At 40.1% G+C, this 139,785-nt stretch overlaps 3 protein-coding genes across 5 annotated transcripts; all 3 read left to right on the top strand.

The window, feature by feature from the left end:
• Positions 1-5,283: 5,283 nt before the first annotated feature.
• stat5a (signal transducer and activator of transcription 5a) lies at positions 5,284-58,816 on the top strand. Of its 2 annotated transcripts, XM_082529939.1 has the most exons (20): positions 5,284-5,495; positions 38,865-38,921; positions 41,638-41,781; positions 41,938-42,094; positions 43,233-43,322; positions 45,048-45,222; positions 45,855-45,985; positions 46,950-47,101; positions 47,527-47,682; positions 52,117-52,296; positions 53,401-53,488; positions 53,994-54,116; positions 54,395-54,487; positions 54,900-55,106; positions 55,971-56,065; positions 56,197-56,339; positions 56,488-56,643; positions 56,772-56,823; positions 57,324-57,434; positions 57,561-58,816. In XM_082529939.1, the coding sequence occupies exons 3-20, from the start codon at positions 41,654-41,656 to the stop codon at positions 57,682-57,684; spliced, it is 2,361 nt and encodes a 786-aa protein (XP_082386065.1). In that variant the 5' UTR covers positions 5,284-5,495; positions 38,865-38,921; positions 41,638-41,653; the 3' UTR covers positions 57,685-58,816. The 2 variants fall into 2 exon arrangements, with proteins under 2 accessions (XP_082386065.1, XP_082386066.1); XM_082529940.1 differs by lacking the exon at positions 38,865-38,921.
• A 9,454-nt stretch (positions 58,817-68,270) lies between these two features.
• LOC309704802 (inactive phospholipase C-like protein 2) lies at positions 68,271-137,384 on the top strand. 2 transcript variants are annotated; one of them, XR_014276380.1, is made up of 7 exons: positions 68,271-69,113; positions 110,510-112,996; positions 118,238-118,441; positions 122,154-122,229; positions 132,577-132,686; positions 135,660-136,402; positions 136,885-137,384. XR_014276380.1 is itself a non-coding variant. In XM_082530239.1 (6 exons), exons 1-6 carry the CDS (start codon positions 68,811-68,813, stop codon positions 136,122-136,124), a joined length of 3,645 nt encoding a protein of 1,214 aa, XP_082386365.1. In that variant the 5' UTR covers positions 68,271-68,810; the 3' UTR covers positions 136,125-137,384. The 2 variants fall into 2 exon arrangements, 1 of the variants encoding a protein (XP_082386365.1); XM_082530239.1 differs by having other exon boundaries at positions 135,660-137,384.
• A 72-nt stretch (positions 137,385-137,456) lies between these two features.
• On the top strand, positions 137,457-139,553 carry hcrt (hypocretin (orexin) neuropeptide precursor). Its single transcript, XM_082530240.1, has 2 exons — positions 137,457-138,409; positions 139,145-139,553. Exons 1-2 carry the CDS (start codon positions 138,077-138,079, stop codon positions 139,508-139,510), a joined length of 699 nt encoding a protein of 232 aa, XP_082386366.1. The 5' UTR covers positions 137,457-138,076; the 3' UTR covers positions 139,511-139,553.
• The last annotated feature ends 232 nt before the right edge of the window (positions 139,554-139,785 follow it).

Here is a 139,785-nt window from a genome sequence, read left to right as displayed (position 1 = left end):
CAATTCCTTTTTACACATCACACACCTGCCTGAACTAAAATAACACTTACACTTGAGAAGTCCACACAGTTATTGTGCCAAAAATGAAGCACTTGGCACTTTGTCCTTGCTGAAACATCAGAGGTTTTCTAAAAAAGATCATAAAGAAAGGTTGGCGCTAAAAACAGTCAAGTAATATAACCATAGACTTGAAAGGATACTTTTCACTTTGATCTGTCCAATAAAGTCAGATCAGTTCTGCAACTCCAATTCCAAAAACATTGGGTTGCTGTGTAAATTGTAAGTAACAATTCAATCTTTTAAAGTCATTTTATTCACAGTAGAATATATAAAACATCACTTTTTTCACTTGGTGAAACATCTGGACACAGGCCATTTCAGCACCTACAAACACCTAGAAATATGTAAGGCTTTCTCTAAAAACCAGTGTCTGGATGGGAACGTATGTTGCTTTAAAACCCGTCTATACCTTTTACTCCGCTACCATCAAAACTGTATCCTTTTGGACTGAGCGCTGATAAAAAGCTAGATGATCCTTCTCCTCAAGTATATGACGTTCTTTTCCAAAAACAATTCCAGATTTTGATTTATCTGACCACAGAGCAATTTCCCACTTTGTCTCAGTCTATTTTAAATGAGACTTCGTTCCAAAAAGATGGATGTTGTGGTGAACTGTGTTCACAGACAATGATTTCTGGACTTATTCCAGTGATTACAACACAGAATTTTGTCTGTTTTTATTGCAGTACTGCCTGAGGGCCTGAAGATCAGAGGGATCCAAAACTGAATCTGGTATGCAAATTTATCCAGATTCTTGCAATCTTATGAAGATATTAAAAGTATTCACAATTTCACATCCAGGGAAATTATTCTGAAATTGACAATTTCAAAAATTGTTTGACGCTCTTTTCTGCAGATTTGCACACCTCTTCCCGTCTTTGCTTCTGAGGCATTCTGCCTTTCTATGATGCTCTTTTCAAAGCTTACTTATCTGTTGCTAAATAACCTAATATATACCGGCGCCTCAAGACAGGCTGTGTAAAGATGCTCCTGAGACAGTCCAGCACATAAAAGCAGGGTGCAAGATGCTAGCAGGCGGGGCATACATGGAACCCCAAAACAATGTGGCTGTCATAGTATACAAAAATATCTGTGCCGAGTATGGCCTGGAAGTCCCGAGGTCGAAATGGGAGACGCCCCCGAGTGTGCATAAGCGAGTTATATATATATATATATATGTAGATAGATATGGAGACACACAGCAACGTGAGCAACACGACAACAAGCAGAGCAAGGCGGAGGACATAATTACGCAGAGGATAAGGAAAGAATGGAAAACAGGAGGGGACATAGCTGGAAGTAATCAGACACAATGAGCGAGGGAGGAAGCGAAACTGAACTCACTGAACACAGGATGAGAGACTGTCAAAATAAAACAGGAAACACACTGAATTACAGAGTAAGAGACAAGGGCTTGACACTGGGACCGAGGGAGAAACAGGCATGGGTACAAGACAGACTGAAGAGACAGAAAGGGCAAGAGACATGACGGGCTGGGGAGAACACAGACGGGACAACCAGAGCACAAAAGGGAACAGACTCAATGAGCAAGAACCTAAAAACTAGAAATGCAAATGACTAAACTAGGAAGAGCGAGGAAACAGAACCACGAATAACACTAAATCAAAGAATATGAATTAAACCAAAAAACACATAAACACTGGGTCACAGACCCATGACCATGACAGATTCAGAAATACTGATAGTTTAGTGTTTTGTAAAGGTTTGTTCTGTAATTAAACTTTAGGTTTTTTAATCATGAACTAAACTGCTTGTGATAAGTTTACTGGGGCACTTACAAAGACGTATATGCTGCATCGACTGGGTAAGCTATAAAAGCAATCTTGAAGGACTGAAGGAATGTGGAGTACACACAGATGTGTGCAATAAAAAAGCAGGCGTTAGTAACTGCTGACTTCCACTGAATTGTGTGTGTTTCACTGTACTACTATTGTGTGTATTGGTTGTAGGTCAGAGTTTTCTAACTTGGGACATTTCAAGAGAACAGAGTTCAATCTTATTATAATTACTAACAAATATGATTTCTCTCTACCTTGGTAAGCATATTTCTGCTGTGAAAATGAAAGAGACCCTTCATTATAGAATTGTGTATTGTTTTTAGTTTTCTTATTGCTGTACACACTCACTGGCCACCTTGTTATGTACACCTGTTCAGCTGCTCGTTAATGCAAGTATCTAATCAGCTCATCAGATGGTAGCAACTTAGTATATTTAGGCAGATATACATGATCAAGATGACCTACTAAAGTTAAGTTAGTTAATCAAGCGTAAGATTGGGGAAGGAAGTAAATTTGAATGTTTCTTGGTTGCTGCTGCAGGAGATGCTGATGTGGGTATTTCAGAAACTGCTGATCTACTGGGATTTTTCACACACACTCATCTCGAGAGTTTAGACAGAGCGGTCTGAAAAAGAGAAAATATCCACTGAGCAGCAGTTCTGTGGGCAAAAATATCTTGTTGATACCAGACGTCACGGGAGAATACCCTCAATACATTGAGCTAATAGGAAGGCGATGGCAACTCAAGTGATCACCAAATCAAGCGATGCATAACACATAACACATCAAACTTGGAGGCAGATGGGCCACAACAGTAGAAGACTAGACTGAGTGCCACTCCTGCCCATGAAAAACAGGGAAGCATGGCTACAATTCGGGCAACAGAAGATTGGCCTGATGAGTCTTGTTTACTGCTGAAACTTTCACATGGTAGGGACAGACTCTGATATAAACATTATTTATCAATGGTTTAGATTAATGGTGTTCAACTCAACTCAAACAGTCACAAGCCAAAGTTGATGAGTCCAGCTACTACAGATAAAGAGAGAAAACTCACCCAACACAGTGGAAATGTGTAAAACATGTTTACGAGTCAATTTCAATGTCCAATAAGTTTGGCTTTAAAATTCCAGGAACTGCTTCAGGCCCACAAACAAGTGAGACGTCATTGCAGAAAATATACTCAAAGTGTACCAGTATTAAAGGAAAACCAAGAATAACATAGGAAACAAAGACAAACTCCAGATAAAAAAAGACAATAAATAAGTGTTTTAAATTTCCACGAAACAGCTGAACCCTCTTCTGATGAAGAAAAAAAAACACAACGAAGTGCATTTGATGAACTCTTTTATTGAGTGTAAGTAGGTTAGTGTACATGAATAAATCCGAAACAACCATTAGGCTGTACAAAATATTTAAACTTATGTTTCTTTCCTTCTTTTAGATGTATTTATTTGCTTGGCACTATGAATAAATAAGACAAACTTAGGCAACCATTCTAAAAAGGGCTGAACATATTTTAATGAAAATGTGCCAAGGTAGGTTTTAACAGTTGTGACAAACAGCAACCTATTGTACATTTATACAGCCATAAAAAAAGACTTCTGTGAATTCATGAGAGATGAGCTGTTATTTTACTTCCCATTTTCAATATGAGAGTTTTTCACTCTGTCTTTGATGAACGATCTCTCGGCACATGATTGCTGGATTTCCCTGCCTGGAAACCCCACATTGTTTTGTTTGCATCTTCAAGTGTAACAATACCAATGTGAACAACAGCCCTGCCGCCGCCTGGATTCCCAAGGGCCCAATTGCAAATACATGACAACAGAGAGAGACGGCAAAACAAACAAAGGAAGGAGGTATATTCTAGATCACTAAGTCTCTGCCATGCTGTCACACTCGGTTACTTTCTGTCTTGTGTATATTTGGTTAGCCTTGAGGATAGGAAATGAACACAGGCTGGTTTGAGGAGATGAGGGGGTGTTACGATGTAGAGCTATTACCGACAGCAGCTGCTGACTCAGCTGTCTCAGGAAGCAACTGTCACCCTTCAATTCTGGACCGCAGCCAGTCAATCTGGAGAATCAATGAAGCTGTATGTGTGGTGGCTGCTGTGTGTGTCTGAGAGAGAGAGAGTGCTAAAAATGATGACACTCTGACAAGCAGGTGAAAAAATGAAGCCATTAATTTCTACAGCATCACAGGGGATTTCTCAGATTATATTCAGCTACAACTGAAAAGCAAACTCTGGAATTTTTCAAATTAAGTCATAGGTAAAGAATACATCTTTACAATTAATGTACTGGATTTAAAAAAAAAAAATCATGTTTAAGAAGGAAGTATTCATCAATGTATAGCTGATAGACTATCTGATAGTTCCTCCTTCTTCTTCTTTTATTTTTTTTGTTTGAATTAAAAACACGGAAAGAACTGAATGACTTAAATGTTAAAGGTTTTTCTACATTATTTTCACAGCATTTTCAGACCAGTAGTTGAAAGACAGTATTTCACATGCAGTAACCTATGAATATATGGATTTTGGTACTTCTTATTTATCTATGAGATAAATAAAGTAGCTATGATACACTTAAAATGAACAAGTGTTTGTTCTTCAGTGATGAGCAACTGTTCACTTGATGTTACCGTATTCTTTATTTAGTGTCACACAATAATGTGTGGCTCTCTGTTAGATGGCTCCCCGAGGCCACACTGTCCTCTAATTATTTGTGGCAGGTTTATCTTTGGTCTCTGCCACCTCCTGTTTGTCTCAGCCTCTCAGACCACAGCCTGTTAAATTGATAATAAAGAAACATTTAGTCAAGTACGGGGCAGTTTAGTTTCAGAAAAGTACATTTAAATATTCATTTAAGCCCTTATACTAAAAATACAGACAGCTATGAATGATGCAAACAATATATACGGGGGTTTTTTTTAAGTTTCTTTCGCTTTGTTGTTGCTGTTTTTAGAACGTTATGCTAAATTCTCACCAGCAGGTGTCGCCATTCTTCAATTTGTGGGAGACTTATTATCGTGTGGGAGATTAAGCAAAATCTAACCAACGGATCTGCACGTATAATGTGCAGCAGAGAAGAGCTCTGATTATTATTGTTATTTCCTTTGGTATTTTTGGTTCTTAGGCAGGCGATCTTTACATCCAATATGTACCGTGACCCAAAGCATTGTTCCAAAGTTGAAATTAAACGCCGTGTTGAGTACCCTAGCTATAAAATCGGACTCGATGAAACATGCACATAAAATAACAAATCTGAAGTTTCAACATGGAGAACACAGCTGTAACTGATTTATTTTATGTGTGTATTTACTAAATGTCAAAACGCTTTCAGAACCTCCCGAAATCCGTCATCAGGGCAGAAATCAGTAGAAACTGTTACTCTTGACAGACGTGCAAGAACCGCCGGAAGTGGGTGGTTTGTCAGCGAGCGAGAAATACACACACACACACACACACACACAGAGGGAGAGATAGAAAGAGAGAGAGAGCGCGCAGTGAACTGTGAAGCGAACTGTTGGGAACTGACTGACGGAGAGGTCCATGTTGTAGGTTGCACACGTCTCTGCAGCCTCACCCCACATTTTATGAAAAAGGACAGCAACTTCAGTCGATCCACAGAGGTGAGTGTGACAGTTTAATTCGCTTGAATGTGCTTCTTTTTCTCCCCCCGAAGAGGTGAATGTCCTCGCCTTGTCCCACTGAAGGTGCCCGTTGCGAAAGAATATTGTGACAGCGCTTTGTAAACAAACTGCGAGTGCGGCAGCGCTTCTCCGTCTGCAGACGTTGTGAATCAATTTGGATGGCAGTGATATGAATTGTGCTGGAGTAGGCTACTTTTCCACATTTTATTTATTTTATTTTTTTTGGGGCTTTATTAACGCGGATGAATCAACAGGCAGGTCCCCCTGCGCGCGCGAAGATTCCCAGTAATATTTCTAAATTCGGGCTGACAGCGTCTCTGTCGAGCCAGTGAGTTTGCTGTCATCTTGACCTACTACTCAGCATATTATCTCTGCCCCCCCCCTTTCTTTTTGATGCCTGTATATTGTTAAAGGTGTAAAGCTCTATTTATGGCAAGCAACCATTTCATCTTCGCTGCTGTAATGGCAGGCTTTGACGCGCGGTCATGGTTAGCTTTAAGTTTTGTCTATGGTCAACTATCCCTTCCAGCCTCGCATATATTACTGAGCAAAAAAAAAAAGTCTTGAGCTACCCCTCATTTCTTTAAGTTGTTGTTTTTTTTTTTTTGTTGTTTTTTTTAAGGAAATGGGTGAAGCAATTTCCTGAAACGTGCAAACATAAATGGAATCACAGTGCATAAGACATAAGGCAAAAAGAAAACAAAACCCCCCCAGCAAAAACAGTTCTGAGTTTGAAAGTCAATATTTGGTATGATCATCTTTATTCGTCAACACAGCCTGAACTCTCTTAAGCAGCTTTCTTTTTATTTCTTTACATAGTATTGAGGAGTAATTCTCCAAGCTTCTCGAAGACTATTCCAAAGCTTTTCTTTGAATGTTGGCTGCCTTTTTGTTCCATTCTCTTAGAAGATGATCCCACACTGCGTAAATAATGTTGATGTCCACGATCTCGGGATTCCAATCCATGACTGATAGTGTTCCACTGTGTGTGTGTGTGTGTGTGTGTGTGTTTTCTATTCAGGTATGCTTTTACTGCATTGGCAGTGTATTTGGGATCATTGTCATGTTCAAAAATGAAGCATTTTCCAGTCAGATGCCATCCAGATGGTATTGCATAGTGGATCAAAATCTGATGATGACATAATTCCCATTAATTTTGACAAGATCCCCAGCACCACTGGTTTAAATGCAGTGCCAAACCATGACTTATCCTCCACCGTGCTTTCCTGATGTCTGTGGACACTTCACACATCATCTGCTTTCAGTAATTTTTTTTACGCCTGTCATGCCTTTTATCTTAAACTTATCTGTTTTCCTCAAATTTTTTTAAGACACACTGCACACCACATAGAGATATACCAAGTTTATAGCTAATAGCTCTTTGGGAATCAACTTGTTGGTGTTGAAGAAAGAAAAAAGTGGGATTAAACTTTAGGCACTTTGCTAGTAACAAAGTACTCAAAGGTATAATTTAACTAAGTTGTTTGTTATGTGTAGATGCAACACTGGTTCATCCCTTGAGTTAGGTGCCTTTTTATGCTTGAATGATTAATAGGTCAGTGTTAAGTGGCTTAAAAAACAAAAAAAACAACAACACATTACTTTGAAAATGGTCAGATGCAAGGACTAGATTGAAAATAGGTGAAAGAGCTGCTCCGTAACATAAGTGCTCTATGCCAGCTTTGTACTAACTGCCATATTCACATAAAAATTGAGTTACAAATTTAAAAGGTGCAAGGACATTTTGAGCGTGCCTCCATAATTCATTTCAGCTCTCCCAATTGTTGCTGTCAAACAGAACATTTTGTCACTGTTTGCTTTTCCTGTTGATATTTAATTTCCCAAAAGCATGAAAGGATAGTGCTTAAAGGTCAAAACAAAGCTGCTAAAGTAATGCCTTCTGTACCAAGTCTACAGTTTGTGCGTCTTACAAACAACATTAAAATATCACTGTTTCTTTGTTGTATTTGTGTCATTTTCAAGAACTGCAGATGAGCTTAGCTGCAAAGATTATACCATCCCCTTATCTTTTGTCACTTTGTTGCTCCAGTAAGACCTCATAATATTTGCCTTCGATAAACCTGTAACATTTTTTTTCTTGACAACTGGGATGACATTGCCTTTGCTTCTTGTGGCTCGGAGTAATTGAGCCTTGTGATAATGCCACCATCCTTCTGTGATAATGTCTTCTGGAAGACGCTATGACTACTCTTTGACTTCTCTTTGACTTCTCTCATCTCAATACAGCAGCAGGAGTTGGTAGCTTGTGCCTCATTTTAATTTAGAAATTGGCTCGAGGTGATTTTTTTAGAATCAGTTGGTGAAAGAGCAGCTGTTGTCATAATTGTTTAGCTCGTTTTAGCTCCTTTGCATTTGGGAAAGAACAATTTCAAAACATAACCCTAAAGGCAGGGAAGTGGAGATATGAATTGTTTATGTTTATAATTTGTGGGTGTTTTGGTATTTCATATGTTGTTGATGTTTACACCTCTCAGTGTATGACTCAAGACTATTTTCCTTGTCATTTTTAGTTTTATTATTATTATTATTATTATTATTATTTCTATTAATTGTAATATTTTTAGCCATTTTTCCATTTCTGCTCTTTCAGTCATGGAAAAAAATTCAATCAGTCTGCAGGAAATAGTGGTCAGTATTTTTAGCCTTTAACCCTGTTGGCAAGAACTGTGCTATGCTGCCTGCTCCCTACATTGCTCCTGTGCATTGTGCATAGGAATGGAAGTTTTTCCTAAGTTTCTTTGGAAAGGAAGACATTCAGTTGACATGGAAATATGGCATGTTGGCCAGGCATGAGTTGGCTGGTACACGCCGTCCCTGACAGGAACCCCTGATGCAAGAGGGATGGCAGCAGGGGAGACAGGAAAACTCAGTGTTTTGTCCTGTAAGCCAACTGTGCTGTGTGGTCAAAGCATCATTAAGCTTGTCTTTGCCTCTCCCTTTTTCCATCCCCACTTTCATACAAGTATAGAAAAAACATTAACGTAAGTAGTGAGGTTAGTTAGGAAGGATATCACAAAGGATTTGTTCTAAGCATTGACCTCATGAGTGGCTGGAAATGAGAATAATAGGGCAGTGGTTTTGATTTGAGTTGGTGAGTCAGAGCTGAGGTGTCAAAGATGTCAATTATACACTAATGATTGTGATAAGCGTGGAGCTTCTTGTCACTATGAACAGAGGAAGAAAGTGCGCCGAAGAATTACGTGAATGGAAAGAGGGTAAGAAGTTCATTTGCTTGTGATCCAACTGTGTGTCAATGAACGTGACCCCAGCCATTTAGTAATGTAGTAATAACAGTTACAGACAAACAGGGATGAGGGGAGATTTAGTGTGAAAGAGAAAGGGGAAACACATTCAAAGGGAAGTGATCAGGAAGCATGTGGTGACATGCTTGCTAACCACCTCCTCCTTCAGCTGGGCTAACACTAATCCATTAGTCACGTGACCATGAGCTTTTAGCCCAGTTTAGGTCAGGAGTGCTCTGATCCATCTGTCGAATGGCAGATGATGGTCAAACCTTGTATGCACGAAGAAACACGATAAGGCTCTGGGTTATTATCTCAGTGACACATCAAGAATAGAATGACTACTCGTAAGTTTGCACTGTGCCAAAAAAGGCACTGACAAGTCGTAATAGCAAGGTACATGCATTGTTTGAATTCCAGTGAATGCAAGCATGCAGTGTAATCTGAGCATACTTCCAATTTTTTGTTTTTATTTTACATTACGTAAGACGATTTCGAACAGAATTCAATCCAGAATACACCTAACAGATTAATGGTCTGGATTAATCATTTTCTCATGTTTACACAATACTCATTTGGAGGCTAAACACACAGGAGCAAAAGGCACGTCTGGCACATAAGATTCTAAGTATCCAATTAGTTTTATGTCTCGTGATAGTATATGTTACAAGTGCTGACAAATATATTCCAACTCCCCCCAAAGTAAATTTATTAGAGTTAGCAAATGTTGCAAGTGTTCAGCAGACATATCCAGACTGTTACTTTTTCAGTAGGGAGACATACACAGCTGAGGGTTGGCAGCTTAGGAATCCGAGTGAGTAAAAAAGACTTTGACATCAGTGAGCTCTTGTAAATGGATTCTTAACTTGGAGAAAATTGTGTTTGTGGCAAAAACCGCAGGAATAACATATAGAAAAATGCAAACCCTTCTCATTGTGCTGCTGCCGTGTTAGTGTAGTTGTTTAAACATGTGAAAGCTTATTGCAATGTTGTCACTTGGTATTGATCTCCCACACTGCACAGCTTCTTTTTATGTTTTATGTATGCCTTAGGCTCTGAGTCATGCTTCATTTCTCATGCATGAATTATGTGGATGAATAACTTTAGTTGTGCCCTAAAGGACATTGTATCATATGAAGTCTTGAACGCGGAGAGAGGAATAGATGCTTTGTTTAATTATCAAAAATGTGCACTAAAAATTGTCAATATTTGTGATAAGTAGTGCAATCTTCTGTCGTTTGAATTGGTAAGAAGTGCAAAGGTATGAACATAACCAATATGAGCAAACGAGCAAATTAACAAGCGCACATAATAAAACTGATCAAGTTTTCAGTATACTTTGTCCTGACAAATGATGTACAACAGACACAGAATTATACACCAGACCTTTTCATATTCTAAAAAGTTTTTATTAAATCTCCGTTTGCAGTCTTAACTGTTTATTTTTGGCAGCAATGCTATTTCTGTTGTGGGTCGTGACCTGATACAGGTGACCTGCTGGCCTACTTCTAAGAGGAGTATAGATCATCACCCAGAGGACCACTGAAAACATATTTGTATGTATCAGCTGGTTGAATGTCTACATCAGTACTGGTGCAAAGGAAAAAGACGGTAACTGTATTGGAAATCTCTAATGGGACCAGATAGCGCATTTTAATGCAGCAAAGTCTCAGGTAATGTAAAAAAAAAAAAACCCAAACCAACAAAGAAAAGAAACTTCCTCTGTGTCAATATAAAGTCTTGCAGTAAGAATTCAATTGTTTATATCAGTATTACGTAGCATAACATTATTGTAGACTCCTTTCTCTGGTGTGATCTGTTATTAAAACTATTATTATTAGATCTGTTATTGTTCTAGTATTAAACTTGGCAAAGACACAATCCTCCTCAGCTCATGCTAGGGCTGCCCTTTTTAACATCCCAGCACATATCACTTTAATTAGGTGTCTACCCTGAAATGCATTGTAACCTGAGGCCAGGTGACCGCATCTCTTACCACAGAGGAAGCAGACAGCAGACAGGAAAGAAAGTGCCAGGTCTCGGCATGCTGTTAAACATCATTTTTCATGCCTTTTTTTGCCTCTTACAGTCACGTTTTTGTTGTTGTTGTTGTTGTTGTTGTGTTTTTTTTTGTTTTTTACAACGTTTACAACATCTTGAGAGCTGCTGTTAAGCATGTCATTGCCCGAATTCTGTAGCAGTTCAAGACCTAAAAGTAAACTCCACTCCACTCGCAGCTACGGTTAAGACAGATCACATAGATCAGCGTTGAAGTGACAATGGCAAGGATAATTAGGCAAACTAGGTACACTGCAGCAATCAATTATATTGAATGGCTTATATTGGCATACAGTTAGATAGCACTGGATGATACCTAACTGCTGCTGCCATCACTGCTGTGTTCAAGCCTATTACAGGCTTGCAGCAAACGAGACATATTGGAAACCCAACTGGTAGCTCACAGATAAAGTTTGTTGGGAAGGAAGAAAATGTTGGAGACAAACAGGACAATATACTCGAAGCAGAAAAAAAATTTCTGCTAGTAGATGAAATTATCTTAGCAATTGCTTCTACAGTGGCAACACACAGATAGCTTGTGTATGCACATGGGAGACACAACATAAGCAATTAAATCAGTTATCATTATTCATGAGCCCCGTTTGAATGCTTTTCTGTGTCTAAGTGTGCATGTGTGTGTGCTTTGTCCAACTAGATTGAGGTCATGGATGCTTTCTAGTGTCTGGGGAAAGGGCTAACATCTGCACAAGATTACTGTAAGGAGCATTTGATTAAAAAGTGATTACAATGATAAAAAAAGAAAAAAAAATTCTCAATTATTGAGGCTTATGTTTCATTTATATTTGATTATATAGTGGATTAAAGTGTGTTGGATTAGAGTAAAACTAGGTTGAATGTTACATACCGATTTTTACAAAGACCAGATCTCTCTATTATTTAACAGTGTATATGAATTTCGCTGCCTTCTCTGATGTTTTAGCATGTTTAAACTATGTAATGTAACATGCATACACCAACAAGAGGGAGAAGTAAATGTTCTCTGTCTCTTTTCTTGCTTGTTGAGTCACTGGCACAGTATAATGCAAAGTCGGTCTAGATTTGTAGAGCTGTTATCCTGTATTGATCCTGTGGATTCATCCATGACCACAGCAGAATATCCCTAACAAGCCTTATGGATGAGCCCTGCATGACATCTCCAGCTAACTCCACCACTCCTACAGCAAAACAAATCATCATTACATAGGTACTTTCGGCGTTTTATTCAAAGAAAGGTTGTGATGTAGCACATTGCATTCTCGTAATTGCTGGATGTTAGCACAACAAAGATTCACTTCCTCTTTTCTTTTATTTTTGGGCGCTCGTGCCTGTAATATCTGTGACTTAAAGCAAATGTTTAGCGTGTTAGTTTAGTTTCCACAAAACAAACTGTTGGTATTTAGGTCAAAGAGTGTAACTACATCTATTTAAGATTACATTCATACCTTTTCCCAGGCTTGTGTAATGTTTCAATTGAATATTTGGCGAGTATTAACAGAAAAACATACGAGCTTGTAGTCTGTTCGATATAGTTGATAATCAATCAATGTTTCTGTCCGCTTTTGACCACCTGAGTTAGTCACATGGGTTAGGGGAAGATATTGCACTATGGCTAATGATGTGTGGCAATACCATCAAATCACATTTAACACTTTTTTTTTTCGTCATTCTCACATGATCTGTTATCCTTTTTCTTTGCTTTACACAGAGAAAAGCATGAGGCAGTATGTGTATAAACTTTAAAGCTATGAATTATATATTGACAAATATTCCCTTAGTTACAGGGAATGTAACTGCTGATATTCTCTTCAAAATTTGAAAGGCAACCTACCTATAGAAATGTCCTCTACATTCACTGAACGGGCATGCAGGACTATGCTGAATTTGTAATGCAGGACACCTTTGTCATTCTACATGTTTTTATTCGGTGTTTCATTTAGTGATCACAGATTGCAGATCACATTTTTCTATACTGTTCTTTTCAGTGTAGCTTATACTAAAAACTATCTTCATTCAACAAAGTTGACTAAAGTCTGATGGTCAAGTGCAATAATGGGGAATGAAGGAATTATTTTGCCCAGCGTAACAGGATTAATCATCTAGCATTTACTGCTGTGATGCTTCTGCAGGCTGGACACTACAGTTGTATTCTCGTTAGTATTAGGTGACCATGAATATAATCAGGAAGGATGCCATAGAAGGAACCAAAGACGTGCAATGAAACTTAATATGAGATTAGTTGTTGTATAGATGAGGTATGTCAAGGAGTATTTTAATTATGCATTATCAAACACAATGCAAATGTATAGAATTCACACTGAATTCAGAAAAGTGTGACCGAGTGGGAGGATATAGCTGTGGTACTCTGTATAACCTCTGTGTCCATGTTTAGCTTATCCAGATAATCCATCTGCCACTACCGTAATCACTCAGACAGCTACCATGTATACAGGATCGTAAGGTTGATGCCTTTGTTTTTCTATTTTAATATGGCAGCGGTGAGAGCTCCATCCTGTTTTTCTGTTTCTAAAGGATGGTATTTCTATCAAGAGCAGCTCTGCCACATATAGCAGCAGGCCATTGTGATGGTAAATCCCCATATGTCCAAAAAATACTATCAAAATATAGTTATATATTCACAAGAAAAGGATGGATTTCCTCTGGGAAAACATTATGGCTCATACACTCTTTTCTCTCGCTGACAACAAACAAACACTCCCTCTATTGAGTGTGTCGTGCTTTTTGATAAGCTTAATCAAGAAGCAACATTTTATACTACTTATACAAAAATACTTATGTATTTGTGATTTTTGGTTATGTTTGAATTTAAGATTCAAGAACATTTAATTATCATTGTCCATCCATCCATCCTTCCTCTTATCCAGGAAGTACCTGGAGAGGACTCATGCAAATTCCAGGAGAACACACTAACTCCGCACAGAAAGGTCCTGGCAAGATAGTGGAGTTGAAATCAGGATCTTCTTGCTGTGCTAGCCACAGTGCCAACGTGCTGCCTAATTGCTTGCAGTGTCACTGGCGCAATATAATTTAGTAAATTGTGTAATGCATTGCACAACAAACCTGCAGGAGTTCCCAAACTAGAGATGGCACGATACCACTTTTTTATGTCCGATACCGATATCATAAATTTGGATACCGATATGAATCCGATATAGTGTTTTTTAATCAACAAAACTGTTTTTTAAATATCTTGCTGCATTTTGTATAAGTTCATACTCAAGTTTAAAACAACAACTACACTAAAGCTATTCTGTTATACCTGTATGCAAAAAAAAAAAATTTCATAGTTCAGCAATACTGATCAATCTAATAAACTTAAACCTACACCATCCTCCCTATTCTGGTATTTTAAAGAGTACTTAGCATAAATATTAAGCAACCTAACTAATAGGGTTCCAACTCCCAGCAACAACAAAAATAAATAAATAAAAAATAGGGAACCACCTAGAGCTGGGCGATAGAACGATAACGATATGTATCGCGATATAACTTTTACTCGATAGAGAAATTAAGCTATCGCGATAGACCTCGCCGCTCTTGTCCTCAAAAAAAAAAAAAAAAAAAGGTCAGCCAATCCAAATTAAGTAGCGCAGAGCTGCAGCGTCACGGCCGCAGCGTCACGTCGCGTGACTTGTTACTTACAGCACAAGTGCCAAGCCGCACGTGTGTTTGTTTGGGAAGCAGCCAGCGGGTAATGGAGCCAGCGCGTAATGGAGGAAATGAGTGTGCCGACTAGAAAAATCAACCGAGCGTGACCGAAGAGAAAACAGATGATGGTTCCAATGCCGGAGAGATTGTCAAACGGAAGAGCCATAGAAGTTCCGTAGTGTGAAGGTATTTCGGCTATTTCAAGTCTGACAAAAATAGAGTAGCGTGCACTGTAAATTGTGCCGAAAGCAAGTCTGGAAATACAATAAACTGGTGCATGCGTCACACTGCGCCACGTTATTGTTTCAGTGAAATGAATTTCTACAATACTGTTACTGTTAATTCTACTCTCTGCAGTGTTTAAATGCTTACATATACACACAGTTACTGTCCCTCCACACATACGACTCGGTTCTGCTTCTATGCCCCAGCTTTGTTTACTTTTTCCCACCGAGGCTTCTAGACTTCTGATTGGCCAACATTTAGGCACGGTTAGGAATCTAGCGCCACCTGCTGCTTTGGAATGTTCATAGCAGCGTTTTCCTTCATTTCTGCCTTTATGTGTGGACGGGATTATTTTTTAAAACGAAAACGGAAAATCTCCGTTTTCAAAAATACCCGTGTACGTGTGGACGTAGCCTCAGTCTCTGACTGGAAGCGCTAATTCGTCATTCGGCTTTTGTCAGACTAAAGTAACTGTTAAAACTGTTTGAAAAGCTCAGCTATACAACAAGGAGAGATTGAGAATTTCCTTTTAGTTCTCAGTTTATTTGATATTGACAAAAGTTAGTCAGTTTTGTCTGTTCTTCTGTAAAACAAACTAAGATTTATTTTTAGAATTAATATTTTGTTTCTAAGTGGAATTGACAATTTAGTCTGTTTCGTTTGTCTTATTTTGAAACTTAAACGCTTTAGCGGCTGCCTTTTGTGTAGTTTGCAATATTTGCCTTTATTTATCTGAAAAAGTCTCATGTTCCTTAAGTACATCTACCCTGTTGAACTTATTATGGGAAATAAATATTTAAATAAAAACAAGCTGCTGATTATTTCACATTTTACTTGTGAGCAACGGCACATTTAAATCTTACAAATATAGTTATTTGGCTTATATCGTGATAGATATCGTTATCGCCTGAAATGAAAAAAACATATCGTGATATGAAAAAATCTCATATCGCCCAGCTCTAGAACCACCCCTCACGCTCCACCTCATGATGCTTAATCGACGTAATCAACCTTAATTTGATGCAGTGTGAAAAAAAAATGCACAGAAATCAATTATTTTTCAAGAAATATTAAATAGATTCAACATCTTTCTTCAACAAAATTGCAGACTGCACAGATGGTACCTTCCCAAAGGAAAAAGTACTATAGCTTACTAGGGTGTATATATTAGACTTAATAGTTACTATATACAGTAATTGACTTCTATTCATTTTACATCAAATTAAAACTTTGGGTGTCAGATAATTATTTATTAAAAGCTAGACATTTTAAATGAGAATAAGAAAGAAAAGTATGTCTTTGTGCCCCCTTTTCCCTGTTAATGCCCTATCGGCCCCCCTGGCTAAACTTTGCTAGATCCGCCCCTGCACAGTTACCAGCGTCAGCTACGTAGAAAAAGATCCTCGAGTAGAAAGTAATATTAAATAAATTCTAACAACAGCTGATCAAGCTTAAACGTGCTGCTGTTGTTCAGCCGCTGGTTTCCTCTTTCTGGTGCAAAGTGGGCCAAAAGCAAACTAGAGACACGGACTCGCGACAGAAAAGCCGATCAGCTGATCATTATAAGCAGTTTCATGATTGAAGTAGCAGCAAGAGGAGGCAGTCGCTCCATATATCGCTTGTTAAGCTTAACGCAGGAATGCTTTACAAACATTCAGAGATGGACTTACACACTTGCTTTACTTCTCCCGGGGATAACTTTGTCGGAGATGAAATGCCGGGTTGCTAGCGAAGCTCCAAATGCTATCCAGACCACCGACAGGTCCTGCATGCCACAGCCGCTCTATCACGTGATGCATACTGCTCCGACGTGCTAACGTTCTGAGGTGAGTTACGGCGTGTTGCAAGTTTTGTGAGGTGCTTTCGTGATATTTAATGGATCGGATTACATTTTTTATTTTTCTCCGATATCCGATCCAGTAATTTAGGTCAGTATCAGACCGATACCGATACGTAATATCGGATCGGTCCATCTCTATCCCAAACACAAGGTTGCACTGGGACCAATACTTCTCATGCTATTCATACTTTCCTTAGGCAGTATTATTAAAACAAACTTCATGCACTACATTTGCTATACAGATGATCTCTGGCTATATCTACCTGAGACCAGATGTCACCAATCACTTTATTAAAGTACAGGTATGTCTCTAAGATATAAAAATCTGGATTAGCTGTAATTTTCTACGTCTAAATATGGGTAAACAGAGCTTAGTGTGCTTGACTGTCTAAATCTGAGAAATGTGGTTTCTAAACTGAATTTAAAGCCTTTCTTTAAGGGAAGGCAGTTTTCAAAAGTAGAATGGGAAGTGGAGTTTTTAAATCCCTCATGTGTAGAACTCTTACCAGTTTAAGAAAAACTAGTTCTTAAATTTCCATTTTACCTTACAGTTAGTACTAGAGCACGTGACCCTGAACCATTCCTTGTATAAGACCAGGCTGTTTGGTGACTTTCCAACCAGTCCTGGTGGATGGCTGCCTCTCCCTTATCTTAGTTCTGTCTTTTCACACTAAAAGTGTCTTTTTGTTTTTGTTTTTTTTACCCTTCCCACAGCTGTCAAGTGCTTGCTCTTAGGAAATCATTTGAATGTTGGGGTTTTCTCTGTAATACTGTAGGGTCTTGACCTCACGGCACAAAGTGCCTTGAGACCGCTATTTTTGCACCATATAAATTAAATGAAACTGAACTCAATAGAAATGATCTTCCCACTTTTTTGTTGTTTATTTTGTGGTTGGCTTACAGCCAGATTATCACCATCTTCTGGCAGCAGTATTGTAACAAGGATGGGTAAAAAGAATGCTATTTGAAGATAAAAATAGCTGCTGACCATTGTCTTCAATGAGTACTCCCTGACAAACCGTGGTCTCCCAGTAAGATAGTCCATTATCCAGGATATTAAGTCATCTCAGTCAGTTTACCTCTGAATGAAGGGTTGGATAGTTGGACAGTATAAGAGAAATCAGAGAATGTGATTCTGACAGTACCACTATCCTAAACCAGATGAGAGTAGTCCCTACAGCAGATAAAGAATAGCATCTTCTACACACACCTTCATTTGGTAAGCAAATTGATGTGGGTCTACTGAATGATGGACCTGAGGGTTTTGAAAATGTGGCTGTAGCCTTTACAGGGTTCATGATGTCAAATGTTAGTATAATCACCCAGGACCTGAAGTGGGAGCCCACCATCACCTCCGTCATAAAGAAAGCCCAGCAGAAGATGTACTTCCTGAGGCAGCTGAAGAAATTCAACCTGCCAACACGGACGATGATGCAATTCTACACTGCAATCATCGAGTCCATCCTCACCTCCTCCATCACCGTGTGGTACGCTGGAGCCACTATCAGGGACAAACAGAGACTGCAGCGTGTTGTGCGCTCTGCTGAGAAGGTGATTGGCTGCAGACTCCCATCTCTGGAGGACCTGTACACCTCCAGGACACTGGGGCGTGCAGCTCGGATCTCAGCTGACCCTTCTCACCCTGGACACAGTCTGTTTGACCTGCTCCCCTCAGGCAGGAGGCTCCGGTCCATTCGCACCAGAACCTCTCGCCATAAGAACAGTTTCTTCCCCTCTGCTGTTGGACACATGAACAATAACCACATGACTGTCCCCGCCACTAACACATGACCCACGCTGTGTTCACTGCATCATTCCATGTTTGGCACTGATCACCACCTGCACTCATGTATATATCTATCTACTTAGCACTTTTAATTCTTATTCTTATTTTTTTTTCTCATGTCTATTTAAGCGTTGTTTATGACAGTATGTTTGCACTAAGCACCGCAGCAATTTCCTAATGTTGTAAACCTGCTCAACATTTGGCAATAAAACCCTTTCTGATTCTGATTCTGAATCAGCCTGAAATCATTCATATCACTGGCATGTGACTTCTTCTGGGCTTGTATAAAGCATGGAGTCTTTGCATAGGTCAGGACTTTACCCGGTCTCAGGTTTGTGTTGAATGTATGTTGAAATCTCCCCCAGTTTGACTGCATGTGCCCTAAGCGTTCTTGAACACGCTCTGTCTGGGCTAGTAGACTTCTTGATGCAGTCTTCTCATTCCTCTTTTGTCCTGATCTGAGGTAATAATAGAAGAAAGAAGAATTTTGAGGTCCTGGGTGTGCTTCTATGTCTGGTGGGGGAGGTTAGTTGGTGAGAACTGTTTGTGTTTCTCCAGATGGTTGGCGGAGTTGTGGGGGTGATAACAGGCCAGGTGGCATGGACAGGGCAAGCCTGTTTAAAAAACAAAACAAAACAAAAGTGGCTAAACTGGTTTGCAGCACCGTGGCTGTTCTGTGATGATTTTCATCTTTTCCAGACCTCTTTCACATTGTTCTCCTTCAAATTCTGTTTCATTTTTCTTCTGTATGATTCCTTTGTCTCTCTCAGCCTTAGGTCCACCTGTCCGTGTATCGGCTTTGTGTGGTCTCTTTTTACTAACGAGGAGCTCCTTGACACGGGAAACAAGCCTTGTTATTTAAAAAGCAGCAGTTTTATTGAAAACTAAAACATCCATACAGAAGTGGATGTAATCACTGGTATAATTTGAAACCTCCTTTGTCCTCAGTACTTTAGCATACGCTAATCAGTAGATTCAAAGCAGTTCCCTAGAGCCTTCTTTGCTCGGAAGACTGTTTTCTAAGGTGTGGTAGTGGGTTGCCTCTGCACTGGTGGCTTTAACCTGAGGTGTAGAAAGACCAGGTTTTGAACTGATTTTCCTAGTGGGGCCAGGGAGTGATTCTGTTTTCATTCATCACATTAGCATACAAGAGATGTCTTGTTCTGTTGTTCCTGGTGGGGCTATTCACAGGTGGGTAAAAGGCAAACCAGGCTGAGTATTGTCTCACACAGTCTCTGCAAACGCCCATGAAGGAATGTAAACGCCAACACCAATAACAATAGCGTGGAAGATCTCCATCAACATGACATATGGTCAGAGACTTACAAGCAACAGTTTGATATCGCAACGGCAGATCTTGTTTACAGTCACATACCCTGGGTTGCACCACCTGTTGTTGATAAAAAAACGTGCGAGAACCCTGCCTTTGCACTTTTCACTTAGCTTTGGGTTTCTGTTTTCTCTCCCAACAGATCAGCATTAGCTGAATTTTGGTGAAGCCCATTAAGCTACACTGTAGCTCTTTGGATTCCTCACTTGGGCTGCCAGCTTGTCAGGTTTATTAACTAATGAGTTTACATTCCTCATGACATCTGAATGAATGGAAGCTGCTATCTCCACTGCTCAGCAGTATCATAGCCTTGAGCTCTGCTGCCTTAAAAGAGTCTCTTAATTCCTGTGGTATGGATTAAAGAGCTTGTGGTATGTCCCATTGTTTTCAGTGAGCAGCTCGTCTTTGGTATAAACAGTAATATTGCTACTGAGTCAAAGTTGTTATATCGATAGCAAGAAATGTATATCAAAGTTGTAGCTAGAGAGTATCAAATAAAAGCTTTTTTTTAAAAAGTAAGAAAATATATGAAACATTCAGAGCTACTGGAAAAGCTGCTACTTGTGTGGGCACCACAGAGCAAAAGTTGCACCATTGAAATGTATTGACTGAAGCACTGAATCACAACTTCACTTTGATGGGAAATGTTCTCCGTTTCTGGTTTGCGTCACAATTTTGAAAGTTTCCATTTTTAAATTTTCACGACCATTCAGAGAGCAGTTTGCCAGTGTTTGCCAATCAGAGAGTTTAAACGTTTTAAATTCAAAATCCTGCACTGTAGATTGCACCTTTTTAGGTTTCAAAATCTGTTCTCTTTCATAAAATGGTGCTAGTGCTGTTGTTTCTGTGGGGGCAGAGCTCTCTGTGGGGTAAAGGTGGAGTTGACCTTTACTGAAAGCAATGAGCTTGCCATCAAGGGAGGGGAGACACGGTAAGGGAAGCAACTGTGTGTGGGGGTGTGTGTGGGGTCAGGGCCGGGCAGAGGTCTGGTGAGTGAGTTAAGATACTGTGTGTGAGAAAGTGCAGCTATCTGACCTCTGACACATGAGGAGCTGGAAAGATCAAAGGTAGAGCTCTTTAAAGTTACGTGCATTGGTGTTTACAGATGCACTGATATAGAGGAAAACGAGAGTGAAAGAGAGGAGGATTTACCTTCGAGCACCAGTAAAGCTGTTCTGGATATAGAGCAACAGTGAAATCTAAATAAGGAATTCAGTAAAAACCCTATTCTGAGAAATGAATTCTCAAGGATGTTTTCATAGATGCTGGCTGGATTGTCGTTGGACTAGTTCGAAGATGTTGCAACAATACATAACCCATATTTGCCTACCACCCTCCCCCTGCCACACACAAATACAGCGTGTATGCACACAAACCCTCTGCTTGAGTCTTGCAACATGATGTGCCTCTGAGATTGCGTAGAGGTCACAAAGTCCCTTATCATACCTGTTTTTTCCTAGTGTATCTTGAGTGATTCTTGAGTGATTTGATTTCATTTGAATTACTTCATAAACGTGGATGAAGCAGGAAATGAACAAGAACAGAAACTCTTGTGTTTAAAAATAAAAGACAAATGCTGTAGAGTTAGGATGTTTAAATACAGATGAATTTGGTGTGATTTGAATTTCTCAGGTAATTTTGTTATAGTTATAGAGGCTAACTAATGTGATTACTTCCCCGTGATAGACTGTATTAAACCAATTTAGCTGCCTATTTTTTATTTGTTTTTTTCTTGCTGATGAAAAGCATTGATTGAACAACCTTAATCTGATCATTTTCCTCATGGATGCAAACTCATGCAGTGCATAGTCGACCCCTAACAGCTCCCCACACAACAGGAAGCCTATGTTCATGCCAATGAGGGTTATGAAGCAAGGCCCCCCACCATACGTCTTTCTACAGGGAAATTACTTGGTTACTCATAGTCAGTCAGGTTGGGCTAGAGAGAAGTGTTATTTATTCAATTAGACGGAACAGAAATAGCCTGCATGATAAACTGCATGAATGAAATTAGGAAGGAGCTGCCTTATCAACATAGGAAAGAATGGACAGGCAAACAATGGAAACATCAGTGTCATTGGAAATGCAGTGTTGTGTTTGGTCAAATGTCAGATCAATAAGGTTCTGTATTTCATCTTTACAGATAGCAATGGCAGAGTGCATAGCTTATGTTTGCAGTTTCTTTTGAGCTGTGATGTGTTTTGTTTTGTTTTTTTAATTTTCTTTTTTTTTTTTTGGGTTGTGTTTTATTACCTCCACCAAAGGGCAGGATATGCCTAGCGCTGAAATCCGCTCTGGCTCCTACTTTTATCCCCCGTCTCTACTGACCCACTCCTGTTTTCTCATAAAACTACTACAAAATGTGCTGCTTTTATGGGGTAGTCTGCAATTCATGAAAATAAAGAGAAAACTAGACAGTAGTACACAAATCATTGCATATGTGTATATGCATTCAATCTTGATAAGAGGATTCATGTAAACTATTTATCTTTGTTTTGAAGGAGAGCTCACAGTATAACCAACACATAACATAATACCTGTGAAAAATGTTAATTCACTTAGAAAACTGTCACCACAAGGATGCGAATGAGAGCATCGTTCTTAACTCAAACTGAGAAACGGGAATGTCAGTTTCACAACAAACAAGCTAAGAAGTAAACAAGATGAATGTATGTATGTTCATGTATGTATGCATATGTAAGTATATAAGTGGGTATTTACATTAGAAATCCTCAGTTCAGCCATTTGAGATGAATACTGTCAGTTTATCCAATAACGATAAAATAGAGTTTTCTATTTTGTGAGATTTAACTCACTAGGTTTAATTTCCTTTGCTCTCTTACAATCAAATAGCTTCTGAACATCTATTCTCATCCTCTGGTAAGTCTGGGGGGTTTACAGATACAGTCATCTGAGGTCTTATTGCAGCTATTCAGGGGCCAAACAGCCCTTTTTGTGGGGAATCTGCACCACCCGGTCCTATTTAGAGACATAGTAGGCCTTTACGATGTTTGTCCACTTGTCAGTTTTATTTAACATGCTATGTGGGAAGACAATAAGAATGGTGCCAGAGGGGGTCAGTTGGCTGATGGGTGCACAGGGGAAGCCTGATAAGCAGGATCAAAGTGTGGGAGATATTTGTACCCTGTTATGTAGGAAAGCAAAAGAAGCACCTGAAGTTTTTCTGCATTTTTTTAAAGCATGTTTTCTATATGGCATCTATATCTGTGCTGCTGATGACAAACATGATTTTAAATGATGAGTATATTACCGTTTTACGACAAATGGAAGCTTTTTGTAAAAAACTCATTTGGACTACCCTGCGTGACTAACCAGTGTAACTATAATGTTATCCTTTGTCAATGACATTTTTTTAACCTATCATTATTTTTTATTGATATATTCTTTATTTGCCTTTCAAATTCATTTATTTTTACTGTATTTTTGTAGACGTCAGCTGAACTGAATTTTAAGCATTTCTCTATGTATGGCCAGGTACCAATTTGGCTTAGGTTTCTCTCCAGTGTCCCTGTTAGCAGATCTGGAAAATGAGTCGTGACAAGGCCTCCCCTGACAGGTCCTCCATACGAAGAATAGTTTCAGTGCCAATGTGCCGCTCTGCTACACTAGCTGAAATAAATAATTGGAGTCTAATTAGAGATTTACAGTTGAACAGTATTAATTTTCAGGAATTCTGTTTTGTCTTGGGCAAATAACTATCTGGAACAACTGTCAGAAGTAAAAAACAAAGATAAAATCTTTAATAAAAGTGTTATCTTGGAAAATGTATAGACCGCAAGATTAATTGCGACATGTCTATGAGACAGAATGCACTTTATTGTCAATTCATGCAATGGCAATGACACAGCAGCTGAGATTTAAAAACCACCATGTTGCCAAAAGCAGATTAAAGTTCCCACTGAATGTGCTTGATAAAGAACTCGAAGGGATGGGACATTATGACAAATACCCTAAATGCCCTCAGCTAACATACGGACCAGTAGGGCTGCACGATTTTGCATAAAATGAGAATCACGATTTTTTTTGCTTAGAATTGAGATCACGATTCTCTCACGATTTTCTTTTCCAGTATAAATATTTATTGCACTTATTAACTGCACATCAACTTCGTAACAGTTGAGACTGAACATAAAAACAATAAATAAACATAAAAATAACAAATGTCTCACATTTTGCACAGTGTTGATGGGAGCCATATCTTTGGTCAGGTGATAAGTAATAGCCTCCGTAATTTCTTTGTGCCTGCGGGAGTTCGACGGGTATAGGGAAGCGCTGTATAAGGTTGCCGTTATTGATGTTTGGGTGGTTGACCGCGACGGATTTTATCCAGTCACTTTCTCGTCATCCCCGACGTGCTCTCCGTTGTTTTTTACCTGCCAATTTTAGCAGCCAGCTTCTGTATCACGTGGTATAAGGCTCCGCCCTTGTCATTTGTTGAGCAGGAAGAGTGAGCGCTTGTTTTCATGCAGATTACGTCCCGGATCAAAATGCGGTACAATCGTCGTCGTCTTTTTTAAAAAAAAATTTTAAAATCGTTGTCATTTGGAAATGAGATCGCACATAAGTATGAATTGAGATCGTGATTTTCTAACGATTAATCGTGCAGCTCTACGGACCAGTGATCTTATTTATCTGGATCTGTTGCATGTTCATTGTGTCCAATTCATGCTGTATGTAGGTTAAGCTTCGTGCTAGGTGATTATTTGGGAAAGGGGTGTTCTCCAGTTGGCAGAAAACCTCTTGTTCTCTGCATGCTGTCAACCGTAGCTTGCTATTTGTATTGAAGTGCTTTTCTGTTGGTAACAATGGCTAACAAAAGAGTGTTAGTCAATAGCCCACTCTTTAATCAACAGTGGTGAGCTCACAGGAAATGAATTTGAAGCAAACATGTTAAGGTTATAGTCTTCAGGGTTACTGTGTCCAACAGCAGGATGTTAAATCAATCAGTGATACATGGACAATATTTGGATGATCTGATATTTGAATTCAAATTAAATTTACTATGACAACTTGGAAGAACGGCTTATGTTTTTCTTTATCTGGTTTCCAAATGTTGCACATTATCCAATGGCAGCCTAGTGTGTTCCATTAAAAGTTTTAAAAAATGTTTCCATGAAGCACAACATCCTTCAAGGAACCCATATTAGTTCACAAATCTTGCCAGACCAGAGTGAGCAAAATACAATTTGTGGGCTGGCTTAGCAAAGCTAATGCATCCTGCTGATAAGTGTTGCTTATCGGAAGAGAATCATGGTAGTTTGTATGTTTGCGAACCCAAGACGTAGTCTGTCATAGTCTAGATCGTAATCATGTTTTGTTTTCTGTCTCTTTTGTGATTTAAAAACTCTGGAGAGAGATTTTAAAATACTTTAGTTAGACCTTGGTCTCAGGTCTCATACTTGAGAATTTGCTGCTTTGTGATCTACTTAATTGTAAACAGATGTTTATTTTTTCTTTTTTCTTTTTTAGAAAAACATGATGTTTTCATCTTGGACACTTGGACACTTATCATTTTTGTCATTTTTATTCTAAACATGTGATTCTTTCATTCCTTTCCATTTTATTTAATTCATTTACTTATTTGGTATGTGGTTGGGAGAAGAGAGTAATAACAATACCTAAGTAGGTTATTATTGTATAGTTAGTCTTAAACCTAGAAGAAAATTCCTCAGTGAGTTTATTAAAATGGACCCATTTTGCTACTGTTACTATTATAAACACTCATTACACTGAAAAATGTGACATTACCAATTATTTCTGTAATGCAATGGATGCTAGAAATGCACTCTTTTATTCCTACTACAATGATTATCTTAATGATTAATATTAGATATTTTATTTTTCCATTTTGGACTTCTTATTTCTCAAACCTTTTTTAGATAATATGGCTAAAATCACAGGCTTGCATAAAGTTGTGTGGTGTTTCTGTAATCAGGTCTCATTCAGTCACTATAGTTCATCCCAACACCCCCTACATCTAGGCATGGGTTGTGGCTGCTGATTGGCTCTGAATGTAAAGGGCGACAGTTTGAGTCTATGACCGGTGTCTGTTTTTCTAAGTCAACTGCCACTACCCTGCTCTGATGTCTCGTTACAGCAGGCTGCTGGACAGTGACAACTGACTAGCTGGTTGCCCCTGCTGTGTGGCTCTGCTCAGTGATTTTCTGCTGCTTGGTACTGCACCAAAAGTGGCTCCACTCCAACAAACTGGCATTCCTACTTCCCCTTGCAAAAGTGTGAGGCTGTGTCCACATTTAACTCTCCCTCTGGGCTTGATATTATATAATGTAATCCACTGGTGCTTTGTAGCTGAGACCCAAATGCATCAGTGCACCCATATGTGCTGACATAAACACCCACATTCACTCTGTGTGAATATTGACATGTAGCATAGGCCACATTCATCATTCAGAAGAGGAAAAATTAGATCGTCACTGTAGTGGGCAAAGTAGTGACAGATAAGACAAATACAGAAGTAACAGCTTTTAATAAACTAAAGAAGTCACTTCTCTATTTTATTCTATGCATTGCATTGTTCTGTTATTTGCTTTTCACACTTTGAAATACTTGGATAACAACAAGATTTGTAACTTGTTGTTTTCTCACTAGATGCATAGATATATTACTGTCAATTTATCTTATGTTCACATAGAATATGAATTATGTCTTATCTCTAAGCTCCCACTTTGTCACTGCCCATAAGGAAACATTGGCCTCAGCTCAGCAGCGGGTGGGGATCAGTGACAGTGTCTGCAAGGATGGAGGTGGGGCTTTTAAAACGCTCACAGCATATGCAAGCAACAACATAACTGTCAAGTTATGTGAGCAGAGCACTGACAGCTGATGTTCAAAACCGCCACTGAAAGGGAAGAATTAGTGTGTCTGTAGTCATTTTTAGCAAGTGTGGAAGTTGCCTAAACTCTTACAGTTCTTTGAAGAACATACAACTGTTGTTTTCAGTACAAGACATTTGCATTTACTAATGAAAATATGTAAATGTAACATTGTTATCTACTGTCTTGACAGGGTTTTGTGTTGGCTGTGCTGAATTCTGTGCAGAAAGGATTGGAAGCTACCCCATCTGTTTAAATATTTCCTGTATCTTTTCCTACATCGTAAAATAAAATGCACACAAACAAGCACATACCGTTGTTTCACATGTGCATGCTGAGCGGTTATATACACAAAGGAAAAAAGCAAATGCTCCAACAAATCCTATACTGAGTTGATGTAGAGAGACCGGAACTGCATTCATTCTTGTTATGAAAGGGAGTATTCCACGTGACCAGCTTTCATTGTGAATATTTTTGTGCTTTGTGACACTTTATTCTGTCAGAGCTCAGCTTTGCACCCAATTGACAAGATGAAGCTTATCTTGCACTCGAACAAAAGAGAGATTCAGTCTCTCACTTGAAGCTATTACAAAGCTATTTCCTTTTCACACAGGTTTCAACCTTGTCACCTCAGATACCTGGACTTGATCTTAGATGCCTTTTCACATGGTTGGAAAGTGTGAGGCTGCAGAACAAAGTAGAACGTTAGCTGGTCAAACTCTGAAAGGATTTTAGGGCAAAGGCTTTTGAGCCGGTTGAGCACGGTGAGGTCGCGCTGCTAGGGAATCAGCACTTACAGCTGCAAATTTTTTGCAAGGAGCATTCATCGTCTCCCACTGAAGTGCTGGATGACGCTGTGTATGTTTTGTTGCAATTTTGTTTTTCAGATTAATTCTAAAATTACTCAGCCGCTAATAAGTGTCAACATATTTCCTTGATGATTTCTTTATATATACCTTTGTAAATTATAAACATATTTTGAGGTAAAGTGTACTTGCTGTGTGCTCGAAAAGCTGCTTTGTTTGAACTAATGATCAAAATAACTTGAAAAGATATTGCAGCTTCTGTAGCAGGTCATTTACATTAAATAGTCTCTTGCTTTTGCAAGGTAGCAAAAGGCCTCAAAGGCTGCATGTAAAGTAAGCCTTCTCTGCTGTCGAAACACGGCTCACAAGAGACGCGTCTGCGAAAAGCTCCATAAAGAAAGTATCTTTGACTTGCTAAATCTAGTAGAGTCTGTTCCCAAACCCTAAGTACCATTTGCTTGTTAGTTTGGGGCAGGTCAATGACACACAGCGTTATTTTAGAGGCATGACAGCGCAGTCCAGCAGGATCGGTTGGCTGTGGTGTACTATGTCTCCCCGATTCATTTCACTTCACACTGACTATTGCTTCATCAATCAGACTGCAGGCTGCACAGCTTATGTCAGTAATGCAGAAGTAACAGATTGCTAAGGTCTGGATTTTAATCAGAAAAGAAAGGTAGGTACCAAGCACAGACGCTGCAGTGGGTCTCCTGTAACTGAGACCATTGGAAATATATATACTGTGCCATTTTCCAGTTTAAGCTGAGCGAGCACCTTCACTCCCATGCCAGTTATTTTCCGATCCCCTTATGTAGACCAGATTTTTCCCTATGTTTGTTTGGTGATAAATATTGTCCCTATAAGGATCATTTTTTGCTGATAAAGAAATAAACATGCTAAAATGGGGGACAGGAAATAGCTGTACCACAGCGTTCACATATATTAAGATAATTCATGTAATACATCACCAAAAAATAATATTTTCACAGTTAAATTTTATTTTAGTGGCTCTATATTGTAGTGGTTTACAGATTGCCCTGGTTCGATCCTCCCTGGTTCATCTGGTATAAAAATCGACAAAACCAAATCAAACATGTGGAGCTCTGTGCTGCAGTGACCCCTTGTGAATAAGGCAGCGGTTGAAAGTAGTTGTCACTAATCATTATTTGGTTATAGCACTGAGGCGTCTTTTTATTACGTATACTCTTTATTTATACATGCTCATGCTACAGTATTGTTTGGTCTGGGATTTTGGTCCATTGTTAGGTGGTTGCTAAGCAACGTGATAAAGTCATAATTTATCGTGGCTAAAAAAAGGTTTGGATTTAAATGACATGTTATTGCAGCAAAATTAAAGTGTTACACTGCTTTTCTAAGCTGCTATAGGTTAATAAATGCTACAAATAGGTCATGTTAATGCTTTGGTTGGCAGTTGTTAGGCAACATGCTGATGTCATAATATCTGATATTGACAAGATCTTTCAGACCTTTAGATGTACCTATGTGGCTGTTTTGGTGCTCAACTTGACCGTGGTTACAGGCAAACAAGCAGAAATTTCATGTGTTTTAGCAAGATTTCCTACTGGAAAGTTGACTTCTGCCATTAATCACGTTTCAGTAAATGCACTATGATTTTCTCAGCACCTTTAGCGTCACACCATTATCCTTTACTAATGGCTGTTTTATTTTAGATTTCTTTTCTTTCAAATGCACATTCATGCACTGAACAAGAACAGAGAATTCTCTGAGGGAATTTCTGTGTCGCTACAGAATGAGAAAATTCCTAGACAAAAACAGGAAGGTGATCGATGCAGACATCAAACTTGTCTGTACCTTATCTCTACCTTTCTGAATCCCACAATGCCAGCTGTCTGCAGACAAGCAAACCATTGTACTCCTCTTTCTAACAAGCAGTCTTTCTAAAAACATGTCTGTAGCACTTTTCATAAGAGCGAACCTCTACTGCAAGCCTCTTCATCATACCAAGACATGCGGTCTTATATCTAGTTGTAAAGCATTATTGCTTTGCTTTTGAGCAAGATATATACTATGCAACAGAAAATCCCATTATAGCTTTAGGATTGGATTAAAAATCTTTTTCTTACTGGAGAGGATTTCTGAAAATCTATGTCATTATTTCCATGTATCATGTCTGTCCCAAGGCAGCCCATCCTTAACAAAGGTCAACTATTGAAAGTTTATCTTCAAACAAGATAACATCTTCAAAGTTCTGGGGCACGTTGTTATCTCAGACCACCAGCATGTTTTCTTTGATCTGACTCCCTGTGGGTCTCCCCATATGGGGGTGGGGGGAATGACAGTTTTCACTTTTCATTTCTGCCTCAGCAGATGACCTTCTAGTTACTTAAAATAGTGAGCCCTTGTCTGCTTTAAGGACGAGCATCATTGGGGGGATTTTCCTAAAGCTTTGAAAATTGTAGTCATGTGCAGTCATGTATGTGGAGAAATGTGTTTCATCCCTTATTACTTAGAACTGAGATGTTTGAACTGTAAGCCATGAAAAAAAAATCGCATTGTAAGTAGTCAATAGGAGTAAATACAAGTATAATCTAGTGATTTTCAGCATAGTTTTAATGTTTTTTTTCCCAGTTTGCCAAAATGTCAAAGAACAAAGGCCTCATAAAGCAGGGCTGAGGTGGGCTCAAACTGCCAGACTTTGAAGAAGCAAATGATTTCTGGTTGCTTGATCCTGTTTGCAGAGTGTTGACAACATCTACACAATACACCCTGCAGGGCATTGATCACCTGTGTGAAATGGCTATATGATGCCTGTCAGAGATTATCTTCTCTTTTTCGTTGTAGCGGCTCATCATCGCAGCGGCATCCCGAGGCCTCCAGTTCAGCACCACGGGCAACTTGCTACCTGGGGGCTTTTGCAAGCTTCTCTTTTATCTCTACGCAATTACGTTTGATCTCAAAGATTAAAATATGTCTGGGCGTGTCTGTGTTCTTTAGATTGTAATAGAAAAGAAAATATTTCCGCTCAGTACGAAAGTGTGTATTTTAAGATTTGCGTCATGAGACTGACGCTTCACAGTCAACAAATCCGTAAAAATTGTTGATGATCGGGTTTTGTGTAGAGCTTCAGTGCAAATTTTAGTTTGTGTTTTGGCATTTGCAATGTTACTAGTGGGATTTTTTTATGTTTCAAATTCTGAGCATTATAATTAGGGTATGCTGCATGTAGCCTGAATTCCTTCTTTATCAATATTTTAATATAGTCCAAAGATTATGCTGCAGCTGCAGACAGCTGTTGTGGCTCTTTAAATGCACATTTTTTATTTTCTATATTATCATTTTTCCAAACCACAGCATCCTTTATTTCTCTTGGTTTTTCTGTCCATCTGCTGTGCAGACTTGTACACATCATCTTCTAACTTGCCCCGAGTAGTTGATGTTTGTGCTAATCTTCAATATACATGCTTTCAGATTATCTTTTCTACATGACTGTGAAACGGTCAGTGGACCACAGTTTTCTTTGTCTGATTAGTCAATTCTGTGCCATTAAAATGTTTTACTTAAATTCTAAAATTCTCTCAATTAACCTCTTATAATTCTTAAATTTGAGACCATTCAGTGTCTGTGTGAATTCCGAGGTAGTGCTGTGTGTTCCAAAGCAGTTCCTGACAACTTTGTTTTTGTGTTGCTTCTGCGAAGGAGTGACAACAGATTATTGGCTAAGAGTGGAGAAAATCAAGACCATGATAACTTAATTAGCTTAGAGACTTTACAAGCTTACAAATACACACAGATGAACTCTTATGAGCTTATTCTGCTGGACGTTTTGAATAGTTGCTAGCAGGGCGTTAGGTTATTTTGGCCTTCATGCCAGTGAGGGTGGCAGACACGCTCAGCTCTGGTCTTGTCGCACGAAGAAGTAACAACAAGATCTTCTGACGTAGTGGTTGATGGAAAGGCCTGCAGGGCAGAAATGTTCAGTTTCTAATGTGATTTAGCCATCAAATGTGATCCTTTTTTTAGGGTTAATTGAGTCATGTGAGGTGCATTTAATTAGAGTTATCCGCATTCAAACGTGAGTCCTGTCATCAGCCGACAAAAGTATCCAAGCGCTTGCAAACTAAAACACGTGACTGAGCTAATAAATGATCTCCCTTATGCTGACAGCGTGATGAGATGTGGGTTGGAGCATAGCAACAGTACCTCAGGGCAGGTTGGACGGCACAAGGATCCTCTTGTAGTCGCCATTCCCTCTCTGTGAGCCGCTGGCACATTTGTTTGTCATGCGCTTCTCTGTGACAATAAGTTTCCCATGTCTTCTTTTCTATTCTTTGACTTTGTGTCTTCATTGTGAATTAGTAGAAAGATTTGTTTTACTCTCAGCAAAGTCCCTTTTATGTGTTTGATAAATGTTTTACACATCCACAAATTGGTCCCAGACCCAACCCCCAAACCAATTTTTAAGGCAATCGTTACACTATATGGCTATGTCTGTTTGTGTGTGTGTCTACACACGTGTGTGTTGTTCTCTTTTCAAAACAGAAACTTTCATTGCTTGCATTTGATGTAAATTCTAGCTATCAAAATAAATAATAACATGGGTCACACTTTCTGGTCACTGCATTAATATTTGCAGTTTTTAAAAAACTACCTATGAATTAATTCAAGTGGTCACATGTTTGAGACTCGTAAGTGCTTCACAGCTTTGACTGCATTCGTGTTGTGTGTCAGCTGAAAATGCCGATGAGCTGTACTTTGGCTGGCTTAAAGGGTTTGCGTGGAGGAGAACAACTGGCAAGATCCATGATAATAATGTAATAAGGATGTCTGGTCTGGCTGAGATAATGGATTTCATCTTGACTCCTGCTCTACACTCTGCCACATTTCAAGTTTTTGCTGCTTTATAGATCCATGTTTCTGCCCTGCTTCTTGCCCTGCCCCGCTTCACAAAAGCATTGCTCTGATGACATGAAGGATCTTTTTTGTTGTTGTCTTTTTTATTGCAGGTGACGTGTTTGGTTAAGGTGATTTAGTTCTTATATTGGGCCACAGTAGTTGTGGAAATGTATACCGCCGTGTGTTTCTGGATGTAATACTGGATCGCAGTTATGGGCAATGCGGTTTTACTGTGACGTGTTATTTATAACCGCTGGCTAAGAGTGGGTGTTATAACGCAGAGTCTCTATGATGGAGCAGCTGGACTGTGGGGGAGAAGGAGGGAGAAGGATGGAGGATGGGAAGCATAGCCGAGAGACGGTGGAGAGAGCAAACATTAAAGCTGGTTGTTTATTTGGGGCCTCTATTATTTACCCTGACAAATAAAGTTATGTGTATGCAGTGCTGTTGTATAGCTCTCCTCCTTGAGCAGCCTCTAGAATCAAGTGTGTCTTTATTCTGTTTCGTGTTTCTTTGAAAACTGCATTTAAAAAAGAATTTCTAAGTAAAAGAATAAAAGTACTCCTCTATGAACAGGTATTTAACAGGTATGCTTCAGACTTTGACTTTTGACAGTTTCAGCAGCACAATTGACAACTTAAAAACTACAAAACAGTTCCAGCGAGGATAGAAATGATTTTTAACCCTCGGAGGCTTTAAGTCAAAAAAGGGACCCTTTTTTGACTTAAAGCCTCCGAGGGTTAAATCATTATTTTTAAACTGAGCTGTAAACTATTTTTTTCTTCTTCACAACTGTGACTGCATTTGTGCTATGTATTAATTTTAGACATCACAAATTTGTACATCTACAGTTCTGTGCAAGAGTCTTAACCCACCTCTTCTTTATCGTTATGATATTGCAGGAAAATGGGGAATATGTGCAGGTATTTACACCTATTTTCCTGCATTGCATCGACACTGTCAATCAAATGTTCTCCAGATAATAATGCATGATTGATCACATCCTGACAGTAATTTTTTGTGGTCATATTTCCATCAGTTTTGAAAAGATCCCCAGCGCCACTGACTGAAACGCAGTACTAAACCATGACAGAGCCTCCACCATGTTTTACATTTGGCTCTAGGAACTCAGCTTTTCCTCTCTCCACCATTCTCTGTACACACTGACAATAATTTGACCCAAAAATTTCAAATCTCCGTAAGACTTGTTGCCAGTGATTTCCAATGCAGTTTCTGTGTAATTTGGCTTAACTCAGCCTTTTCTACTGTTTCCCTTCCTTAAGGATGACGTCCAGCCTTCCACTGATACCATTTTTGATGAGACTTAGTAAACAGTAGACAGATTAACTGAAGGGCCAGATGAATCTCTCAGGTCTTGTGTCAGCTCTTTCTTTTTCCGTTTCTTAAGGATATGACTTTTAGATATTTCTCATCTGCTGCAGATAGTGTTTTTATAGGCATGCCAGGCCTTTTTTTTTAGCCTCCACTTGTTTCCTTAAATTTTTAAGGACACCTTCATACCATGCCAAGATATGCCAGGTTTGTAGCTAATAACCCTTTGGCTACCACCTTGTTTGTCCAAAAATACTATTTTATGCCTGTCAAACTGTGTTGTCTTTGATGCTTTTTTTTATAGATTCAACTAAAACATTTAAACTATGTTAATAGCCTAAAGATCCAATTTTAAAAAAAAATCAAAGTTGGTTCTTTGCCCAGTTGTCTGTCATGTGTGGACACAACACTGATTCATCCCTTGAATCAGGTGCTTTTTTGTATGCTTGATTCACAGGCTAGTGGCTTAACAAACAACAACAAGAAAAAAAAAATTCCTCTGAAAATGGTCAAGTACAAGGGCAAGTATGAAAAATGAAAATAAAGCAGCCAGTGTCTTAAGGAAACCTTTGAAAGACCTTCAAAAATGCTGGATAACTTTTTTGTTCAGCACCACTTTAAATAATTACAAGAAAGTAATAATTACTTTTGCTCCTTGAAAGTAAAATATTAAGAAATGAGGGATGGTTCAAGACTTAAAATATATATATACCTTTTGTGCCAATAGATGTTTTAAAGGAGAGTGCCATGTTACTGCCATACTAAATACTTTCCAGAACTCTTTCTAGTAGAACACAGCATTTAAAGCCTGAAGGGTAGAATATACGTCAAACTAACAGTTTGCATGAGAATAAGGGAAAAATCTATATATTTAATCTCCTGACTGTCAACAGCAGCTGGTTCAGACTCATGAACTCAGTTGAAACTAATAAATATGATCTGGTTTAAGTATTAAACAACTGGTAAGCGGCCCAGCAGTCATGCTTTAGTACAAACAGATATTCAGTTCAGATCATGGTTTGTTTGTTGAATAATTGCTAATTCTTTCTGAAAGTTCATCCAGACCTTAGCGACCAGTTTTACCGCTAAGATTAAGATCTGAATACCAGCTTTCAAGAAGCATTGATCTCATAACTCACTTTATGAAATTAGCATGTGTAAAATGAAAAATAAGTAAATAAACATCATGTGAGTATTGTTGATAATCGCATTAGAAAGGTTATCACGAGGCAGCTGGTCGGTTGAACCAGTCAGTGATAGTGCTTCACACATGTCTGTAAAGTCTGTACTGTGAACTACAAAAGCTTTTAATTTAGCATAAAGTTAAAAAAAATAAAGGAGATGCAGTGAAACGATAGATAAATAAATAAATAAATAAGACGTGCAGAAGGAATGCTGGGTAAACACGCAGAAAGTGCGAGCAAATGCTTTTGACAGATTTCTTTGTTCCTTAATCCTTAAAGAGTATTTTATTCTGAGCATTCACGACCTTCACAAACAGTGTTTACACTTTTAAAGCCATATTTAAAGGCAGCTTGGATATTTTTCTTTAGTGATGAGACAAATCAGCCTTTCCTCGTGTTCTAACAGCTATTTATTATCATTTAAATAATATATAAACTATGTGGAATATTTTGGTAATGCAAAAAGTGCTGGATTTGAATCTATAACTTGTCTTCAAACAGGTTGTTTTCATCATTTTACACTGCGTTAAGTGAATAGGAGCTGCTTCTGCTTATAAGAAGAAATGCATCTATCAATGAGAAAAGCCTCTGCATATTTTGTCAAATAGCGGTTAGCAGTATTCATGCCGGATTAACACTCGTGTCCCCCAAAAGACATTCAAAGTACTCGCAGTGTTACATGACATGTTGTTGCCGTGTTTCCTTTCTGTTTTGTATTCTCAAGGTAAGACTGCTCTGAATGGTGGGTGGCACTTCGGTTTCCTTACAGGAAGTGCTGACGTTAATGAATGGTAATTTTTCCTCAGAGGAAAGAGTGGGTGACACGAGTTCATTGAATTAACGTGCCAGTTTATTTCGAGACCCCAAAACCTCTGAGCAGAGCTTTAAACCCACCCGTTTGTAACTCTGTAAAACCCTGGTGTGACTGTGACGGGCTGAAAGAGGACATCAAACACACAGATGATGTTTCAGGGCCAGTGCAAGCGGGAGTTGTAGTGTTGTTTATGTTCCCTGAAAGCTGGAATCTAGTGCACCTTGGCTCACAAGCGAAATTAATCGGACCGTGTCAGCAGAGAAGGATGTCTGTTATTTGGATTGTTTGGTCTCTTTTCACACATACGCAGAGAGTACACGCAGAGCTTTTCTCTATTTTGAAGCTCAGAGCTTTCTGGGCGCTGCATATCCCTGGGAGAACACTCTGTGAGGGTTTAGCTGTATTTCTTTTTTGTTGATTTGTCCTATAATCGAGACTTTTTTAAGAGCTCGTTGAGTGGTAGGGATACTTTGAAGCTTCCCCCTGCTTAGAAGTCAGTCTCCTCCAAGGATTTAGCAGTCCACTTTAGCACTTTGTGTGACTGGCATTAATATCTGTGACATATATTGGTTGGACAGAGCCTGCTAATTTGCTTTTAAGACAACAAATGTTCAGTGGCTGTTTCAATTCACCTGTAATCAGAAGAAGTGGGAATAAAGCAGTCCTCCTCATTATGTTGTTTTTGCCCTTTGTGGGGCATTATCGAGAACCTTGTGCAGCTGGTTTAAGAAAGGGATTTGATTTATTTGTTTTTAGCCGTTGTGCAATGCTAGCTGGAACCTCTTCGCTTGGATTTGTATCCAGGCGTTCTGAGCTCATAAATTTGCATTGAATCTGCACAGCGGGTGAAGTTGTTCATTGTGTGTTTGCCAGTAATGTGTGAATATAGTTGGGGGGGTTTTTACTTAACTTGCCGTCCAGTTGCATTTTGTTTGGTATCTTAGAGAGCAGAAGCAAACCGTGGATGTCGGAAATAACTAATGTATTTAATTTCCAATTAATCAGTGAAATGAGAGGCTGGTGTTGGTGTGGCGTTGGATTGAATTAGTCGAACTGCTTTTCTTTTTTTTCCGTTTTGCGTGTGCGTCAGAGAGCGAATATGAGAGAAGCACAGGAAAAAATTTACTGGCAGTACAGTTTGCAGTAAATTTATATTGGACAACAAAAAGCTTGAGTGACTGTGAGAATGGCTTTGAAGATGGAGCAAAGGTTATCCTTCTTTTCCAAAAGAATGACAGTACAAATAAAAGAGACTGGCAACTGATAATCTTTGATGGATGAGCGAAGGCAAAAGTCAAGTGCATTTGTGCGTTTGCTTCTTTATTCTCATAAACAAAGACTACAGACAAGCAGCAGGAACACTTTTGCAGTTCAAATAAAAACTGCAAATTAAGTTTTAGACCAGCCAACAGGCACAAGGAACTAAAACATTTTATTTTGCAAATGCTGTGTTTGTCAGAACTTTTTTCCTATTTATCTGGATTATATTTTGCCCTTCCTTGTTTTCTGAAACGATATAAAAACGTGTGAGTCATCCAACTGAGATATTATCCTTTTGTATCAATTCCAAAGGCTTTTTCTCTCAATTAGTACTACTGTTTCCAGAAAACCAAGCCAAAAGTGCTTCATAGTTTCTGTTATGGGAAAAGAAACACATTAGAGGACATTAAGTATAAGGATCATTTTGAGCTACGATAATAATCTGCAGTAACTGCTTCAGTAAACCTCTCTGGTGGTATAAACAGCACTTTAGTCTCTCTTGCTGCATAGTGATTTTTGTCCGTTATGGCTGTGGGTAATTTATGACGTCAAGCCACTGCTGGTATTAACATGTGATTCTTTAATAACAAATCACGGAAGGATTTCTAAGTGACATTTTTCTCCACTCTAACTTTCAGCTGGCCTTACAGTCTTGCAGAGGTTTCAGTAAGTTTACTTTAATTTGAGTCACAACACCATCAGTGTGCGCTGTATGTGAAAAGATGCACATTACAAGCAGAGCTGCAGAGGTGATGAGTCAAGTGACAAGTTTCCTATATGCAGTGACGAGTTGAAATATTCTAGACAAAGCCTTGAGATGAAACGGTTTGATTGAAGCTTCTGCTTTGAGAGAGACAGCGTTTTGCCTACACGCCTCAAGTGGAAGCAACTTTTTAAGGCATTAATGGCAGTGAGCTTGAAGAAAGAAAGGCAGGAGTGCAGAGGAGCTAAGAAGAAGACTTATCCAGACTGTAAAATAAAGATGTCACATTTTTGTCTAGAGCCAACATGTGGCGTCCTGATGTTTTGCTTCTTCAGGGTACAACCAGTGGTAGTTGTCTCAGTCGTCATGATTTGATGTGTTTTTACATATTAATGGATGAAAGGCATGGCCTTTAGGTGGTAGTTTAGATAAAGCAACTGACATTTTTCAGCCATTTAAATGAAACCTGAGTGAACATTTATAGAGCCTCCCATTGGTTCAGGTTTGAAGCATGACTACTCAAAATCTTACTTTAAAAGAGCTGTTTCGACTGTGGTTTTACTCTGTGGTAACTATTATTGTTAATTATTGTTATCAATAACTTGCAGACTGGATGTTTTAGTAAATTATACTGTATATAATTTTTCAAATTCATTAAGGATGTGGTTCATATTCTGACAATTTGTTTTAGAATGTGAGCCAAATGTGTTTTGCTCACCAAAATCTTTCAGATATTCAAGTAGACTGGATTCAGCCGTATCCCTGTAGTGACAACTGAAGTGCTAATTAGCCGTGCCAAACAAGCTGTGTTGTTGTTTACACGCAGCACCCGTTGAATGACGCTCTTCTGTTAGCAGGTGATGCTAATTTATGCTCTGCATTTTGTCGTGTTTTACAAACGTAGTATTTTTTAGCGCCTTTATGTACTGCTGTGGTTATAAAGTTGCAATGAACTCTAGTTTTCTTCTTCTTCTTCTTCTTTTTTTGTAGTAATCATTTAGGGAATTGAACCTCTCTTAATTCTCTCTAAATCTGATTTCTGGCAACACTGTTGTTTTTTGTCTTTTTAAATGCATCAGCTTCAAAATCCCCACATAGTGAAAGAACCTTTCAGGCTTGGGAAGAATGTTCAAAAATTATGCTATTATGTTGACATGTCCAGTTCATCTGGAATAAAGTCAAATCTGTTCAGTGGACTTTCCCTTTTTCATGCTTTTTGTTAAAGCTCTTGTCCTTGTGAAAAAAAGAGAGCTTCCTCAGAAGCGCCCAAGTTTGACTCACTTCCTCCTTTTGGTCTCTGTCTCTTTCTTTCTTTCATTCTCTGTCTCTCTCTCTCTTTCTGTCTGTCTCAGGTTTGTGGTGCTCCTTTTTAGAGTTTCCTGCTCTTACATGGTAACACAGAGCTGAAGGTAAGGTGGATTTTATTTATTTAATTACTTGAAGCCAAAGTGAGGTTGGTGATGAAATAGCAGTGACATGTTACAGTGAGCTTCCTGTACATGGAAGAAAATGGCAAAGGCAGAACGGCTGACTTGCTTTTACAGTATATTTAAGGTTCACGCCAGGATGTTTGTATATTGAGGTCAAAGTAAAGCAGTTGCTTGGGAGCATTTCACTTTTTCTTGGAGATGAGAACTGAGGTGCTACTGGTTGTCAAACCCTGTTTGCAGCCATGTCTTTAAAGATCTGTTGAACACACTAAAACACCAGTTTGTCCCACTGTCTTCTGACAGCACAGCAAACACTCTTTTAAGCTGCAGCTCCCATTATGTTCAGCATTGGTCTATTTATATGTTTGTGAAATACAGGTTGGTGTAGAAAGAAAGTCCTACACCCACGATGGGTGTCACAGAAAGAGGTGGTAGAAAAGTTTTGTGCTCTTCCTGTCGGCTCCTCCTCCAATCAGCTGATTTGCAGTTTTGGGCTGATGCTCTCTGCTGATTCCTTTACAGATAACATGTGTAGGTTATTCATTTAAAAAGCACTTGACTGTCTTTTCAAAAATCAGTCTTTATGCCTTTTGTGTGCTTGTAGTTTTCTTTCACACAGGCAATCGGAGAATAGTTTCTTGACATTTAACATGCAAAAAATGCTTATAATGCTTTTATTTTATTTTTTTTTTATAAATTTTGCTTATTTTGAAAATATAGCTGTAAAGGTCAGCAGGTGAACTCTAGGACACAATGAGAACCATAAGAGCACAGGAACAGTAGAATAGGCTTTGTGTCGCCAGATTGTGTCGACAGATTGAGTGGAATTACCTTTTTGACCCTATTTCACCTTGGTCTACAAAGACATATAGTCAGTTAGCAAGCATGCATGTGAGCCCAGCTATTAGGCATTTATGACATCCACATGCACAGGAAAAGGCTTTTGAGTCGGGTTTTTGTTTTGTTTTGTTTTTTAATCAAGTTAATTCATTGTCTAATTGACACGTTTTCTTGTACAGATGACAAGAGGTCACTTGTGGAAGTCATGGGATATTTTTGTGCAGGGAAATGGCTACCGTTATTATGCTTTATCTGTAGCAAAACACATGTTTTCACATATTCTTTATGAGGGAGTGCAGACTAACAAGGTAAAAAAAAAGCTCTTCAATCGGTATAACGTGGACAAGATATGTGACAGAGACATAAGCTACAATGGAACAAAAAAGAGCAATGACAAAGAAGAGGATGAACATTTTTTCCTTTTGTTTTTGTTTTTTTGTTTTTTGATGCAATGTGTAGTATCAATTACATGTACGTGGATATAAAAACTATACATGTACTGTCAAGCAGAACCACTGACACCACAGGCACCTACAAATACACACATGCACACGCAAACACTCACACACATACACCACAAACTTCCCGCTTACTCATATCTCTCAGTCTTTTACTGACAGTGACTGTGCCAGTTTTGAGAAGGGTGAGTGGGTGTGCTGACTGGAAACAAGCAGCAGTGACCCAATACAAAGCCCTCTCAACCAAGCCATAACCCTCAGTGTGGAGTTGTTGGCTCCACAGAGGAGCATGTTTAAGTCCTCAACATGTTCAGTGAAGGAGAAAGCGACCCAAGCGGGCCGGGCAAGTGACCTGGATCTTCAGTCGTAGAAGGAAAACAGAGACGTGTATTAGTCACTTCGTAAAGCGGACTTAATCAAGGTATAAGAAGATAGAAGTGTTTTAGTCATTTATTTACCATTAAAACGATTTTTATCTGTATGACTGACTCTTTTGGGAAAATGTTAAATACTTCACTTAAGTGATGTTCTTTCCCCAGTACATTTAAAACCTTTGTAAAGCTGCTAAACCCACATTGTATCCCAGCTTACGTCCGACAAACGCAGCTTGTATCCCCGATATTAAAAAATATCTTTCTCAAGGATTAAAATGATCAGAACAACACTTCTGGAGGCATTCTTCTCGTGCACAATTTTACAGCAGGTTACAAGTGTTTGTGGCGTGTTTTCATGTGTGTGGCAGAAGATGGGAAAAGATGTGCAGAGTAAAATCCATGTAAAATAGCCTGGACTAATTACTACTGCAGCTGAATCCAATTACCACTCGGTGGAAAAAATTATAAATATTAAGTTATAACAAGTTATTTTACATGTGGTGTCTGGGATGTCTTCTGTGCTTTTGCAGAACATTACCAGCTGGGATTAAACACCTGAATTGAAAGATGAATTTTTGCCATAAATGTTTGTAACTTTCTATCTGTGTAATATTACACTATACTTTAAATGGCTTCATAAAGTGGCTTTTATTCCTTTTAATTGTGTCATGCTAGTTAATGAAAGGTTTTTAGGTTTATGCCAAATAAACATGTTGTTTGTATCATTCCTCATACTTTAGCTGGTTTTTTTTCTTCCTTTTTTAAAAACAAAACAAAAAAACCCCCAAAACTCACCACCCTTCATATTCTTGACAAGCTATGGTTGTTGTGCTGATTTCTGCAGTCTTTGTAAAGGTGAGACACTTGGCAAATAGTAAAATGAAAGCGAAAGTTTCATAAGTTGATCCGAAGTGACCTGAAATGATCTTTTTCTCACCACTTTACATCCCTTTAGTTACTGTTTTCAGTTTATGTGTAACATATGTTCCCTGCACTCTAATTAAGAATTCTCCCCTTTTTCAGCTTAAGGGTGTTGAAGATGGCGGTGTGGATCCAGGCCCAACAACTGCAAGGAGATGCCCTCCACCAGATGCAATCTCTGTACGGTCAGCACTTTCCAATTGAGGTGCGACATTATCTGTCCCAGTGGATAGAGAGCCAGCTCTGGTGAGTTTATTTGATGCACGTGTGACCAGAGAATGTAAAGGATGTTAAAAAAAAATCCTAATCCTATTTTTGTAACATTTTGATTTGTTCTGTTCAACATCTTACAATTTATCGTGTGTGTTTGTGTGTGTGTGCATGTGTGTGCGTGTGTGTTAGGGATGCCATAGACCTGGAGAACCCACAGGAGGAGTTTAAGGCCAAACGCTTACTGGACAGTCTTATACAAGAGTTGCAGAACAAGGCTGAGCACCAGGTTGGGGAGGATGGTTTCCTTCTTAAAATCAAACTGGGACACTATGCCAACCAGCTCAAGGTGAGGCTTTTATTCGAACGCCGCTGCATTCTTAATATAGTTCCCATTTAGTGCTTGGTTACCTGGCAGTAGCTATTAAGCAATAGCTGTTGTGTTTTATTTCGAGTTGCTTGGCTTTGATTTGCAGCGGGTACATGTGTATCAGCTGTGGCTTGTTTGTCAGACCCTGATTTGATCATCTGTGGCTACAGAAATAAGGAATGGAAAGTACTGGTACTCCAAGTACTGGGAATGTCAAAAACAAGGCATTCAAAAGCAACTCTGAATGAATAATAAAAACAAAACGTACTAAATCTCAGTATTACACCTACCCAGACTGTAGCACTGTTTTAAGAAGAGCATAAAATTGTTTACAATGTCACAAAATGATGTGATTGATGTGATTAGAAGTCACAGCTGTTCAGCTTAACTGCCTCCCTTACTGTAGTTCTCAGAAAGAGCACATGTTGCACAAAATGTTTTAAGAACAGGTTGTATCCACTGAGAGGAAAACAACAGGACGGCTCGAGCGAGGGCCTCAGTAGCTAGCCAGCTCTGCTATTTATGATCGAACTCCCTCTTCACAGATCTGTTCTTCTGTTTGTTTTCTCCCCTCCCTGAGACCACGAGGAAAAACAGGGAGAATGGGGCAGGCTGCGCACATCACACTGCAGTCCTGAATTCCTACCACACTGTTTCCCAGTTTATGGCGCTGAGCACACGTGTATTCGTGTAGTTGAGAGTGACATGTTAAATGTGTCACTTGGGTTCCTCTCTTTCCTGCAAAAGTCAAAAAAATGCAGATATATAGCTACTGTGAATGATTTCTCTCTTTCTGTGCGGTATGAAGTGAAAGCAATTCAACTTGAAACTTAATTCCTTCACTTAAAACAGGAAACAACAAGAGTATCACCCGCAGTTTTAAACTGAAACAAGATTTTGTTACACTGTAACAGACAAACCACTTAACTAGGCGTATACTAATGAGTCATGGACCTATATGAAGTGTGCTCATTAACTTAATAGGTTTTGGTGTGTCTGCAGTGTTAGCTCCAGAACCTTTGATTCTACTAAATTGGCGAGCCCTGTGTGCAGAAGCCGCTCTACTCGTCAAGAGCTAACAGGCCTTAACACAGCTCATGTGCTCCTTGTCTTTCAGAGCACGTATGACCGCTGTCCTCTGGAGCTGGTCCGATGTATCAAACACATCCTTTACACAGAGCAGAGGCTCGTCCGAGAGGCTACAAACGTAAGTGGGATTCGTGTTTGTGCATCGAACATGTATAAAAATAAATAATTTCTGAGTGTATATGTGAAAAAGTATTTGCCACATTCCAGTTTGTTACACTTATATTTTCAGATCGTCAAGCCTATTTTAATATTAGACAAAGAAAAATACAAAATCCAGTTTTTTAAATGAAGATTTTATTTATCAAGGGAGTTAACCAAACTCTTCGTGACCCTATGGCAAAATAACCCCACCCCCAGCTTGTAAAATCACGATTTAACTGTGATTAACTGCTTTTTTTTCTTTGGAAAGCTGACACATCTTGCCACAATCTCAAGAAACATGAGAACAGCTGAGAAACAAAGTCATTGAAATCTATCAGCCTGGAAAGGGTCGCAAAGCCATTTCTGAGGCTTTGGGATTCCAGCGAACCACAGTGAGACCCATTATCCACAAATGGAGAAAAATTGGAACAGTGGTGAACCTTCATGGGAAAGGCTGACCTAACAAAGTTACTCGAAGAGCGCTTTGGGACTCATCCATAGGGTTCATATAGGGCCAGGAGCTCACAAAAGAACCAAGTACAACAACTAAAGAGCTGCAGGCCTCGCTTGCCTCAGGGTCAGCGTTCATGATTCAACAATAAGAAAGAGACTGTGCAAAAGTGGCATCCATGGGAGAGTTAGAAAGAGAAAAATTACTGTTGACCAGAAACAACACAAAGGCTCATCTCACATTTGCCAAAACACACTTTGATGATCCTCAAGACTTTTGGGACTGACGAGACAAAAGTTGAACCGTCATACCGACAGTAAAACATGGTGGTGGTAGTGTGATGGTCTAGGGAAGCTTTGCTGACTTAAATCCATTTAGATTTATGCTTAAAGGCTTCAGTTCAAAGCGAGCAAACCATTCATGCTTTAAAACCCTCTAATGTGGCTGAATTAAAACAATTCTGCAAAGATGAGTGGTCCAGAATTCTTTCAAAGGGATGTGTTTTTTAATTTACTCAGGTTGTCTTTGACTAATATTAAAATTTGTTTAATGATCTGAAATATGTAAGTGTGAAAAGTATGGAAAAACCAAAGAAATCAGAACAGCAGACACACAAACACACCTGTGGCTTCATAGCCCGCAAAACACAAACTACATAATGGTGGCTGATTCGGAAAGTGGATAACTATTCTGTTTCCTGTATTTGTTTATCCTAGAGGATCTCCTGAGTTCATTGTATTCGAACATTATAAATGTGATATCGTACCACAGCCAATACAGTCATGCTTTAAAATGGCCTTGTAAAACCAAACCATTTCTATTTCCCTACTTTAACAATGCAATATACAGGAAAGTCAGATATTTCTCACTTTTATAACTTGCAGTGAGTTATAAAACCATAAAGCCAGCCGTGCGTAAGACATCTTCCTTGAACTCCTGTGGTGAATTGATTTTCAGTCACAACATTTCTGTTAGTGGAGTTAATTTTGGCCCGTTCAGTCTGAACCTTTAGGTACAGTAATGCACTTTTTCAAATTGTGGTGACCTTGCACTCTTCCTGAGGATGCAAATACATTTTTTCCTTATCAACCTGCACCGTTGACACTATCCTTGTGTTCCCAGAGAATTTTTACAGTTAAATAGTGCAGGTGCTGGGGTCTAGCCATCAGTCAGTGCATCATGTTAGTTTTGGTTCAGTAGCTGTCTGTCTCTGTTTGCTGGTCTCTCAATCTCATATTTTGTAATTGACAGTCAAACTCTCCAGTGGGTGGAATGATGGACAGCATGTCTCAGAAATACCAACAGATCAACCAGGCTTTTGAGGAGCTTCGCCTGCTGACCCAAGACACTGAGAACGATCTCCGCAAGCTCCAGCACAACCAGGAGTACTTCATCATCCAGTACCAAGAAAGCATGCGCATTCAGGGTGAGACCAGAGGGCTTGCATCTCCTTAGCGCTGCACGACCATAATGACAGAATCAGTGTTTGTACTAATGCAGTTTTCACAAACTTAACTTATACCTACTGCAAATACCAAAAAACATATAATTAATGTTTCTAACTGTTGTTAGTCATTTAGATTTGCTGCTGTACCATTTTAATTCCTTGTTGAATCAAGAAACAAACTCTAGTTTATCTACTCTGTTTGTTTGGTGAGCAACTTGCTTAAAATAGATCTTTTTTTTTTCCAATTATGCTGCTCCCTTTTTGGTTAATCAGTCTCACTTAGTCTGTTGTGTGCCACATGTCACTGTTCAAATTAAATATAAAAGATAATTCTTCATACAGCTATCTGAATTTTGTGTTGAGACATGTAGATTAACAGCGGGAAACTGACAGCTTCTGTAACACTACAGATTTTTCACGAGTGCTCCATGTGTCAGACAGAAAGCATCGATCTTTTTTAATATCTGAGCTATGCAGGAGGGGGAGGAGGGGGTTTTCCTGAGTAAATCATTATTCCTCGGATGGGACATGAATATTGCATGTGCACAGGTTAGAAATTGTTACTGCTTCTCTTCTACTCCCTCTGTCTTTAACTTGTCTCCCATCTTCAGCTCAACTGGCCAGCCTGGCCACACTGCCCCCTGCTGACCGCCAGCTACGAGAGCCTGCCCTTCTGAGCAAGAAAAACACTGTGGAGGCATGGCTGACGAGAGAGGCCAACACACTACAGAAATACAGACTGGTGAGACATACTTGCACTTACTTATTTCGTTCATGTGTGTGTGTGTGTGTGTGTATCAATGTGTAAATTACACTCCATAAAGATAAAATTAACTAGACCACATTGTGGAATGAGATCATATCACTGCAGTGCCAGTGCAGTTGCCAGATTACACCCATCCTTGAACTGGGCCTTGGTTTTGATTTTAAACTGTACAGAAAATCTTGGACAGCTGATAAAATCTCTCCACAGACAGACATATAAACACCTGGCAAAGAGGTTGAAGCCAACTTTGTGGTAGTTGCTGCTACAGCTGTTGTCTCCCAGACATTTTATCATGATGACTGTCACACACATACACACACAAAGCTGGTCCCGCGTTTGCTTTTTGACTTTAAGTAAATAAAGTATGGTATATGTAGGTAACACTACACCCGCAGTGAAATCGGCCATCACTTTGATTTTAGTTACAACCCTGTAAAGTTTTGTGACCGCACCTTGTTTCGAGGCAGTCACATCCAGACGGACATGCAGAATGAGCAACTGTTCTCTGCAGCTTTTGTGGTAGTTGCAAACATTACACTCCCTAAGTTAAGTCTTTACCCCTTTTAAAAGCGTAATAGGAGTAACCCTTGATGCTTTTTTCTGAACTGAGCCATTTCTCTCATATTTCGGGCCTGTTTATAGCATAAAATGACTCAGTTTGCATCAGAATTAAGTGAGCATGGTCTCTGCATATGCAGGTATACTTGGAAAAACTTAGAAACTCTTTTAATAGTCGTCAAACCACATTTTTATTGACATATATACTGAGGTGGCAAAAGTAAGAGTGAGGTAGAGGTCACCAAATGAGGAAAAGAGTCTCTCCATAACCACGGTTTACTTCAATGACGCACAAATTTGTAGCCCACACACAGATTCACAGAAACATTTGACCAAAACTTGGTTCTGGTGAAGTACATGTGTCTTGCTTGCTTGTGTGCAGGACCTGGCAGAGAAGCACCAGAAAACACTGCAGCTGTTGAGGAAGCAGCAGACCATCATTCTGGATGACGAGCTGATCCAGTGGAAGAGACGGCAACAACTGGCAGGCAATGGGGGACCGCCGGAGGGAGGCCTGGACATCCTTCAGTCCTGGTGAGTTGCTTTTTTTTCGCTCTACCTCCCACCAAGATCACAGTAACTAGACTCTCTCACAAGGCAAAAGGTCACAGGTTTAAAAGCTTGCTTTGGAGTGGTCCTGTGTGGGGGTTTTTCAAAGGTTATTGGCAGGCATAGGCTGTCTTACATATTTTCTATTTTTTGCTTTAACCCACCGTCAGGGATCCCTGGCTGTGAGCCCTTTACATTTTTAAAGGCCTCACTTATTCAGCCAGATCTGAAAGTTTTAGTAGTGTCAGCTACTTAAATTCTGTCTAATATAGCTGAGCTCAGCTTTCAGGAGCTCAAATTAAAATAAGTAATGGTGAAATATAATATTTCTGGCACTGGTCGTGTTGATCTTCAAGTGTTATTCTTACTTGTGTGTCTTTCTTGTGGATGCGTGGCTGGATTGGTGCCAGGTGTGAGAAGCTCGCGGAAACGATTTGGCAAAACAGGCAACAGATTCGGAGGGCCGAGCATCTCAGACAGCAGCTGCCTATCCCTGGACCTATTGAAGAGCTCCTCAACGAACTCAACAGTACTATCACAGATATCATTTCAACACTGGTCACCAGGTGTGTTTGTGTGTTTCAAGTTTTTCTACACATCAAAGGCTGCAGCACCTGGCATGCTTATGTGTTGTCTGCAGGTTTTATGTAGAGCTGTGCAGCTCACTAGGAGTCGGGGGGTTGGGGGGGAATATGTTAGAAATATGTGGAACCACTAATGTGTGCAGCTCTTGTTCGTGTTTGTCTTGCTGTTGGTCCTTAACTCCAGCCGTGAAGAAGACAGTAGCCATTACAGAGCTCTGAAGTGTTAAAAACCATACATATGATCTCTGTCTGCTCAAGTCGGATTTTTAACCAGGCAGCATTAAACGACTACACGGCATGTTTACACTCAGGCTATGTGATATTTTTTGGACTTTATGCAATCACGTCTGCATTTGTTGAATACCCATAATTCTCCACTCTGCATACTCAAATACGAACACTGAGGGAACATCAATGAGGGGTCATAAATGGCACATTAATCTTATCTACAACTTTAATTTATTTTGTGAGTGTAGGCCAGTGTAGGCCAGTGTAGGCGGTGGGTGGATCTTTTTTGCACATTGAGGAATTGCCTTTTATGCACTCAGGTTACTGAGTGCAAAAAGGGCAATGAAAGGGCAGGTCTACTTGTGCAACTGGTATTGTGGTCAGTGGAGTGAGAGATGTCATCTATTTGTAAAATGAAATTACTCCCACATTCAAAATTATCCATCAAATAATGTAATTCAATCCACATGCAAAAATTTTGTTAAAGTTTGGGTTTTCTTGTCTCTCTCTTACACTTATTGTGTGAGTGTTAAAGGAAACATGAGAGCTCTTTACCTTGTACTTAAGCTATAATCCTGATGCTGCCGCAGCCTGTTGTGGTAAAGAGAGCTGAGCAGAAGGCAAAGCTTTGCTGGACAGTCTGCTTTCCTTCCCTGACCTATGGCCACAAGCTATTGGTAGTGACACACATAACCTTCCTTCAAGGGGTGTTTGGGCTGCCCTTAGATATGTCAGACATGTCTTCTAGATACCCTCTTTTTGAGGTATTTTGGGCATGCCCCACTAGGAGGGGATCCCAGGGCAAACACAAAACATGCTGTAGAGAGCTGGAACATAAATGTCTCTGAAGAGGAGGAGGCGGTGGCTGAAGGGAGGGGTGTCTCAGCATCTCTGCTTAGATTAGATTACTGCAACCAGTTAAATAGTGAAAAGTGAATAGGTGGATGGACTGTTCTATGGTATCCGATAATGCGATAGTGTGGAGGTACATTAATACACATAGCACTGGTAACTGTAGACATCAATAATCCACCATCAATACCTCTTTTCTCAGGGTAGCCCTTGCACAATTTAAGCTGCATAGCTGTTACCAATATCAGATATTACAATAACCTCGATCCATAGTGCTAGAGTCTGGGTGGTAAAGGGAATTTTCCATTATGGACTTTGGCTAACTGCCCCCAATAATGACTCCCACACTCCCACATAGACAAGTACACTGTACACTGTATTAAACTGCATAAACAAAAGTCAAAAAGTGGGGTTTCAGTTACTGTAACCTATGGGGATTATACCTTAAAAGTTAGATTAAATTTAGGATTTGACTTTATGTAATACAGAATAATGAGTGTGAAAGCAATGCACTGAGCATTTGCGTTTTAGATTTCATGAAATACGTACGAACCCAGAGACAAAGAATGCAACTATACAGATATGCAGAAACAAAAAGCATACAGTGTTCGAGAGCTTAAAGGGAAGGAAGTGCACAGGGAACTTGTTTTAGTCCATTATTTTAAGCCCCAAATGCACATATGCCAGTATCTTTTAGTCATCCAGCATCTCTGAACAAGAAGTATTCTGAAGTTTGTGACAGTGTCCTCTCTCGCTTTCCTAGTAGATTCCCTGCAGGGACCCATAACCCACTAAGAAGTCATGTCATTGTCACAACGATTTTTGACTGGCCACAGACAAGTCTGAAACAAGACAGTAATGCACAGCTATCAAGCACAATATAAATGCAGATTATGTTTCCTCCTATCTTTACTCCCTAGGAGCCCCGGGAGGTTTCACACTGGCAATTGCAAAGTGCGGTCTTCTCATAACCACTTAGTTCAGCAGTATTTGTTTGCTTTCAAGCTTCCTCTGAGCCTGCAGGATTAATCATTACGCTGATTCTGCTGTTATCTCACTTCTTGGTCTCTTTAATGTTAATGTGGAAATCAGAAAACGGCTACACCGCCATACAAAAGAAGCACCAACTCTTTAAGAAGAAAGTAATTGTTAACCCTGTCGGTTAACTTGAAAGCGATTACTTACATGACCTTCAAATAGTGCGCAAGGCAGCAATAAAGGTCATTTTGAAAGGTTAATGTTCTCAAGCCTGCAGGTCATTAGAGCATAAAGAGTTTGGAGTTTTTATTAACAAAACAAAACAGTTCGCTGAACATTACCCCATCATTACCCTATCATAAAACATGCTCCATGCTTTATATGCTTAAAACTTTTTCCTTAAACAATTAATGCCGTAGAGTGCACATACATAACAGGTTCTGCTGCAGTGAGGTTACTGATCTCCTAATATTTGTTCAACTCTGCCTTTCACTAAAGTTCACTAAACTACAGCGATACCAGTCTTTCTAGCTTTAGATCATTGACTCGTTTGCATAGTTCGCATGTTCTTCGTCCCTTCTTTTCTCTGCATGCTTAAGTGTTTCTCACAGTTTCCCACAGTCTAAAGATATGCCTGTATAGGGCTGTGCGATATGACCAAAATCTCATATCCCGATATAAGAGTTCTATCGTCCGATATAAACGATAATAACGATATAAATCACAAAAAAATAATATTTAACATTTTCTGTAAATTCTGTGAATCTCGGGCAGCTCGACTTGCGTGAAGTGTTTCCAGCTGCACGTCCTTTACCCGGAGTCAAGTGTTTTAACCGATGCACGAAACTATACATTTTTAGACACAAGTTGTAATGCTGTTTTCTTTGTATTTATTACACGGCGTGCTGCGGGTTGCCTGTTCTAACGTTTGAGTCTAAGGTTTATTTTTTAGCACCTGGCGGCTCTTCTTTACTTCTCATCCATAAATAATCAGCTCTTTCACGTGATTCAGTTTATTTTGAAAAGTCTCAACAGGATCTTGAGCTTTATTGTGAAAGGTTTACGTGGAACATAAACAAGCGGACACGCGAAGGTGTTCCCGTCGTTGTTGCTAACGACAACGCATAAAACAGGCGCTTGTCCGTCAGTAGTGTGGTTATTTACATATAAGAGAAAGAGAGAACTTTAAGAAATTAATATAACCACTGCAGTGACCATCAGAACGATGAAAAAATATTGCCGTAAACAGTTTATTTTGCGACACCACGAAACAAACGATAGCGTAAAATGAAACGATAGATGTTTTTATATCATCATCCGATATATATCGTTATATCGAACAGCCCTATGCTTGTAGGTTAACTGGCAGCAGGTGTGGATGTGACTCTTAATGCTTACCGGTCTCTCTGTTAACCCTGTGATGGACTGGCAACCTTTCCAAGGCCTACACTACTTCCTCGCATGTGTCAAAATACGCTGTCTTGGCTATTAAAAACATATTACAAGTTCATGGTCATGCAGCTTAAGTAGGGTGCGTTTGCTTTTAAGTTGCTTCTCAGCTCAAAGTAATCATTAGGTTGTGTTATTGGGCCAATCACACAACAGACAGTAAAAGCAAAAGAATAATTTCATAAGAGACCTGTTGTTGACCTCTATTAGTGGGAAGTTACAAATAAGGTCATTTTCACCTTGTGAAGTTTCATTTTTAGGACAGAGTTTGCAACATTCAACACCAAATACTTTTAACATGTTTTACATCATAAATCATTCATGCTGTCTTTTTTTATGCTTTAAGCCTGTTTTATCTTTTATTGAAACAGTTTCAGTGAGTAGACTATAAGCTTAGTTATAGGACAAGTGACTTTTTAGTGCACATTCTCAAAGTTGTCAGTCTTCTTTCTACAGAACGAAAGCAAAAAGCTTAAAAAAATCCACAGTTGAAAATTGTGTACATAACCTGCACAACTGGAATGGAAAGTTAACTGTTTCCTAAACAATTGTTTCAGTTGAAGCTGCAAATACTCAGCAACAATTTAAGACCGAAGTAGAGCTTATAATCTGCAATAACCTGTGCAGCTGTACTAACGTTCACTAAACAACAATGATACTGATCTATTTTGCTTTTGCTTGGAACAGATGGAATTTGACACTGACATATTTGCAAACCCCAAGATTTCCTCACGTACACTGTTGGTTGTTCATGTGACACTGATACATACTACCAGAGCTGTTATTTGACAACCCGTTAATTAAATGGACGGGTGGTTGGATGTCGCTTTAAGATGTGCATATAGTGGCAGTAGGTATCTGATGATAAAGATATTTGTCACACTCTAACTGTCACTCTTCTATCCACAGCACATTCATCATTGAGAAACAACCTCCACAGGTCCTTAAAACCCAAACTAAGTTTGCCGCTACAGTGCGCCTTCTAGTGGGAGGCAAGCTGAACGTACACATGAATCCCCCACAAGTCAAAGCTACCATCATCAGTGAACAGCAAGCCAAGGCCCTCTTGAAAAATGAAAACACAAGAAAGTAAGTTTGGTGCATTGGTGCAAATGGACTAGTGCTTTTCTGCTGGTCACTCAAAGAGCTTTATACAACATGCTTCATTCACCCATTCATACAGCATATACATACATCCCCTTTTTTTTAAACGCTCAACTTTTCGCATTCCATCTTCCTTGACAGAGAGAGAGATAACACTGCAATAAGTTACCATAGCGCAATTAAGATAAGCGGTTTGGTTTTCTTCCGAGATTACGAGATCCCATGGTGAACTCCGGCCTAGTGTGTTCCGAGACCTCACCACAGAAACATGGCTGGAACTTGAACAATGTCTAAGAGGAACCTATGGTGTGGACACAGAATCCGCATTTAGCCTGTTCCACAGCCTCGTTCCACATTCCTCCTAACTAATAGAAACCTTACAAGACTGTAGGTCTGCCTGGCAGCTAGTGGGAAAGTGGCTGAGCGGCTACATCTTAGCAAAATCTACAGAGCAAATCTACATACATCTGCTGCGTCTCATCTAAACCACTTGTCGAGAGACTTCTGCCACAACGTCTCGCTCAAAAGCATGTGACTAAAGAGGGACGCCACATGAAGTGTAGTCTAGTAATGCTAAGCGTTTTGTACCGTAACTGCATTTAACAAACCAATTCAACAAACCAGCAGTGTGCGCATGTCAGTAATTTAGTATGTAGGCAGTGTCTGAGGAAGTGAGTAGTGAATGAATGTAAAACCAAAAAGCACGACATAGCTCCGCCGGTTAGTGAGGAAATCGAAGAGATAGAAAGTGAGCAAGATGGTCTTGCTAGGCAGCTTAATAGTCTCCTGAGCCCAACTTGCTCAGGTGTGGTTTCTATCCAGGTTGTCTCCACCCACTAATTTCCAGGAAGAAATAAAAACATGCAGGCTACAAGGAAAGACAACAAGAAAACAGCCCTGAACCTGCCATACTTGTGTTTAGTGTTTAGAGAAGACTAATGGTGGTAGTTAAACCTGCCAATTATGCACGCAATACCCCCCCTACACACACACACCTACCAACCACTCCCTCCATACAAAACAAAAAGCTCCTGCTGTGTAAACATGCATTTGTAGATAACATCTAACTTTATTGTCTCTGTGTTTCAGTGATAGCAGTGGTGAAATTCTTAACAATAACTGTGTGATGGAGTACCACCAGACTACGGGCACTCTGAGCGCCCACTTCAGGAACATGGTAAGTATGAGCTATTAGTGAAGATTATTATTTCCATGTAAAAAATAAAAATAAAAAAAACCCATAAAGCTGAAGTAGTATTGCCATTGTTCCTTCTATACAAAAAGTCTCTTAACATTTAATCTAAAATAATAGCGCCTTGCTATTTGCCTTCTTTTGCTGCACTATACCCGAAACAGGTAAATATGTGATTGTCTTGGGTCTATACAGGAGAGTTGCTCAGCCGCTTATATAAGGGAAGTAATTGCCAATCATTATGTCCCATATAGCATTTTTTCCCTTGGATTAAAATTGTGAACAGTAGTCCTTTGGAGGATCGGCCTGCAGCTTCAGTGAAGTTCTCTTCGTCACTAATGTTGTTAGCAACAATCTCCAGAGCCCTCCAAGGATTATTCACATATGATCCCGATAATCTGCATGCATGTACTGACTGTGTGTGACGCTTATAAGCCTAACTGCGTAGTTAATACATACCATTTGTTCTTGCACATCATTTATCATGCAGTCTTTAAAGAGGATCAAGCGATCGGACAGACGAGGAGCAGAATCTGTCACAGAAGAGAAATTCACCATTCTGTTTGAGTCCCAGTTTAGTGTTGGAAGCAATGAGCTTGTCTTTCAAGTGAAGGTAAGAGGATGTAGGCAAATTAATGAATAACAAACACTATACTTTAAATCACACTTAAAAAAAAGAACTATATATATATATATATATATGCATGTGTGTGCGTGCATGCACATGCTGCAAGTAAGAATCTGGCTCGAGTACTCCCACTTGTTCCTTCTGTCTTTTTCCCTGTTGTTTTTATCATGTTTAAAAAAAATGTATGAAATGCAAGAAATGTTTTATTGTGCTGTAAGTGCATTATTTACTTTTGCAATTTCCTCCTTTCTTTCTCTGAACAGACATTATCACTTCCTGTAGTGGTGATTGTTCATGGTAGCCAAGACAATAATGCCACTGCAACTGTATTGTGGGACAACGCTTTTGCAGAGCCGGTACGTAAATGTTTCAGAGATATTGCATGCAATGCAAACCTTCCTGGAACAAGCATTAAATAATTATTCAGCTTAGTGATATTTTTGTATCCTAATGCAGAAGTACTGCGTTAACTGAGGAAGGCCTTGAATCAAATATTTCTGAAGTGTGCACATGTTTAAATAGTTTAGCTCTTACAAAATAATTGCTAGTTCTTTAGATGTAATGTAACACGTGCAGCCCGGAACTGAAACACAAATGCATGTTTAAATCTGTTTTAAATTTAGGTTTTTAATGCAATTATTAAATATTAAATTTTTTTTTCTTTAAAAAAAAAAATGTTTATGCAAAGGCATAACGTGTGTGTCACTTATGTTTTGTGTCTGTGTGATGTGAGTGAAAATTCTTTGCCGTTTTCTTCGTGTGTTGCAGGGCCGGGTGCCTTTCCTCGTGCCAGATAAGGTGCTTTGGCCTCAGCTGTGTGAGGTCATCAACATGAAGTACAAGGCAGAGGTGCAAAGTAATCGAGGTCTGTCGGAGGAGAACTTGGTATTTCTGGCTCAAAAAGCCTTCAGCAGCTCCAGCAACAACCCTGATGACTACCGGAGCATGACTATGACCTGGTCACAGTTTAACAGGGTTAGAAACGGCCTCTTTCTTACTCATGATCCTGTTCGTCTCTATACATGCACACAGCTGAAGAGTATTCCATATATCTGTTTTAGCTTGAAAGTATAGATTTCTGTCGTGCTGCACTTCATGCATTTTTAAAACGCCTGCAGGCAAAGTTCAGTTAGTCATTTGAACCACATACTTGTTCTTCATGAAAGGATTTACTATTGCGCTGTTATTCATACATAGAAATATTTCTTGCTCCATTTGCAGCAGTTCAAGGGGTTTAATAAATTTATCTCTGATATAACTGAACCTCTGAAAATGAGCGACTATATATCAAAATTGCTGTACTTCCTAATTAGTTAATGCAATATGTTCAGTCAAATCTTGATTGTTTTATCTAAAACCTACTGTGCTGGTGCACACTGGTAATATGACAAAAATTGTGTCATTGTCCAAATACTTACCCACCTAAGTGTAGGTCGGTTTAATGGGCTTGTTTATCCGCACAGGGAAAAAAAATGCTGAAAGCCTCATTTTCTGCTTCTAAGTAGCTTGTGATTCAGAAAATGCACTCAGATTCACCACAGGCCACGGGTCTTATTAGATTACAGGAACATTAAGTTTTAATCACTCCAGAGATGTAAGTATAGGTTATAGAAATATGCAGAACTTTACCCAGAGACGTGTACAGCTGCACAAATTTTAAAATCATAAAGAGAACTGTGATTACTGTCAGCGGTTGAGGAGATTTTCATTATTATAGACTGAATTGGGTCATCTAAAAACATTTTAACAGTTGTCAGTTCAGTCTGGGGTTTTTTTTTTGTTTGTTTGTTTTTCATGTGTTTTTAAAAAAAAATTTCCCCAAACTATGCCCCTTTACAGGAAAGCTTGCCAGGGAGGAACTTCACATTTTGGCAGTGGTTTGATGGTGTGATGGAACTCACAAAAAAGCATCTGAAACCACACTGGAATGATGGGTAAGGAAACTGCTGAGGGTTTTTGTTCAGTTTCAAAAGATTCAAAATGAGGAGGGACAAGAACGAGGCACAATTTTTATTTTATTTTTTTAATTTTTTTTTTATTAATGTCTCTCTTCCTCTATTTTTAGAGCCATCCTGGGCTTTGTGAACAAGCAGCAAGCTCAGGATATGCTCATGTCTAAACCCAACGGTACCTTCCTCCTGCGCTTTAGTGATTCTGAAATTGGAGGAATTACAATTGCCTGGGTGGCAGAAAATCCTAACAAAGCAGGTAAAGCATGCAAAACACAAAATTTCTCCATTTTTGTTTTTTAAACCACACCGTTCATCAGACGGGCCTCTTTCTAACAAGCACAGAAGCCACAGAGAAATAAAGGAATCCCATTCAGTTTTTCTTTTGTTGCTGTTTTTTTTCGCAGGTGAAAGAATGGTTTGGAACCTTATGCCCTACACAACCAAAGACTTTACCATTCGCTCTCTGGCTGACCGCATTAGTGATCTCAACCACCTTCTATTCCTCTACCCTGACAGACCCAAGGATGAGGTTTTCTCCAAATACTACACTCCGCCTCTCTGTAAGCGTCCTTCTGAGCACACTGTTACTTTCAAATTTGAATCTCACAGCTGCGAAGCCTTCATTACTGAATGATGATCACATCGAGCCATTACTTATTCTGTCTGCCTGTGCTTGTCTGTTTCAAAGCTAAAGCAGTTGACGGTTACGTGAAACCACAGATCAAACAAGTTGTGCCTGAGTAAGTGTCCGGCTTCCTGTTCTCTCTTTTTCTCGTGTCCTTCCATCACCGTTTCCTCTCCATTCTTTTCTCGTTGTCATCCACCCAGCATTTTATTCTGTAAAGCACAATTTAGAGTTAATCACAAAATACTGGGCCATGAATTCAGATCAGCTATTAGCTAGCTGTTACAGTTGGAGGAGGCCAATTAAGCGCGGCCTGGGTTCCTGCGCGAGCTCGTCTTCCGCTGATCATAAGAGTTAGGCTTGTTAGTTAGCAAGGCACGCTCCCTGCCTTTCTCCACAGTTGGTTCACCTGCAGATATGGAAAACGGCCATAATGATACAAGAAGGCCTGAAAATCATGCTGAGGATCGTTGCTTAGGCAACTACTGAACACAGGCTCATGGGGGGTTGTTGTTTTCTTTTCTTTTTTTTTTCCTTGTGTCTATGTGTAGATACATTCAGAGATGTATATGTACTTTGTTCATTACCAAAATGTGGTGTTTTGGTTGTTTTCAGGTTTGCCACAGCCAATCCAGACCCAGCAAGTGGGAATCCAACTTACATGGATCAAGGTGCCTCTCCAGCACCTGTCAGTCACCCTCACGCCTATGGCATATATCCAGCTATGTGAGTTTACAACATTTTTCCGTGTCCCAATTTTGTGCGTGCAAGGAGTTTCTTGTATCTCCTGCTGTTTGATTGCCGTTATGCCGAAAGCTTGTGTGAGTGGCCTCTATCTATTTCCTGTGGCAGGGCTGACTCTATGTTGGATGCAGATGGAGACTTTGACCTAGATGACACCATGGACGTAGCGAGGCATGTAGAAGAGCTTCTCCGGCGGCCTGTAGAGAGCCAGTGGAGTGGCCAGCAGTCGTGACCTTTGACCGTTTAACTCGCAACAAAACCAAATGAGCCCTGCCCAGCAACTTGCCCTACTCACATCGACATGGTTTAATTCCATTGGTCTCTCTCATTTTTTTTCAGATTGCTATAATGTGAAATGTTCATAATGGTTGTGATTTTTTTTTTTTTTTTTTTGCTTTCCAGCATGAAAACATGCATGCCAGTGACTTCATATTGTTTTTATTTGTGTAATCAGTGTTTGTAAAAGAAAGTATAATGCAAAACCTCTAATGTTACAATGTTATGAAAAAGAAGTAATGGTCACTCACATAGTGCATGCATTTTCAATTGATTTTAAACTGATTTTTTTTTTTTAAATATGCTACTGTATGAAGTTATTTTAGAAGTTGAATGTTTTTATTTTATATTTTCTTCTTTGTAAATGGGTTATTAGTATTTTATTAGTGACATTGAACTTGCCCTTTGACAAAAAAAAGAAAGAAAAAAGAGAAACTTTGATGAAAAGTTTTGATTTTGCTCCCAACAACATAATCCGAGTCACTGCTCTGGAGAGTTTTTTTTTCAAACCCATATACACTAACCTAAAGGCAGAGTGACTCTTTGCTCACTGACAGCACACACGCTTCAAAGATACACATGCACAAATTTAAGGTGTATTTGTTTCTGATTTGTTCACCAGCTGAAAGGAGGGGAGAATTATGTACCTCCCTTGCTCTCACAGGGCTACTTTTTCTTCTGTTTGTACCTGAAATGCAAATCTGAGCATCTACCCAGTGCTGCCTGCTTGTCCTCTCAGGTCCCTCTGTGCCCCTCATCAGTGCTACCTCGCATTATTCCACTGACAGTCTCTGTTAATGATTCTCTTGTTGTTTTCTGCACCACATTCTCACCAGTAGGTACGGTCAGAAGTTTTTCTTCTTTTAATCTGCATTATTTTTTGTGAAGACGATCCCTTGCTGCACAGGCTAACTCTGTTGGCTGTTTTTATGCTTGAAACTGCTCACCTGGAAAACACCGGAATCATGAAGTGTCACGTCTGATTGTTAATGCCTGAATATTTGAGGCTGTTCTGCTCCCTTGTGACTTTTCTGCCTTTCAGTGCGCATATATATATATATATATATATATATATATATATATATATATATATATATATATATATATATTTTTTTTTTTTTTTTTTTTTTTTTTTTTTTTTTCTTTGCATCTATGAACGAGTGCAGACTTCGAATGCTTGCACATACTCACAAGCTGCTGGGTCATGTTTAGGATTCTAGGATGTTGAACTGTGTCAGTCTGTTTCTTTACCTGACTTTCGATTTCCCCCACCCGTCCACACACACATAAAAAATAATTGTCTTGCATCTCAGGAATGAATCACTTTGCTTAACTGATGTATAAGCCAAAAAGAAGATATCTATGTATACGAAATATATGAATTTATTTTCTCTATCTTAATTGTATTTTATTATTATTATTATTATTGTTTCACTGGCACTCCCAAATTGAATGTAACCTTTTGCATGACCGTACAATACTCTCTCCGTCAGATAAGAAGTCCCCCGTTGACCATAAGTAGCAACTGAAAAAGGATGCACGGCAACTGGAAATTAAAGGTGTAGTTCTGTGTTTGTCCAGTAAACACAACAGTATTTGAAATATTTCTTTTCCTTTTTTTAAAAAAAACTTTTTCTTTTGCCTCACTTTCTTTCCTGTTTTAGAAATCTCAAGCTACATGGACAGTCTTGTGCTATGTCTCTCATTATCATCACTTCTGAGCTTTGTTTCACTGTAGTCTGTGTATTTTTTAACGATATAGATGGCGCTGTGTGCTGTTTTATGTACGTACCCTGTTTGTGGTTTGGGTTTATGACTTGGAAGTTTTCCAAGCGAAAAAGCTGTTGGGTTGAAAAGAAGGAAATAAAGTTTTATAAATAATTTGAATTCAATCTGTAGGAATACTTTGAATTTTAAATGTCTTGTGCTAAATATGTTTTGTATGTGCAAATATACAGAGTAAAACAAGTAATATGTAATAATATGCAGTACAACATGATATCAAAGTGATGGACTAATCGATATTCGATGAGGCCTTCCATATGGAGAAAACAAATCAAAGTAATTTATGCCAGATTAAGAATGTGAGCTGAAGTCATCGCCAAAGAATCTTGATTCTTGACATTGAATTAAACGACTAAAAAACTGTACTTTAAAAGTACATGCCTAGCTATTTGCATGAATATATTGACTATTGCACGAAGCATACCACTGTGATTTAAAGTTTTACACGTTTCTCCGCCAGGCAGTTGTTTCCTACCATAAATTATAATTCACCCACACTGCCTGTGAAGCTTTTGAATGATGTTAAGCTGTTTTCCAACGGTGTTAACAGGCTTGCAAACTGGAGCATGGAGAATTCAAAATGCTTTTCATATTGCACAATGAAAAAATACGTGGCATTGGGCCAACGATAAATACAATTAAAAACATGAGATTCACATTCAGTTATTTTGAATGATCAACTCTAAACAGTATAGAAACGGAAAGCTTATTGGAAAAATAATAGACCATTTGTCAAAAGTCAGATCACCCCTGATCTGGGGCAGGCCTAGAATGTCCCATCCCCAGTGCCACCATAGTTTTGCATATGACAATACTGGTTATTAAAATAAGCTAGAATTAATACTTTGAGCCTAGCTGCAATTAACGTTGACTTATAGACAGAGATGGGCAGTAACGCGTTACATGTAACGCATTACTGTAATCTGATTACTTTTTCGAGTAACGCGTAAAGTAAGGGATTACTATTGCAAAAACGGTAATTAGATTACTGTTACTTTCCCGTAGGAACGCTGCGTTACTGCGTTACTAAAACCGTGATTTTTTGCGAGAATGTCTCACGACAGTGACGTAAAGCGAGTGCGCCATTAGTGACAACAGCTGTGTGCAGATCAACAATGGATCACATATCGATTGTGGGAGAGAGTATGAGCGTGCAGCGTGGAAGTACTGACCTTACTTTGAGTTTGATTCCATAAAAAGTGACAAAAACATTAGCGTCCATCGTGCGTGGGAAGAAAACTTCTTTTTACAGCGAAAAAAACCCCTAAACTTCCAAGCAAGCACCGAGAGCGGACCGAAGTAATGGGAAACTCACAGAGACACTGCCGTATCCTTCCACTGACCGCTGCACACCTGCACCAGGGTAAACCTCCGCCTACCGCAGTCCTGCTTTACAGGTGAAAATAGAGCAACAGGACCGCTGAGTCTTTGACTTTATTTATGTTCTGCTGTGTTTTACTTGCATCTATTTGAAAGAGTGAGTGTAAACAAAAAAAATATTTTATTTTATGTGCTGGAATGTGCAGAAAATAGGTTTAAATGTTAAACTCATTTATTCAACTCAGAGAATGTTGCATATAATTAAATTTTTGCTTGATGCATAAAGTTAAAAGATTAAAACTGATAAAACAAGTTAAAAAAAGAGACTTTTCCATTTGATTACATTTTGTATGATGGATTATGTAGAAAAAGTAGAATTGGGCTGAAAGATATATCGCTTTATCACCTCTTCAGGTTGTAAATCGTGTTTTTAAAAAGTAACTAAGTAACTAAGTAATTAATTACTTTTGAAAATAAGTAATCAGTAAAGTAACTGGATTACTTTTTTGGGGAAGTAATTAGTTACTGATTACTTTTTTCAAGTAACTTGACCAACACTGCTTATAGATACTAAAACTGAATATGTTGCATAATATAATTTGCATAGCAACCAAAATTGCTTTATTTTCTTGCTTTTAGCAGCAACTGACACCTCTAATTGTCCCTGAGCACAATTTGAATCAATAACATTTGAGATTTCAACACAGGTGGTTGATTGTTACACTGGAAATGCTATGAAGGTGAGTCTTACGTAACCCAGTAAATCATGAAAAATGAGGTTTAAATTTCTGTTGGAAAAATACACCCGTTTCTTCATGAAAGTGCAGATTTCTGACATTTGGTGTAACAATTTGATTATTACTAAAGACTTTTTACTGATCCATCTCACGTGTAGCTTTCTGGATTTCACACTTATTTGGCTACATGCTTATTTATTATATAGGCTATACAGTACATAAAATCAAATTTGGCATTTTTATGTAACTGAAATATTATTTGGGCCAAAGCCAGTAAGAAAGTTATAGACTATGTCTATATGAATGATGTGCATACTTGCTGCATTTGTATTTAAACCGTATTTGATACATATTACAGAATGTAACACCAATGTGTAAAGAAATGGCTTTGAGTTGGCCACCCCATCTCATTTCCATGCCACCCTAAGAAAATATCTCTAGATCCACCCTGGTGTCTTCCTCTATTTGAAAGGAAATTATTTCACATGCTGGGAATCTATATATCAGCTCGTTTCTGCCATCTGGTGGAGGCAGGAAACGTGGCTTTGTGTGGTTTTTTGCTAAATTGTCACTTATCTGGTTTGTGTCATGCCTAGATAAGAGATACATTATTTTCCATGGAATTCAGTAAAACTTAACCACATTCTGCCCATTTTTTTCTATTGCTTTTTATTTAAACAAATAAACAAACAAACTATTATTATAGCGCAAAGGCTTGATTTTGCATATGAAGACTCAACAGACTCAAGTAGAAGTTTTCCTGTAGAAATTGGGCCTAAAATAATTTATAGTACAGAAGGGACTATAGAACAACTGCAGGTAGGTCCATAAGTTTAATGTACAGGGCTTTGCTTTCTGATTAGTTTTCCAAATCCTGCAAAACCGACAGATATTGATAGAAATTGGATATTATTTGAAGTCACAACCCAGTGAAGCATGCTTAGTTACTGTAGACAAAACTGAACGTTGACTGGAGGCGTCTGCAGCAAAGGCCCGGCAGAACATGTTAAAGAAGACACGGCATTTGATGATAACCATTGATCGTGGTCTTCAGGCAGTCATTAATTGTAAAGGATTTTTTATCAAATATTGAAAAAAACAATCCTTATTTAAAAACTATATTTTACCCAATTAGTACTGAACCTCGTAGTTAAGGGAATTAGGCATTATAATGGCTGCATAATGCAATATTGTTTGATTTCAAATTCACTGTAGTGGTGTACAGAAGAAGAATTCCCCCCAAAATGATACAATTAAATAAATTAATAAATACTGAAGATAGAGAAAGTGAGATATATGAAATTATGCTTTTATAATTAGGCTACAGTAATTATGCTGTGTCCATTTGCAATGAAAGTAATAAAATATATATGATATGTCAGTTTTGAGGGCGCAGACTGTTTTGTAGGTCAACCGAAAAATAATATACTTTTAAGGTGTGGTTATCTCCTGATGCTTCGATGTGTGCTCAGTCATCCAGGTGAGGAAATCCCAAAAAGTTGATTCTGCTCTGCTCATGAAAGGATGATAGTTTATTTTCCATCTATAGTTGTGTAACTATACACATAGGTATAAGTTAGCACACTTTCTGAGTTAAGGACATAATACATATATATATATATATATAAATCTTGACCTTGTAAATTGTCACTGTCTCCTTTCTGTGATGTCCTAAGTGAGCCTAACATGAGGATGACAAATTTCATGACACATATATTAAAAAGCATGAATTCATGATTTTAACAGCAAATCATTTGAGGACAGTCAGCTAAAATTAAACAAAACTAGAAACTTTTCAAAGAAGCAGCTGTTAGCCATATTCTGTACTTTAATATCTCTATCTTTATTCTAACTTTTATGAACCAAAATAAAGAGCCACCACTAGATGTCAGCAGAGTCCACAGGATCAGAAAACAGCCAGTGCTTGTTGCTAAATTTCAATTGAAAAAGTGTAGATTATTAACAAAGCTTATTCATGCAGACTGATATCTTTTCACTGGAAAGGTGTACGTGTTGATGGCTGGGGTCTTATTCATAGCACTGAGCTGGCTTCTTTTCACATACAAATATGGTCATAGTGCAAAAGATCTTTTTGCATCTAAATAATGGCTCCCATTGGCCTGTGGGATATTCAGGTATTTTTAGGTGTCCTGTATATTTGGTAACCTATCTTCTGATAATCCCGCCCCTTCCATCCCTGTCACCTTCACTTCTTTGCTACTGTTAGCATGCCCTTTTCCTGTCTGAATACCATTTCTGAAGATCCTGGTACACTGATGTCTGATTCACTCCTGGCATGCATGCTGTTGATGTATATAGGATGTTCTCTTCAGAACCTGTATCCATATCCACATTTTCAATAATCTGTCTTAAGAGGTTCTTGTCTTGTGCCTATGATGGATAAAAAGTACAGCTTTTTCTTTTGAAGCACATAGCAGAATTGCCAAAAGAAAAAAAATACTGCATGGGTTGATTTCACCTGATAAGGTAAAAGACTTTCTTGTCCATTGTTGCTTCTATTCACATTATCAGGCAGCGTAATCATTATGCTGTGTACAAAGAGTATTTCAATTATTTACTGTCTAAGATTAAATCATAAAAAATTGTCCTCAAAATGGGGCCAAGATTAGGCCACTGTCAGTGGGTTACATTGAGCTCAGTTTCCCCCATTATTCAGGGGAGTCATTATCTAATGATCTTCTGATTTAATACTTTGTGAACAAAGCTGGTCATCAAATTGCTACATCACTACAATGCACATAATGATATGGGTATCTGCAACGTTTTGACAAGCACTACAAATAGACATATAGTAAAGGCTAGTGAACTGAAGATGAGAAACACATCTGATAATAGATCACCGCAGAGCAAGAAACTCTTCTTCATGAGCAATGAAGTCAGTTCTTCAGATTGTGAAAGTGAAGTTGATGATGCATCGGAAGCTCAGGCGTCAAAGACGACTTTAAGGTTGACTTTATTCTAGCCAAAAGATGTGTATCATTCACTTCAGCTCGCACACTGATGCAACTGATAGCTGATCAGGCATCAACAGCGCTGCCTTCGTAGCAGATCAAAAGATGTTGTTGTAGAGAAGTAATCTTAACCAAGAAATGTTTAGAGCTGAGATACAAGAAGCAGCAAGCTGTACATCCATGCTGCCTCGGGTGAGCAAGTGCAACATTAGTCAAAAAGTTGAACTAGTTGACAGTCCACATTTTCCATTTTTAGCATTTTATGTAAACTTCTGCACACATGGTACTCTTTCTATAATTGTTGTAGTCATGAATTAGCAATCATTGTAGTCTGTGCAAGTTATCTATACAGTAAGATGTAAGCTGGCTGTTTACCTCTGGAGAAAGAATCTTCACTTTGCAGAACAGTGTGTGAAAATATGCAAGAAACATCTACATACATGGCAAAAATAACACAAATGGTCCTCTGCCTAACTTGCCCCAGTCTCTCCTCGCCCTGTCGTGGGAACTACCACAAACATGTTTTAAATATGCTGCCAGCTGTTTATTTTTCCATCTGTCAGTTTGATGAGTTTGTCAACACAACAGCGTCACTTTAAGATTGTGTAGTGTGTAGTTGACATGAAGCTTGGTCATTGGCATTTCAGCTGGCTAGTTATCTGACTTATCTCTCTTTTGACTTTGTCCTTAAAAAAATCAATTGGAAGTGCACAATTAGTGTGTAGAAAAAAAAAAGCAAAAAAAAAAAGCACAGTTCTAAAAAGCGTTTCTAATGTTCATTCTTTTATTTGTGGTTTCGATTCCTGATTAACCAATTATCACATGTGCTAGCACAGGAAGTGGTGACAAAGATCAGGAAGACACACCCTCCACTCCCCATCTGTGAACATCGTGAACTTCCTCTATAGACAGTCATCGCTGATATTTAGAGTTCTCATTTCTCACCATATACTAATATATGCCTTGCTCTTGTGGTTTCATTTAAATCTCTGAGAAGGCGACTCCTCCCGGCACTCAGGGAGGAGAGAGCCGTTAGATGCTTGCAGGTACGGCAACGGCGATTTCATTGGCCTGAACCTGGCAGCTACTGCAACAGCAGGGAGCAGCGCCTTACTGTATACAGCTATGGCTGACATCCTGCCACAGGAAACTATAACAAACCTCAATAGAAAACAACAAGGTGTTATTTTAGAGCATCACTGCCATTTCAATGTTTAAAACTGCTGATGCAGCCTGCTCTGTATTTCTCTTTCTTGCTCACAGTTATTTTAGCTCATTTTACTCTCAGTCAAACAAAATAATGTTTATTTAGTTCCCGTGATTCTGATGTGGTAATTCATTGGGCCTTGATGCCCATAGTGAGTAAAGAAGTATATCACAGCTCAATCTAACATACAGTTAATGTGGGTGTATAATGCCCCTTTAAAAAGACTGACTGCGGTCACATCTTGGAAATTCTTTTGAACTATCGCTTGAGTTTGGAGACCGGTCGTCTGAGGCCTTTTCACATTAAAGTGAGACAGCCGGGGTGGGTGGGGAAGCTTTTAAAAGCAGGATTTTTGCTAAATAATTTCTGAGAATGCATAATACATGACCCTCAGAGATCGCGAAGGGAAAGGAGAGAGAGCAACAAGCGAATAAGGGGAAGAAAGGGGTAGAAGCCTCTAGCCTCCTCTTTAAAAAAGTCACTGCCTATTTATATCAGCAGTCGTTTCATTCTCTCATCCCCTTGCCACATCCTACCTGTCCTTGAGAAGAAGCTGTAGGGTGGTGCGTTGTGGTCTCAGGCCGAGTAGAAACACAGGCATCCTGAATGAAAACTTTAATTTCTACAGACCTTCATACCCTTTGAACACATCTGATGATTGTATACTGTTCACAATAATCTTGTGTGTGTCTCCCGTGGGTGTTGTGATTTAGCAGAAATAATTTCTCCACAGTATGCAGCATTCATGTAAAAGATAACCACCCAAATATAGAACCAAATCTGCTCGCGATATAGAGATGCTTTTGCACTGATAAGTCTGGCCACATTTCACAAATCTGAGCATAAGTCATGCTCTCTGCTGCACACGTCTCTTCATATACAGATTGGACATGATTTGATTTGCCTTCTTAGTGGGTTATAAAGGAGGCTGCTTTTCCCAGCTCAAGGGCTATAGCTCAAGTGATGATGTGAGTTGGTCTGACACTGAATGTCACACCCCTCATTGTTGTAGGTTTTCTCATCTGACCTCAGAAATGTCAGCAGATGCTCAGTTTGTGGTATGTATGTGGCTGTGTGACAAGAGTATTTTCAGTTTACTTTGTGAATATTAAGTATATTGTAAATGAGCACTGAATACTCAGTGTCCTCTGTTGTTCCTGCTGATTATCCCTAAATTAGTGCATAAGTAGGAAAGGGAGAGTTGGGAAGGTCATCCTTGCATGCTAGATGAAGAGTGATAATATGACATTAAAAAAGAGCAAGAGTTCTGGCATTAGCTTTAACTGCAAACCATGAAATAATTAAACAGTGTACATATGCACATCATAAGCATACTAATTTAAACTACAATAAGTACATAAATGTGGAAATGTACTTTATTGCCCTGAATATCCAAAAACCACCCAGGAAATTATAGGACGCTGTGTTTCTGAGGCTAGATCTAGTCATTATCATACAGTTTCTGCTGCAGGACTGACCTGTATGCTCCAGTCTGCACCACCTCAGGAAATTAACAGATGATGAAATTTTGGCACCATATAATGCCAAGGGATAAGTTACACAGTATTTAAGATGTTGAGCCACAGCATCCTGCCTGCACAGCTTCAGTGTGTGCCTGGGGTATTGATTTTATAAGTCTCCGGATCCCTGCTGCATGCTGCTGATTGAACATTATTCTTCTAAAAGATATTCCCCTTATTTGGTGTTTTGATTATTATGGTGGAACTTGCGATTTATACAATCTCTATATTCAACCCAACCATTCAGTATCTCTGTGTGTCATCTGAATGAGTGCATTCACATCAGGACAGAAATGTTTCATCATAGGGTTAAAAAGATCACCCAGAAGAACTGGTATTCATCAGCGGTGACCCTACCCTCTGTGGGAACCAGTGGACCAAATCATGTAAGTGAAATCCCCCAGTACAGTGTGGGCTCAAGGGCCCAGGTATTAATTTTTTATAAAACACCCACTCCTTTCTCACTAGATTCGTTTGTTTTAAAGTTTTGACCACGTTTGATGTTGTTTAAATGAATTTTTATTTATTTTTGACCTCAAAAGTTGGTGTATTTTCTTTTTTCTATTGGATTTTGCAATAAACCATATGGGTACTGATAAAGAAATTCATAAAGTGTATCTTCACTAAAATGAGCTAGAGTAAATCGCTGTATTTTAAATAGTAGTTTTAAGATTTTTTAAGATTATTTTTTTTTACATTTTTATGTATTATTTCCATGTTTCATTTTATTCCATGTTCCATGTTTCTGGATTCTTTAATAGGCTTCCTGGAGCGTCCTCTGGTGGAGACTGCAGCCTGCTTGGCAGAGAGAGTTTGTGAGTTAGTTACGAGCGCTTATTTTGACAAAAATGTCTGCTGAGACATTAAAACTGTAGAAATGTTAAAATGCTCATCCCAAATTCCAAAACACTCACACAAACGTGGTGAGCTTGCTTCAAAGCTTAGTGACTCTGCGCGTGCACGTCAAGGAATCGAGCCGTGATTGCGCACGCGACACTGATGGAGTGGTGCACGTACTTGTCCGTGTGCGCACGCGTTTATGCGAGTGCGCTCTCACGTTCTTGAATTTGTCCCGCGGATGCCTGAGAGGGGAAGATCTCCTCCAGTTTGCAAGCACTGCAAAAGTGTTGCTGGCACGAGGCGATGCGCGCAGAGTCTAGAGAAGCGGACGTGGTGAGAGAAACAGATTTTTTTCAGGGCAAGGAGACGAAACTGCAAGCGATAAACAGGAGCGACATCCTCAAACCCCGATCTTAAGTCTGTATTTCCATTTTTTTTATGAGCACGCGCTTCCAGAAAGCGAAGCGGGAGACGTCGCGCGTGTGGGGTGCACCGTCTGCTTGTTATTTCACCAGGACAGTTCAGTCTGACCGGCCTGGCTCTCGAGTACCAACGCTGCCGTGCGCTCCGATGATGGACCAGCCTCGGTAATTCGGTGAAGGAGACGAGCCGCCCGGATGACAGCAAGTCCACCGTGGTTTGAGAAAATGGGTTGTTTTTACATTGTGGCGGGGAGGGCTCTGCTGTAACACCGGCGGATCATGGCAGGGGTACACGCTTCAGATGGGGTGTCGGGACATTTATTGGATCCTGCCATCAGCGCCCCGCCAGCTCAGGGCGCGACCAACGCTGCGGGGATCACCGGCGATGCGGCCACTCTACCTCCGACCGGTACCCGGACGTACTTGGAGGTGTCGGCCGCCGCTCAGGGGTACGGGGCGGAGGGAGTTTACACCAATGGACGGTACAGGGACCACGGCAGTCCAAGGATCGGGAGTGGCAGCCGTGATAATTCAGCGGAGAGAAGTCAGGGAGCTGGAAACACACCTTGCGGCATCATGAAGGTTGGCGATCACTTATTCTCATTGTCACCGATCCTCAAGGTGACACAAGGAGAATTTGCAAAGTGGCGGTGCTACAGCTGTAAAGCAAGGCAGGCAGTAAAAATGTGTGTGCGGACTTCCAGAGTTTCCGTAAATGCCCCATAAAAAATGAGAATTAGGCAGCTTTCAGTTTTGCAGCGCCCCGTAGAACTTTGGCATAATGTCAAAATTCATAGCCTTATGGGAATAAAGCCGAAAAGTTCGTTAAGGTTTCCATAGAACATCTTTATTTTGTTTTTCATGTGTGGATTTTCCTGCTTAGTGTCAAACCAGTCGAGACACTTTCAGTCACTTTGAAAACCTGATATTAGGTTACCGTAAAGGTCCATATTATAATAATATTAGTTATCCTTAGGTTGTATCTAAATTGGAATTTGTTACAGGGGTAAGAAATGTGGAAGTGAAAGTAAGTCGGACTGATGGTGTGTAGAATTTGGTGTCCTTTGAAACTTTTTTCCCACAATATAAATTTAGATCGTTGGCCGGGGCATGCGCATTTCTTCTTATAGCTCCTTCAGTAATGGATAGTGTCATTCTAATGTTTTTAATGGCGCGCAACCCTAATTAGTGCTCCCATTACTAGAGGTTAATTAACTTGTCTTCCACAAACCTGCACTGTCAAAGTGGCAAGTTTCCTCATGTTATATATATATATATATATATATATATATATATATGTGTGTGTGACTCTACATGCTTTTAGTAGGCTACTGCATAATATCTGCCTTGTTGCAGTCTGTTACAGATTACCATGGGGTCTCTGGTGGATATAGAAGTATTATGGAGGTGGGACACACTGGAGAGTTGCAGTCTGTCATATCAGACTCAGCTTGCATAGCAACTGACAGCATGCAGGCAGGTTATTTGTTACCCCCCATTATTGGATTTCCCCTGAATGTGAACAGACACAAAGTACTCTCATTCAGACCTTCAAACAAACACATAGGCACACACATCTATGAACTTTCAGATGTAAAATCCACTGCAAATTCCATTTATAGTGCCAGTAAAATAGCTATAAAGGAGCCAGTCTGCAGTTTACATTCCTTAAAAAACATACATATTTGTCACAAACAAAATATGATCTCAAACCTCAGGTTGTGTGTTTTATTCATAACAAACTTTCAAGGCTGATGGCTGATTGGAATCAACAAAAAAAGAAAAAAAAATACAGTAGATATTTGAATATCCTGAATTATCTGTGGAAAACGCTTATCATCAGAGTGTTACTTAGTTACAAGTGATACCTATGTGATGCAGTATGGTCTCATCTGAGAGGTGCACTGATGTGTCTGAGGCGCTTTTTCCTGTTGGATGTCTGTGTGCGCTTGACTGCATCATGCATGTCCTTGGTGAAATAGAGTAGAAGGTACATAAGATAGAATTTTGGAGCGAAAAGAAGGCCAGACTGATAAAAACACAAGGAAACTACAAACTGGGCATAGTTTGAATTCCCTTTTTTATGTTACACGTTACGTGGTACAGTGTTAAGTTTAGAAAAGTCCTCTGCTCTATAAGCTTACTATGATACATCAAATATTGTTACAGTTGCTTGTCTTGACATGTAGAAGAACGTGTAGATATTCGTCGACAGACATTCATATCTTGAAATGTTACTTTCTAATCTTCATCGTGCATCCAAGTAGGGTTTAATTTCTCTGGTCGGTGCTAGAACGATGCACTCCACTAATAAGATAACAATAAAGTAAACACTGGTCAAGTGGGGCATGGCGGGAAAATAGATCAACCATTCTATGCAGTTGGTTTCTGTGTAGCTTCAGCGCACATGACTGCTTTTCAGCAGTTTACTGCATGTCTGTTTAAGCCAAGATCTAAAAGGTGAAGGAGTTGTGGGTGCATGGGAATCAGGAAGCAAACAAGCTATTCCAGCATTGCATCGGAACATTAACTTGGCCCTCGGTATGCAAATCTTGGAAGGAAGGAGTTTGCATGTTTGTCCTCTTCTAATTTCCTCAGCGGGGTGACATTTTCGTGGTGGAGAGACTGCAAAGTGGCTGGGGAGGTGGGTAGGTGGGGGGTGTTTGGTGATGCAGCCTTGTTATGTAATGCTGGATTGTGGACAGCTGCAAGGCCGGCTCCAGCCTGGCTGCAGGGTGGAGGGAACTGACAACTAGCGCAGCTAGTGAAGCAGCAACCAGTGTTTTACGAAGCATGTAAGGCGGATAGTCTTGCAAGTCAACATAATATACAGTACATTTAGCATATTGTTCCATTCATCTTTATGCATTCTAGATGGGGTTTTTTCAGGCGAGTACAGGCAAGGTAAAGCATTTTGACCTGCAAAGTCAGGTTCTAATTTATTAGGAAAGCACAGACATAAATGATATAAACCCACTTCAACAGAAAATAAAAATCGATACGGGTCACACTGTTATCAGTTGTACATGCATAAGAACATCTCACCCTTTCACCTCTTTTCTCTTTTGCCACGAGAGGCAGGACATCACTTCAACTTTTCATTGATCTCATGTAATAGATTTGAGTCAAAATGACTCAGTGTACCCCTCCCCACCTCCAGAATGCAATAGAATACTTTAAAAGAGCCTGACCTTGCGAGGGGATTAATCCACTGAGTAAAGTGAATGTCCTGGATGAAGATAGGGGCAGGTAAATGCTATGTTCAAATAATCTGAGATGAGACATCAAGTAATTTACAAATTTGCATGCAGCTCATGCAATTTAAAGATAGATGTTGAGAATGTTTTTTTCTTTTATCTGAAGGACAAAATATTCTCTGGGTTAAAACCAAGAAAGACAAGATTTTTGGCACTCTTGCCTCTGTTAGAGAAAAGCGTTCTGCCAAATAATGCCAAATAATCCTCAGCGCTGAAATGTTCCTTTCAATCTCAAGGTCATAGCCCTCCACTTATTTATCATATAAATAGAAAGAGCAGTTTATTACTGCGTTTGACTACCCCTGGTCTCGATAACAAATTCAGTGCATCCTTCCCTTGTCTCAGCCAGATGACCTGTGTGGTATCAGTGTTAAAGCTGACCAGGCAGATATCAGTGGATTTCATAACGCTCCAAGGTTGATGAGGGAGCAGTCCTAGTTCATGCCACAGGGGTTTTGTATGATTAATTAGGAATGGTCACCATGACATGAACTGTTATTTTAATTTGAATCTCCTTATTTGAATTATTTCTGGAGGATTCTTGCAGTTTGATTATATTTTTCAGTATACCGACTTCACACATGCTTCCTTACTTTTTACGAGAACAGAATAACAGAATTCTTCGAAGACAGACCTTCTGGTTTGTATTATTCCAGTAAAATTTAAAACATGTCGAACACCTGGATAGAAACATAGCTGTAGGGGATATTTTGCGTATGAGGACAGTGTCTTAAATCTCTGCCTCTGAGTCTGGCTATTGTTTCACTAATGTGAGCTTTGTCTGATCCTTTCCAGGGCTGAGGACAACTCAGTACAAGCCTGAACTAATAACACTGATTACATATAGAGGGATCATCTGAGATGATGAAAATGAGAATTGGAATAAGAACCTGTTTATGCATCACTACTCCCATCACAGGCTTTATGAAAAATAATAGCTTTCTCCAGAAACTTAATTTAAAGGGAATATGGGTACAGATAACTCAAGTTTAGGTAAAATGTGTGTCTGTTCATGGATTTCAAAGAGCATAAGTAATTCCCATGTGTCCTGCAGCAGCAACTTGTACTAAACGCCTGGATATTTTTGGAAGGCAGAGATCTGCACTGCGTTGAAAAAGAGGCACCAGAAGATGTGAAGCGGTGATTACAGACGTCTGGGGCTGCTGAGTCATCGTTCGCTCTCTTGGCTCGTGTTCTAAAAGCAGCAATCTGCGAAATACAAACATCTCGAATAGGCTTTATTGTATGTGAAACCGCAACTTAGCATCAAACGGGGAGGTAAATCATAAACAGTTTTGTAAAGGTCACTCACCAACAAGAAACGAGAACAAGCTCACAATCACCCATATCCAGTTATTGAACAACAGTGATTTTAGAGTGTAGAATTATGTGCGTTTTAAGTTTTTGACTTGCTATTTTAAGCATATTTGATAGGCATAACAAAACACTTTCCTCCCTTGAAGCTGACTTGCGTCATAAAGTATAGAAAGGACAAGCAGCATAAGTGCAGCATGGTGTCATAGTGGTTAGCAATGGTGCCTCCCAGCAAGAAGGTCTTTTGACTTTGAGGTGGTGACTCTAAATTGGTTGTGGATGTGAGGTAGATAAAGCGCTTAAAGTGCAGAGAATAAAGCGCTGTGTGAATGTGTGGTAAAAAGTAGCTTGGAGTCTAAAGCGCTTTAAATGCCAGTACGTTTGATCTGGTCAATGGGGAAATTTGATATATTTGAGCCACTGTCTTTATTGGAGTTTTTGAAGCTTGGTTATAAACGCTTTCAAGAAACAGATCAAACTTATCCAGGTTATTTTTGATGACTAGGCAAATTTCTAAATACAGTTCTAACAAAGATTTGGAGATTTTTATAGCAGCTTCTTTAAAAATTGTTAAAAGGTCTCACAAACCAGTCAAGTTTCTCTTGAACTTTTGGCCATTCATGTGCGTGGAGCAAAGGTGCCTCCTAATCCTTTGTCCTGGTTTATTCCCTTGAAGGATACCGATTTTAACTATAACCCCAATTACCCATGTGTCAAATTGCAAAGAGCAAACGAGAACAAGTGATTTGATTGGACACCGTCAGGGAGTGCTTGAGGTGATGGCTTATCTTGATGATCCTTGAGGGATGTGCACAACAGTGATGTCATCAGAGGATAGGCGGTTGTCTATGTCAATGTGGTACTCATGCCAGAGAAAATCTGCGGCTGAAACAATCCAGGCAGGGCATTGGTTTGGACATACACTTTAGTAGAGTCTGGTATGGTCTTGGCTCTTCTGTAGAGTGGTTGTAAGGTTGAATAATGGTCAGATATGTCATCTGATCATCCCCAGGTTTATCTGAGCTAGGGGATGAGAGGTTTGAAAGATAATGTCTGTGAGAACTGCACCATCTCCATCAGGCTTTGCTTTTGCATGCGTTTACTGCCTTCATGCCACTTCCTCTCATCACATGTTTTTTTTTCTGTCAATATACAGTAAGACAGAAAGTGAATGTAACAGTGCCTCCTCAAGAGTACTTTCTGTGAAACAATTTGCAATCCTTTGCAAAATACAAAAGCTGCATGTTTCAAACCATGAATGTATCGGACGGATGATGCGTTCTTTTTAATGCCAATTGCATAATTAGTTCTGTTTATTAGTAAGAATATTGACTGGTCCCCTCACTGATTCCCACTTAGAGTTCTGTGTGGAAAAAAACATGCTAGTTTTTGATGCAGGTTTTTGGTACGAGCAGAACTGTTTGTTATCTTTGAATCTGTACATGCTGTAGAAATAAAGAAGGAAAAACCTCAAAGCAAAAGCTTCGCTGTCGGTACAAATGCTCTACTGTCATAAGGCTTATTTTACTGTTACTGTTCCATTGTGCAACTGTCAGAAAAACATGCCAGCATTGATAAAAGGAACAAAGGATTGGGAGGCTTACAATTCTTTTGGATTGGATCATTCCAACTGGAACCAGTCAAGCTGTTGTGGCTGATAATAAATGAGGCAGTAATAACTATTGAGTACAAATGGATAGGAATATGAAATCCCTTTAGTATGGTGATCAGGATCACGTGTTACCATGATCACATATGCACATAGGTGCCCGTGTGCACAGACACACACTTACACAGAAACACAAGAGGAGAAAAGAAGGCTAATGCTAACACATATTAAAATCAGTTTTTTCATTTCTTTTATTGACTCCGTCATTCTTAGGTTTGGTCTGTCAGATAGAGAGCTCTGTCTTCACGTTTGCATCATTTATTCATCGTCTTCTGCAGACAAGCCATGCCAGGGTGGTCAGGAAGACTTATCTCTGAGACTGAAATTTGAACATGAGGAGAACCTGAACAGTAGAGGGAATGATGTGAGGGATATGGAAATTTCTAACAGTTGTATGCGACAAAAGACTGAACTTTCAGCCACATCTTTCTGTGAGAATACAATAAGATGAGAGAAAGTTAATATTGTAAGATAAGACCAGAGATTTGCTGGAGGAAGAAAGCGAGTCAGCATCTGACCGTCTGACCTTCTGGGTGGATTTACATGAAAGCATATCAGAGCTAGTTTTATGTTTATGTTAAAGATATTAGTAAAGCTTAAAGTCAATATTACCGGCAACCAGTGATGGGAAGAACGGCGTTACAAGTAACTGCGTTACTAACGGCGTTACTTTTTTCAGTAACGAGTAATCTAACTAATTGCTATTCCTATCGTTACAACGCCGTTACAGTTACTAACAAGGAAACGCGGTGGGAAGAAGTAAACACTTATTTAATCCCACCCCTTTGCCATAAATTATCATATAGTAGTTTTTACCTTTAAAATAGTTTTTAAAGGTAAAATGTTGAGGGAAAATCAAAAGTAGTTAAAAATGGCCAGTTATACCCTGGACCCCAGAGGGTTAAACGTTTTTTTAAAGTAACGCAATAGTTACTTTTCAAGTAATTAATTACTTTTAGAATATTGTAACTCAGTTACTAAGTCAGTTACTTTTTTGAAGAAGTAACTAGTAACTATAATTCATTACTTTTTCAAAGTAACTTTCAAAGTAACTGCTGGCAACAGTAATTCCCCTACAGGGAAAAAAAGAATGTACTGCTGCACTTTTGTTGTCATATTTTACAACAGAATAAGGTCATGTATTTGACAACACTGAAATACACCTTTTAGACTACTATACATAAATGAGGTTCTAATGTCATCAAGCGAAGTCCAGCATAAATGCATAAATGAGTTTACTGTTCTGAGCCTATCCTGGCTGTCATAGTGTAAGAGCAGGGTACACCCTGGACAGGTTGCCAATCTGTTGCAAAACTAAGGCATATAGAAAGGCAACCAGTCAAACTGACAGCCAATTTAGAACGATCAATTAACTTAACCCCATGCATGTCTTTGGACTGTGGGAGGAAGCTGGAGTGCCAGGAGAAAACCCACAAGACACTGGAAGAACATACAAACAGACTGGGTTCAAACCCAGGTCCTTCTTGCTATGAAGAAAGAGCTGTGGTGCTGACCGCTGCACCACGGTGTCCCCCCCCCCCCCCCCCCCCCGCCTTTATTTGTGTATTTAATTCATTCATGTGGATTTCCATGAATGAACCAGTTAGCACTTGCTTCTGTTGCTGAAATCTTTAGAACTTTAGGGTTAAAAAAAGAAGTGTATGAGGCTTGTCTCCACTCCAGCCTGTCTCATCAGCATATACAGCTATCGGTATCCAGCGCTGTCCTGCATCATGTTTACTGTCGCCAAGTTTCTACAGCTATGAACACTGATTGGTTTAAAGAGACCTGTAGCTTAATCATGCTCTCTGGTTTCAGTATTTCTTTCTTCTTGTCAGCATGGATACTCGTGTACTCGATTTCTGTGTACCCACTTTGCTAGATATTTATTTATTAATTTTTTTATGTGTGTTTTATGTTTCCGCTTCGAGGCGCTCACCATGTCAAGACCTAGCCAACCTTAAACCTCAGCATATTTACACCTTTCATAATCGTGGGACTGATCTTATGTAATTCACACTGAAAGCTGGACTGCACAAGTGCATTTTTCTGCTTCTTAGATGAGAAGAGGAGCTTGCTTTGTTTTTACATCTCTGTTGATAGATGCATCGTGAAATTACTGTATTTTATAATCGGTTTTTGGCTTTCAGTCAAATATTTGTGGTTTCAGGGTGTAAATTTCAATACTTCTTTCTGCTGCTGACTGAAATGCATGTTCAACACAAAGTAACAAAACCTGCCAGGTAGACCAAAAATATCTTTGTAGTCTTTGTTGTTTAGATTTTTAATCATTGATCAGACAATTTCAAGTTTAATGCTTATTCTATTAGAGACTTTATTAATAATTGTGTTTGCTTAGCAAAACATTAAAGACATTAAATGTCCAGTAGAAATGACAAACAGCAGCAATGATTAGCTTGACGAAAATTACTGTCTCTAAAATTGATGCTCCTTTAAATGATCATTCAGATGATGCTTGTAGGCTGACTCTTCACTCAGTCTTATTTAGAACCGCAGCTTAATACACAGAGTTATATGAAATTTTCAGCCTTCACATTGAGCATTGTGCTTGTCAAGATGCCAACTTCAGGTAATCAGCGCAGAGTACTGTATAACCGCAAACCTAATTGTGTGAAAATCATTGTGTGCACAATACCAAGCTCCCTTCACTTTTTGCTATGCTTTTAAAAAACAAAACAAAACCAGTGCAATGCATTGCAAAAGCATTATTCAAATTGCCCAAAGCATTATGCAAAACTGATACTGAAAACAAGACTCAGCGCTCTTTTGGGTGGTAAAAACTTGCATGATCAGGTTCCTGTCTACTAACTGTGCAACTGTTGTACTCACTATTATGAATCTAACTACTGGAACTCTGTCAGTGTTCAATTACACATTTAAGCTTTTGGACTTTATGGTTAGTGATTGAAGCAGCACAGCACCGAGGCTCATAAACAGTATTGGCTAGAATCTAAAGGCCTGTTGTCAGCTCAGCTATGCTTTATGCTTTCTTACCGTTGTGGCTGATGATAGCCACTAGTACAGAGAGTTTGCCAAGGATTCACAGATGGTCCCATTTTTCTCTTTCTCTGGCACAGATTACATATGAACAGGGAATTAAGTATAAGAGCTTAATGTTCATATAAATGGGAAGAGATATGATATAGAATTTAATTGTCTTGTTGTGTGATTCAATTATTGACCCTTTCTGGGAATTTTTGTTTGTGTCTTTGTGTCTCATTTCATCCAGGAAGTGCTTAGTTTAAGCCTTCTCATTTGTGCATCTGATGGTTTGTGGAATTTGCCAGAGTTGCTGTGTCTGCCCAGTCATTCTTTAACTGCATCACCTACACAAACGGAACATGAGTTGGAATCAAATTTACCTCAAACTTTTAAAGCAAGATCTTAACTCCCAGTAATTCTGCTGTTTGTTTGAAATCTTGTGCAGATGCTGCTTAGACCATATGCCTGGTTTATTTTAAAGATGTAAAAGTATCTGTGTCTTGTGCCGCTGTGTCCTCAGTGATGCTTTCTGTGACCTAGTATGTATTGCCCCAGGGTGTCTTTCTGCAGGTTACAGTGCAAGCACAGACATGTGACTCAAACATTCCACTGATGCTCTGAAGACACGCACACACACGCACACACATGCACATTAATAATTTCAATGCATATGCATATATAAATGGCTCTTTTGCATTGCACAACTGTGTTTTTGTGTTTCCAGTTCTGTTTATCTGTTCTTTACATCACCTGTCCACTAAATGTCTGCAGTATTGTATTATATGTGTGCACTATATATATGTACTGGTAGTTATTGACAAATTTTAGGATTGGCAGACTAAGCTCAGGGGTGTCTTGCAATAGCTTTCTATTTGCAATGGACTTCTGGTCTGCCTTCCCAAAGCTGCTGAATGTACTGTGCATCGGTTTGTATATTTATATTTTCTCTAAAAGTACACAGTTTGTGTGTGACTAGAGAACAGATAGGGCTTTGCTGTGACTTTGGAGTAAAGGATTATATGTGTGTTCTTTTCATTGCATGTGTAGGGTTCATGAGAGACATAGATCTGGACTTTACAGTGTGAAATATGATACTATGCAGTGAGCTCTTCCTGGAGCTGGGAAAATAATAGACGGAGAGGGAGGAAGGAGAAGAGGCACAACCTGAAAGCAAATGAGAGAGAGTCGGTTTTCTTGAAATGAAAAGATAGAATTCATATTTAACAGCGCAATTTGTAGAATAAGAGATTGTCACAGGGGTCGCTGTTCTATCTGTTAAGCCGTGTTGACATAGTGAAGGCTCATTCATCATCATGTACTGATATTTGTGTTTTAATACTGACTTGGAGGATCCTTGAATCAGTCTAGAATACATCAACAGCGGAAATTTATCCAACAACCAACCTGCACGTTGATCTGATGGATAACAAATAGAGTAATGGCTTGCTGTAAGGACCAGGCATCTAGACTTTGCTTGATGACATTAGAAACAGTCTGCCAGGAAGCAAAACTTTGACAGAGGAACAGTGGTTTTCTTCACTTCTTCTTCACTCAACTCTTTTAACCGGTGGTGGTTTATACACCAGTCCTCATTTGTGTTTAGTCCTGTTTCCTCTACCCTCACTCCTAATCGGTTGCCCTCCGGCAGATTCAGACTTCAGATTCAGGAGGTTTGTTTTTGTTAAAAGGAAGTTTTTCCTTTCCTTTCCTTCACCAGGTTCTTGCTCGTTGGGGGTTGTCTGAGTGTTAGGGTTTCTCTGTATTATTGTAGGGCAGAGGTCTCGAACTCCAGTCCTCGAAGGCCACTGTCCGGAAACTTTTCCATGTGTCCCTGTTGCAACACACCTGAATACAATTAGTAGGTCATTAGCAAGACTATAGAACTTGACTGCATGCTGAGGTGGCAGTTCAGCCAATTGATTCATGTTACAGCAGCTCATGAGTGAATGAACACAGTGCAATAAAAGTATATTTTTTCCAAACACTTACATTTACTTAAATTTACTTGAGTAGGGTTAGGGGTTTCCACTTCAGGATGCAATCAAAATCTCTTCTCTTGCTCATGACCTACTAATCTTATTCAGGTGTTTTGCAACAGGGACACATGGAAAAGTTTCAGGACACCGGCCCTCGAGGAGTGGACTTTGAGACCCCTGTTACAGGGTCTTTACCTTTAGATATAAAGTGTCTTGAGGAGACTGTTGTTGTGAGTTGGCACGACATAAATAAAACTGAATTGAATTGGTCCCTGCTCAGCCTAAAAGCAACCCCCAGCCTTCTGTGTTGTCTTCTGCCCAGCCTGTTCTTTAGCTGTTTTTGCTTTACTTCAGCATGATTGACAAGAGCTCTGAATCATAGACTGTTTAAAAAGGAAAACAGCTTCTTACTTACTTCTTACTTTTCTAATGTTGGACTGGGGAAAGACTGGTTGCGAACATGACTAACTATTCTGTCTTTAGGCCCAAAATGGTTCGGGTGCTACTTAGCAACTAAATTCACGTCTCTGCATCATAATACATAGTGGTTCTTAGAGTTGTTATTCAATTTTTTGAACCACTTAAAAATATTAATGAACTCTGCTAACTGCTGCTTTAAGGGACAGGAAATGGAAAGAAACAGGTTCTAGACCACAATCTGCCTGTGTGTCTTAAACCATATGATTGATGCATGGTGTGACAGCTGACACTGGCTAAATGCTCAAGTAGCAGGAATAGTATATCCACCACCTTGTGTTTATTTTTGCTTCTTTGACTGCTGCAGCTCCAGTTGAGCCTATCAGCAAGGAGCAAACACCTTTTTCTATTACAGTAAGAGGAACGATTAGTTGGGAAATGGGTGATAAAAGTCTGTGAATAGCAACAAAATGTGTATTGAAATGCCCTGAATTCCTGTGGTTTAGCCAACCAGTTCTCTAAACCTTTCTTCTATTTAACAAGTTACTGTAAGATGGATGTCCAGTCTTCAAAACTAGCCGCCATGAGTGTTTGCACCAGTACAGACCAAAAAATCTGCTTTCATAAACTTCAAACATGTCAGAGTAATACATTGCAGGCAACATGCTGGCTCCATGTTTTTGGCTTCTTGGTTGTCACTTGAGTAAAGCAGTTGTGAGCAGGAAATGTTTGAAAACTATGCTGGGTGGTCTGTTATTGGACATTCTGAGCTCTGACATTCCTAAAAAAAATAATTTACGTATGAGGTGGTTGTTTGAAAATGATGGCAGGGAAATCAACATTGAACAGTTTGCTGTTGGTTTTGACCAAAACAGGCAGGCAGACAGTCAGAAAGGAAAGTTAAAAGTAATGAAATGTCAGATTTCCTTGAATGCATTCCCATGAAGGATTATTGCACCTTCTTACAACTGCAGTTCCATACTTTGAAACTAAAGTAATTAATTTGGAAACTGATAAATATATGCAATTTATTATTAAAGGAGGGAAGCATGTGCAATAATGGCCCTTTATTGAGTTCCTACTACCTAGATGGCCTTTTTATGCATTTACCTTCTTAATGCCATTGTGTAATGTCAGATTCCAATTAGGCTGAACAGAACAGGCCAGTCATAGTAAGTGAGTACAAATTCAGCACAGTGTGACCCAGATGTCAACTGCCTTGACAAGTTGTGTGAAAGGAGCGCTTGTTGTCATTGGCTTTTTCTTTCCTTTTTTTTCTAAAATTGAGGCAGTTTAAAGAAATTGGAGGGAAAAAAACAGCTCGACTGTCTGGAATACAGTTTCATTTGTAAGCTTGTGTGTCGGTGTCGCCATATGATTGCACTCAAGGAGTGGATGCAAAGCCATGAGTCAGTGTAACTTTGAGTGTGCGATTGTGTAAAAAGGTCAGACACTCATGCAACACGGAAGCCTGTTTAGTAATCAGGGAGAATTAAGGTCAGTGTGTAGATCTGATTGCCAGTGAGTTGCAGGTGCTGGGAGGTGTGGGTGGCACGCAGCGCGGGCCAAAAATAAACATAAGGATCTCAATTACATCTCAGTTTTTTAAAATGGATTTAAATGCATCCACATCCAGCTGAACTTGATTTAATTTGACTGCGTATCCTAACTTTAGAAGGAGAGTAGGACATTCTACGGGAATATACTGGAAACAGGGAATACAACAATCGATGTCAATTTTCCCAATCAAGTGTTGCATTGATTACTCTGAGGGTTAATCATGTTAATCAATATGGACACAAAAGTAAATAATCTTTGCACTAACTTCATTAGTGACTTCTTTTTAGTGGAAGTGGTGGGAAAAGCTTTGAGATCCTAGATTACCTACAGTAGTGTATGTGTTTTATTTGAAATTATTACATTGTTAATAAGGTATCAACCTTGTAGAAGCAATGTTCTACCTACTTTACAGTCGTTTTAAATGGGTGTAATTAGATAATTAAGTGACATAGTCACTGTGGGTTTATTGGTCTCACACTGAATATTGAATCCAATCAATTTAAATCAATTTTGTTTCATTTTTTTAGAAATAGGCCAGGGGGAATGATTATATTATAGTTCTTCCTGTTTAGTTGGCACATAAGTGTGTAAACACAATAAAAGCATGCAATAAAAAGACTTGAAATTGATCACTGAGACAAATTTCTGATCTTGTGCAAACTCACTTAAAAGCCAGTGAATTTTTCTTTTGAATGGTAGTCTTATATCTCAGAAGCTGATTGTTTCAGACAAATAAAGCAATTTAAGACATTAGGGTCAGGCTGAGATGAGAGGAAAGAAATTTCTCAGGAGCTTAATGGAAGAAGTCTGAGAATATTGTCAAAATCTCACACTGATGTTAATTTGAGCTTGGCTAGGAGAAATAGGCTGGACAAAAAAAGAGGTTTGATTTGAAATGTTCCTTTTCTTCTGGATGTTCTGAATGTCAAATGGCCTGCGTTGAACAAGAAGTGGGGGAATAGCATACCGATCAATGTTCAGACATCTCTGGTGAATGCTGTTCAACAGAGGAGAGGAAAAGAGCAAAGATGGAGTATGAAAAGGAGGATGAACAGAGGACTAGACCAAAGGAGAAGGCACTGTGTGTTCTACAGCTATAGGCCATTAGCACCTTCAGTTGGCCCTAAACCTGAACAGTCTTCTCCCAACAGCCCAGTCACGAAGCGGGAGGATGCAGAGAGAGGCAGGGAAGTGAAACACAGATGAACGGAGAGAGTGAAGATATGAGAGCATACATTTTGCATGTACATGCTTCAGTGAAGTCACAAGGGTGTTCCTCCTCCTTCTGCCTCTCTGTCCTCATTTAACCTGAGTATAGCGTGGGCGTTATCTGTAATTTATGAGAAGTTTGACTTAACAAAAAAGTAAAATGCTGTTTGTGTGGGTACCGGACGGATACTATCTTCCTGAAGAGGCTCACGGTTGTGTTCATCAGATTTAGAGCGCCAACTTGAAATGAATTGTAATACGACTACAAAACAGTGTAGCTGTGTGCCATAGACTGAGGTCCTTACTCACAGGGATCATTTGCATGTGTGTGTGTGTGTGTGTGTGTGTGTGTGTGTGTGTGTTCAAATTGATGTGAAAACTAGTTCTAGTTGATCTGGATGGATGAGCTATAATGGCATATTTAATTATATTAAGTATATGGGTGATTCTAATTTTTTGGAGTTTGATATTCAATTCTTAGCTTTCTTTAAAGTTTAGGTTTCAAAATTTATTTACTCAATTTTCAGAGTTTTTTGCTTTAGTTCTAGTTTGTATTAACGGAATTTAGTCAGTTCCATCATCGTTTCCCCCCAAATGTTACGTTTATTCACGTGTCTGCGTTTCCTGATTTTCAGTTATTTTACTTTTATATGTTTTGTCTTGCAGTTAGTTTTACTCCCCCTGCTGTCTCAATGCAATTGATTGTCTTTATCTGTGAGATTACTAACATATGCAATTGATTCAAATCCCCTAATTATCGTCTTCTACCTAGTCTGTGTTACCGTGTCTGTTGATTCCCCCCTTTGTGTTTTTATGAGTTATTTGAATTTTGGGATACCCAGCTTTTGGAGTCTAGTGTATTTCTGCATTGACCTGAATGACTGTCTTGCCTTTTTTTGTTAAAGTCAATTGCTTACTGATTACTTAATAATTAATCTATTCATTTTCTATTCAAGGCAATCCAAGTAGTTGATGGAAATGTGGACATTTATATCTTGTCCAGAGTTGCAAGGTTAGCATGCTTTTTTTTGTTAAACAGTGAAGCAGACATGTTATACTTTTACTAACTGAACCTATATTAATGTAAGAGCAATATTAACACATGAGATTACAAACTTATTTTACTTTGCCTCCGTATGCAAACAGTCAGGGTTTAAAGTGAGATTTGGCAGGTGGAAGAGCCCTGATTGGTTGTAGTGGCTCAGCATGGTGAAACAAAATAACAGTAATTTCTATTGTGAGCTTCAGTAGGTTTTCTGTGTGTTCAGGATGTGTTTGTCTGACCTGTGCTGATGCTGCTGCTCCTCTGACATTTACTGCTCTTTGTGGGTTTACACAACCGAATTCAACAGGATATAACCCAATATTTCACCTGCTATCTTTGCTGATTTCCATTCTCTACATGAACAGTATGCTGTTTATACTAGACAGTATAAAGTTAGCATGAAGTTTGAGTTTAAATAATTAATCTTTTTTTTTTTTTTAGAATTTACCACAAACAAATATATATTGTTTTAATAAGGAACATAAAGTGAGACACAACCTATAAAAACACAAGTAAACAAAAGTAAAAAAAAATGGGTGTACCATCTAGTTAACACACACACACACACACACACACACACACACACACACACACACACACATATATACAGAAGTACAGTAACAAAATATTTTTTACTTTGTTACTGTACTTCTGTATAACTTTGTAAAGTATTTTTACTTTATTACCCCTCCCTCACCTCTGCCAACCATAAACACCAGAAGTCAAAGGTAAGAGGAAAAGTATCCTAGGTGGTGTTTTACCTGGAAAATGTAAGTAGAAGTATAATTTAACATCATCTCACTGCGGTTTAACAATAACTACATTAACTTAACTTTGCAACTCTGCAATCTGCTTCTTTGGATGTTTTTTTTTCTTTCTTTCAGGCAAGTAAAACAGATTTTTGTTCTAACATGTTGCTATGTATAGTTTATGAGTCCTTACTAGGTGAATATGACAGTGCTGATTAAAAATAATCTATTTATTGTGAGAAGATACATCCATTGGTGGATGGCTAAAGATTGTTTCTCATGTCTCTTCTATGCTTTTGAAATTTTCATTTAGTGACCAATAAATTAAAATGATTAGCCAATATCAGTATTCTGATAAATGGCTAACACTGGCCGATAACATTGGCCAGCCGATATATTTTTCTGCCTCAAGTACGAACTAAATGCTAACGCAAATGGAAAATGTCCTACTGCTCCAGGTACACATTAAAATTACTATCAACTCAAGTTTTGACTGCCAAAACATGAGCGCCTGCAGATGAGCAAAGGCCACAACTAAAATTTGAGTTCTGAGAAACATTCAAGGAAACTTTTGAATGCGGTAAACAGAGCAGATACATCTAGGTTGTCGGTAATCGAGTCACCTCAGGTAATTAGTATTGATGCTGTATTAACAAACACCTCATGCTAACGAAACTCCCTCAGGCATTACATAAATAGCAAATGGAAACAGGTGGACATTTCCTCTTTGTTTACACTGTTTGTGCTTGTGAGGAGGGTGAAATGTGGTGTGTGTGTGTGTTGTGTTGTTTATGCTGTGGAAGAAGCATTCATGGTGCTACCCCTTGTGGTGCAGCCTCTTTCCTAACTACCACATACACACCAGTCTCTAGAGACCAATAGATTCGCAGTGTGTGTGCGTGAGAACTGCCTTAAAAGACTCATACAACCCACACAATGGCACCACAATCGAGCTACCTGCTATCACAGTCGGAGCTGAGTGAGGGGAGCTAAAGTGTGCAGATGAAAGAATGAGAAAAGGAGGTCTGGCAATAAATGCAGCTGAAGGGAAAAAACAGCATTATTTAAAAGTGTTGCTGCACAAGGGAAAAAAAGTGTGATGTATTTTTATGTTCCAGAAATGAAGAAAATAAAAACAAGCAAATTCAGGGGATGAGAGAAAAATGCTGGTAGTACAGGAGTAGATGGAGATTGACAGTGAAAACTGGCAGGAGTGCGGTTGTTTACAAGACAGAGAGGTATTCAGTTAAATGGTGGTGGAATGCAAATAGGAAGGAACAGGAGAAGAAATTAGCGGTGGAGAGGCAACGCTGATGCTGTGCTTAGCTAAATCTTGCTGGCCATTAGATTAGCAGGAAATCTAATGGCAGTGATCTGTACAAATGTTAGTTTATAAAGCACACTGATGATTTGGCAAAGGCCAAACTGCACATCCAGACCAACATCGGATCACAAGCAGAAGCGTACACTCGGCCGCGCGTACACGTGCATTGCTTGCTAACGTTGTTAAATCCTTTCCTTTCTACGCAGAAGTTTGTCCTTGTAGGAGTACATGCTGCTCCTCCCTGTTCTGCTGCTCAGCCCCTCCCACCTGTGTCTAAACTCACTGCCAGAAAAGAGAGAAATAGAGAAGGAGAAGAAAGAAGATCACATTTCCCAGAATCAATGTTGCATAGGTGATATAGGAATCTGGCAGCCGACTATCAGTAATAAGCATCTACCAGCCTAGCCTGCACCAAGCACATCAACAGCCTCCTCCCCGACATTAAGTATTGATTTCTGACAGACAGGACTTGTGATTGCCAACGTAGATCTGCCACTGTGTTTGTCTCCCCTGACTTGTGTGATACCTGTCATGTATGTGGAGGCATTTGCATGCTTGTGCTGTCAGGGTGATTGCTACATCTCTTATTGATGGAGCTGTTGACTGCGAGTAAATTGAAAAAAAAAAAAAATGCTCGCACAGTGGAAATGTGTTATTGACTGGGGCCATAAAGTAAAGTATATCCCTGCAGTTCCGGAGACGTGAATTGCCATGCACGCCTACTGGGCCCTGGCTTCTAGCTAAATAAAAGAGTCGCTGTGACACTGTGTGAATTATATTCTGTTTTAATGGGGTGCACTTCATATTTAATGTTTCATAATAGGCACATTTGTATGCAAAAACAAATAACTAAACTCCCTATGCATTAGCGTGTTTAAGTATGACAACATCCATCTATCCATCCTCTTCTGCTTATCCATTTCAGGGTAACAGTGGGGGGTCTGGTTCCTATCCAGATGTTATAGGATAACAGGTTTCCAGTCTATCGCAGTGCTAACACAGAGACGGATGGCCTCACATGCACACACATGGCCAATTTAGATTGGCCAATTACCCTAACACGCATGGGTTTGGTGAGGTGAAATTACTTGTCTGGGCGTGCCACTGCATCAGGCAATAAACGTGACATATTTTACGTTGGCATGAAATATATATTTTTGTTTAAAAAGAGACAGCCAAAATGAAAAGAGAATCAATGTGGTACCCAGAAATGACACAATAAACAAGGAACTGGAGAGCTGACTGCCATTTAGATCATCCATCTTTGTACTGGAAATGGAAATGCACAAGGCTGTGCAACAGCTTAAAATTTACTCGTGCACTCTTTTTTCTGATGTCCTCGCTGCCATGCTGTCAAGTTTATAGTGATAATGGTGGGTGGCAGATTCACCATAAAAAGAAAGATGCAACTTTTAGAGCAACAAATCCCTTTGTGCTGTTGGTAGAAAATCTCAACAGATTTTTTTAGTTTTTTTGTTTAAACAGTTACGTAATATTGTCCTGGAAGTCTTGAGGTTAATAGATGTCCAAAGCAAAGAGTAATTGCCTTCGCCGCCGTAGAACTAGTTTGTTCCGGTATTAAAAGCGTAATGCTAGAAGGACAATCAGAAAGGGCAGACTTATTCCAAAGCCATTTTTTTTTATCATGTGTAGGACCTCCCATACTATAACCAGAAATAACATTTGTTCAATTCAATTCAATTCAATTCAATTTTATTTATATAGCGCCAAATCCCAACAACAGTTGCCTCAAGGCACTTTATATTGTAAGGTAGACCCTACAATAATACATACAGAGAAAAAAACCCAACAATCATATGACCCCCTATGAGCAAGCACTTTGGCGACTGGGAAGAAAAAACTCCTTTTTAACAGGAAGAAACCTCCGGCAGAACCAGGCTCAGGGAGGGGCGGGGCCATCTGCTGCGACCGGTTGGGGTGCCTTATTAAAGGCATTTTGCTGATTGCTGTATCTGATTCCAAAGAGTTCCTGAGAATTCTTATTTGGCAGCTCTTCTGCTAATTTCCTATGATGGACAAACGTCCTCAGAAACTCAAATCCAGATAATTTTAGCGGAGCATGATCTGAAGAAAGTCTGTTTTCAAACCACATCTTCAATTTTTTGTTTAGCATGTTTAATAGCCATAATTTTGCGTCATTTCTCTATGCTGGGTAATAGCTAACAAAAAGTAGTGTGTTATATATTGTTTCGATAATGTTCTGATTTTAATGATTTAAAATAAACGTTTTAAAAAGGGCTTCTGAGACTGACGGGGAATTGCTGTTATGTAACGTTTGTGTGTGCGTGAATGTGTGAAAGTGACTTGTAAGCCACACAGTACATGAAGGTCAGAATTATTCAATAGTCTAGCCTGCTTTTGAGAGATGCACTGCTTGCATATCAATGAGAAATATTCTCCTCCTGCATATCTCAACATTTCTTCATGTTTGCAAGATGCTTAATGGAGGAGACACCTAATTTCATGCCTCTGGTCAAGCATCCATTGTGTGTCTCATAATTTTCCTCTCAAATTTGATCTTTTTTTTTTCTTGCCATGAAGGGAGCCTTGCAGTGCCACTGACTCATTTAACCAGTGATTTTCCACTTAGTTATTCATCAGAATTCTTTCTGCTGATTAAAGTGCATCAATCAGGCTGTAGATTTGTGATATCTGTGGAATTTTGTTTTTTAAAAAGCCCAGGGTGACACTTGTAGCCTTTGTGAAGCCTTCAGCTGCACATACGAGCAGGGCAACTCACATTTTTTAGACAAAGAAGAAGGGAATTTAATCAAACATGCAATGTTGTGTTTAATTGAAGTGGGAAAATTAAAGCTAAGAAGGCAGAAACTGTGTATTTATTTACTGTATTGTGGTTTTAGTGGGTGTAATTTATTGTTATTATACAGTTTTGATAATCTGTTCTGTATGAACTGATATTTCCCAGTTTCCTTCTCATTCAGTTGATAAACACCATCATAAGGACTCAAGGTGCTGGTTCTGCTTTATTTCAGATTCAGATTTTTTTTTAATAATACGATAGATATATTAATCGGTGCCAATATATAGATAGTTGTACCGCAAATTACAAGTGAAATTATGTAATTGTTACATAAGCATGATAATTTGAACATTCAAAGTTAAAAATGTGCTGCAGTGGCTTGTAAAAAATGACAAATGAGCTAAATATGCACAAGTCTGAGTGTTAAACATGAACGACGTCAGCTGTCACACTGGCTTGATCATCCTGAAGTCTCCATGTGAGCTTTTTGTTTATTTATTTCAAGAATCACAACTTTGTCTGGTTTGAGAGCATGACAAAGCGAAAGAGGATGTATAGCTGGAAAATGTTTTCTCTTCACTTTAAAAAGCAGAAGCTGAAAGTTGAGCATTCAGCTAGAAAAAGTGTCAACTTGGCTGTAATTTTGCATGAATGTTTTTGAGTGAGAGAGAGAGGGGGGGGGGGCAAAGAGAAACCAAGACATCTGTGAGGTAATGCCTCATAAAATGTTGTCTGTCCCTGTCTGGCTTTATTTTGGAGGCACGGGGGATGCTGGATCGAGTGTGTGCGTCCGCAGCTGCTTGAAAAGAGCCTGTAACAGACAGCTGAGACTGAATTGAAAGGACAGTGACCAGTAAAAATTTGCATGCCTCAAGGCAACTGATGTGATATTTTGCAGGCTTGGGTCAGACGAGTGATTTGCATGCTTGCATCATGCTGACTCAGCACCTAAAGGGAAAGAGAAAAAGCCAGAGGGAGAAGCACTCATGGCAGCTCCTTGCTGCCATTGAACTCTTCTAAAAACAGCTCTGCATCACTCCTTTCCTCTTATCTTTTTATTGATGATTGATGTCTCGTGTGATAAATGTTTTTGCATGCAAACTGAAAAGAATGCTGAAAAACTGAGACAATGCTGTGATTTCATCTGTGTTTTTGTTTTTTCTTTTGGTAACTCTGCTTCAGAAATAAAGCTCAACCTGTGTCCCATTTGTGCTTTCTGCCCTTAACCACTCGGCTAGAAAACGCATAAGCAAACACCCACAGCTTCACCTACGTTCTCTAACCCTTCAGTCAACCTATGTATTGATTCCTCACTGGATTTTCACTCAGTTTGAACAAAACTAAAAAAAAAATGACTCATTTCTCTGTGTCCATTGTTTTCCTCGTGAACTGGCAGTACACACCGAGATCGGCGTCCTTCAGGACGCCTCTGCATAGCTCCTGAACTCGATACACAAGGCTCAGCGAGTGGTGCAGAGCAGCCCGTCTTGTCATCTCTTACTCGAGATGAGTTGGGCTCCAGCTTCGGTTCCGTCGATGCTCAACACCTACAACTGCTTTGATGAGTAGAATTAGTTATGTGACACTTCAGGGCTAATCATTTTGGCATGGCACATGCATTTTATAGTTGCCAGTAGAATTTCTGTGTCATTAACCCCTCTATATTTTAAGTATATATAATATGGAACTTGGACAATTATGGTAAATTGTGAAGACGTATACACTGAGCAGTGTTTCTTTTTTTTTTTTGAGAATATTTTATTGGCAATTTGTTTATGTATTTCCTCTTCCTGCCCATTTGTGTCGGATCATAGCGGTTCCTTCTTCTTGTGGCTTTGAGTGTAAATTAACAACTGAAAGACATCACTGAGTTGCTAAGCAACTTAGACACCCTATTAACCTCATTGTACATCTCTGACTACATTTCAGATGAATGAAATGTAGGAAAAATGCTGTATAAACAGAAAGATACCACTTTGTATGCAGTGCAGCATAGTACACAGTACATAGTGGCTTGTTCTTAGGCTACATCAAGTTGCCAGTTTATAATATTTGGACTACATTCATTTATATGAATCTACACATATATATTAGAGTTGCATATTTAAGTAAACACACTAACAATAAATGTTGACGTTGTGGAGCTGACCTTTTGAAGTTTTTACCGGCAGCAACCGTGAAGGAACTGTATGACAACTGATCAGTAAACAATCAACATAACCTCCCCAAATGAAGCACAGTAATTAATAAAATGTAGGTATGAGCTCATGCACAGAAACAAGTAAGGTGATCACTAAACTGTTACATAACAGCATTAATATTTACAGCAATGTCTTAATTTAATAATGCACACTGAAACTGGCAACTGCATATATAGCAAATACTGTATAAAGTGAAGGTCAAGAATTTATTAAATTATTTAATGTGAATTTTTTTTAAAGATATGTTCATAATTGTATCTAAAAGAATCGGTGGATTAGTCTCTACACTGCTGCTCAGTTTATTTTCTTGCCTTGGCAGAAAAGCCATCAGTTTGGCTCACAAGTGTTGTAATTAATAAATCTTTTGGCCTAAGTGTGACAACACTGTTTATTTTATTAGTTGCTCTTTTAATATCCTGCTTTAACAGGAAGGGAGCAGATTTTAAAATACGTCACAGTCATGTAAGAGAAGTCACAGCAAATGGGTTATTCCCTTTTCGAACTTTCTCTTCGAGATAAAACCAAATATTAAAGCATTTAATTTTTTATGCTATGTTTCTTAGAGTGAGTTTGACAAAAGGTTTCTTTTTATTAAGGATTAAATTATCTTAAATATTTAGCAGGCCTCTGTTTCTTGCTGTGCATGCTTAAACTGTATATACAGTCTCACAATATTTATGAAAGATAAAAATGTTATGCAAGCTTCCTAGTGTGCACAGAGCATGCAACTTTTTATGAATTCATACAGTCGTAGACTAAATTTTAAACAAAACCTCTCATCGCTATTTTTTTAAACTTCTGTCTTGCAAGGCTAGTTAGCATTTATTTACATTTGACTTTCCTCCTGAATGTTTTTTCCTGGGCTTTCCCTGTGTCAGGGTTCCTGGGTCGGTGACCCAGTATTTTCAGTTCACGTTCTCTGTTTATCTTCTGCCTGTTCCACTTCCTGTTTTATTGTGTTAGCCTTGGTCCATGTGCATTATGTTCCGTCCTCTTCCCGTTTATCATTATTTCATTATGTTCAGCTGTGTACTCACCAGGTTCTAATCTCTCATCACTCAGCCTGTGTATTTATGTCCCTCAGTTCAACCAGTCCAATGTCGTGTCATTGATGTTATTGTGATGTTGTCTCTCCGTCTGTATGTTCAGTTAGTCAGTCAGTGCTTCAGTCAGTCGTCCAGCCAGCCATTTTCTCCCTTTGTTCTGTTCATCCACTCCTTATAATAAATCGTCACCTACCTGCGAGTCCTGCGTTTGGGTTCCTTCTTCCTCGCCTCCACCCAACCGCTGACAGAATGACACGACCCGTGCCACGAAGACACGTTTGGAACCCAGCGGACTCGGACCTCTACGAGCGGCAGGAGGTAGCGCTCTCCTTGTGGGCGGAAAAGCTCAAGGAGAGACAGCGGCTCTTCGCGGAGCGAGAGCACGTCTTCGAGGGCACTCGCTTGGCTCTGGGCGGGCCTCGGAGACGCCGCGTTCCCCCACCTGCTGCCTCACCTGTACCGGAGCATTTGCCGTGGAGAGTGGACGTTCCACGCCGCGCTTCGGCCACTCCCTCTCTCGCCACTCCGCTCCTCGCTCCCACACCCGCCGCCTCATCCGCCGGACCTCCACCATCGCCGCGGCACAACGGCTACGCCTCCCACCTCGGCTCAACGGAGGCTACCGCGCCAGAGGCTCTGCTGTTTTCCCCGGCCGCTTCCCAGAGAAAGCGGCGCACACGCCGCCATAGAACGGACTACTTTCAGCCACTCCCGATGGTGAGCTCCAGTGACTGTTTTTCGCACTCACCATCTGATTATTCACTTAAAACGCACAATAAACCCATCTCTCATTCATGGGATGTTTCCCTCCTGGAGGATTCTGTGGACTGGGAAGATTTGTTCTGCTCTGCTCCCCCAAAGACTGTAAATAGTGGTGGCAGAAAAATCAGAACAATCTCCAATAAACCTGCCAGTAACACACACACGTCACTATTTCCACACCCAGTATTCAGCCATTTCCCACCAGCACAGGGGCCCAGTCTACGCCCACACCAGTGCCAGCTCCCAGGAGGAGGGCAGCTGCGACCCGGTCTACCTCCACACCCGCTTCTGTTTCTCAGGTGGGGGTGACTGGTGTCCAGCCACCTTCCGTGCCCGTCCCAGCGCCCAGGTTGAGGGCAACCAGAACCCAGCTTGACCTCCCTGGAGGCTTGGAGGAGCTAACCGGTCCACCTGCTACTTCACCACTTCATCCACCTCCTGACCCAGCCTTTCACGCCCTCGCACTATCCCTAGTTAGATTAGCTGAACTGTCCCCTGCCCAGGCACCAGCCTTACGAGCCCAAGCCGTAATTTTATCTCCGTCACTAGCTCAATCTGTAGCTCAGCCAGCAGCCACGCCTGCCTCTGTTCCTCCCTTAGCATCTCCACTCCAGTCAGTTCCCTCACCTGCTGTTCAGCTTTCCCTCCAGTCAGTTCCCTCACCTGCTGTTCAGCTTTCCCTCCAGTCAGTTCCCTCACCTGCTGTTCAGCTTTCCCTCCAGTCAGTTCCCTCACCTGCTGTTCAGCTTTCCCTCCAGTCAGTTCCCTCACCTGCTGTTCAGCTTTCCCTCCAGTCAGTTCCCTCACCTGCTGTTCAGTCCCCTGTCCAGTCAGTCCAGTCGCCCCCTGTTTCCCAGTCCCCTGTCCAGTCAGTCCAGTCGCCCCCTGTTTCCCAGTCCCCTGTCCAGTCGCCCCCTGTTTCCCAGTCCCCTGTCCAGTCAGTCCAGTCGCCCCCTGTTTCCCAGTCCCCTGTCCAGTCGCCCCCTGTTTCCCAGTCGCCTGTCCAGTCGCCCCCTGTTTCCCAGTCGCTGGTCTACCATCCTGTTCAGTTCCCGGACCTGCAGCCACAGCACCCAGAGCCAGCTGTGAACCTTCCTGCTCCTCAGCCAGGGGCCTCCGCGCCCGCTGGCCCGGCCGCTCCTCAGCCAGGGGCCTCCGCGCCCGGTCAGGCCTCTGCATCGCCTTCAACGTCGCCCGGTCCGGCGTCGGCCTCTGCTTCTGCTCCGCCTGGCCCGGCTCCAGAGTCTTCGTCCTCGTCTGGCCCGGCTCCAGAGTCTTCGGCTTTTGTTTCGCCTGCTGCAGCTCCAGCCTGTGCTTCGCCTGGCCCGGCCCCGCCGTCGCCTGGTCCTGCCTCGTCTGGTCCTGTGCCCACCAGGCCATGGCCAGCACACCTAACACTGGAGAGCCGCCGCTGCCTTCCGCGTGGTCGGACCCCTGAACTGCTCCGTCGTCTCCTTCGCCGCCGCCGTTGCCTTCCGCGCGGTCGGCCCCCGGACCAGTGCTGTCGCCGTTGCCTTCCGCGCGGTCGGCCCCCTGCACTGTCTCGTCTCGGCCACGGGCCGCGTGGACGCCCACCTGCACTGTCTCGTCTCGGCCACGGGCCACGGGGGCGCCCACCTGAACTGTCTCGGTGTGGACTCCGTCCCTCCGTCCTGGGCCCCCTCCGCCCGCCCTGTTCTGTTTTTTTTTTTTTTTTTTTTTTCTTTCTCTCTCTTTTGGCCGTCGGGTGCCGGCCTTTGGGGGGGGGGGGTACTGTCAGGGTTCCTGGATCGGTGACCCAGTATTTTCAGTTCACGTTCTCTGTTTATCTTCTGCCTGTTCCACTTCCTGTTTTATTGTGTTAGCCTTGGTCCATGTGCATTATGTTCCGTCCTCTTCCCGTTTATCATTAGTTCATTATGTTCAGCTGTGTACTCACCAGGTTCTAATCTCTCATCACTCAGCCTGTGTATTTATGTCCCTCAGTTCAACCAGTCCAATGTCGTGTCATTGATGTTATTGTGATGTTGTCTCTCCGTCTGTATGTTCAGTTAGTCAGTCAGTGCTTCAGTCAGTCGTCCAGCCAGCCATTTTCTCCCTTTGTTCTGTTCATCCACTCCTTATAATAAATCGTCACCTACCTGCGAGTCCTGCGTTTGGGTTCCTTCTTCCTCGCCTCCACCCAACCACTGACACCCTGTTAGACTGGTCTGTGTTAGACTAATTGCAAAACATGGGTTCAAATTCCCGTCACATATCCTGTATCATAATTTTTTTTTCTTTTTTTATTTATAGATTCTGGAAAAGCAACATATGTCAGTGTCCCTCCATTTTTAACTTCATCATTTTATTTACATGCTGACAGTATGCTGAACACCATATGGTTACTTTCTGTATTTGGTAAATCTTGTTTCATTTTCCAGCAAATATCTTCCCATTTATCACTGGAAAACTTGTCAATAGTGTAAGAATCTGGATGCAGCTATGTAAGCACCCCTAAGGTAGGCCTTTCAATTACTTATACTCAAGAAATTGGCAGTCAGTTGTAATCATGGTTCATACTTAGTCAACTTTGACATCACTTCACACTTGTAGCTCATGAAAAAAATCAAATCTGTGTTTGATGGGGAGGAGTTCTGCAATTACACCCTGCTGTGCTCTACTGAAAAACATGGATTAAATATACATATGCATGTGGTATTTTCATTTTTCATTGAAAGTGAATACTGAATCTTTTCTCAGTTCTGCTTCAACATTATGTTTGCTCACTGATGCCATTCTTCAGGATTATGCACCTGGCTGTTTCTTCTATCAGCCTAGTGTTTGATCAGATTAGTTGTGGCACATTTGTATTGTGTGGTGCATGCATGTTTGCAAGTGTCTTTGTTTGCTGTGTGCGACTGTCCTTCAGGTCGCTCACAGCGCAAAAAGAGGACAAACAGTAAGAACAGATAAACAGAGGCACAAGCAAAGGAAGGTCCGGGCATACACCTCTACCACATAGTAAAACTCAGTGTTATCACTTTGCTGCACTGTTATAATTGTATTAAATCCCTCCTGCACACTAAGCCTATACAGTGGAGTAGTGCAGAGCTGGCTGTTGTCCCTAATAAATGTAGTAAATCAGCCAGGATGCTCAAGGATGCAACACGCTAAATCACAATAAGCTCTTTGTGCAGGAAGTGACAAAGGAGCTTCCACTTGCACGGCCCAGTGATTGAAGGCCTTCTGGTAAACTGAACAGGCAATAACAAAAAAAGACAAATGATGGTCATATTTAGCTCCTGCTGAGGATGAGGCAACTGCAGATGCAGTTGTTTAGACCTGGAAAAGAGATGAAAGTAAGAAAGACAAAACATAAGGCGAAGTCGGGTAGAAAGGCAAAGTGCCCCATAGGACCCACATTGTGTATGACGGTCTGGTGCACTGACGTCAAACGGTGTGGAGTTCAATAAACTAGAGAAGATTGGTCGTTTCAGTGTGATGCTGTCAGCCCCTAAACCATGCAGTGTAAGAGTATTGATTTTTCAAGCTCACCTAGGAATTTCATTCACTTGCGTGTGTAAGCATACTGTAGATGTTGCGCAGATGTAATCTTCTCTCAGGCCAGAAAAATTGCTAGATCCTTCTGCTAAAACTTTATTCAGCTACAGCTTAGGATTTGTCACTTTAAGAAGATAATGTTTATGTGGATTAACTGTACTTTGTGGTGTGATTTTTCTCTCCTGCTGATTTTTTTTCTCTAACCTGCAACCCCCCAAAGTCCTTAACAGCTGCTCAAACCCTGGTTCCCCTCTCCCTGCCCTTGTAACACCCACCCTAATATGTCAAAGCACCCACTGCAGAGGCTTTATTTACTGCTTTATTTTTTTATGTTGAAGGACTTAGGACACCTTACCCTTTCCTTAGTAATTAAACAAATGCACAATAAAAGCATCCTTGGAGAGATGTGAGTAATACTGGCGCTTTGGGTTTTTAAGTAAGACCTTCATCTTTGTTTATGAGCTGCTTTAAAATAGGGCTGTAGTTTCAAAGTCAGATTGTCAATTGGTGAGAAGCGCTAGCTTTCCAGGAATGATCCATTAATTCTGACAGCTGGAAGAGCTGAATAGATGCGAAAAACATGTTTTTTTACAGCTTTGAACTCATTCAGCTAAAGGGAGATTGCTATATCTGCCTTGTTAAAGAAGTTATTTATGTGGCTGCAGGTTTTTAAATGGTCATAGACTTAAGTGTAAACCTTAAACAGTTGTTTGCATATTACAGCTCAACAAAATAGTCAGGTATATGCTTGTCATCTCTGAGAGCTCTGTTTGTTGTTATCACTGTACTGTTAATAGTTGATTTTTATGTTTTTGTAAGAGTTTTTTTTCTGTTTAATTGGTTGAAGAGTAGACAAATCAGTTGACAAAAATTGCTTGTTCACTGCAGATTTCATATTCTGTGTCTAAAGATAGCAAAAAGAATGGTGTGACAAAGCTGTGAAGTAGTCACTGAAGTGATGGACCAAAGATGAGATATACTTTTGTTTTGCAATAGATTCTGGGAAATTCCTTGTATTTCATGCAGAACCCCACCTTACCGATCCCTACTAAGCTAAGCTAACTAATGCTTCTGCTAGCTGCTGGCTCTGGGATTATAAGGTTTCTTGCGCTTTACAGAGAGCCATACAGCCAACTGCATCGAGAGAAAACTCTCTTTGTGAAACAGCCACTGTGCACCACTCACTTACAGTATCACACTGCTAGATGCTCTGTCCCTTTCAATACAGACTTCAGTTTTACTTATTCAGTAAGTTGCAAGGGAAGGTGGGATCTTCATACTGTGATACTTTAGCATTCAGAAGTCAGAACTCATACAAACACATGAGCTCAAAATTGAAGCCATTTCCTTTTCTAAAGACAAGAGAAGATGCTGAGCCATAAAGAGAAATATTTCCAATTTTCCGTTTTTGTGACCCATTAAACGCAATGATATTGTGGTCTCAATTTAGAGAAGGCCCACATCATTTAAACAACAGTTTATATGCCAAGCACGATATTCCCGTGATAAGATTAAACTGTGTGTGATTGTTTGGGGCCCGTTGCGTCCCCCATGTGTCAGGAAAAGAGGACAGTCTGAGAAAAATATGCTGATTGTAGACGAAAATACACAGAACGTGCTTCAGTTCAAGACAGTGGAATAGTTAACCATGTTTTTGTTACCCCTCTCTGATTAACCTTCACGTGACCTTTAGTAACAATAATACATCCTTTCCTGCGTTTATATAGATGCCTGTTATTAGTCTGTGCTTTAAAAAAAAAACACATCCTCATCAGATTCATCTTCCCTCCTTCTGTTCAGTTCTCTCCCAGGGAATCCTGACTTCCCCCCTCTTCTTCTCGGTAAAGTAAGGCCGTTACTAAAAATAGGAATTACAATTCTCCTGCTCGTCTCTATGCATATCACCCACCTTCTTTCCTCCTGATTCAAGAGACCTTCAGTTTTTTCACCTGTGATGTGCATCAGCCAGTCCATCACCAGTGCCATTCCACCAAGCTGGTTTCAGATTGGATTGTCCTCGCTGCAGAATTTCCAGGCAAACACAAAGGTCACCTTCAACCAGAGCTCCTCTGCAAAGTGGGCACATTGAACCACTCTCCTCACGTGTCCTGTACCCTCTCTTTACTGTGCATTTACACAAACATGCTCACTTCCTCCCATGTCCTAGATTTGTCTCCACTGCTGTGATAAAAAGCTTTTAAAACTGCCGTTCATCTTAGCGTCAACCCTGTTACCAGCGCTTAATATGTGTTGCTCATCATTCCAAGACATTCATTTTCTTAAATGAAAGCTGTAATTAAATGAGAGTACTCTTTGTCAGTGATAACTATATGGTTATATATGATGTAGAAAGATTTTAGTGATGTTTGTTTGCCTGTTTGTTACCAAATAAAATTTAATTAAAACCTGGTGGATGGTTGGAGTGTAATCAAACAAAGAATTGGGCTTGACAGTTGTGTTTTTCAAGCGCTCTTGCAGCTATTAGTGTGCGAATGTCTCCGCAGTGTTTTGTGTTGTAGCTGATGGGAGGGCTGGTTCCTATTAGCTGCCTAAGATTATGTAGGTAGGTACCCACAGACAAGAGGCATGGACAGGAGACTGTCACAAGCCAGGATGCTGGTAGTGTATCATTTAGGTTTTGTGGCTCACTTGATCTTGATTCAGTGGCTCCTGCTGAAGCCTGATCAAATTGGGATCTGGGGATTTTGGAGGTCAGGTCTCTGCTTTGGGCTTTTTCCTGTGCCCTCATTTTCTGATCAGTTTTTATGGTGTGTTGGAAGGTAGAGGTCACTCGGTCTGCAACAATGTTGAGGTAGCATTAAGTTAAGCATTAAGTTTTAGTTGAGTCGGTTATATTTTATGTAATACATAATCATATCTGATATCCTCATCCTCAAGTATGATTAACTAAGTGCAATGGTGAATGATTATCAAAGTAGAAAGAAGGTGGCTCTTCATCCAGCAGATCAAAGATAAGCGGGTGTAGATTGCAAGCAATTTTTTCTTTACACTGGCCCTGGAACAGTCCATGAGTCGGTTTGCCAGCCTCTTGACGAGACAGAAGGAGCCTAGCCAAGGATCAGACTCACGGGGATTATTTATAGACTTGAGTGGGCTTCACGGACGCAGGCGTGGAATGTGTCAGAAAGAAAATGCATCATTGATCAAAGCTTGCTCAAAGACATCGTCTTATTTTTGCCAAATGCTGAGCAGAGATGGGGGATTGGGAAAAGAAACAACAGCGTTCACCAACGTCTCTATGTGTACTGGGCTATAGTAAGCTTGCTTGCTCCACTACCCACACAGAGTCCTCTGCACCTACACAGGTGACTGGACTTCACTGAACACATGCCAAATTTAGCCTCCTTATCCTCTATCTCTACTCCAGCATCTAAATAGCTTCTCAGCTCTGGATGTTTAAAATACATACATGGTGGGTGTTTGAATATTGAGTGTGCTGTACGTGGAGGCAGGTGTGTAACTGTGCGCTAATATGTGGGTTTAACAATGAAGTAAAGTGTGTTTGTGTAGGTGTACATGAGGAGGCGTAGAAGAAAAAAACAGAACCTCGTAGGCGTCGGTTATGGATTGCACATCTTGTACCCCATGTGATTTCTTTTTCTAACATTTTTACCTCAGGAAGAGATGGAGGCTTACAGAATTGCTATCAAGGACAGGCTGCAGTGATGTGTGTTTATAGGTCCTTCTTTTTTAGTCTGCATATCACACTAAGGAACATCTTTCAGAGGACAGTGCATGATGCTATTCCCTCTTTATCCCCACCTCCTGCTTGTCCTGTTCGCGAATAGAAAAGAGGGGAAATGTCAGGTGAGGTGTAGGGAGTGAAACGGAGCAGAGTGTAGTAGAGGTGTCCTGTGCTGCTGCTGCTGCAGCACAGCTCGTTGCTGGCAGGAGGGGGCACTTTTCTCTCTCTGCCAGTCGCTGCAATGCAGATGGCGGTCAAGGTTATGCCTGTCCAACCACACCGACAGACTGAAGTATTGAGGATGCTCGTGCAGGAATTCCAAGAGATGACAATTAAGCTTTGGGAAACTTGTGTTGTTCTGTGATGGTTTTATTTGTAGCTTAAGATCCTTCATGCTCAGACTTGCAAATGTCGTAACAGATGTAACAGATGTTTCTTTGGCTGAGAGGCAATGTTTTGGTTCTTGTACACTTCACTAATATCTTTTATTTTCCTCTTTTTTGAAGGGTTGTAATATATGGCTTGTTGTCATTTCACAGGAGTATTGTATTTGAAGTAGAGGGTAAATACTGTGGACGTGGATAGCACGGGACTGGCAGCGTGACATTTGTTGTTAATCAGCCTCCTGCTCATCCTCAGCTTCCTCTGTCTGGGTGTGATAAACATGTCAGTCTCAGCCAAACTGCAACACTGAGTACCACAGACTGTATGTGGTCAGTGCTTTGGAAAAGTATGTTCAACATTTCTTTGGAAGTGGCCATGTTTAATACTATTGTATTTTAAAGCCACTCTAACATTCTCACTTCCTGTTCAAAGTGAACTGCAGTCTTACACGGGCATGCTGAGAGAAAACAAAAGAGGATGGGCAAATTTCCACATCCTGTGTGCTTGTCTATGTGCGCATGTACCCAAAAAGAATTCCTCTGGGTTCCCCTTTTTCCTGCGCCTGAGGCTGAGGCAAACCAGTCACTGTGAACAGGTTTAAAACAGCTGCCTCTGTCAGATATTATTGAGGAAGTGATAGATCATTTTCCACAGGGTGGAAACATTTAGCACACCACTAGAATGACCTTAATTGTTTCCCAGTATCAATTTGATCTCTTTATCGATGCTGTATGAAGGGATATGTTTACCCAAAGAGCAGATTAAGACAAGATAAAAATGTATTGTGAGCCAAGAGATGCAATGATGATGACAGAAAGTGGAAACATGAACGATTGTTAGAGGTGAAAGGGCAAATGGTAGAAAAAAGGAGGAGACTGACAACAAGACCCAAGTGTTGAAAGGCTAATATCAACTAATATCCCTTTATTGCCCATTATCAGAAGTTAGTCAAACACACTTTCATGTCACACTCCCCTAAAGCCTTCACATCTCTGTCTCTACATCAACACAGCTTAGAACAATTGCCTGTGGCTGAAGACCATTTGGAGAAATGATAAAACACCATGGTAATGAACGTAATGAGAGGAACACTTTGGAATGAGACAAAACTGTTTAATTAAAGCAATAATGACCACAAGGGGGTATTAAACATAGTCAAATTTGACGTTGGTGGGTCTAATGTAGCGATTGCATGATGGGCTTGGCACACAGCTCTGTTTGTTAGCATACGGCTGTTGTGGGATTAATACCTTGCAAATCCCTTTGTGTTTTGTTTTTTTTTGCTTCCATGATTTCATTATAATAAGATGACCCAGCTCTCCTTGAGCTGTGCAGTTCTAGCAACCTTTGAATTATTAGGAAAATAATTAGCCTTGTGTATTTTATTCGAACACAGGATCCACTTCCCTAAAGAAGCACTGCACAAAATAAGATTCTTAACTTAAATCAGTTTGTTTTTCCATATAAAATCTGCTGTCGTGATCTTAAATGCACAGGAAGTTACTAATCCAAGCCTAAGATGAAAGCATTAAACTATTCGCTAAACAAAAACAAGGCAAATACGAGTAAATCTCCCCTGTCCTTTCAGTATAATGCGATCAGAGAATAGTTGCTCTGCTATGAGGATATCTGGGAAATAATTCTTTAAAGTTGTTCACATTTTTCTATCACTGTCACTTCAGTGTGCAGAGATCAATTTGGATGCATGAGGAGATAACAAATTTAATTTGTGCATAGTCTTTTAAATATTAGAACCCTGTTCTCCATTGGCACATTCTATTCTGGGACACTCAGACACATTAGTTAAATGGGGGCAATGTGCTCAACAGAGGAGGTGCAAGATAAAAATTGTGAACATGAGCTGAAAAAAAGCCTTCAAACATGCTCTGCTAAACAAGATAAAACTGTGGAGTGGATGCTTGCCTGGTGATGTTAGAGAATCCAGTGGCAGTTAACTGGAGCAATTATCCCCTCAATTCCCACGCACCCCACCACCCTCACCAGACACAAGGATTATTCTATTGTTTTACACAGCTTCCATGAAATTACAAACATAACCTTACTTAATCACTCGGGACATTGAATTTCTACTTGGACTTGCCCGAAACAACTAATCTAGGCTTCTAGTAAGCATCCTAGTCCAGTAGTCCCCAACCTTTTATGCGCCACAAACCAGTTTAATGTCAGACAATATTTTCACAGACCGGCCTTTAAGGTGTTACGGATAAATACAACAAAATAAAATGATGCAACCAAGAGAAAAACTGTGGTATTTTGTAAATATGATAATAAACGTGAATTCGCTGTGTAATTGTGTAAGTTTATTAGCAGCGTCCTCCTGAAATGCACTAACAACATTAAGAGTAACATCCTCTTCTCTGCCCCTTAATGCTCTCTGGTTACTATGGTAACGTGTAAATATTTCTTTCAAAATAAGACACACAACTACATCATGGGAAAAGACCCAGGGAAACCGAGTTAATGATAAAAACCCTGAAAACCATAAATTTCATACCCGAGCCTCAGCTCTCGCGGCCCGGCACCAAAGGACTCACGGACTGGTACCGGTCCATGGCGCATGGCTTGGGGACCGCCGCCCTAGTCAGTTGGCTGAAGCAACTCAGCTAGTTTCTTTTGCGTAAAGAGTAGCAGCTCTACACTAAAGCCATCCCGTATAGCCAAGCTTCTCACCCACTAACCTAATCTCGAAGGGAGACTCCAGACACCCTTCAGAGGCAGCTTGCATCCACCGTCTCATTCTTTTAGTCAATACAAAGAGTTCATGGCCAAGGTGAGATTGGCAACGTAGCTTGACCAGTCTGAGACTTGGAACTGGTCCACAATCTGGACAGACTTAAGGGATCCTATGCTGAAATAGCTCCTGGGATCACTCAGACACATAAACTCCTTCACCATGATAAGGTGGTGATTTATGGAGGACCTTTCTCTCACTTTATGCCTATACCTGAATATCCTGAACAGAGATGTGAAATATGCTGTGCACAAAATAAATATGTGCACCTTCTAAAATGGTTTTACAAATTAATATATAAATAAATTTATTAGAATTGGTCAAACTGATTATTCAGAGTTGTGATTGACAGTGACTTGCACAGTGTGATAAAGTGTTCACCAAATCCACAGCAAAATCCTTGAACGTTATACTGTACACGTCTATGGTCTTGCTATACATGTTCAAGGATTCAGATATGATAAGTGATAATGGTATGATAAGGAAAAGAGACACATCACATGCTCTGTGACTGAAGTATCTAGATGGCAGCAATTGGTGTGGTTTTTGTGGGGGGGCTTTTGTGGTGCCTGGCTCAATACCATTGACTTCTTCTTCTCTGTAGGCCAGTAATTAGTCAGACTGTTCGGTGGGCTCTGACTTGCTGAGAGTTCTCTGGGGGATTTCCACTTATTATCTGACCGTGAAGAAACTAAGCTTTACATTCCAGGCACAGCAAGTGTCAAACACAATGGACCACCTGGATGAAAATGTAAATTCATTTGTGGACTAGGACAAACACAAGTACGTCTGCACACAATCAATTCAGGCATCTCGCATTCCCTCGACCTTAAATTTTCTCGGCTATTCACACATTATGTTCGCGTTCTGCAAAACTCTCACTAAGATGGTGTAAGCACTCGGCCACATTACCGATTACTGTGACAAACAGTGACGGGCCCGGCTTCTCTCTCTTTTTGACTCTCTTTCCCTTGTCTGTTTTTCTTCATTCTCTCCATCCCTTTCTCGCCTTTCCTATTTCCAAATCTGTATTCAATTCCAAGAGGGTTTATTGGCATGACAGATAACAATACCATGTTGCCAAGGTAAAATGTTACTCGCATTTTATTTATCTGTCAATCCCTGCCTTCCTATCTCCTTTCCTCCTATTAGGAGTCAGTTTTTCAACTAGATTTAATTTGCCTTATTGGCGCTGAGGTTGCACAGTGTTGCCAAAACATCTAAACAAATTAAAGTTAACATTATCAAATCATCTTTCTTTCTCAATTTCTGTCAATTTCTACTTCCATCTCACTTGCACTGTCTTAGCTTTGGCCCATTTTATCCCCTTTTCCCTTTTTTTCCCCCTGTGGATGTCTATAACAGAGGATAGAGTCTGTTAGAGGCTGAATGATGTCTGCCCTAAGCTCTGGATTCAGACGTCAGTTTAAATAACTATCTAGGATGTAGGGAAGGAGAAGGCACTGCGGTGCAGCCTACATCTGAGGAGGGGACTGACTGTGACCTCTCACCTACCTCATGCAAGCAGACCCATGCTCACTGGCTTATGAAATCCTGTGCGGTGAAAGTGCTCTTTGTTTTTTAACACCTAGTGCTTCCGCTGGGAACGGTGTTGCTCTTGCTGGACATAACCCACCGTTACACTATCACATTCATCTGTTAATATAGTTTCTGCTGGGATTGTCTAGAATAAAGACTGGAAATAAATGTGCCTTGTAACAAAGATGAATTTTGCCTAGTTACTCAGATTCACCCTAGGCACTTTGAAACAGTAAGCATGTGCCTTTGCGATACCTGCGATTGTGTTTGACATGTCAATGTGTGCGTTAGTTGTGTAATGTGGCTTGATCCTGCGGCTCGTTTTCTATGATCCTCAGGCACACATGCTGGCAAACAGAGCACACATACTGTGACTCACATGTTGGAGAGCACGTCATCAAGAGGGCTCTGCTCTGTTCTGTCTTCACTCCCCATTACCCACGCCCCCCTGTTGCCTATTTCGCGGATTATCATTGCACACACACAAATGACACTGGAGCTCTGTAGGCGAGAAGAACTGAGCCATGCCTGACCACTTTCTGCAAACCTGTTTTAGAGTTGAGATATGATAGCCGTGAGTGGCAAACGGCCAGTACAGCCCTGGAGGAAGTAGGATAGTTGGAGGTTTGCTAGAATGGGGTGGAAGTGGGCCACATTAGTGAAAATGAGCAGTATGTCTAAAGTGTCATGGGAAGTCATGTGTTTAAAAACAGGATTAGCTGAGCTCCTAACCTTTTTGGTTATTTTTAGTGTTGCCAACCCAGTGATGGAGACAAGAACTGTTTTTGGTTTTGTGGGGGTTTTTTTCACCTGACACACTAGAGTGTTGTATTTTGGAGTGTGTGAGTATGTGTGGTAGCTAGGGCTGCCACGATTTGTTGACTAGTCACGATTACGTCGACTATCAAAATCGTCGACGACTGATTTAATAGTCGACGCGTCGTTTGAAACTTTGTACGATCACAAAAGACGCAGGAATAAGTGGCAGGATTTAAGAGTGTAATAACGGACTGAAACAGAAGATGGCAGCATTGCATGTACAAGGATGTCAGCTACCGTTAAACCCCGAAGAAGAAGAAGAAGAAGAAGCAGCTGTGTCCCAGAATTCATAGCGCGGCCCAGCGCAGTTTCCAACAATGGCGGCAGCTAGTTAGTTTTAATGTTACTCTTATTATTCTTTCTGGGTCACAAAATAAACGTTTAACATATTTTCAGGCGAGAATGTAGCTGTGTAAACCTCAAATATCTGCTCAGTTTATCAGGACACCACATATTTTCAAAAGCGCTCCGACGTTTTCGGAGACATCTGTTACCCACTAGCTCGTTAGCGAGCCGGGGGCTAGGTCACTAGCGCCGTGAGAACACCGGACTCCCCGCAAATCGTTTTCAAACCCACCACCGTCTTTCGCTACTCAGGTTAAATATATATGAGTCACTTAGATAACTTAAAATGTTATTGTTTGGCTTTTTTTTTTTAGTATTTTATTTGTTCCTGAGTAAATCAGTTTGTCTGAGATTAAAGTTATAGTTTTTACACAGCTGAATAAACGTCAAGCAGACAGCTGATTATCAGAAGTGTGAGATGCTCCAGAATATACTCCAGTGTCCTGTTATATTTTAGATAGCAAGGAGTTTATTAAACTTCACCGAAACAATCTGCAAATTTCATTAAAATTTAATAAACTATCATCTTGTCTTTATTTTTAGTTAGCACAGACCTTAAACACTTAAAGCTGTAAGCTAATGATAGTTATATAAGAGCAGATGCTGCTGGTGCAATAAGCTGTAGTTTTACGTCTAATGGATGATGATCTGATTAGTCGACTAATCGCAAAAATAATCGGTGACTAGTCGACTATCAAAATAATCGTTTGTGGCAGCCCTAGTGGTAGCAGTCAAGTGGTTCATGCCATCACACAAACAACTGGAGGAAGAGGACTTTTTAATTTTGCTTGAGCACACACACAAACACTCCAGTCTGTGGAGATAAAGGAGGAATTAATCTCTCTGATGATGTTGCTTTCCAGCTTCCACATCACAGTGGAAGAGTACAGAAAAGCAAAGGACTGTATAAATTTTATAGATTATATGCCATTACAAATATAAAGATTTAAAAGCTATGCAAAGACAGGAAGTCTATTAATATATTGCATCTATTGTACACAGCAGTACAGTCAAGGGTTATTGTTTTGATGTGAAGTATTCAATAGGGGACTGGAGTGTACAGGCAACCTGGGAGCCACGACTGTTGTTGCCTGGGAGAGCAGAGAGTTTTTTCCATTAATTGCCTCCCTGGAGTTATGTTCTGCAGTCACACTGCTTATGGTGCCCAGTGTCATAGTGTGAAAACAATGATAGGAGAAGGGAGAGAGCGTGACACACCACTGTCTTTCAGGGGGTGTGGAAACACTCATCTCACCCTTCCACCAGGAAGTATTTGACCAATACTCAAGTTGCTGGTGTTCCCACTGAGGTGTTGTAGACATGTGACTACTAACCATGTGGCATTAACTTGACACTTGTGACTGTGACAAAGCAATGTCAAGGTAATAGTGCTAAAGTCACTCAGGCCTAGAGATCAATCCGTGACCATTTGTTAACCAATGATCATGAGAGAAACATGGGTATTCCCCAAGCGGTTGCAAGTAGTTGCTGGATGGTTGGTTGGTGGAAATCACTGGGAAAATGACTGCTAAAGGCTGAGTCACACAGCCCTACAGACTGATCAGTAAACTCCTGGCAACCATCTGTTGCTAGGGAAAAATTCATATTCGCCACCTGGTTAGCAAAAACATACTTGTGATAACTGCTTTGATCGTTTGTGTGGTTGTAATTTGAATGGAGGTGGTGGATTTGTCTGCAAACAGCAGCCAGCTACTCTCTGAGGTCTAGTAAAATTATGAAAAGTGCAACACAAACTGGGACTGTAGACCATTTACCTTCAAAGTAAAAGCTGTGCCATTTTGCAACATGTTGGCTACAGCACTTGTTTCCATTGCTCTTTTTTAGGTTTTACTATTGCTTGGCTAGTAGTTGCAGACAAACATGAAAAACTACAGGCAACTGTGGCAATCTGTTAGCAACTAGCAACCAAATCAATTACTAGGAAGTTTCTGGTAAAGTAACTTGTTTGCAACCAGTTTCACCCATCCTAGCAACTGCTGGTTGTGTCACATGCAACAGGACAGACTACTTTCAAGCAATAGGCACATGATGTCACGTTAGAAACCTCAATAGAAAGGGGAATGTGGGAGCTGTGGAAGATTACCAAAATACCCCAACATCACCACCGCAGCAACAACAGGCAGTCAAGCATACACACATAAACACACACATACATAAAGAAACACAGGGCCAAAGGGGATCTGAGAAAATATGTGAATCAGAAATAAAAGAGCACAAGAAACAGTGAAAGAAGGTTTAAACTATTGTAAACAGGCAGTTCAAATCATTAAATTAACAAAATTATTTTCCATGAACTTTGTTATTCATGCATGTACTATTATATTATCATTTCCAACTAGTGTGTAATCATTTACTACCACACTACTAATCCTATGAAAAGCAGAATTGTTTTCAGTTGTGTTTTGCTGCTTAGCTTTGATTGAGAGGCAAAGAGAAACAGCATGCTGTCTTGTCTGGTTGTCCAGCTAATTGTAACAGCATGTTAATGAGACACTAGATTACCCTTATAGCCTTTGACCCTCTGTGGCTACATCACTTCCCTGAAGAAGGCCTGGAAATAATCAGACCTGAACAGATCTTCCCTCGTAGAACCACTTGCTCAGTCTGCTTTCAGTCATATTCCCAATACCCCAGTTAATGTTCATGTCCATCTGGCTGATTTTGCAAATAGCTCATGAAGAGCAAACCAGAGGAGAGACCAACTGTCTTTCAGTCTGTTTTTTTAAAAATAGACTAGAGTGGTAGCTGTAATTTTCTGTCACATGAGGTGAAAGGACCGTGCTCGTCAAAATAAAGTGCATGGCATTTGGGTTGAAATGTGAGCTCTTGATTATGGCCTCCAGATTTATCTCCCACTTCTCCTATGATGGATGGGGCTGAATGATCTACTGGAGGAAATGAACACAAGACAAATAAGGATCTAAGGACAGAATCAACTCTTTGGCCCGTTTATCTCCTATGTGAAGTGGTTGATGAGCTCATATTACTCTGTAAAAGAATTTGGAGCTACGAACTGACCAAACAGCACTGTCTTACCCTTACAGTCTTGGCACGGGTCCATGCATTTCCATGTGCCTGTGGCTCTTGGCACTAGCTCTCACAGAAATTGCATGCAAGTGTATCTCAAGGGGAATAACACAAATACTAGCTTTATTTTAACACATTGCAAGCAACCTTTTTGACCTGGGTGGACCAGGCATGATTGGGCTAAAGCACACCATCTGGTAAGATCAGTAATCACTGACTAAACTTATCCAGGAGGTATTCTCAGAAGCACTGAAGAATTAAAGATTTTGACATTATGATATTGAGTGCTTATGTGTAGGACAATGAGATAGAGGTCATAAAACAAGGGCACAAGTGGAGTAATGATCATGTCATTTCTTCAGCTCTGCCTAAAATGGTGCTCATTAATCGTGATGAGTTGCTATGCATCATCTGCTTCTGGCTGTCAGGTGGAAGATGGATAATCCGGAGGTGTTTCACTGTGGCTAAAGTTGGACCATGCTTTGGGGAGATTTATCAGGCCTGTACAGGCAGTCACTGTCTTAGGTGTTAAGGGGATGCCCTGAGGGTGACTGCCCTTTCTGGCTTTCCAAAAAACAAAACAAAAAAAGATGAAGATACAAGAGACAAGGTCAAATTAAGTGGCTTTGGTTACATTTATCTTGTATTGGAGGTTAAACAAACCATAGCTACCGATATGGCTCTGTAGTAATGGAAATGCCCTTTTGAAAGAGTCTCAAAGGTGTTGTGCTTAGAGTCTTAAATAGCAGTAATTTGTGGCTTGGTTTAGGTTTTTAATGTACTGTTCTTTGTGCTATGCATTATTCAGCAAGCCTATTTTCCAAGTTTTAAACCAGGCCATGTGCATTCAGGCTATCTAGCTAACCACAGCTCTGTGTGGAAATAGGACAGTGCTGTGTACTCTCACCAGTTAGACTAACAGACCTAAAAGCTGAAAACGTTCCAGCATGTCATTGCAGGTGGTGTTTGCCAGTTGCATTTTACAAGTTTTATTTTAAAACTTACAAAAATTTAGCCCAGGGCTGTGTAGAGCGATGTCTCCTTTTCAAATTATTCAAATTATTAGGTTTCACTGCAGTTTGTCATTCTCTCAGATTCTATATTGTACAAAAAAGATTGAAAACAGATTAATTTCTGGGGCTTTCCTATGAGAGAAATCATACCATCGTATCATCCAACACTGCGTCTCATCTCTTAAAATGTTTATAAGAAATAGTCATTACTAAATCAGAATCAATATGTGATTTAAAGTTATTAATGTGTGATTGATAATTAGTAATAACTTATTAAAATTTAATAGTTTGTCATATTTAAATTATTAGCAGATGGGAGTGGTGCATCGTTGTCTATCTTTACCTTTTAGCAGCTATAGTATGGGATTTTCCTTCATTTAATTCAGTGTGGATTTACATATCCACATATAGATATATTTAACTATAGACATAATGCTATCTTTTTGTTTCCTTTCTGCTTTTGAAATCACATATAATGTCTAACATGAAACTCATTTTCTCTCATCCAACTCTTCCCTACCCCATTTTGTTCCCAGGATGGTTCCAAACAGAGGCAGGTGAGGAAGAAAACGGTATCCTTCAGCTCAATGCCGAGCGACCGCAAGATCAACAGCACAGCTGCTTGTATGGCCTTCATGATGGAGGGTTGTGAAATGAAGAAGGTGCGCTCCAACTCGCGTATGTACAACCGCTACTTCCTGCTGGATCCGGACATGCACTGGTTGCGTTGGGAGCCATCCAAGAAAGATTCGGAGAAGGCTAAACTGGAAATCAAGAGCATTAAGGAGGTCCGTTTGGGGAAAAAAACTCCTGTTCTCCGCAGCAATGGTCTCTCTGATCAGTTTCCTGATGAATGCGCTTTCTCTATCATCTACGGGGATAACTACGAGTCCTTAGACTTAGTGGCTAGCACAGCAGATGTTGTCAGCACCTGGGTGATGGGCCTGAGGTATCTGGTGTCTTATGGCCGCCACACTGTGGATATGGTGGAACAGAGTCAGCCAAGTCTACGAACATCTTGGATTGGATCAGTGTTTGAGCTAGCAGATGTGGAAAAGGAAGGACACATAGACCTATTCAGAGCCACCCAGATAATTAAGGGGCTCAACCCTGGAATGAAAGAGTCTAGGATACAACTGAAATTCAAAGAACTCCAGAAAGCTAAAGACCAGTACGGAGAGGCAATTAACTTGGACACTTTTGTTGAGGCCTACTGTGAGCTATGCACACGGCCAGAGATTTTCTTTCTGCTGGTGCAGTTCTCCAGTAACAAGGAATATCTTGACAGCAAAGATCTGATGCTTTTTGTAGAGGTAGAGCAGGGTGTGGAAGGAGTAACAGAGGACATGTGCAGGGATATTGTTCAGAAATTTGAGCCATCTGCTGAAGGCAGGGAGAGAGGCTACCTCTCCATTGACGGTTTTACACACTACCTCCTGTCCTCAGAATGCCACATTTTTGACCCCCAGCACAAACGTGTATGCCAGGATATGACTCAGCCTCTTTCCCATTACTACATCAACTCCTCGCATAATGCTTCCCTTCTGGAGGACCATTTCTGGGGTTCGTCAGACATCAGCAGTTACATCCGAGCTCTGAGGATGGGGTGTCGCAGCATTGAAGTAGTTGTATGGGATGGCCCTGATAATGAACCAGTAGTGTATGTGGGAAGTTCGGTAGCCTCACAGCTAGCTTTCTCTAAAGTTCTGGACATTATCAACCAATATGCTTTCGAGAGCTCTGAGTACCCCCTTATTCTCTGCTTAGTGACCCACTGTTGCATTCCCCAGCAGAGGGTCATGGCACAGCACACGAAGAAGATTCTCGGGGACAAGCTGTATATTGACTCACCCAACAAGGAGGAAAACTACCTACCCTCTCCTGAGAAACTCAAAGGTAAAATCCTCCTTAAAGGCAAGAAGCTGCCACCCAGCTGCAGTGATGCTGAAGGGGATGTGACAGATGAGGAGGAGGGTCTGGAAATGTCCCAAAGAGTGGGAAATGATGAGAAAGACCAGCTGAATGGCTTGGGCTGTAAGATATTCAGGCTGTGCAGAGAGCTGTCTGATCTTGTATCTCTCTGCAAGTCAGTCCAGTTCAGGGACTTTGAGTTCTCTAAGAGGGAGCAAAAATACTGGGAAATATGTTCCTTCAATGAGGTAGATGCAAACAAGTTTGCTAATGAGTTTCCAGAAGAATTTGTCTGCTATAACAAGCGCTTCCTCTCCAGGGTATATCCCACTCCCATGAGAATTGATGCCAGCAACATGAACCCCCAGGATTTCTGGAAATGTGGCTGCCAGATTGTGGCCATGAACTATCAGACTCCAGGTCTGATGATGGATCTCAACCTAGGGTGGTTCAGGCAGAATGGCAACTGTGGGTATGTTTTACGGCCAGCCATTATGAGGGCGGAGGTGTCCTACTTTAGTGCCAATGCTCGGGACTCCCTTCCAGGAGTGTCTGCACAGCTTCTTCACATCAAAGTCATCAGTGGGCAGAATCTTCCCAAGCCTCGTGGTTCTGCTGCTAAAGGGGATGTGGTGGAGCCCTACATATATGTGGAGATCCATGGCATACCAGCTGACTGTGCTGAGCAAAGAACCAAGACTGTGTCTCAGAATGGTGACAACCCTATTTTTGATGAGAGTTTTGAATTCCAGATTAATTTACCTGAACTTGCAGTACTGCGTTTTGTGGTTCTAGACGATGATTACATCGGAGATGAGTTCATTGGCCAGTACACCATCCCATTTGAGTGCCTACAGCCAGGCTATAGGCATGTCCCTCTACAGTCTCTTACAGGAGAGTTCTTACCCAACACGACCCTGTTTGTTCACGTGGCCATCACCAACAGACGTGGTGGAGGAAAGGGTCATAAGAGGGGTATATATGTCAGGAAGAGTAGGAAGGCCCGGGAGTACACCACCACCAAGACCACAGGAATCAAAGTAGTGGATGAGCTCTTCAGAGCTTCCACCCAGCCTCTCAGGGAGGCCACAGACCTCAGAGAAAATGTGCAGGTAAGGAACTAAATACTAAGAAAATATTAAGTTACAGTTCGAAAACTGGCTTCTCAGTCTATAGATGGCTGGGGTGGAGTTTGTGGATGTGCTCTGCATCTTCCCCCATCACTTCCTTTTGATTTAAAAGAAAAGTACAAGGAAAAAACTGCCATAAGTGATTCCACAGTACAGATCAGTAGAACATCAAATTCAGATATGATTTTCTGTGGTAATATGGTATTTAAACTGGCTTATATAATGCAATATTTTCAGCACACATAGGTTAACCTCCTAGGACCTGGCGCCCACATATGTGGATATCACATTTTGGGTTATTTAGACCAAAATACTCAATTTTGCTCTACAAGGGCCTGATATCCACTTACGAGGACATTATACTGCTACTTTTCTATCGAAATTTTAAACGAATATCCTCATATGTGGCTCTTATTTTTCATAAAAATTTTTTTTAAAAAGGTTAAAAAAATATCTGGTAATTCTTTGTTTTGACATTCATCGGGCCCCAATATGCCCAAATATCAAAGAGAAATTAAAAATGCATGCTGTGGAAGAGTTCGGGTCTTAGGAGGTTAAAGACCGCATTAGAGTAGTTTATTTTTTAAGTTTACCAGTTTTTTTCTAAACATTTTACCCTGATTTTGAGGTTATAAAACACGCTGATAATATTTACTAACCCTTTTTAGCCATTTAATTAATAATTTGTATAATATCAAGGCTTTCAAAATAAATTTACATAATATTTTATTGCATCCGTAGCAATAAAATCCATTGTAAATGTTTTGCATTGTACTTAGTTCACTTGCTATTGTGGATAGAGGCTTGTCACTAATTGTGCTCTATTAATGTAATAAAAGAAAGGGGCAATAAAGCGACATTGGTGTACAATTCTAAAGTTTATGAATAGTGTAATCATTAATGAGGGACAATTACTGCCCCAGGATGACGAGTGGGTTGCTAGGCACTTAGTGCAGTATTTTAATGCTCCTCTCAGCTCAAATGAAGATTTGTAAGCACTGTGTATATTTGTCTGACAAGCACCAGCACGGGCCTTTCAGTGTCTTTGTTGGTGGTCATTAATATATGGTGTGTGGCAACTGCAGAGTGGTATAAATGCTTGTGCCATTTGTGCTGCCTACAAATTATAACTCAACTAGAGCTGGCTAGAGGGGTTTTTTTTGTTGTTGTTGTGTGTGTGTGTTCTTAAGTTGCTAGTTTACGTCGGCAGCCTCTTGTTTTGTCGTGTTTGAAGGAGGTCATTTTTGTACACTGCTGAAACAGCTCCAACAGCAGTGTTCCATCTTCCACTAAATAGTAGATTTCTAAGTGAAAGAAAAGACTAAAATTAATAAATATGTGCCTTTTTGTTCTTCTTACTTGCCTATTGATCATATGTGTAAAGGAGCCCATCACTGGAGAGAAATGGGAGATTTAATCTTTTCCTCAAAGTCTAGTTTTAAACATTACTGTAAATCACTTTACACACTTGTGCACATGGAACAAAGTAGTGATATTTTCTTTGTTAACAGAATAAGTTTCTGGACTTTTTTCAAGGATAGGCAGAGCTCATCCTCACTAACATCTGATGGAAACTCAGTCATTTTGTTCTATAAGCCAGCTTGAAATATGACAGAAGCGGCTCAGTTCAGAGAAGAGCCTCCAGGCATACTCTTAGTAGGCTTTTAAGGGGTAAAAAGTTAGTTCTTCAATACACTTGCTGTATAACTGGTGAATTTTTATAGTGGCAAACTTGACTGGATCAAATATGTAATGATGATGAGTTTTTTTATAAGTAGAAATTAAATTTGAGGTGCATGCAGCACATCGCTTTCACGTATCATGATCATGAGGTCTGTTTGTCTTCAGATAGCAGCAACCTCAGTCTAATGGTAAAGCAAACAAAAGACAGACTGAACTAAATTAGCAGAGATGTAATGATGATTAGAGATCCCGTGGCATGCAGTCATGCATTTTTTTGTTGTGGAAATGGGCATGTTCTGAAAAAGGGCTTCATTATACCTATCAGCATGGGAGAAAATACGTTTGTGTTCTAGGGTGAAACCGATCCTGTGATGCAGAAGAGGAATAATAGGAACGTACGGTATTTTCTTTGTTCAAATTTTTTTTGTGTAGTTAAACCTATTAATACAAGCAGTTAGTCAGCACCACTGACTGAAATAAACGAATAAATAAAAAAATCCCCAGCTTGACAAAACATTTTGACATGTGGCATAATCACATGTTTTTCTTTTTGGCATGAACTAAAACCTTGAGTTTGTCATAAGGTCCTCTTAATCTTTACTTTGATGTCTGTCAGCAGAAATTATTAATAAGTCATGAAATATGGCCCAATCTGTCTTATAAATCTCTGACAACCTAATAAATATTCTTACTTTTGTAAGAGTCAAATAAAATTACTAATGCAGATTAAGTATTTCGTTGCAGGCTGTGTCACAGTTAAGACCCTACAGACTTTGTTCTGTAGCTATGATTCATCTCTCATAACAAATGGCTTTAGAATTTTAATTTATAAGGCTTCATGAAAAATGCTTGGTGGTTGAAAGTGAACGTGTGTTCAGCTGATGCGATCGTGTTGGCGCCTCTTATTAAACCACATTTTCCTCTGGTTTGAAATGTAAATACGCCTTTTTGAAACGAAGAGATAAAAGTTGATGAAATAGATGAAAGAGGTGAAGTTATGAGGGAGGCTTTAAAGAGAACAAATAAAGGTGTTTTTAGAATGAGGCATATTGCCTTTTAAATGTAAAATAATGGACATATGGGAAGGGCTTGTACAGACCAGCTGCAGAGAGAGCGGTTCTGTGGATCTGGAGACAGCTGAATGAAAGGATCTGTGGCCAAATACCCACAAGGCGACAACTAGACACTCTTTAAAAAAACATATCTGTTGTACTCAGTGTGCACACACGCTTATTTTTTTAATATATTAAGCAAAATGAATTATTTGATTGCTTTCATTCTTTCAAATAAAAAGCATTATTTCACCTCACTTAGCTCTTCTAAGACTCCTTCATCCTTAAGCTGCAAAGCTTCCAGGTGTTCTGCTTTGAATAACAAAGGAACAAGAAGTACATTTGAATATTAAAAAGACTAAGGGAATCCATGAACATTGACCAGTGAGCTATTATAATAAGTTTGCATTTTTAATATGTGGATCCATCTACGCAGCAGATTAATTACTTCTGCGGGAGACTTGAATAAAGTCCTTTTCTGAGTGCTGCTGCCCGTGAATGTTACAAAGTGTTGATGGATGAGAACTGTTGCCAGCCTGGATTTTCTTTTTATTTGCTGAAAATCATGTGGGCCACCATTGGCGCGTTCACCATCACTTAGTGCTGCGGGCAAGAGAGAAGAGAGAGATTCGGAGATAGAAGCAGAAAGACAGACAGAAAAGGGCAAACTGAAACAAAAGCAAGGTCCTAACTGGACACAGAGCTCCCATTTGGGAAATGCTGGAAGAGGAACAAAGTGGGGAAGGGAGTAATTAAAAACACAAGCCTCTCATTGGGTTTTGTAACACCATGGCTTGGAAAGACTGCGGCTTTTATTGCTCAACAATTATCAAAAAACATTTACTCGTGTCGTCCCAAGCACACATGCGAGGAATTATACAAAACATAATGAATGTTAATAACTTTAGCTCAGACCACACTGAGACATAAACACATGCAGCCACACATGCTGATCGTTCAGGCACACGCATAATCACACAGTGGTTTTTAATCCAGAGCCCCAGAGCTGTCCCACTTCCACCATTGTGTTTCTCTGTAGCTGTGCTCAGCGGTCCAAGGGGTGTTAACCGTGTATGGTGCTCAGCATACAGATCCTGTGTCCCCTGACCACCCTCTTTGTCTACTGTAAAGTTGGGCCTCCCAGTGACAGCATGTCCTCTAACGTATGGGGATTTTTCTGCAGGCCTAGCCCAGGGAGACAGCTGGTTTCCCAAGCAGCAGCCTCCACTGTGTGGACGGATTTCCAAACACTAAACACTAAACTGTTTTCTTGCTATCTCATACTCTCTCTTTCGTCACTAAATTTTAATACCCTCTCATACCTTTTTGTTTTCTCAGTGTTTCTCATTAACTGCCTCTCCTTTTTTTTGCTTTTTCAGTTACTCATGCTTCAAACATGACTGTTTGTTCACACTCCTTCCCTTTCTCCATCCCTTTCTCTTCTCTCACCTCACTCGTTCTCAAGGATAAAGTCTGCTTGCTTAAATTCCCACGCTAGCAAAAGAAGAAATTAGAGTATGTGCTTACTAAATGTTTATGTTAGGTGGTTTCTTTTTGAGGAATTAGTAAGCAGATTCAGTATTAGGTTGCAAATAAATTCCATGACTATAAACACATTTCAGTTTTATTTAAAGTGCTATTGACAGCTGTGCAGAATTCTGTATTTTGTTTTAGTTAACTGCACAAGCAAGTACCTGTAAGACACTAAAAAAGGCAAAATTACCCAAGGTTTTTAAAGATTTGGCTGAAACAATCCTTGTCGACGATGGCATTGCACTTACTACAGTGACACATACTGATCAATGGAAGTACTTTAAGATTCAGTATCATGCTCAAGGCCTCTTGAATCTGTGACAAGAGGGCGACTGAGGTTTGGATCACGCTCAGTCGTCAGTGATAGGCATGCAAACATGATTTGCTGAGATAGAGATTTTAGATGATTTATTTTTGAGCAGACTGATATTATAGGAAGTGGGAATAATTTTAGGGTCATCGTGGTCATCAAGAAAAACACTGTGCTGAAGTATGTTGTTTCTGATCAGGCGGGAAACTCATAAGTCTATTTAACTCTATTAAATCTCTTTACTTAAACTGATCTGTAAAATGTAGTTGTATTCTATTAGGACAACTATGATTTCATCAGTCACCAAGTGCAATATATCAACAGGAATCTTCCTTTGCTGGATACATTGGCAGTTGAGATAAACATTGTAGCAGCTATTCTGAGACCAATGACATACAAGGGCACAGAATGCTGTTTATAGAATATTTATGTTTATTGATTTATTTGCATTTTAACATTAACGTCTCCTTTTAATTAATGGAGGATCTTGAAATTAATGAACCAGGAACTGGTTAAGTATAAGCACTATCACTTATATATTAAACAATGCCCACACAAATGTGTCACACAGTCTTTTTTATGTCCACCATTTGAACCTGTTTATAGCCAGATTCCTATTTTCTTATGTGGGTGCTTTCTTCCCAGAATGCAATGGTGTCCTTCAAGGAGCTCTGTGGTCTGACCCCTGCAGCCAACATGAAGCAGTGTATCCTGACGGTGTCTACATGGCTGATGAACAGCGAGAGATCGCTGAGGGTAACTGTGGACCTGAGCGAGACCTATCCCACCATGGAAGCTCAGGGTGTTGTGCCTGAGCTGCTGCGCAAAGTACTGAACGCCTATGACATGGTAAAAAAACAACAAACAAAAAAAACCCAGCACACACAGAAAAGAGTGAATGCCACCACCTTTGACACTGTCAGGCAAACAAATGCGTTAATAATACAGATGTGCGTAAATGTTATGTGAATGGTTCTGAATTTTGCACTGGAAGTACTTTTGTGTTTTCCTTTTAATTTCAGTTATTAAAATTCAGTTCACACAAACATTCAGACACTTGATTACATTTCGCGCTGCGTGTGTGAGGACAGACAGTAACACCTGTCCTTTATCGTGCAGCATCCAAGTAAATATCGATTTGGGGAAACGATGAGATCTCAAAGCATAAAGCCTTCAAGTGTAACAACAAAGTCTGTGCTGGGATGATGTGATTTGCATTTCTTGTCCCGTGCAGATTTTCATACATGCTCTGCTTACAAAGGTAAACTAGAAAAAAAGGCAAAGCAGAGAGTAAACTTGTTCCCTGCCTTATTGCCTGATTGCTTAACATTTCAGGTGTTAACACAGCTGGTTGAGTTTTACATGGCTTCTAAACATTGCTCAAACCAGCTCAATGACCAGCCAGATTATATAGCTTCAGTTACTCATTGTATTATTTCACACGTCCTTCTCTGTCTTGCCTCCTCTCTTGCAAGAAAACCATATTTTTCACCCACTCGACATTGGCTGTGCTCAGAAAGGGGGTTGGAGGACGCTGCCTGTAATTAGTCATCACCCGCTGTTTGTCCTGCCCTCCTCTCTTGTGAGACTTAGTGGGAGCTGATGAAGTGAACGAGTAGTGAGGAAAAGGTTGTAGCATGCACACTGCTCAGGTCAACAGCGCTCCTGCTGTTGACACCTACAGATGCACGCACACATCAGTAGGAGCACAGGGCACAGCTCCACGTACAGTACAGTCTGCTTTGGCTTCACAGCAGAAGGCTTGGTCCTATCAAACCAACTCTCCAGTCTACTTACAAAAAGGTTTTTGGGGAAGAAGCCAAAAAACAAGTCCCAACTCTCATGTTTCTGTTTTAGAAAAAAAATGGCAAAATCATACACGTGCAAGTGTCTGTTTGATGTTCATTATTCTCTCTCTTTCTCTCTCTCGTGACAAATCCCGTCACCTCCCCCGATTTATTTCCCAGTGTTTTTTCTAGCACTAGTAATTGTTCTGTTAATTGTGTTATGTTAGAGGTGTGAGCTACTTACAAGACCAGAATGTAATGCAGCTTAGAGATATGCTGCATATTTTTTTCACTTTTGTAAATGGCCATGAAATTAACAGTACTAACTCCAGTCTGTGGGGTTTAGTGAAGATTTTTCATTTAGAAATATAGATTGATGACATATTATACATGAACATTTTTCTATTTCTATTGTCATCTTAACCCATACCCATTATGACATTTTTGTCCCAAATGGCTTCCCTTTTCATAATTTCTGCATTTAAACTACTTTTCTTGAAAAGATCAAAACAAGAAGAGGCATGTGCATGACACACACACACACACACTTTAAGAGTCCACTTCCTGTCTCCCACATGAGTGTGAAACTTCATTAGCCTCCTCCTCTGTGCTGTAGCGATAGTCCAGCTGCTCCTCATCAGCACTGTGGTATGATGTCTACGGCTGAGAGTATAACTTTTCCATTAATAATACTGATACTAACAGAGAGACCTGTCTAAAGCATGTTTTGTTAGATAATTAGGAAATAATGTCTGTTTTAAGACTCATTAACTGCTGACATACCAAACACGTTGCTTGCAAGTACATTCGTCTCGTGAATTTTACCCAACTTATTTATATAATTGCATAAAAGACAAAAGAAATCTCAGCCGTGTTGTTTATATGCCCAATTAATTCGAAAGAATTTTCTGATTATGATCTGACCAGAATTAATCTAATCAGACATTTACATGGCAGCTTTGTTGCCTTAATTGGGTTAGGCTGAATTGTTATTGTCTCTGTAAACGTAGCAATTAAGAGCTCATTCCAAATACTTCAAACTGAGCCCTGACTGAGGGGATCAAATCTGTTATAAATGAACAAAAACAATGTGGCAGGAAAGACAACTCTAATTTTTTTTTTGAAGTGTTTACCTCTTAGCATTTTTATTTGTTCTCATCTTTATATTCATTGATTGACCACAACATTAAAACCACTAACGTGCCAAAATAGCTCTGGCATAAGCTACCTCAGGGGATGACAGGCACTGTAATGTTGGCAGTCCATCCTGTTGCTTAGAGCCCTGTATTACGAAGCATACCCAGACTATCTTTCCATTATCTGGATTCACTTACCCTAATACTGGCAATTGGGATAAGCAGTCACTCAAAGCTGGTTATCAACTCGTTAAGTTAACCCAAGATTTCCCCCCTGCTCGTTCACATGAAAAGAGCAGTGTTGGCAGCATCTGATCAATCACAGACATGAAGGAGTATATCAGAAGTAGAGCAGCTGATTTTACAAAGGAAGATAAAACTATACCACAGAAAAATATGCAGCTTTTAAACACATAATACAGTGCAGTGTGAGCGTGTGTGAGAGTAAAAACACTATAGAGTAAATATAATGTAGTGCTGAAAGTGTCTGCTTTGAAGACTGGAAAGAAAGCTGGCAAAAATGCTGACTTTGTAATTTAACAGACTTATCAGTATCATAGCTCTATCATTAAAAGCTTCCTGTCGTGTTCGACTCAAATCTTTACAACTTACAACTTTACAACTTAAAACACTCATAAATATTGTGTTTTACATCTGATTGCCTCAAGGCCTTAAGCCATCCTCCACACTATGCACTTGAACGTATGAAAGTGATGAGCACCTCTTTCATTGAATTTTGAGTGTTTTTTATCAACCTAGTTACATCTGTGGTGTTCCCGATCAAAAGTGAGCGCCATAGGAAATGAATGGGAATCCACTTGACCCCCCCACCCATTGGCCCTTGACCCCCTAAATGGCCCACTGAACTGAATTTGGTGGTGAAAGATGTTTGTTATGCTAATTTAAGAGCTGTTAAAACTGAACGGTCAATTTTGACTGGGAAGAATCCGATGGATTATAATTGTGTATTTCATTAAGTTATTGTTTAAAAGACAGTTTTGGTTTTTATTCTTTGTCAGATAACTCCATATGTCCAATGTGGACACAGCCAGCAACACAGTGAATTACTTTAACTGAGGTGACTAGCAAACAGCTTGCTAGCTAGCCGACGCCTACCTGCTTCTTTCTGCTGTAAATTTTATATAAGTCCTTTTTATAAGGACTGATTCACTTTTAGAACCACCTTCAAGTGGCATTTCGAAGAACTGCAGTTTTTGGGGGTTCTTCCAGTGTGGTTTCATTTTTTCAGACCTGGAGGGTGCTGCTTGGGGTTGCGCTCCGTGGATTGGGCTTGTTCTGGCACATCTCTCTGATGCTCGATTGGATTCGGATCCGGAGAATGTCGAAGCTGAATGAATTCCTTGAGCTCTTTTTCATGTTCCTTGCACTGATCCAAGGAACATTGTCCTGTCTCGGAGGGGGGCGGGGGTGTCATGTTGTGTTGGAGATTGCCTTTGCCTTAGGAGTCGAGGGTGGTAATATCCACATGAATGCAAATAATCCAAGGTTTAGATGATCGAGTTTATTCACTCTGTCATTGCTTTTAATGGTGAGGTTGATTTCTTTTCTATACTGGGAGGCCCTGGTAGGGAATTAAGGTGTTCTACAAATTAACTCCATGTCTTCTTTTTATTGTAGCTGATCCAAACCAGCAAAACGCTGATCGAGTCAGCTGATGTGGTCTACTCCAAGCTCACACAAGCACAACGAGCAGGTATGTACCACTGTTTAGTCACTGTTGAAAAATGCTGACCGTTATCTAAACAAATTAAAAGAAAGAAGATATGAATGTGTAAATAAGGATTTTAAAAAAAGAGGTTCAGATAAACGGGGTGTTAGCAGCAACATTCCATGACAAAATTTATATTTATAACTGGAAACTTGAGTCAAGTTGATATTTATCCTTCCCGTTGGCTGTTAAAAATGTGTGATATTGTCCTGTTCCTTCCTGCATTCAAAATCTTTCTTCTTATGACACTTAAAAAAATAAGTGTTTCTATGAAGCAAAGCAGGAAACTGCAATCTCTCTGCTACTGTGATGAAAATGACTCATAATTCAAGGACAAAATTTATGAGAAATGATTTAAATTACCTCTCTTACTGGCACATTTCATTAATTTGTTTAAGACAAATAAGATCCACAAGAAAACTGCCTGTGTTTATTTAAGGAGGGATGGATGTTTTCAGCTTCTCCGCTTTAATCCCAAATGAATCATGTGATTTACGAATGTGCATCCGCGCCCTTTTAAACACATTGTGTGTCATGTCCCCCTGCCCAGCAGAATGAGCATTGTGTGTCTACTCCTACAGCATCTGCATCAACATCAACAGCCGTGGCTGCTGTCAATAGAGCAGGCCATCATCAGTGAGTCAGCAGAGTAGTAATCATGTCAGTGGGCAGGTGAAAACAATCATCCAGCCACACAGACAAAGGGCTGCAGGAGAAAGAGGACAGAGAGCATAAACATCCTTTGAGAGGAGGAGAGAAATGAAAAGGTTTGACAAAGAGGGGGAGGGATGGAAATGGTGAGAAAGGACTGAATTAACAAAGCATTTTATCAGTGCAGTCTTTTAAAAGGGCTGCTTGATGCAAGAGGTCCAGTGTTTTAGGAGAGAGGATAAAATTGGCCATAATAAGATCATTAAGGGAGAAATGGCTTAAAATCAAGAAATCCTGTGGCTTGTCTTCTCGAGCCTCTTTTAAATTCAGCGCTAATTCTTCCTCATTTGCCTTGCTGCTTTGCTATGCAGCAGTGCCTCTGCTGAAGAGCTCCTCGAAAAAGAGCTCAGTTTGAATAGTGACATCTTCATTTTTCATGTTAAGACATTTTATGGCTACAGGAAACCGAAAGACATGATTGAAACTAATGAACATGAATAATAAACTAATGAACCTGCAGATTTGGCTCCGTTATAGACCTGGTGTGAACTTGAAAATGTGTATTTTATTTTACATTTTATGTGTGAAAACTGGGGTTGGCTAATTGGCTCATGTCAACCCAATATCTTGAGGCTGTTAAGTCCACTTTAAGCCTGCTTTACTCCCCGGTGTCACTCAGAGGCAGACATATGCTTAACACCCCTGACCACAGCAAGCCAAGCTGATATTTGTGCAGCGCAGTTACACAGTGAAGTAGGCTAAACCCTGGAGCTTCAATCATAGAGATGCCCTCCCGCTCCAAGGTTCCCCAGTGCAGAGCTAGAAGCATCTTCAAAGGCGATGACAGGAGAGTTAAGCAAAGCTTAAGCCTCACACACAGCCACGCCACAGCCTCAATCACATCAGTGTCCGCTAAAAATCAGAGGTTTCAGCTTTGTGTGCTGCTGCAGACACATGAAAATGTTTTAAACAGAACAGTAATAAATGAACCGTGTTCTGTTTTGTAGATTAAATGTATGCTTCTCTGACATAACTGAAATAACATTCAAAGGGGCTCATCAAAAGCCTTCCAATGCAAATGAAATGCAAATATTAAAGTTTTTCTAAATGTAAGTTAAAAGAAACATACAAGGACACCAAAGGTAGGAGCAGCAGCCTTGAGGGGCCTCAGCTGCATGCCAAACACAGCATTTTTCCTATTACTCACTCTAATTCCCTCTGCCCCAAGCACTCACACACAAGCCTTCGTCCAAACCATGCAGTTCTCAAATATACATCTCCTCCGTGTGTATGCGTATCCATACTTTCAGGCCTTGTAGCTTTGATGGCAGTAAATGAGGCAGAAAAATAAAAACACGTTGGCCAAAGAGCAATCGTTTTCAGTGACACAGTATAACATTACAGCAGGCAGCAAAACAAACACTTTCCCCAACAGAGTTTAGAAAATTTAACTTACTTGGCTTTTTATGGATAAAGTTACCTATTGCCTAAAATGAAAATTGGAAAATGGGAATTATAAGCTTTAAATCTAATCTTGTTGACTTAAGTGAATATAAAGGCAAGTTAGCCTTTATTAAGTCATTTCAGCTTAGAATAAACAGAGCAGAGTGAACCTAACACCAGTATTTGATACCATACTTGTTTAGTTTTTGCAGCTTCACTTGCTGCAATGCCATAATAATTGGCTTAATATTGTAAGGTTGCTCCCTGTGCAGCAACACATGTAATCACATTTGGTATAAAGAACAAAAATACACATTTGTATTTGTGTTAGAACATTCTTGAGGACACACTATGACACCACCAGCCTGAACTGTCAATACAACACAGGATCTTTGCTTTCAAGTTGTTTGTGCCAGATTCTGACCCTACCATTGGAATGTCACGGCGGTATTAGAGACTCATCGGACCAGGCAACGTTTTTTTTCCAGTTTCCTGTTGTCCAGTTTTGATGAGCCTGTGTGACTTATAGCCTCAATTTCCTGTTCTTAGCTGACAAAAGTAGCACCTGATGTGGTTTTCTGCTGCTGTAGCCCATCTGTTGCCTTGCTATGAGCTCAAAGCAGTCTGGCTATTCTCCTCTGACCTCTAGCATCAGCAAGCATTATGGTCTAGAAAAGTTGGATACTGGATTCTTTTGGACCGTTCCTTGTAAAGCTCATGGATGGTTATGTGGAAAATCCTAGTAGATCCAGGTTTCTGAAATAACTAAAACTAGTCTGTCAGGCACCAACAACCCACTTTCAAAGTCACTTAACTCACCTGCGTAAACTTCAGCAAGCTGTTGTACAATGTCTGTCTGACTTAATGCATAGAGTTGTGTCATGTAATTGACTTATTGGATATTTGCATTAATGAGCAGTTGAACAGGCACTTCTAATAAAGGGGACACTGAGTGTATGTATATGTACAGATGCATAAGCAGTATTGGTGGTCCAGGTGGTTCCTTAAATTTAAAATCTGCTGTTGGCAGAACAGCAGATGCAAATCTTACTTCTCTTGTCTAACCCTCTACCAGCAGATGAACATGGAAACAAACCCCAACATTTTGCTTCATGCACAAAGGTCACCTGCTTAATCACATGCTAATTTGGACTTTTTATTTCTTTATACTACTAACCAGACTAATGACTAATGATCAGTGATCACAAACCTGACCGCAGGCTTTTAGTTCCCTGTTGGAGCACTTAAAATTCAATATACTCTAAGGTTATTGTGGATTATTTTACTGTAACATATAAAAGATGCTGCTTCATCTTTAAGTGTTCAGATGTTTAGTTTAACATAAATATGAAACTAACGCAAAGCAAAACATACTGAGCTGCTTGTTGTGAAACTTCTCTAAAATGACAGAATATATGTTGGTGGACAAATAAAATTCTAGACAGACTTTCTGCAGTAATGCTACAGTGTCACTGTCCCTAAATAGACTTTCCCCTTGTTTTTATCATGTTCTTAACCTGTGTCTCAGCTCATTAAAATGATTTCTTACCCCTGGAGAAAAGAAACGCCATGCATTGCACTGGGTTTGACTCGACTCCCCCACCAAAACTCGGCATCATTCTGATGGCTTGGAAAGCATGAATTTACCTATCTTGATAGATTGACAAGTACTGAATGCATCCTTCAGAAGCCATTTCATCAACCATATGATTATGTACATATTGACAATGACAGTAGCATCAGCCTGAACATAGAGAGTCAGTGAGAGGCATGTGAAGCGTGAAATGATGGATTTGCACGGAATAGAAGGTTTTGTCCTCACGATCAATCCAGAAGTCGAAGTTATAATTTTGTTATAATGGCTGTGTGAGAAGCAGAAAAGGTGCTAATGGACGACAGGCTGTCAGTATCCAAAAGAGAATGTGGAGTAGGATCCGTGAGTATGTTCGCTTCATGTAAGCACATGCACTCATTGATTTTAGGACCTGTGATTGAACCTGACACTTTTGCCCTAGACATTAAAATTGTTCTCTGCTCATCAGCTAAATGCTGTTGTGACAAAGCCATAATCACACCAATGGCCACGATCTGAATGAGAGGCTCAAACTATCCTCTTACATCCTAACCTGCCCACTGGCACATTGCTCATTTTAAGAGTAGGAAGTTAAAAATGGATAGTTTGGGGTTGCTGTGGTTTTTAAGTCTCAGCAGCACCGCCTCCTTCCTTCCTGTGCACAGTTTTTCCCAGTTATTATTGCAGCTAATCAGTTCAATTTGGGCAGTGAAGCTGACGTGTTGATGAGGATGGAGAGGTGTTAGATAATTCCCCTTGGGCACTATTGATGGCTCACTATCACACACATAATGTGGGACCAGGAAAACAGCTGGGATGCACACTCTGGCACCTCCAGATGCTACCACTGTGTTTTTGTGCACATTGTGTACACTGGCTTATTTGTCTGCATGCATATCTAATCTGTGTGTGGGTTTCCAGTCATTCTCCCCACTAGCCTCTGCTTCACCAGCTTATTTAAAGATTTGTTCCAGCAGTGTTTCTTAAAAATGTAATGCATAAGCTTTGTTGTATTCAGAATTCATTTAGATGTGTATGTGTCGTGGTGTACTAGTTCGTCAGTGCACCGATTTACTCACATCGCAAAGAACAGAGCATTCATTTTCAGATGCAAATGTGGCATGACTGTACCTTTGTATGAAGGTGATATACTTGGTGATCAGATGATATAAATACTTAAATACACACATCCTGGTCGTAGGAGAAAGATTCTAAGCAGAGATGCCTAGAATGTGGAGAAGTACACACTCTGAGCCCCTCCCCAATGAGAGATAAGCTGAGCACCTTATCCTGTCTCTAAGGCTGAGCCCACACATCCAGGCATTCAGAGGAAAGTCATTTCTGTCACTTATATCCACGATCTCATTATTTCGTTCACTACCCACAGCCTGTGGCCATAGGTGAGCGTAGGTGGACCAGTAAATCAACAGCTTCGCTTTCCCGCTTTGCTCTCTCTTCACCACAACATACCAGTACAGCATCTGCATTGCTGCAGATGTTGCAAGAGTATGTCTGTCAATCTCCTTTTCTGCTCTCCCCTCACTCATTAAGAAGACCCTGAAATACTCCGACTTAAAATCAAAGGTGCTGATTCTCATTTCTCACACTCCCCGGTGCAAGCTGGAGGTCATGACTCAGTAAAGCTAACAGAACCACATCTGCAAAATGAAGAGGAAAGATTGGGAGACCACCAATACTGACATCATCTACCCCTTAGCTGTGTCTAGAAATTCTGTTCATAAAAGATTTTAACAGAATTGGTGCCAAAGGGCAGCCCAGTGAACTCAGTACTCACAGGGAATGAGTCTGACTTGTTGCCTCAGAGCGAATCAAGCTCTCAATGCAGTTGGACAGAAACCAAATGGGCTGAAGCTGAAGCAGTCCTGAAGCATGCCTCACATTATATTTTGAGAAATGCAGTCGAGTACTTTCTCCAAATTCCCAAAAACTATGTAGACTCGTTGAGCAAACTTGAATGCATTGTTCTTCCTGGATCCAAGGTTCAACTAACAGATGAACTCTCCTCTCTGGTAACCTGGCATAGACCTTCCCCGGGTGTCATGGATTGGCCGTGTGGGAGCAAGGGTGGAGCCTCATGCAGGACTCTGGGGAAATGGGAATAACTCCAAAAATCTGCTTTAATGCTGTCAGGCAAAGAGTAAACAAAAGCCAAAAATGTATGCAGAAAAAAGCCAGGAATTCCAAAAACCAGAAACCATGGAGCAAGGGAACACACAGCAGTGAGGGACAATATGACAAAGGACAAGGAGAGACAGAGACAACATATACTCACAAGTTAATGAGGGAGAAGTAGCACGTGACAACACAGCTGAGGATAACATAACATAATAACTCAAAAGGAAGTAAAACTAAACACCAAGCACAAAAGACAAAAGACTACCACAATAAAAATGGGAAGTAGCAAAACACAAAGACTAAACAAGACACGGAAACACAAGGGAGGCAGGAACTCAAGGATTTAAATATAAACCAAAGTATAACCATGAACAGAACTAGAAGTGAAAATGAAGCCAGATAAAATCATTGCAAAGCAACCGGGAAATGCAAAAACTCAGAACAAGTGATTCTCAAAACCAATAGAACAGTAATTTATAGAAAACTCAGAACCCAGGGACTCTGAGAAATGGAGGCTGAGGAGTGAAGTTAGAGCACACCCTCCTGCCCCCCTTCTTGAAAAGGGGGCACCAGCTGTACTTCTCAGCACCTCTATGTATTCCACGTCTGGTAGCGAGGTGTTCAGGCATCTGTCTTGAATATAGTCATGCATCATGCCATATTAAGGCAGGTCCAGGAACAGGTGCAAGCTTACTGTATGAGTTAAAGATCCGCTGCCTCTCTGCCAGCCCTACCATGTGTATTTATTGATGTTCTCTTTCTTGCAAAGGTTTTCGCTATGATGAACCACTATTTTAGTCAGCACTGTGTATTTTATTGCCAATAGAAAAGATAAAGAACTCTCCCTCAATTTATCTTCCTTGGATTTAACCAGTTTTTCTCCCAGCTCATCAGCAGCTGGAATATCCCACGTTCTGCTTCATGGCATTGTGTTTGGGCTTTGCAGTGTGTATGAATAGAGATAAATTAATGAAACACTGAGCTGACTGTCATGCATTCCCCACTCAGAGCATTTCCTATCTTTTTATTCATTATTTCTTTTCATCAGATCCTGTTTGAAGGTTCTGTTTGATTTTATTATTTACTTACCTTTCTGTCTCTCTGCCTGAAGCCACTGTATGTTTTTGAAGCAGAAGAGGTGCTGCTGCAGTACTCATTACAAAGGCAAAAACCCTCTCTGCTTTTACTCTACCGAGGTGTGTGTGTGTGTGATATGTTTGCATTTGTTTGGCTACTCAGAAGAGATATATTATTCCCTAAGTCCTCCTTAGGACCCGACTCTCCCTGTCTCGTTCTCTCAACGTAAAATTCAATCTCTTCAGAGCCACATTTTTATTAGCTCAAATTTCACATAGTTTAAGTGACACTAAGGAACAGCAACATCGAGGCTGTTAGGGGAAGGGAAAGCTTCATAATGCCAAATTAAATGCTTCAAGAGCTGTATTGCGTCCTCTAGCTAATTTGCTAAATTCATGACTTACTCTGCTCCCTGCCATCCTAATTTCTTGTGTCCTGTGAACACAAACTTCCTTGGCTCTTCTCTGAGCCCATTAACTACAACAGATTACGAGATCAAATCAGTCCTAATCCCTGTTAGCAGAACTATCAGGCTCTGAAACAGATATTCTGCATTGGTTGTACATCACCAGTGTTTGGAAATGATAGCACATTAGTTATTTTTGGTATGGTTCACCCTGGTTTGCCCTGAAAACTGGTAATTTTGTTTTTATTCTATTTATTTATTTTTTATCTTGACTTCATAAAGTCAACATAGTCTCATTTTTCTTCTTACTTAACTACTTAACTGTGTTTTCCAAAATGAGAGGCCTCTATATCCCTTTGCATGTTTCTGTGCTTCAAGGATGCACTCTGAACATGACAACACAAACAGTTTGTCAAATGGGGAACAATGTAGCTACTAGGGGTGCAACGATATTCGTATCGATATTGAACCGTTCGATACAGTGCTTTCGGTTCGGTACGCATATGTATGAACAATACAACATTTGTAATTTATTTTATCAACTTTCCTTCTGACGATGCTGTCTGTGTGGAGCGCTCAGTGAATCTGTGTTCGACTACTCCGCCTAGGCTGCACTGTCGAGCGCAGATCCACTGAGCGCTCCACACAGACAGCATAGTCAGAAGGAAGAGCGCAGGGCAAGCTAGCGAGACAGAAGTTAAGCTCTCCTTGCAACAGGCAAATTGACCCTCATTCAGATCTGGCGTTTGGAATTATTTTGGTTTTCACGTGACGTATGACCCTGAAGGTAAGCGAGTCATGGACTAAAGTAAAACAGTATGTTGGATGTGCCATGCAATGCTCAATTACATTGGTGTGAACTAGTGTGTTAGCGCAGTTAGCTCGTTAACTTGTTGGCCGTCTAGCCCCATGCACGGAGCGATCGGCTGTAGCTCGTTAACGGAGATTTGCCGTGTTGTGGCGTTAAGGTCATTTCAACCAGATTAACCTGAAAGCACTAGTGGGAACACAACGAATATGACTGCACATTTACGCCGACATCATCCTAGTGCAAAGACAAGTGGAAGCAGAAAAAAAACAAGCAAGCATGCTACTAACTTTAGCCGAGTCATTTAGACAGCTGTTAGCACATGATTCTCCTTATATGTTTAATATGCTGCTGAGAATATAGCCCAGAAGAAGCGGATAGTATAGCTTTTATTTTGGAAAGAGCCATTTCTCTGTAATAAACTCTCTTTTCCAAAGATGAGTGATTCCTCAATCAGATACAGGGCTTGCAATATCGCTAGCCCGACGTCCCGGAGCTAGCGATTTTTTCAGTCGGGCTACCAAAATCTATCTCTTCCCTGCCCGTCGGGCTATTGTAGGAAAAATATATGTCAATGCTTTTGCATTCTTTCAGAAATGTAGCTGGGTAATTATGTCATTGGCATCGGTGAGCCACTGTCAATATGTGACATATTGAAGTCGCGTTTGAATTTGCGCTTGTTTTTTTGCTTTCACTTTGCAATCGTGGGAACTGTGTATAGAGAGCGACAGCACTGATCTGTGAGTGATGATAATTTGTGCACCAATTCCTCTGACATCGTCTTATTAATGTTAGCTTACTATGCAAACATGACAAGTGAAATCTCCCGCAGCTTAAACATGTGAGAGGTTGATCGCGCAGAGAATCGCTGAGCTTATGTGAGTGCGTGTGTAAAAGCATTTCAGTTCTGCTGAGCCAAATAAGACAGGTCATGGTGAAGAAGTGACAGCCAAATAAAAGCTTACCACAAAACGGAGAAGTTATGACAAATCAGACTATAAGGCAAAAAGAAAGTGCAGCTTTATGGTTTCATGGACAAAATAATTTCTGTGGCTGCAATATGACGAGCTATATAACCAGGGCTGCACATAAGTGGTCCGCAGGTGCGCATTCGCTGTCAAAATAAAAAACGCGCACAAGGGTTAGGGTTAAATTTAAAAACTGTACTTTTGAGTTAAAATATATATTTATAATTTTAATAAATGACAAATTAAAAATGCATGAACATTTTTTTTGTATCGAAAAAATATCGAACCGTGACACCAAAGTATCGAACCGAACCGTGAATTTTGTGTATCGTTGCACCCCTAGTAGCTACATTACAAAACCAAGACGACATCTCATACTTTCCTAGCACAAATTTTGGGTGTTTTTTGAATATTAAAACAAAACAAAAAAACCCTAACAAAACAGTGGATATTATACGGCTCTGATACTTGCTGACAGTACAGTAAGTCTCTTACTCTCCACCAGTTCAACTAAAGAATGTTCCTGAAAAGAGGTTTCTTGCAGTACCTGCCACCTGGAAATGTTCAAAGACTAAAGAAGGAATGCCTTGAGGTGACGGGCTTTTTGTGAATTGTAGTGTATTATGTTTCATCATTGTTTTTGCAGTAAATTGAAGCTGGAGAACCATAAGGTCAGTTGTCAGGGACAGACTGACAAGCAGGCTGAGCCTTAGGTTTAGGAGGAGTTTGCTCTTAAAGCCCAGGGGATTAGTTACGGTCTGCCTGGGCTAAATGAAGCAGGAAGCACTGATAGATTAATTAGAGTTTAGCCTGCTTCATATGACCTCTGTTTAGACAGCCATAGCAACCCAACACATTGCATGCTAAAATCCAACTGTAACGCTCCAACTTGGTTGTGGGTAGAAGAACAAACTATAAAATGTACTAAAAGATGGTTATATTACAGTATGTCATTGCATTTTATAATGTCTGTGAAGTTATATGCATAACAGATCTGGACTAATATGCATTAATGCATTTATGGCAGTTTTGTACACTGCAAGACACTTTACCTAAAACTTCTCAGCAGGCATATTTTGTTTCATGGTGTTTTTTGCAAAATTGCAAAATGTAGTTATTTTCCTTGGTCTGCATGCATGAGGATATTTACTCTATTAAGAAATTTCTTCTACTAAAAATATGCCTAAAAGTGTTTTTTGCATGGTATTTTTTTGGCTTTAATATGATTTGCTTTTATTTACATGGCACGCCTGCCTGTGTCTTTGTCCAGGTTTGGACTTCCACGAGGACCTGCATCGCATTGGAGCAAAGGAGGGTCTGAAAGGACGTAAACTGCAGAAGGCTATGGAGAGCTACGCTTGGAACATCACTGTGCTGAAGGTTAGTGAACCCCTCCTACAACACAGCAACAAGCCTAATAATTAATCTAAACCCCCCATTTGTATAAAGTACAACTATTAAAACTGATTAATGTGCATTTGAGATTGCTATGGGGACTGTACCCAACTGGACAAGCAATCTGAGACCATGTTGCTGAGATTAAATAACATAATGTCTTAAGAAAGCTCACTGGGCTAATTGTATTTCCCTCTTCTCTAATCCCTAAACCTCTTAATTAATTACTGTTGAGTCCAAGTACCATTTTATTTATTTGGTCGTGTAACTATCTTGACAAGACATGATAGGATTGTTCGCGCTTGTTTGTAGACACACATATGCTGCTCTGTTATTCCTCATAAGGAGACACTGGATCCCCTAGACATGCCTTGATGATGATGCATTCTTGTCTTTGCCTGCCCCTTGACACAGGAGATAAGGCTGCTCAATGCTCTCATCTCATTTCCTCTACGCCTGCTGCCGGTAATAGCAACGCTAAAATAACGCCACATGCTAAGTACAGACAGAGTGGCTTGAGCATTAGGATAGATAGATGTCTTCTCCTTTTCATGCCAGTCTTGCCAGATGGAAAACAACAAAAAGGGGGTTGCATTGCTGCTAGGGTTAAAATGATGTCCTCCACCCATCTATGGTGCAATTTATGCCCTTGCTGTTTAGGTAGACCAGCTGTCCAGAATCTATCTCAGTACTAACCACATTCACACACCTTATTTTTCCGATCGTCGTCTCCCCCCCCCCCTTTTCGTCTGTTCTCCTGTGATGAGCCACCCTTTCAATAACAAGGTGGCACCCACATAACTCCGTCTTGTCCTCTTCCCATTCTTCAGTTGTAATCTGCGTCTCATAGTGAACATTTGGTGAGAGCTTGGTGCTTGTTTGCCAAGGCTGGCAGCCGTACCCAGTTATTATTTCACCTGTCAGCCTCTCCAGATTCTCAGCAGGCCAGGAAGTACTCGCTGGTTGTTAGTTGGAAGTGTGGGATGCTGGGAGGAAAGCCGAGGGAAGAGCCATGTCCTATATGTTTGTCAGTGTTCGTCTCTAGCTCCCTCTCCAACCTTACTTTGACAGTTTCTGTCAGTTCGGGGCTGTCACGGTGAATGAGGGTATTTGCCCATTTCTGCCACTTATTGTTCCAGTTAGTCAAGAGAAAAGAAAAATCAAAGAGAGAGAAAGAGATCCTTTGAAGCAAATGTCAGCCATATTGCTGTCCTTTTTAGAAGAATAACAGGGTTTGAAAAAAGACGTGTCTCCCAAATCGTTCACGTTTTGTACTTTCTAGTGTTATAATCTGTTTTCTTGGGCAGTTACATATAATTAAATAACCTCCTCTTAAATTCACTCAGATTTTGGCCTCTTCAGTGTTTTCTGTGGTAAACCAATGTAACTCTAACCCTTTTATATGTGATTAAATCAAATTCTGGTAGATGTCTTGTTTTAATATAAGAACTGACTCAATCTATATGTCCCAATGATGCTTATACTCTGCTGTCTCTTCTAACTCCCCGTGAATGTCTATAAATGTAAAATAATACCTAGAGGCAGGTTATCGACTACTCGATTTCTCTCAGAGGAGTGGTCCGTTTCTGATAAACAAAAAGGACACGGGTCTAGAATTTAATGAGGATATAGTTGTGGGATTTAGTAGCTGTCCTTACATCAGCTTAGCCTCCTGCGGACAACGTTAGGCCAGCTGTAGGGGTGAATGCATGCAAAGACAAGTGTAGCCGTTATTTGACTCAGACAGCACAGGATAAGCTTCTTGCCATCTTATTTTATGCCTGGTGAGTCATGACTTACATAATTTCTTTTTTTTCCCCTCCTTCTTTTTTTATTCCAAACATATGACATGCTCATACTCCGGGTTTGCGTGCTGTATTGGTTGAGCTAAAATGCCACTTGCAGTGTATTAACATCACCAACGGGTAGATCGCAGGCCATCGTCTGCAGAGCATCACCTTTAGTCTTACCCCAGTATGTCATACCGCTGTACCTGTCTTGTGGCACTAAGAACTTTATCCCTTTCGCCGTTTATATTTTAGTCTGGTCCACAACAGGTCAGACTGTATCTCTTCACAAGGAGGTTAGCCCAGCAAGCTGTCGCAGCACGTCAGACAGACCGAAGTTCAGTGCGAGGGAGGTAAAATATGCAGATAAATGCAGATAAAAGGAAAATTGCTTTCAACTTTCTTGTGAGCAGATGTTGAAGTGGACATGCTGGAGGAATCTGGCGAGAGTAAACCCTGAGGGGAAGAGTCAAGAATTAGATTGTTCAAGTGGAGGGAGTTTGTCGAAGCGTGTGGTCTTTCTCCCTTTTTTTTCATCTCCTTTGGACAGTTCTAATAATATAAGCACCTCTTACACACAGAAATAACTGCCTGTGGAGAAAACTCCACCACATTTCCACATGGCAGAGACAGCTAGCTTAAGGGAGGGAGGCAGCCATGGCAGTGGCCCAGATTGACTTGACAGTGCCGTAGCGCAGGATGCCTGCCCTGACCACTTCCTCCACATATGGCAGGGTTTCATCTCTGGGGTGTTCAAATAAAGAGCAGAAATGTAGTATAACATTGCCACCATATGCCAGCAGTACTTACAAGCTGAGAGGAACAGTACAAAGGGCTGGCAAGAAACCAAAGCCCTTTGTTCATTGGCTTCATACTGCCCCCTTCTGCATCTTTTTGAGTAATACATTAACAATAAGCAATAATATAAGCACCTTTACTTTCTTCTCACTAAAAAGTCATGCAGATAATGGTCATTTAGAGATTAAAATCTATTTTCTAAAAAAAACAAAAAAAAGAGGGATAAAAGAAAATTGCATTGATGGTGTTATTTAAAATAGACTTAGTATAAGTAGCCTTTAGGGAATGCTGTTTGAATGCATTTAAATTTTATATAGTTGAGTGATATTAACAAATGTTTCTTTCTGCTTCTTCTTCTGTGTCTAAATCTTAGGGCCAGGCTGACCTGCTAAAGCACGCAAAGAGTGAGGCACTGGACACTCTGCGTCAGATCCACTGTGCAGCTCAGTCCTGTGGCCTCAGTAAAAATGGAGCAGCTTCCCCACAGCTTCAGCACCATCCTCACCACCAGCCGCAGCAGACACAGCAGCAGCCTCAGGCCAAGACCCACCCAGCGCCTCCACTGCTGTGCCAACCCCAAAATCAGCTCCAGTCTCAGACCGCACCTCAGGCTTATCTGCACCCGAATCCCCAGCAATATCCCCAGCTGCATCCCCAGCTATCGGCTCCTCCTCTGGCCCCACCTGTTCCAAAACCACCTGCCTACCCTCAACCGCCACCGCTACCCCAGCACCAGTTTCAATTCCAAAACCAGCAGCAGGGGGCAGCAGTACCTCTCGACACCATCCCCGAGAAAGAAAAAGAGACTGTCAGTGACAGTCCTGCGGGATCCTGCTGACCCACTGCCTGTGCCCACAGAGAATCCGTCCCAAAGAGAGACAGTGAGATAGAGAAGCAGAAAGGTGTAGAAAGAAAGCAAGAGGTCAGTAAAGAAAGAGAGATGGAGGAAGTTGCTGAGAAGTTGAAAGAGATGATGAGGAGGAGGAAGCCTCGTCGTGTTAGAAGCGAGACGCAAGTTTGAGAGGTGATTTGAGTTGGCCAGAGATATGAAAGAGAAGCGAGATACTACACTTCAGCTAGAAGTGAAAAACAGAAGGATAACAGCTGAAAACATCAGTGAGTTACATACCCCTGTCTCTCTCTGGGCACTGCTATTTTCAAGCCCCTCCACGATGTACTCTAGCTCTGTGGGTACAGGCTTTACCTCACTTTGGCATTTAATGCCACAAATTTGCCTTTTTATTTTCAGAGACACCTTGGCATGTCTTCGAGTGTTTATTTCTTCACATTCACACTTTCCCTCCCACAACTAAGACATACAGGAAACCCTCACTTATTCTGATGATGAAGAGGAGGCCATTTTAATTTTAGTGGCACAAAGTAGAGCAGCTCTACTAGTCTGTAGGGGTCACAAATGGCCATTTCAGCACAAAATAAGCAGCTGTAGTGCTAAAATAGAAAACAAAATCACCCTGATGTATTATTGCTGGTGTCAGTCTTCATCAGGCCCCTCAGATCTCTAGTGTCAATTCTCTTAGGGTTTAAGTTCTCCGGCATTCTTATACACTCCTCACACAATCTTTTTGTCTCCTTCCTAGGGGCTATGTATATGATGTTATGTGAGTTGATGTCCTGGTCCCTAGGATGGAGCACGTCCTTAAGTGGCGGAGTTCACCAGTCAGTCACAACTGGAATATTTGACCCCTCCCGTTAGAGGTCAAAGATCATCAGGAACATGATACTGCTGTCTATAAGAATAAAGTGACTATAGATGTAAAATGTATGCAAAGTGTAAGAAGGGAACATATATTGCTATAATAATTCTGAGACATTCATGATTGATATTATTATAACTGTTGTTAGTTTTATTGATATCCTAAGTATTTTTTAACATTACTTCCACATACACAGTGATTTGACACCTGTTGTTCTGTGGTGCAGATCAAGCCAACCAGTGCATGTGGGATTGGAATGAAAGGTTTGGGGGTTAGCACCACAACACAACAGTCAAACAGTAACCTGACGTGTTTCACTTCAAAGTGAGTGTGGATTCTGTAAGAGATCTCTTAAGTGGCCCATTAAAACTGGCTTCATTGTTTCTCCTGTCTCCTCTTGTTCATTACTATTTAATAATCATTCAAGTAGCGATATGAACTGGGATAAATGGATGTTCTTTGCAATTTTATTTCGATTTTTAAACTGATAAACTGATATAAGGTTTTTACTGTGCAGGGTTCACACACGGTGCCACTGCTTTTATTTTTTAAAGAGACCTAGCCATTTGAAAGCAACAATCAATATAGCTTTACAAAAGTGCACTGTAATGCATAGTCAATTCTCAATCGATCTTAAATGATTGACTTATTACTAAAATAGATTTAAGCCATTTAGTTTATCATGAATGAGATAGCACTGCTTCCTGTTGTCCATAAGATGGCAACAAACATTAAGTAAATGGTTGTGAGGATAAAAACAACTTTTAAGAGTTGTTATCTTGTTATTTTTACTGCAAATTTTCCCCGATTTGTAAAGCAGATCATTTGTGCACAGATGTGTCTGACATGCCTGACACCCTACCGGAAGTCTTTTTCTAGGTCTTTTCTTGTGAAGTGCTTTCACTATGAGAGAGTAAAGTCCATGCATCCTCATTAGCATAGACTTTGAATGAACTTGTCATTAGAGCAGAGAAAGGGCAGCCGTTTTTAAAAAAAAAAATATATATATATATTTGCTAATAGACTTCAGCCCCTCACCAGTCATTGTAATGGTATGTCTTAATAAGCCTTTAGCATGCAGCCACAAAAACATACCTGCAGTGCATCAAAGGTCCACTCAGGCGTCTTGGAGATGACCTGGGATAGGCCGCTAATTAATGGCAGAAAGCTTTACAGCAAACTTCAAATGAGCAAAGACCCAAAAAAAAGAGAGAATCAGTGGTTTTGTGCTACGTTTGTCACTGGTCTAAATGACGTCCAGAGGACTGATGGGATGGATGGCACAGGACAATATAAAAGACACTCATTCTACCCCTGGGACCAGATGACTTCCCTTCAGACAACAGAGCAGATGTTGTGGTTCCCCACCAAGTTCCAACAAGCTGCTGGGATGGAAATGAATAACAAGGTAAGAAGACAGCTTCATTTTTTTTGTTTGTTGAGCATTTGTCATGGTTTTACTTTGCTGATTTGTTTTGTTTGTTCTTTTTAATTGCTTTTTCTACATTAGCATCCTTTTGTGCTGCTAAGGGTATAAGCAGCCTACTGAAAAACAATTTGGGATATTTGGTATCAGTTATTCAATTCTCAAGTGTAGTGGAGGAATACATTTAATGCATTTTCCTATAAATATTTAACTGACCATTTCCTACTGAATGTGGTTTTATCATGTCACCAAGCTCCTATGATAAATACATATGTACATTTATTATACAGCATCTTCTCTTCTGTAACCCTGGAGTGAGGGAATAAAAATAAATAGAAGAATAGAAATAATTTCCCTATGATATAGGAGAAATAACTAATTATGCCTGGCTATATACATATATGTTCAGGCTTATAAACTTTATCATTAAATGGGGGCTGTTTGTATTGTACGTAATGCAATGTTGGTTAAAATTTAAGCTTACCAACATGTTGCATGGGCATGTTGATACTGACTGACTAGTGCTTTAGGCTTATTATCATTGTTTATAATAGATTTCAGTATTATTTTATTATAAATTCAGTGATTTATATTTATTATGCATTGGAATTTGTCCATTCAATTTCATATTAATTCACATTTACATGCACTTCATGCATTTTCTGTTATTTAATCATACCTCTTTAATCCTAAAAATCATATTTTTAATCTGACCAGAAAGCCATGGTATTGGTCTTGCTGCTGCTACTGTCTCAGCTGGCCTGTGACGCTCACAGCGAGCCTGAGTGCTGCAGAGAACCGTCTCGTCCCTGCCGCCTTTATGTGTTGCTGTGTCGCTCAGGCAACAAGGGACCGGGTGGAGCCCTCACGGATGATGCGGCCGCTGGGATCCTCACTCTGGGCAAACGAAAAGAGGACGAGTATCGCTTTCAGAGCCGACTCCAACAGCTCCTACAAGGCTCCAGGAACCAAGCAGCAGGGATTCTGACAATGGGGAAGAGAACCAGAGAGAGAGCTGGGGAGCAGTACATGGACTGGATGGCTCAATCTGGAACGACCATTATGACACCCCTGCCTGTTTGAAACTGAGTAAAACCAGGGACGCTGTTTAGATGAAAAAAGTCACATCTTCCACCAAATGTATATATATTTTTTTCCTCAGAAATAATGTGAATTTGAATGTGATCTCCAAATTTTAGGAAAAATGTTCTATATTGTACATATATGTAAAAGGGTCTGTGATCTAATTAAAAAGAATCAAAGCTGATCAACTGTTAACTTTCATGACTATATACAAAGGTGACAAACACTCAATTTTATTTTCTGGAATAAGTTAAGCATTTGATAGACATCACATA

The sequence above is a fragment of the Aulonocara stuartgranti genome, assembly GCF_965226115.1.
Source record: "Aulonocara stuartgranti genome assembly, chromosome: 4".
NCBI lineage: Eukaryota > Metazoa > Chordata > Actinopteri > Cichliformes > Cichlidae > Aulonocara > Aulonocara stuartgranti.
The sequence above is the reverse complement of the archived record's forward strand: the minus strand, read 5'-3'. Positions and strand labels throughout refer to the sequence as shown.

Bases quoted from the DNA above. Each gene is read 5' to 3' on its own strand.
- hcrt (XM_082530240.1), top strand. From the start codon at position 138,077: ATGCAGCCACAAAAACATACCTGCAGTGCATCAAAGGTCCACTCAGGC. The intron at 138,410-139,144 runs GTAAGAAGACAG...TAATCTGACCAG, and splicing joins GGATGGAAATGAATAACAAG to AAAGCCATGGTATTGGTCTT.
- LOC309704802 (XM_082530239.1), top strand. From the start codon at position 68,811: ATGGCAGGGGTACACGCTTCAGATGGGGTGTCGGGACATTTATTGGAT. The intron at 118,442-122,153 runs GTAAAAAAACAA...TTTTTATTGTAG, and splicing joins TACTGAACGCCTATGACATG to CTGATCCAAACCAGCAAAAC. The intron at 132,687-135,659 runs GTTAGTGAACCC...TCTAAATCTTAG, and splicing joins GGAACATCACTGTGCTGAAG to GGCCAGGCTGACCTGCTAAA.
- stat5a (XM_082529940.1), top strand. From the start codon at position 41,654: ATGGCGGTGTGGATCCAGGCCCAACAACTGCAAGGAGATGCCCTCCAC. The intron at 54,488-54,899 runs GTACGTAAATGT...CGTGTGTTGCAG, and splicing joins ACAACGCTTTTGCAGAGCCG to GGCCGGGTGCCTTTCCTCGT. The intron at 57,435-57,560 runs GTGAGTTTACAA...TTCCTGTGGCAG, and splicing joins TATGGCATATATCCAGCTAT to GGCTGACTCTATGTTGGATG.